The sequence below is a fragment of the Alligator mississippiensis genome, chromosome 1, assembly GCF_030867095.1.
Source record: "Alligator mississippiensis isolate rAllMis1 chromosome 1, rAllMis1, whole genome shotgun sequence".
Classification (NCBI taxonomy): Eukaryota; Metazoa; Chordata; order Crocodylia; family Alligatoridae; genus Alligator; species Alligator mississippiensis.
Window position 1 is genome coordinate 300019530 of NC_081824.1, and position 110327 is coordinate 300129856.

General features: G+C 44.7%; 2 protein-coding genes and 1 long non-coding RNA gene across 6 annotated transcripts; 1 reads left to right on the plus strand and 2 right to left on the minus strand.

Moving 5' to 3' along the window:
• Positions 1–2981: 2981 nt before the first annotated feature.
• U2AF1 (U2 small nuclear RNA auxiliary factor 1) lies at positions 2982–25671 on the minus strand. Of its 4 annotated transcripts, none has more exons than XM_006260470.4 (9): positions 25564–25671; positions 19836–19923; positions 15968–16034; positions 12836–12885; positions 12058–12156; positions 9231–9364; positions 8706–8798; positions 8101–8163; positions 2982–6185 (listed from the first exon to the last, which is right to left on the minus strand). In XM_006260470.4, the coding sequence occupies exons 1-9, from the start codon at positions 25605–25607 to the stop codon at positions 6032–6034; spliced, it is 792 nt and encodes a 263-aa protein (XP_006260532.1). In that variant the 5' UTR covers positions 25608–25671; the 3' UTR covers positions 2982–6031. The 4 variants fall into 4 exon arrangements, with proteins under 4 accessions (XP_006260532.1, XP_006260531.1, XP_006260534.1 ...); XM_006260469.4 differs by lacking the exon at positions 15968–16034 and adding an exon at positions 16913–16979; XM_006260472.4 differs by lacking the exon at positions 8101–8163.
• A 3199-nt stretch (positions 25672–28870) lies between these two features.
• LOC109283102 (uncharacterized) lies at positions 28871–65432 on the minus strand. The gene is made up of 5 exons (XR_009459096.1): positions 63734–65432; positions 62997–63177; positions 34792–35096; positions 33810–33866; positions 28871–30806 (listed from the first exon to the last, which is right to left on the minus strand). It is a non-coding gene; the product is annotated as an uncharacterized LOC109283102 (long non-coding RNA).
• A 12866-nt stretch (positions 65433–78298) lies between these two features.
• On the plus strand, positions 78299–82576 carry CRYAA (crystallin alpha A). Its single transcript, XM_006259961.3, has 3 exons — positions 78299–79298; positions 80304–80426; positions 81553–82576. The coding sequence occupies exons 1-3, from the start codon at positions 79110–79112 to the stop codon at positions 81760–81762; spliced, it is 522 nt and encodes a 173-aa protein (XP_006260023.1). The 5' UTR covers positions 78299–79109; the 3' UTR covers positions 81763–82576.
• The last annotated feature ends 27751 nt before the right edge of the window (positions 82577–110327 follow it).

Consider the following 110327-nt stretch of genomic DNA (forward strand, 5'->3'; position numbering starts at 1 on the left):
AGTCAGCCTTAGGGGTGGGTAGCTTGGGTGACTGTGCAAGGCGCTGTGGTTAGGGGAATTCCACACACACACACACACACACACACCCTGCTCTGCTAGTGCCAGGTGAGAGATGTCAAGGGCCTTTGATGACAGCTAATCCTGGGGGCTGAGCAGCAGGGCCTTCCCTCCTGGCCATGCCCAGAGCTGATTGGAGCCAGCTGGCCAGGGCAGCAGGATAAAGCCCCAGGCAGCAGCAGCAGTGGTGGCAGGTACAGCCAAACAGCATGGTGGGGTAGGAGGAGGGTGCTGGGCCAAGGGCAAGATGATGCCCAGCAAGTAGGCAGTGTGGGTAGATGGCCCTAGCTTGTATGCTAAGGGCTTCCTCATCACTGACCTGCTAGAGTTGGAGGCCAAGCTGCAGCACCATCCCCAGCCAGCCAACACCACCAAAAATGAGGGCAAAGGTGTGGGCAGCAGCACTCTGCTGCTGGGCTTGACTTCCTGCATGGGCAGCCCTGCCTGCTGCCCCACCTGCCTGCCCTTCCTGTGCATGCAGCCCTGCCTGCTTCCTTGTGTTGAGCTCCTGAAGGCCTGCACCAGGCCAGCATCTCTGGTGAGCAGACACACGCTGCTCCCTGATAGTCCATGGGATCCCCTGCCACCCGCAGCCACTGCATGCACACCCCCTCTCTAGCCCCCCACACAGCACAGACAACTTGGGCCAAAATACAATTCACCCAGGGCACCATTTTCTTTAAGGCAAGCTTTGGTCTCAAGGGCTGCTGCCTGGCTGCAAAGAAGTGATTACAGGCCTACCCAGGAAGACTGGGCCACGTGAGGATAATTGGCTTCGTCAGGGCCAGAGGAATTTAAAAGCTCACAGGGAAGGAAACCAAGAGAAAGAGGGAAGGCTTCAAGGTGGCAGCACTGAGCTAGGACACACTCTCAAGATCAGGGAAAGGACTGCAGGGTACTAGTTAACCCTTTATTATGTATTCATTCGTTTATTTGCCTCGGGACAAGAAACTGTGCTAGAAATAGCAACAACCCTTTTGCAGATCCAGGACTACAACTTTTACTTTTGGACACCAGGAAAACAGCAACCACCAGGGATGCATAGGTGCTGATCAAAGATTTAAAACTAAGGATCCAGAGGGGAATATTGAGCAAAGAACCTTAGATGCACCATTTTTGCTTCAGCTTCTGGGTCAGATCACTTGCTTTTGTGGGCACATTCAGGATGATTTAAAAACCAGCAGCATTAGGCAAGTGGGTTCAAAGCCCTCAGGGCAAAGAGTCTGGATTGCATGTCTCCATTTGAGTGCTCAAATGACCAGACTATCGCAGAAGAGGTAAGCACCAGAATTCCAGTTTGAGAGGGAAAGCTGATGCAAGTGCTGCACTTTCCACTGAGCTTAATGCTGCTGCTTGCATCAAACAGGCATTAGGTGTGCTCTGTAGGCTCCTAACAAACCAAAATGAAGGCAACTCCCAGCTCTGATCTGCACTGCAGTAGGGCATCAGGCAGAAGGTAAGATACCTGTGTGAATTGGCTCAATTCTGAGCATGCCCACAAGCTTGAGTCTAGGCATCAAGGAATCTTTTCAGGTGTAGGGGTATCTAATGAATCTAGCTGCCTCCACAATTCTGCACCTACTGAAAGAGGTGCTACATGAATTGCTTTTCGCAACTTAAGCAAGTAAAATTCCACTTAAGTCCAGCTTAGATTCCTACAAGAACTATTAGATCTAGCCCTATATTCTGTTCTCTTACTATTCTCTCTTTACATTGCAGTCCGGGAAGTTATTACAGAAGTCCTCACACAGGTCCTCAACCATTAAAGACCTGGTTAAAAGCCAGAAGAGACTTATTAAGCACACTTTGTTAAGGATAAAGTGAAGGATCCCCTAGCTGACCCTTCGTGTAGTCAACCAAATCAAAAAGCTTATAAAAAAGCCCAGATGAAATGGTCCCAAAATTCAGAGGTGCTAATTAATGCACATTATGATCAGAGAGTATGCATCAGATACTACAATAGTTAAGTGGCCATGGACAAGAGGGAAGTATGTCAGCTGACTCATCATATGTAAACAACATCACTATTTCAAAATAGTACATATTTTCAAGGATGGGGATGCACTTCAGCCCATATGAATTCAGTTGATTTTCATATACAATGTCAATAACTCACCACATTTGGACACAAAAGAATTGTACCTGTTTCCTCTTCAAGTGAATAAGTTTTGGTGACAAGGGTCCAAGTCAACCATTTTAAAATGTGGTAACTTAACAATTCAAACAAAACAGAAGTAAGTCTTCCTGTACACTTCCAGTTTACTTAGATGCCATGTTCATTTTCAGAAGAGACAGAGGCCTAAAAAAGTTTTGTAAGCCTAGAAAAAGCACTAAACACTGAAGGTCTTCAAAGAGGTCTCATCTCTGTCTGGTGAGACTATACTTCTGTAGACTGAAGACAGGAAATTCAGATTTAACCTACCTGTGAAACAGTTTGAAATAAACAGGTGCAATGTGAGCAGAGGAATCAGGTACATTCAGTGACCCTTGGCTGAAAAATCAATTTAACAAGTTGTTTTGTACAATGAACAAGTGTGCACTGGGCTTCCAACACACTAGTTACTCATTTCCTCATGCTGCCCCTGTATTGTATTCTGAAGTAAAAACAAGATCATCCAAGTTATGTTCTCTACAATCAAATATGAAATTTTGAAGAAGTCCTCCAGCACTTAACTCAAGTACAACTCTTTTTGCTTAGAAAATACAGAAGACTTTCCAACAGATTGCTAGAAAAGATTGCTTTTGGATTTAGGAAACAAAAGGACATTTTCCACCAGGGTTTTTTTGTTTTTGTTAAGATACAGAAGACAATGTCACTTGGGAAAGGGAATTTAAAGTTTCTGATCTCACAATAACCTGGATGACACCGTTTTAAGGAGTACCTGACTAAAAGAAAGGGGTTATATATTTCTATCACGTTCATGTTCAGTATAAAAAAATGCTTTATTTTGAACAAATTATCTCCATTTGGTGTTACAGGCTTAAAATACATCATATTCATGGGCAAGCAGCATTTCACAGAATAATCAGATAAGCCTAATACAAATAAAGAGGAAGCCACTTGGGATTATCAGTCTTAATTGGTCTAGTCAGACTTCAGGAGGTCCTGTATGCTGTCACTTATTTGAGGTCAAAGAAATCCATAAATTAACATTTCTGTTCAACAGAAGAGATCCTGACATTTGCAAGCATGAGAAATGGGTATCTTTGGAAAAAATAATCTTATTCTAGGCTTTGAAGATGTGGGAAAGGTAGGCTGGGATAAAGTAATCTCTCTTTTAATTATTAAACCTCATTGGCAGCTTTAGACGGCTTGTGTAAAATAATCAGCAAATGTACCTTTTGAAAACTTGCATTCAAAGCTTCACCACTAACAGGCAGTATTAGATTAATTGGAAGGCTTGACTGAAGACTGAGTGTATTGCATAAGTATCTTGTACTTATATACACAATACATAGTTCTATAATATTTGTATTTCAGAAGTTCAGCAATGCCCATACTATGCTAGACACTGCATATATGTAGAGGAAGATTTTGCTGGATGTTGAACTGTACCTAGAGAAGCACAAATGCAATACTTAATCTCACTGAACGTGGGAATACATTAATGCTTTGTCCAACTTAAAGGCCAAATGAAGGGACTGTGTCAATAACTTGGTTTCAGTCTGTACTAATATTACCATTGAGGTCTTTCAGGCAGTGTTGAAGCCCTTCAAATGAAAGGAAACTAGGATCTGATTTTCAATGTGCTTAAAAGCATAATTTAAATAATGAAGATATCTTTATATCATATTAAAGATTCTGTTGCTTTTAAGACATTAGTCTTAACCCCCCCCCCCCCCCCCCAAAAAAAAAACCCAATAAAAAAAACCCTTCAAAATCTAGTTAGTGGAAGCATTCAGCACAGGGCTAGGTTTAACTTGCATTCTGAGCTGGCCCAAAAGTTTATTTAGAAGTCAAGATTTTTACTTCCCTCCATCACTATTATTGAACCACTTTCTAGTCCACAATGCCAAGTTCCAGCAAATTAAATCAACTCTTTAGGCTCATGTTTTGGAGCTAACAAAATAAGAACTAAATGTGAACAGTCACTATAACCATGCTTCCATATTTATTACACTTTGAAAGAGCTGTTCCTCAAATTTTTAAACACGTTTTTGGCAATTTCAAGACAACCTACAAAACACCAGTAACAGTGTTTCCTCCCTCCTGAGAGCTATATAGTTAAATTGGGTATTTCTTCAGGTACAGTAGGTTGTAGACAGCCTCCCTACAGATCAAACTTTTATACTGTTTTTTTGAACTGCTACATAAGCAGACAAGAATTCAGTTCTGGCTAGGCAGCTTGCAAAGTCAGCTAACTGCAAAAGTTATTTAGCTTTCAATGTGTGCCAGCATTCTTAGTTATAGTTCTACGGCCTTTAAGAGACACTGAATGACAAAATATGTATTCTACATGCTGTATCAATTTATAAGAATGTTTTACAATTGCAATGAAAAAACAGATTAAGACTTGCAATTAAAACTGCTCTTTCTGGGTGCATTTACACATGCACCTTATTGCAGAGTTGACTAATTAGTGCTACAGTAAAGCATCACCATCTACACATACACTGATATTAGGGTGTGGTAGATTAACTCTGCTATAAGACAGTACTGTTGGGGACAGCACTATCTTACAGCAGAGTACTTAATTCTGCCAAAATGCACGTGTAGATGGTGACAGAGGCTGGCTAGGGCACGAGGGTGCAGGGTCTGCCTGCTCTAGCTCCACACTTTAGTACTCTCATGCCACTGGTCAGCCCTGACTGCCACTGCCACAGCCATAACCACACAGAGCCCAGGGCTGACTCCTTGTGCCCTGTCACCTCGGAGCTGTTCCCAGGCACACATGGAGATACTGCACCTAGGAGCAGCTGATTCCTGCATAAACTGAGCCAGAGTTTATCACATCCTCTTAATAGCATGTGTAGATACACCCTTTGTCCATTAACTTGCTGTGCTATAAACACATTAGGTAGGACAAATACTTTGAACCCATTTCAGGTGTCCTGGAGGTGACAAGGGAGTTAGAGAAGATACACAACACTTTAAACTGGTGTCCAACTTACTGATTATCAAACAGTTAATGGACCATGGAGCAAAAGACAGCTTCGATTCTTGAATTTTTCTTCTTAGATATCCTTATCCAGAAATTACCCTGCTGCATGGTACATGCATTCTGGCATCATAACGTGCTGACTTACTGGAGGACACTTCATAATTTTAAAGTTACACGCTACACTAGATACATTTTCTTTCTAAGCTATTATCCAAGAGGTGTGTGCACACGTATGTGTAGAATCCCAAGTAAAATTTAACTATAAATTCTGGCAAAGCCAAGAGTAGTAACTCAGCTACTCTGCAGTGCTTAGAGAATAGGCTTTAGATTTTACACCAAAGAACTGGATTTATTGTAAATGCCACAGTCACAGTGATAGACAGTGCACAGACTTCTAGTAACAAACAAACATACATATTTTGTAACTAAGCATTTCTATTGGGTAAATAAAAGCGCTTCGCACAGCCTTCCTTTAAATGTGCCTAAACTAACCTAAATAAGCAGACAGCATAGCAGAAAAGGAAAATTTAGGTGGGTAACTTTCTTAAGCAGTATATTTGTCCCCCCATGTATATAATTTACATTATATACATGCATTTTCATTAACAGTTTAATTCATACCTGAATGTAAAGACTGGCACACCTCCAATACAATTGCCACCTTTTAACTCAAGCATAGTTAATTCCAGGTATTTGTCAAGATAGAGGAATGACAGTTAAAAAGACTTCCCCCACAAGAAACAAGTTACACAAAGAATACTGTATCACTACAAATTTTTATTCAGAAGCCCTTCTTTAAAAAAATCTCATTACGAACTTGTTTGGTCAAACTACACCACTTTCTAGCAGACATACAATAAAAATGGCATGGCTCAGAATCGACCAGATCTTTCACGGTCTCTTGACCGCCTCCTATCACGTTCCCGTCCTCCACCTCCTCCTCCTCCGCCGCCACCACCACCGCCACCACGACCACGATCTCTGGATCTAGAACGACGTTCACGGGACCTTGACCTGGATCTATGCCTTCAAAAAAGTTGTAATACGTAAATGTTTCACCACGTTCAATATGACAGTAACATCCTACAGAGAACTCAAAGATCAACTAAAGTAGTAATAAGATAGCACTCAGGCAGGTGTGGTCTGCAAGACCACAGAAAGAAGTTCAATTGCAAGAGTCCACATGTGTAATGAAGACTGCTGTCAACTATTAGATATGGGGTAACCAACTTATGGCATGCATGCCAAAAGTGGCACAGGCAGCTGCTTGGTGTTTAGCGCGTGAGGCCCAAGCACCTCCATTCCACCAGCCCAGGGTGCAAACTATCAGGTACATCTTTGAGGGGGCAAGGATGAGGATGGCACTCAGGAAGGGTCGGGGCACACCTATCAAAGGCTGGCAAACACTGTGTTAGATTTCTTGTCCAAATGGCAAGCAAAGACTCAGTGACAGCAAGACTCCTCCCTCTAACTGTACTAGTACATAATAAGTTGTAGTAGTAAGAAAAGGGAAAATCTTTACAGCCATCAGCAGGTTTTCCTGAACACAGCAAATCTACAGCCCTTTTGAAATAATTTTCATTAAACATATTAGACATCTGAGAAAGCATTAACCAGTCAATTCCTCTATTTCATACACATAAATTTCTTTGTTTACATGTATGCTGGAAATTCCTGTTTACAAGAGGCAGCCCAGATTTAAGAGGCCCCACTTTTTAAAATTAAAAAACAAGGATTTTCTGTATCAATTTCCCCACTAGCAATGTACCCGAGTAACTGGCACATAGCCACCTCCTCTCTAGTCTCTGCTTTCTCCACCACAGAGGAAGTCAAACAATCAGTTCTATCACCACAGAGAATGCAGCTCTGCCACAGTTACTGCAGGATTACAGACTATGGACCCATGTTTCTTAGGGGCAGGAAGTGCACAGGTCACAAATATACTAGAAAAAAAAGTTTTACACCAATCAGAATATAAAACCATGCATTCAAAGCTTCCGAGGGTATGCTATTTTATTTAGAAGTATGGTACAGGGCTAACATAAGAACTGATATTCTGCGTTCACCTCAACTGCTGAACATGCCAGGTTTATTACTGTAGAGGAGTTCAGTGATCAATGTGACAAAAAGACTGGTTCTGCTGTGATACAGGAGAAACTGGTGCCTTAAAAAGGCGGCATGCTTGTAGGAGGCAGAAAATGAAAAAAGTGCTTTGTGTTGACCATTTACTTTATTGTCCCTTTGATTCTGAAATGTTTGGCACAAGCTTCAGTCCCATTATGGCTAAACTATTTGCATGACCTGTTTAAAGTCCAATTCACAAACTCAAAAGGGAACAGTTCCAAACCGTGCTTCCTTATAGCAAAGCTCACTGCTAGTATGGGTCAACTTGGGTTTCACAGATGATTTATTTGCAGCCAGGATAAGTAAAGTGGGGAAGGGGGAGGGAAGAGCATCAAATTGCTGTTTGTGCTGACAGAGGTGGAAACTGGGATACTGGGGAACTGCTACATTCCAAGGCCAGATACAGACAAGCGAGAGTTCTCACTGCAGGAAGAGTGTTTGGCAAAGGGAAAAGAGATCAAGATTCAGAGAAGTGACCATATGGCTCCTAAATTGATAACATTTTGACAATGTTTTATTTTAAAGGTTCTTAGCATAAATATTGAAGCCGATACAGACATTAGCCTGCAATCTCAGATGGACTCGTATTTAACTGGGGAATTCTCATTAAAGCAGTTACTCAACTGTTTTTTGTTTTTTTTTGCACAAACGATACAATGTTTACTTTTTGCAATGCACTTTCTAATCCACTAATTTTGTACATCTGAGGGGAACAAATAAAGTGTCAAATTGGTTGCAGTGGAAATTGAAGTCTTATGAAGAAGATGCATATTGCATTGATAGAAGCAGTATTAAATTGTCCACAAGGTAAACTTACTTCACATTCACCAGTTTATCAGAAGCTTCTTGCCATTCTGTGACGTTCACTTTCCTTTGCCACCTTTACATCAATCATAATAACTTCAGGTGTTTATCAAGACAGTTAAAGAGACTTGCTTCACAAAGATGCAAGTTATACTAAATATTGCATAACTACAATTTTTTTAGTTCAGAAACTATCAATACTAGAACCCTTACCAAAGAGAGGAACAGGAGTACTAACTATTATAAGTTTTGTGATGCTAGCATCAACTTGTGGTATGGCTAAATTTCAGGACATCCTTTCCAGTTTCTGCCCACATCCTAGATATAAAAAACTCACAATCAGTTGTGAAGTGGGACACTTCCTTTCTAGATCCTCTGATAACACTAGCTTTGGTTCTTTAAATTTTGTCAGTCATGAAGTAGCAAAAATAGCCAGAATAAAATTTTGAACATCTATGAATAATAGATGACTTTATGGCATAAATGCAACAGGAGAGCAAGCAAAAGCTTAAATTCTTCTTAAGTTAAATCTTATTGTTTTGCTTTAAAATGTTTAGGAAATAAAACAGCTAAATTACTCCCGTCGGTTGGAGCTTAACTTCAATTACAGATACTCACTTCTTACGACGACGCCCATATAACTCACGTCGCAATTCTCGAGAAATGGGTTTCAAATGCATAAAGTTACAGAAGCCTCCTCGTGTGCACTCTCTGAAACAAAATTAAGAAAAAAAGTTACCACAAAGAAATTCTTTTCTCCTTACACTGTCAATTTTTTGTATTACATTAATTACTACAACATTCTGTACCAAATCTGAGTGGTTACTTAGCCATGCCCGCTAATTTTAACTCTCTTTTTTAATATTACACTAAAAATGCATCTGTTTGGTAAAACATTTTAACTGGCCAGAAGTGGCAATTCAGCTTGTGATTCACAGGAACTAGCTATGTGCCCCACGTCTGAATAAGAACTGAAATTTTTGGATACAAAGAGATTGAGTGCACATAGGTACTACAGCACATGAATTGCACCTGCTCTGCATGTCAGTATTACTCCAAGGTTCTCTCCTGCATTTCTGTTGATTGCTTTATTTTTCACGCAAGCTATTATGAAAAGAAAATGGGGGGGGGGGGGGGGTTTACCCCATTTCATATTGACGGCAGCAAGCTTCTCTGAAGTCAGTCACAGGAGAGAGCTCAGCATGAATTGGCTGCCCATTAAACCAACGGTTGTTCAGGTCAATCACAGCTTTTTCTGCATCTTCTTCACGACGAAACTAAATAAAATAAAGAACCACAACAATTTCTCAAGAGGCTGCACAGAAATAGGTCAGATATTCCCACTAAATCAATGACTGAGTACCCAAGCAGGTCATTCAGGACCAACTAACCATTTTTGTGGTTGAGAATTTTTTTTTAACACCACTAACCCACTGAAGCAAGTGCAAGTATGATATGGCTTTTCACTAACTGTTGTTCAAAACAAGCCTAAAAAGCCTAAAAATTTCTCTATTCCACATTTTATTTGGCTTTACTTTTAAAGCACCGCAACTCATAAAGACAGGAGTGCATTTGATTTAAAGAGCAAACAATTTTAAGTAAACAGGCAAAAGGTCTGACAATCTTCTCTTCCCAGATTAGTATTCCACAAAATCATGTAAATTAATACTTATGTTCAAGACACTAACTAGTCTTGCAAATATGCCACATACTACCTCATTCAGATGCTTGAAAGTTACTATCTACAAACATGAAATCAGCTTAAGGATATTTGATAATTAGGGCTCAAATCAGCTACCCCAAGCTATAAGGCTTATTAAAAACATTTAAGCACACAAATTCCGGATCATCCAAGTCAAGGGTGGGAAATTATTCGGGTCCATGGACCACATAGGCAGTTCTGGGGAGCTGCTGTGGGCTGGTCAGCACCCCTCCTGCTCTGGAGCCCACATACCCTGTGGCTCCTCCCTACCACTGCCCCAACCCTGACCCTGGTCTGCTCTTGCCTTTCTAGGCAGTCCAGGCTGCAGTGGTGGCTCCTTCTGGCTGCCACTGTCACTGGTCCCAGCCCTGGAGTACTGGTGGGGACCCACACACAAAGCCCTGACCCCAGCCCGCCCAGCTCCTACTCCAGACTTGGCCCAGCAGAGCGGACCAGCTAGAATCCACATACACAGCCCTGACCTGGCCTGCCATGCGCCTACTCTGGACCACCCAGCCATGCTGAGCAGCAGCAGCAGCCAAGCAGAAGCACAGGCAAAACCTCCCACCCCACCACTGCCAGGCCCTTCTTGCTGAAGCTGCAAGAGCCTATGCCCAGGCTGCCTTGCTATTCCTTTCTGCCACCTCTAGCTTGCCCAGCAGGGCACCAGTGGCAGTGCAAAAGAGCTGCAGAGCAGTCCAAGAGCAGGCTCAGGGTGGCTGCAGCAAGAAGGGCCTGATAACAGCTAAGGGGAGAGACTGCTTTCCCACCCCACACCCAGCAGCAACTTCTGCTGCCACTGCTCAGCATGGGCAGGTGAGTTTGGAGCAGGTGCAGGGTAGGCCAGAGCTGTGTGCACATGTTCTGGATGGTCTGAAGCTGGGCTGCTCTGCTGGGCCAAGCCCGGAATGGATACGGGGCAGGCCAGGGTAAGGGCTATGCACATGGGTCCCTGCCAGTACCACAGGGCTGGGGCCAGCAGCAGCAGCAGCAAGGAGCTGTTGCCACCTGGGCTGCCTAGAAAGGCAATCCAAATGCAGAGCACCCTACCTCACCCTCCTGCACAACCACAGGGCAGCAGGAAGTGCCGTGGGCCAGACAGCAGGTGGGCAGGGCAGGACCAAGGGACCCACTGCAGGCTGGCCACATTTCAGTATTTATAACACTGCCAAGGATGAAAAAGCAGGAAGCAGGCATACAATTTTTTTTTAAATTAATCAAACTACCCAGGAGAGCATAGAAAACACCAACAGACTCTCCCTACACATGAAGAAGTGTGTTTGTGCTCGAAAGCTTGCAAAGAACAATTTTTCAACTATTTCGTTGGTCTAATAAAAGATATCACATTTACCCGAAGAACTTTGTCTGCCTATGTCCTTACACCAACATGGCAACAACTAACAACCCTAAAGGTTAAGGGTAGCACCTAAAATTTGGGACATTTTAACACAGCCACCCTCATATTCAAGTAGCGATTACTGACTATCCAGCGTTCGTTTTTTTAAAAGTGTTAGGCTTATACAAATACCGTTCATTAGTATGCTAAACAAAGAGATGACAGTTTGAATAGAGGTAACCACCATTATATATGTAAATTAGCTTTATGTCCAGGCTGAGCAAGGTGAAAAGACTAAGGTTATTTGCATTCCAATACTCAACTGTTAGCAAGACCACAAATAATTTTTTTCAAGTAGCTGACCAATTAAGCCTCTTTCTAATTTTCAGGTTTATATGGAAATTAGAGAAGTAGAGCTGGAAGGGACTTCCAGAGATCACCTAGTTCAACCCCGCTCCCGAGGCAGATCATTCCTATCCAAACCATCCAATACAATCCATAATTTAAACTCTACAGAAGACTACTGTCAACTCTGATGCAACATAGATATAACACCCTAATCTGCTGCATTTAGAATAGGTGAACCATAGCAGCCAATTGGATTGGTCCAGCAATTACCATTTAACTGCAAATTTCTTAAGTTACTTTTATAGTACACACTTCTGGCAACTATAATTGTTACAACAGGAAAGGAGAAAATGGCCTTGTTTTCATAAGCAAAATTATTTTAAGAGTGCATCCTTTTTAAACTTTCTTCTATACCCCATAACATTTGCTTTTCCATTTTCCCTGGTTTGGATTTTAACTGCAACACATCACTAGACTGTAAAGTTATACGCTTCCATTAGAATGCTATCATGCTTTTGCAAATGTTAACTGTACGCATTAAAGAAAATCAGAATTCATGATATACTGTGGAGTTCGTGTCCTACCTTGACATACACGTTTCCAACTAGATGATCTCCAAGGTTATCACAAACATTCATCTCCTCAACTTCACCATACTTCTCTTCCATTTCTGTGAAGACCTCCTAAATATAGAAAAAGCGATTGAAAAAAAATCTTGTGCAAGTTAAATAACTTCTCCACATAAAAAGACAGCTGATTAATGCCAAGTAGGAAAACAGTTCTCTCTCTACATGCCTGTTGCATGGTTTTCTAGACACGCCTAGGCAACATCTAGCACACAGTGGCTACTACTTGGATAAAGTAATGAACCATAAAAATTGTTCTTTTTTTGTATTTGGGAAACGTATCAGTGTTTTGGACTGCTCTCACAGACATAACTTTAAGAAAGTAAAGCCAATCCAATGTTTCAGTCTACTCCATTTCCAAATTTATTCACCAAGACTCAAGTATATTTTGACGTCACGTAGGTATAGGTGAAATAGGTGAACAAAGGGAATTATATTCTAGTCATCCATTAAGAATAGGTTCTTGGAACAAAATACTCTAGACCCCAGAGTCTTTGCAGGATTAGGTTCTCAATCCCCCTATTGAAGGTGAGGGGCTCATGAACAAATCAGGAGTATATAAAGCTGCAGCTGTTTGGGTTTTTGTTGTTGTTTTTGGTCCCAAACCAAAAGTTTACATTTTTGCCCCCCCTCCCCCCCCACTCCTCTGCAAAAGGCATTGCCACAAACTACTCACTTCTGCAAAATCAAGATTGTCTAAAGATTATGATTTATTTTAATCAGTAAGTTAACATACCTCAAAGAATTCATCATAATGTTCCTGCATCTCAACATCGCTCACAGCACCTGCAAATACCAAGTGTCATACTGATTAGAATGCATATTTTAAGTGATGAAAGGATTCTGAACATACTATACAATAACTTAAGAGAAACCAGAAGAAGCCATCTACTGGAGCATAAGAGATGCCATGTAGCATGTAGCTAACCATTAGGAATATTAAGCATAATTGTGAGCAGCCTTGAGTCCCAAAAGAAATAGCTCGGAACGTAATACTAATATGGTCCAAAAGTTTTAATCAGCATCCAATTGATAAACTCAGAATTTAAGGGGAAAGGACTTTGAAATATTACTCTGATTAACAGTAGATTCCCACCCTCAATGATTTTACCTAAACTTAAGGCAAGTGATTTGTCATATTAACTGTTTTAAGGTGTTACAATTAAGAATTATGTTCCTACAGGAAGAGCTTCATTTTAAGTTGTTCATTCCTTCAGTACAAATGCACTGAAGTTTAGGGAGAAACTGATGCGATTAAAACTGCAGCTCATCATTATCCAAAGAATGTGTTTAGAGCAGTTCCCAAAGTGATGCACTTTTCTCATGCCCTCAGTGAAGTGTGAAGCTATATGCTTTGCAATAGAAAGTATTTTTTCATTTAATTTTAATGCCAATTTGTTTTTCATAATATTGCAAAAGTCTTTTAGCGTAACAGAAGCTAGCCACATAGGCATTTTAGATATTTTTTATGCTCCTTTGCAGGTGAATTTCTTTTTACCTGCTGCTACAGAAACTGATGTAAGTTTTGCTGATTTTTTTCAAAGCATTATGACTAGCAAAAGAAGTTACAGTCAATATTTCCAGTCCTATGGCATTTTATTATACATTTAAAAGCCATATACATTAAAGCTAAACTGATTGTTTCCATCAGTTAAGCAGCTTAATTAAGATCAAGGGAATTTTAAAAGAGGTCCTGCATTTAAAACTTAAAGATGGATGCTTCTTATAAATTTAAAAAGTACCCCAATCAAGCAGTTCAGGCTCAAGACATTTAATCAGTTTCCAAATTCAAAAACTATTTGTTTTTTTTAAGTCTCCTTTGGTTATGCAGGAATGCAAGACAACCCCATTTAGTCAACATTCACTACAGTTTAATAGCTAACCATATTCCAAGGGCTGTGCCAACAATGATGATAGCATACTACCACCAGTTCATTTTGTTTTAAAAGACATCAGGTTCCATAGGGAAAAATAAGAGGGCATAATCAAGGGCATAATAAAATGTTTACAAAATGGGAAATTGCTAAAATCCACTACGGAGATTTCATTGTCAATTTAAGAGGCTATAAAACAGAAATACATGTCAAAAGTACTTGAGTGTTTTTCTAAGGTGGGAAGGGTACACATCATACATAAGACTTTACAAACATTCAAGAGCCAGGGCTACCAGCCTCTCACCCTTGAGAAGCCCATCTATCAATTAAATCAGTCAAAAAACTATTACTGGTAAAAACTAAGGTTAATCCTTTACGACGACAATGAAAAGGAATACAGTCAAGCAACAATATAAGCATTAAAAATATCTACCCAGGTTATCCGTTATAAATACATGCATTGTTTAAAACAGGGATAACATTCACAAGCCTGGGGAAAAGGGGGTTTCAACAAACCCACTGATAACAGGGCTATGGCTGTACCACATCAGGTACAGTTAGGCTCTGTTAAGTAATTACCCATTTATCAAGATTTTAAAAAGCTAAAGTTTGATACCAACATTTAAATACTAGTTTGGATAATATTTATTTCAATTAAAGACTCTTGCGAGTCTGGGCAAATATAATCTAAACAGCTCCACAGCAGGCCAAACTTTGACTTTGAGCAAATTAGTTACCAGCTCATTGAGAATTTAGCTGACATGTAGGAAATACCCAATATCCACCTGTATGTTCTTAACACTGCTAGAATGAAAGGCCCACAGGCCAATAAGACTAAGGCTATACAAACAAGTAACTTATTCCATTTTTACATAAATGCCCTGTTTGATAACTGTAATGCTATAAGTATTTAAGTGCCCTTTAACAGGGGTAGTAATTTTGTTTCAAGGAGAAAGAGGTGGTACTTATTCTACAAGACATTCATTTTGCAAATCACAGTGCCCATTCTGAAATGGGTCTGATTTCAGAAAATGCCTGAGTATACGCTGGTAACTAATCTGAACTAGTCTAGGATTCAACGGTTAAAGGAACAGCTAAACAAAACTATTACCACACAGACAATGTCCAATTCATAACAAGGTAAGAGTTAGAAAAATACCACCCATTCTTTTTAATTCTAAAGCTCGTGTCTTATTTTAGTGTAACTGATCAATTACAACAGATTAGGAAGCACAGATTGACAATTATTAATGTCATTTCAGTTTACTTTTTGCCCATTTCCTACTTCTAGTAGGATCAGGAAATAATTTCCTAACTCTATCCAAACAGCTTCCTTTCCTCAGTGTACTCTTTATATTTTTCCTACTATATAGATATGCAACTCAGTAACTTGCTTTGCAAATTCAAATTCCAGGAGTCTTAAACATCCACCTAACTAAAAGGACAACTACCCAAGAGTAGCTTTCAGCAGTCTAAATGCACCTTCCAAAGTAATCACTACATGGAAGCTGCACCATTAGCCTAAGATAAATTTTTGCATGCAATCTGGAAAGTTCCAAATTCAACTGCTTTTAATATGAATATAGGATGGCTAACACGTTCAGGATGAAGTTAGTGTATTCTGTCCTACTTTCTGGACAGTAGAATCTAATGCATTAGCATAAAACATACAGCAAAAACATTTCTAGGATGCAAGTGGCAGGGGGGAAGGAGGGAAGAAGAGCAGTAGATAAAAACTGCTCTATAGGGGATACCATTTTGACCACTTTTTGTTTTAAAGAATGAGTATCCGAATTCTCCTCAGAAACAAGTTCTTGTGGAGGTGAGGACAAAAAAAAACCACAAAAAACAAACAAAAAACAAAAAATGTTTGATACATTATGAAATGTGGTCAGTTTGATCCGTTAAAACTAAAATGGTAGACCAGCTTAAGTCGACACTGAGCTCTGACAATCAAGCCCAGGGAACCAGTGAAGGAACTAGTATGAACTTACAGCGCAAACCGTCAGCAGACTGGGAAGAGTTTTGAGGGTTACGGTAAATGTTCAAGAGGGCAATGGTCTGAAATACAAAACGCAACAACTTTATATTATGGAAAATAAATTTAACACGTAACTGGTTTCCTTTAGGTGATCACTTTAGTCGAGTTCCAGGGCTGAAAGAGAGGTAGTTATAATCTCCTAAGAGGGAGAATTTTCCCTTAGCTGGTGGCCTTTCTGTATAAACCTAACACTGTAAAGCAATAGAGATCTCATACTCCATTATTGTATTTTTAATATTAAAAAAGACTTTGCTCACCAATGTCATCATAAAGGAATTAAGATAGGGTTGCACAAAAATATTTATATAATCAATGTTATCAAAATGTCACAGTAACAGCTATTATATGCAAGGTTTTAGGCATAATCATTTGTTTGAACCTGGCTTTAGTCAATATTTTAATTTTTTTTTTTAGAAACATCACAACCCACAAAATATATTGAAATAGAATAGGCTCTGTTCTATAATACAATAATTAGAGCACAATATGAAATCTCCATTCAAATTAAAAAGTGAAATAAAACCTGTAATCCTGGGCAACTTACCGTACATCATAAATATACCTATGTTTTCATAGCATATCAAGAACTTGAGAAATGCCTGCAGTTTAATTACTTAAACAAAATTAGAATGCAACACTCAATGACAAGGTATTAACAGCACATTAACAAATTTTGAACTGAGAAGTCCAACTGGTTTACTCTCTTTAAAACAGACTTGTTGCACTCTAATTGCATACATTTAACAAGCTCTTGATATGTGTGCAAGAAGAGTTCCATCACTTGTCCTGTTTGCAACAGCTTTATGTCAGCAGCTCAGAAGTCAACATTGTTTTCTCAATTAGGAGTGGGCTCTTTAACACCATTCTTTAAAAAAATTTCTCCAACTGTGGGACTTACAGTGTGAGCCGTCAGCCGTCTGTGCACTGTTTTGGGGGTTACGATAGATGTTTTGAATCAAGATGGTCTGCGGGGAAAAAAAATAAAAAGGGGAATTCTACTGGCTGCTGTGCATATAATAGACAATTGCAAAGAGACAACTTGTTTGCAAACAGCTAAAAATAAAATTTTATTCACAAGATTCCCTTTTTTATTTGTGGAATATCTTCTGAGATAGCATCTCAACCATCATATTATGAAAACAGTTAAATTAACCACCAAGAAAGAGCTGTGTATGTTTTTTCTAGTGAAGTTTCCCAAAGACAAGATTTGGTAGTGATTATTTGACAATGAGCTCATGACAGCCACAAAACATCTTGAATACAAGATGTTGTTATATATTTTCTTGAACTTTGATTTTGCCAGATTTGTTACCGTGGGCCTAGAAAAAAGTTGCAGTCTGTAACACATGCACAATATTGCATACAATACCTTAAATGCTTAAAATATTTTCTCAGACACCATCAAGCTATCTCATTTTGCTTCAACAAGCATTTTCTTGGTGGATTCTCTGTTTATATAATATAATAGTTTAAAAAATGTCCACGTTTTCCGATCCTTCAATTAAGGACAATATCCTTCTAGCCCTTCTGCTTTTACTTGAAGAATTAGACCAGGCAGACTTGAAACCTTACATTTGTACCGTTCTTCTTAAAATCAAGTTGTCTGAAAAAACAAACCATGTTTAAGTTAGTAAACTAACATTACATAAAATTCCAATGTCCACATCACTGTATGTAGCTCAGAAAGATTTAGAGTCAATTACTTTAAAGTACAAGTTTACAATTAAAATTAACATGACTTTTCATCCCCAAATTACTTTTACTAAGGCAGTAAAAAATTATTATTTAAAACGGAGCCAGCAACCTATGTATGGTGGTCCTACAATATGGTAAAGGACATGCTAGGTGATAGCTTTAAACCTTCTGAGTCATAGAGACTATGTTGCTGCTCACTTGCCAACATTTCTTGATGCCACCCAGTGGTAAGAATATATACTGTTATAATTAAATCATACACTGATTTTATCAACACGGCACTCCCAAAACAATGTCAGCACAATGAGCACTCCATTAGTAAAATCTGTTCATCTATTTTCTATCACAGCTGATTTCTATTACCTGCATAAATAACTAATTCCAAAAATCAGATCAACTGCAGCTGTCAAGATTCATTACCAGCATCACAATCTAGCATGTCTGCAAAGTGCAACACTACAGACACCGATCAGTGATGCCACTAAACAATGGTGACAAGCCCAGCAGTCCACTTAACTGCCATTCCTTTTTATCACTTCCAGCAAAAGCAAATCTCTCAGCAGCACAGAAAAAAATGATTTTGCTGGTTAAGAAAAAATTATTTGGAGAGATTAAAAAAAAAAAAAGGCTCTGCAAACATATTTAGACACCCAACATGGAAGGCAACTATCTATTTCTAAAGTTACGTGATAGGAAGTCAGTGGCAGAGTTGGAAATTAAGTCCAGGTCTATTAATAGGCTAGTATAATAGCCTCACAAATACAGTAAATGTTAAAGCAAATAATTTAAGTCTCTCAGATGATACTGCAGTAAAAGCTGCGTTAACCAGCACCTTACAAGCCAGCACCCTCTCCAGCATGCCAGCTTGTAAGGTAAAAGCAAAACTGGAAGTGCCCACAGTGGCACTTCCAGTTTCGCCGAACCCCCAAGGCCCAGGGCAAAGCAGCCTGCGCTGCCAAGCCCCCAGGGCCCAGGGCATAGCAGCCTGCGCTGGGTCCACCTCCCTGTCCCTTGGGGCCCATGGGAGGGGCGGCAACACCCCAGACATGGCGGGAGAGGCGGTGGTCTGAAAGGCAAAGATGCCTGTTTGGGCCTCTCAGTTAACTGGCATATTTTGTTATCTGGCACCCATGGGGAATGGGGGGTGCCGGATAACAAAGCTTTTGCTGTACTTAGTTTAACAAATTTGCAGGAACAATTTTAAAGCTGCTACTTGAAATGGGAAAACTACTTTAACTGAAGGATGGGAAGCAATTCCCCTGTCATAGCTGAGGCATATTAGCAGGGGACTCCACTGTTGCATATGCTATATTTATAGGGATAAAGTCAATAAAAATGTTCATATGCACCAAAACAGTTTTGATGCATATGAAAATTGTTTTACTGACTTTAACAAATACAGGAGAATCTTCTGTGTGCCTTGACAATCAGCAGTGATAGAAAACAAAATAGAAAAGCTTAAATAAGAGATTCACTATATTAATTTCTGCCAGTGTGGAAGAGGTTCTTTGAGAATTGTAGTATTAATAAACGTGCTGTAAAAATAAATAAATACAGATATTTAAGCCCTATTTTGCTGCTAACACTAGTTCAGCCAAGGGCAGGATAGTCTGTACAGTCAAATGGTTTAGGTCCATACACAGGTAGACAGGCAATGCTGAGAAACCATTCTTCCACACCCAAAATGCTGAGCAAGTCCAAGCCCAACATTTACAGCCCAGGTCGGAGATCAAGAGACACTAAGGGAACCGTCTCTTTCATTCATGTCAGAGGAGAGTCCAAATTGGTAAACAAAAAAGAACTTGTGTTCTTCTATTTGGGATTGGTGCCACTGTTTGTGATATAACCAGTTTGGGATGGTTTAAGTGCCTACACATCATTGAGAAGGCACACTCACCTGAAAGTTAGCACTGGTTGGTCTCTACTACAGGCAAGCTTACAACAGCATCGCTTCCTGCAGCCATTAAGGGTGACAGGAGACAATTAGAAATGCTGGGAGAAGAAAATCGGAACACCCCCAGAAAAATCCCGTAAAAACTGGGGCAAAAACCAAACTATTTAATTTTGAATTTTATAACTATTATTTTAAAGAAACATATATACAAGTTCAAATAGAAAACACAAACCTGGCTAAATGTTGGCTTATTGTGTAATCGAGAACATCTGTCTCCATGACGACAAGCTCCAATTTTGAAATAAAATGAACAGTTGACTCTGCAACAAACACACAAAAGATAATTAGTTGCCTATAAAAATTCAAAGCGATACTACATTAAAATGCAATTAGCAAAACAAGCATAGTAGCTCGCAACTTAACCCTGAAGTCCACAATTACTTGTTGAGCAAGTCCAGCAACTGGACTAGCTGGCTTGCAACCATTTTCCTTTCTCCCCCCAGTCCATGAATAGACTGATCTAATGAACATCAGAACAGCCTAGAACATCTACAACCTAAGGTTTATTCAGCCCCTTATAGCTGCATTCAGCTCGTCAGTGGGAAAAGCCCCTGATCAGCAGGATGATCATTTCTTTCTTCATTTCACCATCTACACCAGGCTCCCATGTCTCTTTCTCCTTTCCAATCCTTATATCCCTACTAATTATGCAGTTTCACATTTCCTCTTCCCTTGTCAGCTTCATCCCATTCCATTTTTTGATCCTAGGGGCTAAAAGGGCATCATTTAAATACCTGAAATTTCAGAATGTCAGTACGAGGCTTTAGAATGAATACTTCAAACAAAACTGAAAAAGGGCAGAGCAAGAAACACATCTTAAAGCCATGCTTTCAGAAAGTCTGCAGACTTCACCAGTTAATCAATTTACATCTGAAAGTTTATAGTCAATCTGGAATATAAAAGCCTGGGCTATGTCTACATGAGGAAGCCATAGTAATTATAATACAGACATAGTTCAGTGATACTACATCTTACTGTGGACTACAAGAATCAATAGCAAGGTGTTTTATTTCATAGATTTCATAGACATTAGAGCTGGAAGGGACCTCGGAAGATCATCGAGTCCAGCCCCCCTTCCAAAGGGCAGGACGTCAGCTGGGGTCATAGGATCCCAGCAAGATAAGCATCCAGTTTCATCTTGAAGGTGTTCAATGAAGGCGCTTGAACCACCTCCGGTGGCAGGCTGTTCCAGACCTTGGGGGCTCGGACAGTAAAGAAATTCTTCCTTACGTCCAGCCTGAAACGATCTTGTAGTAGTTTGTGACCATTTGACCTCATCATCCCTTGGGGAGCTCTGGTGAACAAACGTTCCCCCAGATACTGGTGGTCATCCCTGATAAACTTGTAGGTGGCCATCAGATCACCCCTGAGCCTGCGCTTTTCCAGGCTAAAGAGCCCCAGGGCTCTCAGCCTGTCATCGTAGGGTCTGCTTCCCTGACCTCTGATCAAGCGCGCGGCTCTTCTCTTCTCTTTATGCCAGTATATTTCCATCTAGTTTAATTACAAGGCTTAATCACACCCCTGCCACATACCCAGACCCACCCACCCATGGTTACACTGCCATACCTTTCAAATGAACAGAGGCCTAATTTAAAATGAAAGCTGAGATTGTACAGAATCTGTTAAACCTACATGTGTTGCATGCAGTTAACCCAAGGGTTGGCAACATATAGCCCATGGGTTGCATCCAACCTATGGAGCTAGAGGGTTTTGCTTTGTGCCTGTGTTCACACCCAGGCCAGGGCTGCACAGCTTGCACCTGTGTCTACAGCACTACCATTTCTCCTTGCCCCCTGCCACAACTGGGAAGAGGACATAGCTTTCAGCTGGTGGGGAACTATGCCAGGGTCAGCCAGCTTGTAGCTGCACCCCTACTTCAGCAGAAAGCAGTGGGAGGGGTGGTGGGAAGGAAGCAGGGAAAAGCAGCAGCACCCATGCTGCAGCCAGGGAACAGGAACTTGAGAAAAGTAAGCAGTAGCAGCAGACAGCTCCCAGCTGCTTTGCCCTGGCATGGGTGCAGGGACCTCTCCCACCTCCAAATGTGCCACAGAAGCTAACCAGCCCACATCAGATCTAAGCCAGGTTATTCTAGCCCACAACTGGTCAAAGGCTGGTGGCTGTCCAGACTCTGAGAAATACAGTTGATGCCACTGCTTTAATTATCTTAAATCCATAACATGCAATTTTACTTAAAAGGCAAAATGATCCAAGGCCATTCTTCTGCCATTTGAAAAGAAAAAAAACAACCTGCAGGGGTATGGAGCCTTGGATATCCTATTATGACAAATTGATGTAAACCTTATCTTGACTTACATGCATATATACAAGGCAAATCTGTATGTTAGTTTAAACAAGTTCCCTGAACAAAATAAGCAATGAAAATAGGACCTTTTTTCCAGAACTACCATACTTCACAGAGTACAAGTCGAGGTTTGAAGTCTAAATATTAACTATTAAAATTCAACCTTGCCTTACACACCATATCTCCACCCCTGCAAGCGGCACCAGGTTCAGTGCCCAGCTGGTGTGGCCCCACCCCCTGCAAGCAAGACTGGTGCAGTCCAGGCAATGCCGCTCATAGGGGATCTGACTGTGCCAGCAGAGCCCAACGCTGTTCGCAAGGGATGGGGACAGGACTGGACTCTGTTCAGCTGGCATGGCCCCGTCCCCTGTGAGCATCACTGCCTTGGCCACACCAGCGCTGCTTACAGGGGATGGGGCTATACAAGCCGAGCACTGAACCCCCCCATACCCTGCAAGTGATGCCGGGCCTGGCAGTGCCGCTTGCAACAGATGGCCAGGCTCAGCACTTGGCTGGTGTGGCTCCCCTGCAAGCCTGGCACTGCTCACAGGGGACGGGGCTGAGCTCGGCACTTGGTTGGCATGTGCCCATCCCCTGCAATCCTGGCGCCACTCACAGGGGATGGGGCCGGGCTCAGTGCCTGGCTGGGGACGTGCTGCTCGCGGGGGACAGGGTTGGGCACAGTGTTCGGCTGGCATGGCCCCATCCCCTGCGAAAGGTGCTGCTGGTGCCACTTGCAGAGGATGGGGCTGCGCCAGCAAAGCACCAAACCTGGCCCTGACTTATACACCATGCATACGAAAATCCTTACCTTTCAAAATTGGGAAGCTGGGGGTTGACCTATACACCATGAAATATGGTATATCTACATTAGACTTTGCTGGCATAGGGACTGCCTCTTCCCTTACCTCTCAAATCCTCAAGATCAGCTGAGAGCAACCCTCTGAAAGGTCCATCTGTGCACCAAATTAATTTAGCAAGACTACGTGGGAAGCTGTTCGTGGCAGTAACCCCTCTGCTTTGGAGACACCCCCCACTCCTCCACCACTGAAACCCATTAAGAGTCCAAAACTAGACATCTTCTGGATGTGGTACAAGATCTTTATTTTGGCAGGCTTTTTGCAAGTGGGGTTAAGTACTGGGGTACTGTTTGGGGAGCTGTTTCATTACTGTTTTATTTTCATATTTTATCTGTTGCTATAGTTTATTGCAAGCTGCCCTGAAGCTATTTTTGGGGAGGAGTGCCATATAAATCAAATAAATAAGTGAAAAGATGCATCATTTAAAGGATGTGATTTTTCTCCCATATATTCTTTATCCTTCCTGATATGATTACACCACCAAAATTTTCTGGTCTTGAATCTACCACTAACAGCTTGGGTTTCAAGCAAATAAATCACTAGTAAGAATGTCAAGGCTCCCCCACCACAAACAAAAAAGACTTCCTGGTAAATAATGTCTCTCCAAAGAAGACTGCATGGAAGCACCATGAGTGGGAAACCCCAGGAGGCTAAATGTTAATTTCTGGCATGAGACTACAGAGCTTTTTAAAAACATTTTTCAGCATCCTGCTGCCTCCCCAAGAAACAGGGGTAGTGAAGGCAGAACACTTGTACTTCCAGAGATATGAGACCTACCCTGGACAGCTCTTTAGCACTGGAAATGTGATTAGCACCACACTACAACTGTAACCTCCTAGCCCAATTTGGCAGGCTGCAGTAGTATGCCAAACTACTGTAACTTAATCAGGAAAGGACTTTATTTCTTAAAACTACTTTGCTTAGGAAAGGTTTATCCCATGGGGGAGGCAATTAGATAGGACCGATAGAAAATTCCTCTGTATGGCCAACATGGCCTATGTGCATATATGTAAAAAAAAAAGTTATTTTTCTTTACCACTACATTAGTAATTTATGTGGAAGAGAAAGAAAGGTAAAGCTGCCCATGTGCCAGACCCCTCATATTCCCCACCTTAACTCTGGTACTCTCCACAGCTGTTTCTAAGGTTCCTGGTACACATTACATACATTACACAACTAACTGTGTAATCCCACAATACATGCAGACTGCCTACACGTGCAAAATATTTATTGCACCATTAACTGGTTAATCTGGGCAATCAACGTCGGTCGCAAGTGCAAAGTAAGGATCAGATGATAAAAATGACCACCTAGTTACCTAGAGCCAACCAACTACAAAGTTATGCTTGAAAAGGTGCACCAACTCCATTGCTGGTTTCTACCAGGTTTGAAGTGTGGCAGGGCCCCCTAAGGAGCACAACCAGCTGTTAAGTAACTAGAAAATTTCAATGTTGCATTTCCAGCTGCAAACCACACAGGGAGAAAGCAAACTGGAAGGCAAACTGGGGCACGGGGTGTGCACTGCTACACAGCCAAAGCCAGTACAAAACATTCTTAATAAATTCCCTTTTGCACAGGCCTGGGAGATGTTGGCAGGACCCCGAAATATGGAGCGAGTCTAGGGTTGCTAACTCTGTTTGAATCTATTCCGGGAGGTTTTATCACATGACATAAGGACATTGACTGACCTACTGTACTGTACTCAGGAAGGCAAATGCACATATTACATTTTAAAAACCCACTGGACTACTGTACAAATCAGATTCAACATTTATTTTAATAAACGCCCTATCACTGATCTCCTGGGTAACTCCCAGCAGTCTCCTGGAGATTCATGTTGAATTTCTGGAGACTCCAGGGCAATCCTAGTGAGGCTGCACGGTTGGAGCAGTAACTCCTCACGGCCAGCCTAACACACGGTACATATAAAAAAGTGCAAAAATCTCGAACTCTGGGTTTAGAAATGAAACTTTTTTTATGAGACCAACTGAGAATAATAAGAGGCATCATCTCTGAGCCAAGAGTTCTAGATTTTTGCAATTCTTCTGGTCTCAGACCAACATGCTGGCACATCTCAAAGATCATTTCATTTCAAACACACCCCTAGGGGTGGGGAAAGAAAGGAACAAACCCAATGTAGTCAGAGCCCTGACGCTACTAATAAAGACGAAGCAAGTCGGGACTTACTCCAACGAACACGGAGCTGGGCGCCAGGGTGGCTTTGCCTCCCAAATACAATAAGAGCCAGGCCAGGACTAGGACACAGGGACGGATAGGGCTGTGCAGCCCCGGACTCTTCCTGCGGGCGAGGAGACCCCCGCGAGGCTGAGCCATTCCCGCCCCCCCAGCGCACGCGTTACCCACGTGGGGCCAGTAGCCAATCCCCAGCGGGCGGCAGAGCAGCGCGCGCGGGAAAGGTTCCGCCGTACCCGCATGGCGGGGGGAGGGGGGAGAAGAGGAGCGCGGCTGCTCCACGCATGCGCAAGGACTCCACCCGCCCGGGTAGTAGTGGGGGCGGGGACGCTAGGCCGCAGCGCTCGGCGCACGAGGGGGGGCGGGGGGAGGGGTGAGGAAAGCGCACGCCACAGCCACATCCCAGTGATTCCCCCCCCCCCCACGGGGCCAGGGAGCAACGCGAGATGCGTTCCCCACACTGCACCGGCGCTGGGGAAGAGGCGCTCTGCCCGCCCTCCGTCACGAGCCCCGAGCCCAACTGCCGCCGGGGCCCCGCCACTGACTTGTCCTTCTCAGTGCCGAAGATGGAGGCCAGATACTCCGCCATCTCCTGCCGCTCGCCCGACCGCCGGCCAGCCCGGCGCCGACCGAGTGCGTCACACGCAACGCGCCGGAAAGAGCTCGCTCCGAACTGGAGGGGGGCGGGGGGAACACGCCGTACTCCGCGCATGCGCCTTTGTCCGTTCGTTTTGCCCCCGCCAGGCCCGAGCCGGGTGGGCGGGGCCTCTGGGAGGAGATGCGGAGCTGTCAATCACCGCTCGGCCCGCCCCGCCCCCTACGTAAAATGATAATGAGGGCATAGAGGTCAGTAGTTCCCCATCCCCGAGGACGTTCGTGTAGTTTTCGGTCGCCCTGTAGCTGAAAGGGTATTGCAGAAAAAGGGGTGAGGAGGATGAACAGGGATGTGGAAAAGCTCTCCAATGAACAGAGATAAAAAAGATAGGAGTGCTCATTTTAGAAAGGGAATTAATTTGAGGGATACTGATCAAAGTCTATCAAATAGTCAATGGTAGAGAAAAGGTGGATCTGGACCCTGTTTCTCACTTGTCCGGTAATGTAAGAACAGGAGGATATTCCATTCCAATCCAAAAGGGACACACGCAAAAACAAAAAAAAGGAAATATTTTCCTGCACAAAGGAGAATTATACTCATTGCCACCCGATGCTATTCCATCAAGGAGTTTATTAGTATTCAGTGCAAAGCTAGCCAGAATTACAGTGATTAACACTACAAATGAAAGGTTAGAAGGAATATTAAATGTTGCGATTTGGGGCTTAAGCCAATCTTCAATGGTTAAGAATTGGGACGAGAACTAGCGTAGGAGGTACATTATCTCACAACAACTACCTGTTGCAGAGCTTCTTTTATGGTCCTCGTGGAACATCAGCTATTGGCCAGTCGGCCCAGATACTGAACTCCTAAGTTCTTAAGAGGGAGCGATCCTCAATGCACAAACTAAGTCTATTCCATCTCGGAGGAAAGGCAGCAAGAGGGCACAGCAGCCCCCCTGGCTCTCCAGGGACCTAGCAGACCTCCTGAGGCTAAAAAGAAAGGCCTACAAAGGATGGAGGATGGGAGTCACCTCCAAGGAGGATTATTCTGCACTGGTCCGGTCCTGTAGGGAGCAGACCAGGAAAGCCAAGGCTGCAACTGAACTCCAGCTAGCTTTGAGCATCAAGGACAATAAAAAGTCCTTTTTCAGATATGTGGGGAGCCGGAGGAAAAGCAGGGGCAACGTTGGACCCCTGCTGAACCAGATGGGGCAACTGACAACTGACGCCCAGGAAAAAGCCAACCTATTAAATAGGTACTTTGCGTCGGTCTTTCATCAGCCCCATGGGACGCCTGTGCCTGCTACAGGGCCGGGAAGTCCGGGTGAGGGTGATCCCCTGCCCTCCATTAATGCTGACTTTGTGAAGGAACATCTTGAGAAGCTGGATACCTTCAAGTCAGCCGGCCCTGACAATCTTCACCCCAGGGTACTCAAGGAGCTGGCGAGCATCATAGCCCAGCCTCTAGCGCGGATCTTTGAAAACTCTTGGCACTCTGGTGTAGTGCCCGAAGACTGGAAGAAGGCCAATGTGGTGCCTATCTTCAAGAAAGGGAGGAAAGTGGATCCGGCTAACTATAGGCCCATCAGCCTGACTTCTATCCCGGGGAAGATCTTAGAAAAGTTTATTAAGGAGGCCATCCTTAATGGACTGGCCGACGCCAACATCTTAAGGGATAGCCAGCACGGGTTTGTTGCGGGTAGGTCTTGCTTGACCAATCTCATTTCCTTCTACGACCAGGTGACCTATCACCTGGACAAGGGAGATGAGATTGATGTCATATATCTTGACTTCAAAAAAGCCTTCGATCTGGTGTCCCATGATCGTCTCTTGGAGAAACTGGCCAATTGTCGCCTTGGGTCCCCCACGATCCACTGGCTGGAAAATTGGCTCCGGGGTCGGACCCAGAGGGTAGTAATTGATGGAAGTCACTCATCGTGGTGTCCTGTGACCAGTGGGGTCCCCCAGGGCTCTGTCCTTGGACCCATACTGTTCAACATCTTCATTAACGATGTAGACACTGGAGTCAGAAGCGGACTGGCCAAGTTCGCCGATGACACCAAACTTTGGGGCAAAGCATCCACGCCAGAAGACAGGCGGGTGATCCAGGCTGACCTGGACAGGCTCAGCAAGTGGGCGGATGAGAATCTGATGGTGTTTAACGCCGATAAATGCAAGGTTCTCCACCTTGGGAAGAAAAACCCGCAGCATCCTTATAGGCTCGGCAGTGCTATGTTGGTTAGCACTATGGAAGAAAGAGACTTGGGGGTCATCATTGACCACAAGATGAACATGAGCCTGCAATGCGATGCTGCGGCTAGTAAAGCGACCAAAACGCTGGCTTGCATCCATAGATGCTTCTCAAGCAAATCCCGGGATGTCATTCTCCCCCTGTACTCGGCCTTAGTGAGGCCGCAGCTGGAGTACTGCGTCCAGTTTTGGGCTCCACAATTCAAAAAGGATGTGGAGAAGCTTGAGAGAGTCCAGAGAAGAGCCACGCGCATGATCAGGGGTCAGGAAAGCAGACCCTATGATGACAGGCTGAGAGCCATGGGGCTCTTTAGCCTGGAAAAGCGCAGGCTCCGGGGTGATCTGATGGCCACCTACGGGTTTGTCAGGGGTGATCACCAGTATCTGGGGGAACGTTTGTTCACCAGAGTGCCCCAAGGGATGACGAGGACGAATGGTCACAAACTACTACAAGATCATTTCAGGCTGGACATAAGGAAGAATTTCTTTACTGTCCGAGCCCCCAAGGTCTGGAACAGCCTGCCGCCGGAGGTTGTTCAAGCGCCTACATTGAACACCTTCAAGATGAAACTGGATGCTTATCTTGCTGGGATCCTATGACCCCAGCTGACGTCCTGCCCTTTGGGCAGGGGGCTGGACTCGATGATCTTCCGAGGTCCCTTCCAGCCCTAATGTCTATGAAATCTATGAAATCTATGAAATTATGGACACACATGTGCTGTCCACCTGTAGACACACATGCACACTTACCATATACCTGTGCATGTTCCTAAATACCTTTATGTATCATGTGCCTTTGCATGGACCCACACATGCCATACACTTCCCATGTATGTGACACCTAAGATCATTAAAGTATTTAAGGTGACCTGACAAGTGTCCTAAGTGAGAATTCTTTCCAATCAAAGTATTGGAGCAACGTTTGATTAGTACACGTTGCCAAAACGGCTAGTTTCTTCCCCTGGAGGCTTGTTCAATTACCCTCAAGGAAAGAGTCACACATACAGGCTGGGTCCATCTAGGTTTATTGTTTGCAAACAGTTCGACCGAGGAGCAGAGAGCTCAAATCAGGGCCGACGATGAGTCCGGCTGGAATCACATTTTTATAGCTTACATTCAACAGAGTCTTGACGTACTAGAAGTTTATTGGCTGCAGTACCAGTTCCTAATTGTGACGTCTTATCTTGTAGGCTGTACTTAACTAGTTATTGGTTAATGTGACTTATCAGGGTTAGTACGTGCGCACTCAAAGGTAGAATTGCAGCATGCTCAGAAGAAAAGAGCAATTTCAACAAAGTTAGTTAAACTTTAGTAACTTCTTATCTTAACGTAACCTTAAGGCACTGGACAGAGATGATTTCAAAATGCAAGGCAAGCAGTAAGAACCACAGCTTGGACATTAGACCTCCTGATCTTTACACAAAAGGGTCATAAGATGGTCATAAGACACTTCTATCATATGGTTGTTGCTCAAGCATTACTGCAAAATTATGGGGGCTAACGTCTTTTTACTACACACACAAGCAGAAAATGGATGCTTGTGCAATTAATGAAATAAAAGGATACATTTTTAAGAGTAGTCATCCATTCTGGATTCCAAAAAGAAAGTTTTCATGGGTTATGACTTCTTTTCTGTGGGTGTATTTTTGTAGTCCTCTACTAACTTATTTACAGTTATTTATTTTTTTAAATGTATGATACAAAAGCAGCAGAGGTGATAACAAAATATTCCCAAACTAAAGTCTGCAGTCTGCTCATGTGACTAAAGGTGGATGGCCATGGAGGACAGCTGGAAGTTGCTCAGGCGGGGTGCGTGGGCGGGTGGGGCCTGGATTTTGGGACAGTGACAGCCTGAGGTCGGGGTCAGAGGCGCGATCTGTTCCTTGCATGTCCCTGACTACAGAACCAGTGCTTGTCATAGGGGTGTGTGGGTAGCAGATTGCAGCTCTTCCCTGGGCCCTGGCTCCACGCTGCATGGGGCCAGGAATACGGCCCCAGGCAGTGGTGGAGAGCCTCAGCTCCCCCAGCTGTCTGCAGGTAAATCTATGGGAGAGGGCAGATTGAGGCCCCCATGGTAAGGGAGGGAGTGGGACAGGGGCTGAGCCTGGGGGAGCTGCCCACCCAGGACGGTACATGGGGATTGGGGCTGGGGTGGGGAATAGGACAGAGCCACAGATGGCTTATCCAAGGGGCAGAGGGTGGGGGGAGGCTACCTGCTGCTGTGCACACTCCAGGGAAGAGGACATGCGTGGGGGGGGGGCACAGATTTGTGCATAGGGCAGAGGCAGATGCGGGTTGCTTCCCTCCCCCGGGAGCCCCACATCAGCCTCACTGCCATGGCAAGGCTCCCCTTGCCCACCCAGAAGCCATGGGGCAGTGGTGCAGAGTTGTGCCCCCCACTGCAGTTGGGCAGGCAGGGGACACCTCACAATGGTGGTATGGCCAGCATGGGGCTCCCAGGGGAAGAGCAGCAGGGTGGGAAGCCCCAAGCCTGCAGTGGGCACCAGCCTGTATGCAACCCCCACAGGCTCCATTTGGCTCTGCTTCGGCCATGCCACAAGGGGGCAAAGGGGCATCATTTTAGGCCTCCCCCTGGCAAAAATAAAAGTCAGCACCTATGAGGCGGTGTGCCCAGTGTGCCCAGGTCCAGAAGAGGCAGTCATAGGAGTTGCCGCTACTAGGGCTGCCAGAAAATAGAGTCTGGCCACCGCATTGTGGGCTGGGCAAAAATCCCTTTGCAGGCCAGACGCAGCCTGCAAGCTGAATTTTGCCCACCTCTGCTTTAGACACTCTGGTAATCATCCTGCTTCACCACCAATACTTCCCCTTCCAGCATTTCCTGTTGCTGTCTTCCTGCTGGTCAGTTCCTTCATTGTTCCATGTGGTTACGTTGTAGATGCTTTAATAAATTCCAGACAGGTGAAAGATACTGTTTTTCCTTTGTCTACAAAATGATTTATATTGTCAGTGAAAAATATCACGTTAGTCTTTCATGTGTTATCTTGGCTAAACCCACATTGTATTTTACCCCATTTTATATTTATTTCCATACCTGTATATATTATTTCCTTCAACATTTCTTCTAAAGCTTTGCATCATCTTGAGTTGAACTGACAGGCCAGTACTTGGACATAACATTTCCCCTCCTCTTTTTACCTACAAGCACCACATTTGCTGTTCTCTAGTCTTCTGGTAGTACTCTTGACTACATTTATTAAAAATATGCGTAACTGGACCTATAATTTCATATGCCTGTTTCTACTGGATTTTGGGATGGAAATTGCCCATTATTTATATTGCTAAGGAATGTTTTGGTTCTTTTTTTTTAGTATTCTTTACTACTTCTAACTTCACTCGCCTTTTGGAAATTCTCATTTTATCCTTACACTTCTTGACCTTTAAGCCATAGCATTCTTAGTTGATGAGTTCTTTGTTTCTTCAGAGACTCTTTGTTTATTACTAATGGAGCTGGTTCTTCATCCAGTTAGAGCTGGATGAAGTTTTCTCTCTGCTTGGTATACAGACCCTGATAGTTTTAGCACCTTTGGCTTAAAATAGTTCCAGGCCTCCCCTGCTTTCAAGTCCCCGGGATCCTCAGCCAAGATTACAAGACTAATTAGTTGCCATAGTCTATCACTTTTGTCCTTTTGAAATTGAGAACCTAGGTTACAGTCCTACTTTTGTCTTCCTTCTATTTTATTTAAATGGAGTTGTCATGGTCACTTGATCGAATGCTATTTCCTGTAATCAGCTCCTGTTTAATATCCTTATTGTATACAAAACCCAAGGCTAAAATAGCAATATTTCTTGTTGCCTCAAAGACTGGGAAAGAATTTTGTTGCCTGCTACATCCAGGAGTATTTGAGCCCTATTAGCTGCATTTGTTCTTCAGTCTGTAACTGGGCAGTTGCTGCCTACACACGTGCTCATTTGTGTTCTAATTAGAACACGTTGCAGCAGATTCAATTAATTGAGTCTGCTCTGCCTTCTAATTAGAATGCTCCAGCATTGCCTCACTGTCACATTTTTTTAAGCCCCCATGCATTTTACAATGGCCACAGGAGTGCTTTAGCTAAACCTCATTAAACGAGGTTTAACTAAAGTACCCCCACAGCCATTTTGAAATGTGCAAGGCATAGAAGACTGGTAGGGGGTCCATGGGGGTGCACGTGCCCCCCCTGACAGGGCCGGTGCCCCCCTGATGGCTGACACTGATGCTGTCAGCAGGGCTGGTGCCCCCCTTGACAGGGCCACCACTGGCAGTGGCTTCTGTGGGTGCCCCCCCAGATTCAGGAGGCACCAGTCACTCATTGTCCAGGGGCTTAATACACGTGATGGTGAGGCATTTTAATTACTGTGGCTGCATAGGAACCGCTCTAATTAAAACAACCCCACTCCCCCTCACCTTCAAGCACGTGTATAGGCAGCCTCAAAGTCTCCCACAATGATACAATTCATGGCAGAATGTAATAACTTTACAGACTTCTCTGTTCCAGTCAAAATGCAACTCTGAGGGCTAAAACTCTACCCAAGCAGATTCTATTTTACCGTCCTTTCCCAATGGGATTTGATTCAAACAAAGCCTCTCTTATCCATGTTACCCTTTCTTATTTCTTTCCACTGTATCACATCACATAAGTTATTCCCATAAACTACACAAATAAATGATTCCAGCATAGGGCACCTTTTTCACCTTATCCAGCTGACTCTGTGGCTTTAACAATACCTGTTTAAAATCAGTACAATTAAAACACTGCAAAGACTGTGCATAAGCCAGTGCTGAGCATAACTTTCAGAGAATGAATGAAATGGGAGGGGACATAGGCTTGTAACGTTCCCAGAAAACTGGTGGCTAGCTTCTTGAGGAAGTTGCAACCCGGAAATTGAGAACTGCTGCAGGAAACCCTTTTATTTCCCCTTGCTTTCCTCCAAGTGCCTTTTGAGGTTAAGCTGTGGATGCCATTGTAATATTAACAAAGCTGTGGATCCCCACTTGTAATACTTTTCTTTTCACCGAGGACAAATGTTTGTACTTTAAAAGCTGGTTTCTGATAAAAGTGATTTTGCCAGTGAATAAATGCCATATTTTCCCACTGTGACAGGCTCAAGAAATGCAGCTATGCTGAAGGAACAGGAACATGGAAATGAAAATCAAGCCTGCCTGTCAGTTGGCCACTGTTTGCCATTGGGCTAGTGTGGTTAGGGCACACCAGTTTCTGTAGCCAACAGCACACCAGGGAGTGATGTAACTAACATTCATGTCCAGTATTCTTTGCTCCCCAGCTGAATCAAACAGGTACCCATTGGGTTAACTGGGAACAGCATTAGGCATAAGTCTAGAGAAAAGCTGATGCCTTACCAAGTCTGCCACCCCATCCCTGACTACTAAGCTATAGTGAACCAAACTCGCTGCTAGTGCAAATAAATGATCACTACAGTTTAGTTGCATTCCCCTGAGCCAATGTAACAACTTGTCTTAAAGTTATAAACACTATGGAACTCGAGGCCCTGATCCTGCAAGCATGTATATATGTGCTTATAACTTTATGCATACAAACCGTCCCACTGGAATCAGAATGCATAAAGGTAAGGGTGTAAGTGTTTGTGGCATTGGGGCCTAACACAATAAGAATTGAAATTTAACAGCCCCTGCAATTCTAGGGATGGTGAAGATGTACTGAGTGTTTATGTATATTTCTTTGGTTACAAAAGAGACTTTAAAATACTTTCACTTTTAAAAATACTCAGCCTGATGAAGATTATTTGTACCCGCAAGCTTGCAAAGAAGAATTTTCCCAACTATTCAGTTGGTCTAATGAAAGATACCAGATTCACCCAAAGAACCCTGTCTGCTTATGTCCTTAGACTAACACGGCTACAACCTATATCCCTTAAAAATACTTTTACATTTTAAAACACAATGGAAGTTTTAAGAATGTTTCAATACCTTGATAAAAAGATCACCCAGTGAAAGGCAGTCTGTTGATCTCTGGGCGTTTAACAGCTACACAAGAACAGAAAATGTCACTATGGGCATCTTTTGAGCTGTTGCTTGTCAAGGATGCATTAGGGAAAGCAACTAACAAACCTGGCAAAAGCTGAGTGGTAAACACTGACATTTTAAAATTAGTTTACTGAAATACATCAGCCACAAACTTTTGCTTAATTATAGCTTTCTTAAAATGGCAGTTGTGGAGTTTTGATGAGTGGATTAGGGTAAAGCCTATAACTATTTGTTTCCAGTTTTCTAAATCCTAAGTAACTCTTTACTTTCTCATCTTTTCAAGTGAATACAAAAACAGTGGCTCAGCAAGAACATTTTATCATTCATGGTGAAAGAATTCAAAACTCTCTATACACTGTAAGTGAATACAGAATCACTGAACTGGAGCCTTTTGTGCTCCTGCATTCAATTCTGGACACCTCAATATAAGAGGCATCATGACCCAGTGCAGGGAGTGTTAGTCCCTCCTGGAAAACTGTTTTCAGTTCTTTTTATCAGAAAGTTCTTAATCAATAGGATAGGATTCAGGGAAGAGCAACACAAAATGTAGGCCTTTGGCGGATCTGACACATAAAGAAAGAACACATAAGAGATTCCCATTCCATAAGAGATTAAAAAAAATACATATAAAATTTAGTTTTAAATTCTTCTGACACAAAATTGAACCTTTTTTTTAAAATCTCTTATGGAACAACATCTTCAGCTCACTTCCATATATATATATATATGGAATTTCCAGCAGAACAGGAATTAAAGTTTATGGCCCACTCTGCTTAGTGGAGAAAGGTAGGAGAGGTGAGGCTGGGTATCAGGATAACTGTCCCCACAAGGAAGAAAGGTACGTGATGTATTGGGTCTTCCCTGTGTTGCTGCCTCAAAGTATACCACGTGGGAGTAGCATTGCTATACTAAGATTAATACATACCAATTTAACATCCTATTCTCTGTCCTGTGGTGTGAGTAGTGCTGACTTCCAGCATGCCAGTGCTTTGGATGACAGCAGCTGGGGTATGGGCGCTCTGATTTTGTTCTGCTGCTGACTCTGCAGCAGCCTGCCCTTCTTTCCTCTAAAAGCTTTTTAAAATCTGGAATGCAGGCTCATTTGTTGCTTGGGTACTGGAGTGCTGGCTCTTCTGACTCTCTCAGGGTTGCCTGGTACTAAAGGTAGTGACCATCTGAGATGCCTCGACCAGCTGGCAGGACTGGAATCACCCTGAAGCATTCATAGAGCTGGAAAGAGAGAGGAAAGGAAAGATCTTTAATGTCTGTCCTTGCAAATTCCTGCTAAAGGAGTCTACAGAACCTTTTCATATGTAAGCAGTAGCTATATATATGCAACGGGTTAAGATCCTTTATAGAGATGAAGGGCCACAGCTTTAATAGGGAAGGCCTATTTAGTTACCTAATTTTTCACTTACATTCTAGATTTATACCTGTTTAAACGAGAACAGAATTTGCCCTACTGTTTCAATTGTGACTGTTGTGCTCTTTGTCTTTTGCCATGCTCCAGTGGAGATGCTTTGCGTCACCATGGATAGTGACTGCGATCAACAGTGCTGTGCGACATTTATGATAGGTAAGCAAATACCACTAATCCAGCTGGTAGACACGTGAGGTTTTCATAGCCTCCAGAAGTACAATACAAGAAACTTGCTACCACAAGAATACTTTCAGGTTTCTTGGATTAAAGGCTTCAAACTACACGGGGTATGTCTACATATTCATTAATGCACTTTTGCTAATGCACATTAAATTTAGTACCTCCATTGTGAGGTACTAGAAAAGGTGCTTTCTGCTATGCCATAGTCATCTTTGGTTTCTTCACACCCATCCTGAGTCTGTGCAAAATTCACATGACCTGTATCACTCTGCAGCTTGGACAATTGCCTTTTGCCATTGCTTCATGTGGCTGCTTGACTGAGATCTCCTCACCTGCTTGTAGTGGCCACAGCTCAATGGCTCCCTTGTGGTGGATTGTCTACCTACCTGGTTATCCTTTTATTGCTTCTTTATATTACGTTGTCCACTGCTCTTATTTTAGGCTGCCTCCCTGTCCATGTTTTTTAGCTATCAAACCCTGGTGGTCTTTAATGTACACTTTATGTACCTTTTATTGTGTAGATAAACGTTGGAAGACATCTTGCATTCAAATTCTTTTTTACTGCCCTGTTTAAATTCTACTATAATAAACTGTAGCCTATTACCTGATTATGGTGGAACATATATCATCCCTTGCAAAATGTGCTTTCAGTTTCCTAATCATAATTCTGGTCTGAGTGTCTTTCAGAAGTTCAGCTCTCTCAAACTGGAGTGGATTACTGTATCTGCACAGTATTCACTGTTAAAAGTGGATAAGTTTGTTCTAATCTTTTCTGAGATTTCAATCAGCATATTCTTTATATACCTTGAATGGTGCCATGTATACCATTTGGTGCCCCTGCCTAGCTGGTAGATATATTCCCCAGCTAATCTCAGGCATGCCTTTATCTCTAGGTATCTGGTTGGTGGCTTGCACAGTCATTAGCTGGGATCTGAGGGGTAGCCAGGGTCAAAGCCAGAGGGTCAGAGTCCAAGCCAGGTCCAAAACGCTAGACAGAGCAAGGTCGGAGAGCAACCCAGATCATATATCTGTGAGAACTGACTTCCAACAATCCAAAACAAGAGGCAGAAAGCAGAGGTTGAAATCTGAGCAGGGTCAGCATTGAGTGGTCAGATCTATAGTTAGGAGGCAAATGCAGGGAAACAGCAGAGGAGTCCAAGGATAGCAGGAGCCTTGTTGTCTGGATGGCTTCCTGTTTCATGGGGAAATTTTATATAGGTTTCCTGGGGAAACTTATATAGGATCCATCAGAGGCTGGGAGCCCCAGGCCAAACAAGGGCCAGTGACAGAAAGCCTTTCCCCAGTGGTGCCCCTTTCCTTGTCACTCTGCCTTCCATTGTGAGCTGTGGCCTGGTATAGGGCTAAGCTGGTGCTTGGTACCTGAGCCCCAGAGTTGGGTTTTGGGACCAGGTCCTGATATAAGCTTATGATGTCAACTCTAAACTTTCTGGGACTTTTGCTTAGCCCCCTTTGAACAAAATCCCATCTTTCTCACACAGCTCATTCCTCTTCTGGAATTTGTAGGAGGAAATCTTTGGTGGCTCCAATCAGAGGTGGTGGAACTCTACATTTTCAGTAGCCTTCAGAGCTGTATGTGGGGCCTTTCTGTAACTGCAGCCTGCCCTCCAGGTGAGTCATCTCCTGGAAATGAAACCTTGCATACTCTATTGAAATGCTGCATGGACCCCACAGCTGCTGTTTCTTCTCCCCTCTTTTGTTGAAGATATTCTGCTGCTATATTTTGGTTAAAGCCATGGCTTATATTGGCCTGCTGCCTAGCAATGTAATACACATCTGTGTCAACTCAAAATCATAAAGTCTCTTGGGTTTCTTATCAAGAGACTGCATATTCCCCAGAAAAGTTCTATTACATATCAGCAGTATTTGGTGGCATTTCTCCAGTCCAATATTGCTGTTTTCCAGTTTTGCTAGGCTAATATGGTTATACATTCCCATTAGAATCAAATTGGTCACAGGCCTAATGGCATAGCTGCAAACATGGCGCCAGAGCTTCAAACTGGCTAGTAGTTGCAATGCTTGTGCGTTGAGGGTGTTTGGATCTGCTAAGATCATGCTGCAGAAATTCTCCACTTAATTAGAAATCTTTGTATTCTCAGTCACTGCATGTACCGCTGCCTTTTTCTTCCTGATCTACCTGCAGCAGTAGGATGTAAAATGGTTCTTTTCCCATCCTGCATGGAAAACAGATTTTTTTCAGCCTCTTTTGCTGCAAACACACATCATGTTTATCCCCAGGATAAACCACTTTATGTCAGGACAAAGTGCAATTTATATAGACATCCATGTCCATTATTCTGGGTTAAATCCTAAAAATGTTTCACAGGTAAGAAATAGTAGTTTACCTTGGGATATTACAAATTACATCTGTACAGTTTCCCAAGGATTGCATCATTGAATCAATAGCAGAAAGACAGCAGTGTATTCAGACTCTCCTTAAACCCTGATAAGAAGGGAAATTATAGGCACAGACAGAAGTGCAGGTCCTCGTTGTAACTCATGAAACCTCCTGTGAAGTGTCATGAGTTACAGCAATCTCCCAAAAGATGTTCACTATTGGGTCCTGGGGGTTAGGGGACTGAGCTGTAGTTTAGAGTGGTTGTGAAACTGCAGCCACCCTCCCCTCGCCTCACCCCTCCCACCTCCCATTCTGGTGTTGTCTTCAGAAAGGGAGAGAGGAAAGGGTGTAGCATGAGGGAGTTCATTCTGTGGGTTGCCCAGCCAGTGCTAGAGGGTAGGGCAGGTGGATTGGAGCTCCAATCTACCCGCCCTACCCTCCAGTGCCAGCTGGTCAATCCCTAGAATGAGCTCCCTCCACTCCCTTCCCCCCTCCCATTCTGAAAACAGCATTGGAAGCAGGGCTAGGTTGTGTCAACCCAGCTCTTCTCCCAGTGCATGCAGATACAACTTAATGAAGGGGCTCCCCTGTGGAGACCCTTCATCTGAATCCTCATGTAATGAGGGTTCAGATTGTCACAGGAGCAGGCCCTTTTAAAGCACTTTGCAGCCATGTACTTGTGTTAGATCGTGCCTGTAGAGCTCTTTCAGGGGCCAGATTGGGTGAAAAGTGTCACTTCTGTCTGGGCCTTATGTGTACATTCCAATCCTAGGATTTTTTTGTTCTGGATCAAACACAGGCACAACTTATCCTGGGATAAATGCAATATCTGTTCTTAGCCTTAGTGATGTTTTCTACTATATATGCACTAGACAATGATGCCTGCATCTCAGTCTGTCTTTCTCTGTGTCCTCTTTCCTGGGCTTCTTCATTAGAATCCTATACACTAGTGACCTTTGTTTTGATCCCTTCCCTGGATAGTTCAGCTGTCTTTGCTATTTGGAGGCATTTATCTGGATTTAGGTTTATTTCTCTCAACAATCTCTTCTGTAAATTGGAAGCTTGTGTCCCACAAAGAATCCTGTTCTTAATTAGGGAATCTTTACTGTCTTCAGAACTACATGTGGTAGCAGAGTTTGCAACTCAACGACTAAGTGTTTGCTTCCTCTTTTACTGGTTATTTTGTTTGTTTTTTTTGATAAATAATTCAGATGCCTCTAAAGCCTCAGTCTTCCTGAAGTCACAGGATTCTTCATAGACCTTTATCAGTTGTTCCCATATTTCAAGCACTGTTTTCTCATTCAATTCTGGTCCTTTATTCCCAATGGAGGAGCAAAGAACGGTATGATCTTCATGCCATCATCCTGCCCTCCAAATATGATCACCTCTGAACACAGACTCAGTTTTTGCTTTCATGCTTGTTCAAGGCTTTTTTTCCTGGTGGCCAGAGTCCATGCATGCTGTTTGCTCCCTCTGCAGGTGTTGCTCTGTTTGTTTGTTAATCTGCTCTATTTTTTGCTGTGGCTCTTGCCAGACTGATCACTGCCACCATATTTCATATCCCCAGTTCACTCATAGCCAAGGGGCAAACAGCATTCTCATGGTACCTTTCTACCAAACACTGCAGCACTGGTTTAAGAGACTGGAGTTTGGTTCTAGAGGCTGGAGTGACTTTTTATGCAGGGGAATCAAAGATTTCATGATCAGCACTCAAGGTTTAGGAAGCAGACCTGGCTGGTTATACTATTTCAGCAGAATTAGAGACAAGATCCAGCTATAGAGTTTGTATCTAAAGCAGCTGAAGGGTGATGGTGGGGGGTGAGGGTGGTAACCATATCTGAGTGATTAATTAGACAGGGATAATAGTTCCTCATGGGAGATAAGTGGCAAGTTCTGACTGAAAAATACAGGAGGGGAATCTTGATGAACTAGACTCAGGCACTGACTTTGATTCTGCAATGTCAGACTTAATGGGCACCGGGGGTGTTAGCCCCTTATATTCTGACCTGGCTTAAGCAGTCATGGGAAGGAGGGGAAGGACTCATGCTAATCACTGAGGCTATGTCTACACTGAAGCACCACTGAGAACTAAACCCCATCCACTCATTGCCATTTTGTGTACCAAGGCCTGGAATTATATTTGATTAGAGTGTTTGTGTCTAATACACACACACACACACACACACACACACACACACACACACACACACACACATCAAATATAATCCCAGGCCTAAATATACGTATAGGCCTATATATTCACACACACTAAACAAACATAATTCCAGGCCTTGGTACACACAGAATGGCAATGAATGGATGGGGCTTACTTCTCAGTGGTGCTTCAGTCAAGCCTCAAGACATAGCCTCAGTGATCAGTGTGGGTCCTTCCCCTCCCTTCCAAGACTGCATGCATGCATATGCATATGCATATGTGTACACACACATGCACACACATATGGATATGTATAAACACACACACACACACATTTATATATACACACATATACACATATACATACATACATATATATGCATATACACATATATATACACATACATACAAACATATACACATACACATATATATACATACATACACACATATATATGCAGCATAGAGGCCAAGAGTGGCCTTCAGTGAAAGCTAAGCAGCACTCCCAAGACTGAGACCATGTGCTTGGGGCTGCTCTGAGAAACCTACAGTACCTTATCATGGGATCATACTTACACTTAATTATTCATATCTCTCTATCTAAAATGAAGTGTATGTCTGTATGTCTGAATGTATCTCTGCTTATAACTCAAGAATGGGTGGTCCTATCTACTCTAAACCTTGCAAAAATCACTGAATACCACCCAAGGAAAATTATAGGTGGGTTATTTTTCACTTGACCCTTTTGGGGGCTTCCATTGACTGGGATTACTTCACTTCTCAGATAACAAACTGGTACTACTCCATTCTGGATGCAGTGAATTCAGTTCATTTGTCATTATTATATTGATGCTTGCCTGCTTTTTCACTCCACATTAAATATTAAATGTTAAATATGTTGTACTATGTTTGTTAACAATAAACAAACTTTTCGGCCTAAATATGTTGTACTAAGTTCTTTGAAAATAAACAAACACTGCAATTACAAAAATTACAACCTGGGTGAAGAATGGGTACTTTAGCTAGTACATGTATGTGTGTGTGTGATACACACGCACACATATTATATATATGAATAATTAAGTGTAAGTATGATCCCATCAGGTAATGTAGGTTTCTCAGAGTAGCCACGAGCACATGGTCTCAGTCTCTCAGTCTTAGGAGTGCTGCTTAGCTTCCACTCAAGGCCACTCTTGGCTATTATAAACTGTCATTTCCAGGCTTTGGAATTCACACAGAACTGGAGTGAGGGGCCAAGACTTACTTCCTGGCAGTGTTTCCAACTCTCCAGGCTCAACAGGAAGGCACCAGAGACACAGGTGTAGTCTGGAGGCATACTTTTCCTCAGTTCTTGGTAAATCCAAATCCATGTCTAAAAGTGACATGTAATTGGATTTGTTGCTGACAGAATGAGTCTCCATTGCAATGAGCAGAACGAATTTTCTGCTTTTGATTTTTGCTTTCATAATTTATTTTCCCAAGGCCTCAGGTGACAAGAAATAGGAGTTTAAAATTATTTTCGTGCTTACTCTGAAACGTAAGTGCAGCATTAATGCTGGTTCTACTTACCCAGTTGAAATGTCCTGTATCCTACCCTGTGTATTCAAGGGAAAAAAAAAACCATTTACATTTCAGTACTGAGCCTTATATCATGCTGTGTTGCTAGGGTGCTGCTGCAGGGCACGGCTGTATTTTGGACACTCTGAAAACCGATTCTTATCTTGAAGCCCACTGGTATGGAGACAAGCATTCCACAGGCAATCAATGTGAGCTGGAGACACTCCTTAAAGCAAAACCAAACCAAACCAGTTGCTCCTCCAAGTTAGGAGTCTTCCCTCATGTGCTATAAGAAATTTTAGGAAGCTGCTAGAAAAAACAGATGCCTATAGAATATTATAGGAGTGTAAGCAAGAGGGAAAACTGCATAAGGACACCGTTTTATAGGTTTCAATATCTGTACCAGTCCATCATACTGTTAGGTGGGTGACCACAGCTTAAGCCATAGCATTGTCCTTCCTTTGTTTTATGTGACCATAACTGCAGGGCTAAAGCTACACTTTCCAGGGAATGGGACTGTTGCAGAACAAACTTATGTCTTCTCTTCTTCCATTTTCCCATCGATACAGTACCTGTGGCTAGCCTGTTCCCATATTACTTCCCTGTATAGGCCATAGCCCAAATCTAGCTCTACTTTTTAGATGGGCAAGTAGCACTTACGCAGATAACATAGCTACGTCAGTGACACTTGGGCTCCTTATACAGGTTTTAGACACTACTCCTCCTTGGAAGGTCAGAACTTTATATAAGTTTTCTTTTTTCAAAAATAGAGGAGGCCCTACCTTTTAGCCCAAAGCCGAGTAGTAATGACATAACCCGAAGAGTCAGAGATCTAGTTTTCAGGTCTTTCAGCCTGAGGGGGCCTGTACTAATACCTACCACTTCCCAAAAAGTTCCCTAACTCTCCTCCCCACCCCAGCTATTGGCTAGGCATTGCCAGGAGCACCTTTCAGCATCCCTTGTTCAAACTGGCCCACTGGGTAACCAAGATGAGAAAATATGTGAGCTCAGCCAGGAGGTGAGCAAGGCAAAGGAAATGTAACTCAGTGAGCATGTCTACATGTGCATTTTCGCTGGCTTAAATTTACATGGGAATAGGCTGGCATCTACATGTTAAAAAACATTAACGCTGTGTGTGGACTGTCCCTGTCAGTTCACACACACAGTGTTACTGTACAGTAAGGCACCTACACGTGCATTACTATGCAGTAACTAATTGGGCATAAATTTGATACCCGCATAATGTATCAAATTTATGCTCAAGATGGCATAAGTCATCATATTTACTGCACAGTACAGGTGTTCACGTGTAGACATGCCTGTACTGTGCAGTACAGCAACAATTTCAGTTGCTGCACAGTAAATGCACATATGTAGACGCACCCTGTAAGACAGACACTGCCTTGGAAGGGAAGGGTCCTAGTTTCTGATCTTGCTGTAGTCCTTAAAAACGCAAAAGCTATCCCACTTCTGTCTATTTATTTTATAAAAGCAAAAAAAAAGGAAATGCCACATCCTTCATGCTGGGTGTGGCATGGAGGTGGGGTAGACATGCTTTGAGGGATGGAGAAAGAGAAAACACCAGTTGTGAAAGAAAAATGGGAGGACAGCTTCAGTTCAGAAAGATGTAAGAAGATTAGAACAGACATCAGAACAGCTTTTCAAAGCACATTCCACAGACAGAGGCACAAAACCAGGCTAACAACAGGAGGGACAGTGAGAAAAAGAAGTGAGTGTATTTAGCTCATTCCCTGGGGTGAAACACTGTATTATTTAAGTCATGGTCCCTTTCTTATGATGAAAGCAATATGTAGAGTTCCAAGATGATGCAAAGGGCTGGATTTTAGTAGATTAAAGGTATTTCATAAGCAAAACAGATACAGTGGTATATAGAAATCCTCAGCCAACAAGACTTCAGCACCCTTCACCCCATCAAACACCCCTTAACCTGTCAAATTAGAACCAAGGCAAAGTCTAGGAAAAATACATCAAACGAAAGATAATAGTGCCAAAGAAGCTACTCAACAAAGAAATCTTATGTAAACCCAAGTGAAGCACTAACTAGTCATTGGATCTAATCTCTTTACATATTTACACTTTCCCAGTCAGCACAGCACCATAAGTGGACATCATCAAAAGAAACTAAGCAGAGGCTTAATTAAAGTGGCACAAGTAAATACAATACATCCCAGAACAGAGAGGGGAAAACGTCTTTACAGTCTGCAGCTTATTGTGCAGCTTTACAGTGTGCTGCTGAACCCAAAGGAGAGGGATAGTGATTGGTAAAAACTGATTATGAGGATGTTTTAACTGAAAGCAGTGACAAGCAGGAAAGAGCTAAGAGCCCTCTGAACCACATGAGTCCACCACTGATAACATGAGTGATGGATGCTCTGGAGGGGGTGAAACTTAACTAGAGATGATAGTAGGTGAAGGACACAGAGAGTATCTGGGTAAAGCTTGGGTGGAACATGGGGCGATGAGGGAGGTGCTGAGGAGATGAGAAGTGTTTGGGGTTGCATTTTTAAAGACACTGCCAAGGGAAGATGAGGAAACAGGCATCACATGAGAGCTTGTACTTAGGTAGTTTAATAACTGCCTTGGAGTACAAACAATGCTAAATCACTTCAATCGTCACATTTAAAAAGTGCCCTACAAGTAAAAAATGAAGCAATGAAGCTTCTGGTACAATAGTGCCTAGAAGCTCCAGCTAAGATGAAGGTCACATTATGCTAGTTACTAGCCTAAAGAGTATATACAATTCAAATAGACAAGGTAGACAAAGTATGGGAGAAAAAAAGTACTGACACCCCACTTCTGTCAATGAGGCCTAGATTTCATAGATTTCATAGACATTAGGCTGGAAGGGACCTCATAAGATCATTGGGTCCAGCCCCTGCCCAAGGGGCAGGAAGTCAGCTAGGGTCAAAGGATTCCAGCAAGATAAGTGCCAAAATAAGATGTCTTGCCCAAGGTCATGCAAGGCATTTATGCTGGTGCGAAGAATTGAACCTGCAGTTTCAAAGTTATGTGCCTTACCTATAAGGCCAACCTTCTTGCCATCAGAAGGTAGGAAACAGAATTTTGCAACTAAAACCCAAATGAGAGGCATGCAAATATCCACAGTTTCTATCCTGTACATAAGATTACTTTTTCCCCTACCAGTAAAGAAAAGAACAGACACCAGAGTGAAGGGGTATAATTTAGGAAGAAATCCTCTAGCAAATAATTCATTTCCATTCAGCAGGTTGATGCCTCTGAGGCCCCAACACCACCAAAAAAGAAAGAAACCTGCCAAATTTATCTTAAAAATGTCTGTACAGAGGAGACTTTGGTTTAGGGGGGAAAAAAGTCCATCCATAAAAATAAATAAATAAATAAAATCAACAGTACTGAAAGACACAATACACTCAGTGGGAACCCTATTTAATTCCCCTTAGTCAGACCATCCTCCCACGAAAATCAGTGGGAGATTTCCCAAGACAGGAGTGTGTAAGGACATACAGACATAGTGACTGTATCTCTATCAAAGGATACTAATGCAAGTTGTTATGATGGAGCTGCTGTATCTATAAGATTCTGGAGCTTTATAACTTGGGCAAAACTGCTCCAGCTGTAACCCTGCTTTATTAAGGGGGGTTAATCTAGCTTGGCTCACTACAGGCTCATTCCATGACTGCACACCAGCTGCTGTACACTCTAGAGCAGCAGTTCCCCTTCCCCTTTTATAGCAGCTAAAATGTACATTTGTTCATACCTTAAGAAGTGCTGGGGAATAGGGCCTTTCCATGGTCAATGGCACAGCTGCACTGACAGAGCAATGCAGTGTCATTTGCATCACTATGGCTCCCTCCAGTGGTGAAAAATTAAACCTCTTGTGCAGGAACAGCACACACCAACTGCTGAAACTTCCTTAGTCTGACGAAGGGTTTTTGAACCCGAAAGCTTGCTTAATAACTATTCTCCAACCATTTCGGTTGGTCTAATAAAAGATATCAAATTCACCCAAGGAACCTTGTCTACCTCTTGTGCAATATTTTTGGTGGTTTAGGTTGTAGCCATGTTGGTCTAAGGATATGGGCAGACAAGGTTCTTTGGGTAAATCCGATATCTTTTATTTGAGTTGGCTTAATAAAAGATATTGGATTTACCCAAAGAACATTGTATGCTTTTGGTAGAGCATTAAGGGCCATTTGCAGACTAACAGGAATAACCCTTTGGGCATGTCTGCATGGGGACAATTGGACAAGCGACAATAAATCAGCTAGAGCAGTGATGAATGTTCCTGTTATGAAATAAGGGCTGTTACTGGGAATCCCTGAGATAGAGGGGATTGGAGAAAATGTAGATAGTGAAGGAACTTATGTGGAAAATAGAAGAATGCAAGTTGCCCCTGACATGTGCAGTAAACTTGGTTCTATGTGATCCCTTAATGCAGCTTAATTTTTTCGTATATCTGCAATCATGGGCTTTCCACAAGAATTTCTAGGGACAAACATGGCTTCCTGACTCAGTGGGACGGCAAGGTAAGCTGTCTGTAAGGTTATACTTTCCAAGTGGAGTCAAATGCCCTCAGACTGTGGCCACAGACAAATGTGAATTGGGTTAATTTCAGAAGTGGAGGGGGATCTGCTGCTCTGAGTTGACAACAGCTGTTACACTCTATATGTGTATGACCCTGTAGTTACAAAGGGGGCTAAACGGCCTCCACTCCACTCCTGGATGAAACAGAATTAAATCAGAGCAAGTCTGCAGCAACAAGTGTTGCAAGGCCTCACTGAATTCCTGGTTTTATACATAAGGACCTATCTAATTCACAGAGGCTGCCTCTGCATTTCCTGGTCCTGATGCAGCATTAGGTGCCATTTTTGTGGCAGAGCGTGGTGCCCCCATGCCTCTGATTGGCTGAGGGGTCCCACAAGTCCTGTCCCTTGCTGGAGATTTATGGATGGCCAATCTTTTTTTTGGCCATTTGTCAATCTCAGGGGGGAGTGGGGTATTTCTTAATAACAAAGGGTCTCCATTTGGACTGTAGCAATTGAATCTTTAAGTGCATATCTGCAGCCATGCTGTGCACTTGTGTTCAGAACAATTGTTCTCTGCCTAATGGAGCTTCACAGAAGCTTGCAGGTGCACCCTCCAAATCATCCTTTCGGCATCCCTACAGGTTATTGGTTATCATCAGAAAACTGAAGATGACAAGTCAGACAAGCCTTCTAGTTACTGCTTCAAATACATGTTGATGTGAGCTGTCCCAGTGACTCATGGCTGATTCATTAGGGCTAAGTACAGTCAGTCAGAAAGTCTGAGGCTGAATTGATTCAATCTTCCCAGGTTAGTTTAAACTGCATAGATTTAATTTAAGTGAACAGACATTCATTTTGATTCTGGAAATGCAACCATATGCTTGCAGTGGCCTAGGCCAGAAGCCAGAGGGTGCTAGAGCACACCTCCCTGCTTTGATGGAGCAGACAGCTTGGGCCAAGTCTAGCTTGACCAGCTTGCGAGGAGCAGGCTTTGTGGCAGAGGTGCAAAGTATTCTGGGATGCTGGGGGACTGTGAATTAACTTGGAGGGGATCTGGGATAGAAGTTTAATAAACCATTTTAACCTAAATAAGTTAAGTCTGATACTACATCCATCCAGTTTTATCTTAAACTGGTTTTGGCCATTTTGCAAGTGGTTTATGTGTACTGAATTTCTGTTGTGGTACAGATCTGAACCAGTTTCTGATCACTTATACCAGTTTGTGTGTAACTTCCATCCCTAGACTAGAAGTCTGCTACCTTTGATCCAGTCACTGAGATAACATCTCAAAATGTTTCACATACGATCTGATTTGTGACTTGGTGTGGAAACCATCTCCTCCCCACCCTGGGAGGCTGAAGTGGAGGGTGAAGCCAGCAGTGGGATTGCTAAAGTGCCTTGGCAGAAAAATCCCAAACACGAGTCCAATGTCAAAGCACCAGCAATATCTGTTCTTCATGCTGCAGTAGTTTTCTGTACATGTACTGAGTCTCTCTCCCTCTCCCTTTCTCACACACAAATCAACTGCAAATACAAGTGCCTTCAGGCAAGATACAAATGCACTTTATTTGATATGCCAATGATTACAAAGAACTTACTTGTTTTCTTTCCCAGGCACACTGATTTCCCAAGCAGCAGTCTTCACTGGAATGTCATAGGAATTTTCCCTTGCTTTTTTACTAGACAAGAAACGATTTTTAAGGTCACAACTGCAGAAATGCCTATTAGCAGAGTTCAGTGATAGGATTAGTGACAGGTGTAGTGATGCAGGCTAGTTAAGAGCTGATATTGCCTTGCAGTTACTGTAGACTAGCTGTCACGCTCATGCAGCTCATGCAGCTGTCACAAGACACAGTAGGTTTTGTGGGCCTAGCCATCAGCACTTGTGTTGTCTGGCTGAAGGACAAAAGAAAATCTTTCTGGTCCCTCTGTATTTCCCCTTGATTTACCAGCCACAGTTGGTCAGTCTATCCCAGATTATTTTGCTGTCAGGGCAGGGGTCGGACTCGATGACCTACTGAGTTCCCTTCTGACCCTAACATCTAATAATATCTATGTTGGAATGCACCCCTTATCTCTCAGCAGAGCTGAGAGGAGCCTGCCAAGGAGTTCGTTAGGGGTCCCTGCTTCTGAAGTCAGTTCTATTCCAGCCCCAGCCTAGATTAGAATGGCCCAGGGCCTCCTCTCAAGCCTATCACCTGTCTGCAGTCCCCATTCAACAGTGGTAAACTGGTAGAGTCCAGTATTGCTCTAATCATGCCCCACCCTACCTCAACCTGTCCACTATAACTATACCTGGACTTCATTGGAACTAGCAGTATCAGCTGTGGGCCACAGGGGACCTTTTGCACATGAGCCCAAGTATCTGAGAAAATCTTGACTGTTTTCTCATCTTTAGACTATAATGCTCATAAAGCTGAGACAGACTCAAGCCACAAACTTCAGATCTGGGTTTTGAACAACTGGGAGTCCAGAAGGTTTGCTCATTCAGTATAAATATGAGGAACATAGGAAGGCAGGGCTAGAAGGGACTTCACAAAGTCATCTAGTCCAGCCCTGCCCCCTAGTCAAGGCAGGATTATCCCTGGCATCCTAACCTAGTATTTGTCTTTCATAGAGTTTGATCATAGATTCAAGCTTGGACTTGGTCAATACTTAAAAACATTCAGATTTAAAGATTTGCTTGAGACTTCTCCCTCTCATAAATATAAGTGGATTATCTCCCCCACAAATGAAGTTATATCTACATGGCACACTTACCATGGCCGGCTTCTCTAAATAGCTCTATTTGCTTGAGGCTGGAGGCAGGCTAACTAGCCCTCTTGCTGAGCAGTGCTAACTAGCCCTCTTGCTGAGCAGTGCTAATTAGCCTAGTGCAAAAGCCTCTGCACTGCTTCCAGTGTTTGAGTACACTGCTGCTGAGTGTTGTATTAGTCTTAGTCACTGTGAATTTTTAATATTTTTTTCTCTTTCTTTCCAAAAACAGAAACCATGGTCTTATAAAGAAATTCAGACACTCCAAGGGAAACTCCTATGTAGAAGAAAGACGTAAATGTAGAAGGAATAAAAGAAAGATTTTAAATTGAGCACTCAGGGAATGGCCAGACAGGAAGACTCATGGGAGGTGATGTCTATTTGAAAGCTTTTAGGCAGCAAGGAAGAGGTAATTCAGCTCTCACATTTCTCCTCCTCTTCCTCTTTGACATTTACATTGACTGCCTTCCCTCTCCCACTTGCATCATGGCTCAGATTTTGAAAAGTGCTCTGAACATTGAGTCCTGAGGCATTGGGATCAGAGTGGGGGCTGTTCAGTGCTAAGCACTTGGACAATCAGGTTCCAAAATGAGAGCTGAGTTTCTTTGAAAATTAGACCTCATGCCCCTCTTTATGGGTGATCACATTGTACAGGTGTAGTTTGCTCACCATGCAGTCTGCAAGGGGAATGTGGGATTCCCACAGACTTACTCAAAACTCCTTGGACATAACTGGTAGTGTTCTGAAATAGCATAAATTATTTTAGTGTGACCTAAATGTGGCAGTGAAGAGCCCTCCTGAACAAGAGATGAGTCTGATCTCCTCCAGGATTAGCTAAACCTTAATAGTGCTGACAGGACATTTGGCTCCAACTGGTTTATGGAGGGAAAGCCAGGCCTGTGTTGCAGTAATCCCTGGGAAGATGTCCTGGATGGATGTGGAGCACGTTGTGATTTTAGCCGTAGATTACCCAGCACTTCTGATACGCTGTGTACACACTGGAAAAATTGCCTGCACTACAGTTTGTGGAGATAATGAAAAAAAAAAATCTTACCATGTGAGCTCTACAATCCTGTGTTTGGAGCAGCCTTGTTAGAGGTCTCATAATAACAGTCACAGAAGACAGCAGTTTTTTCAGGGCAATTTCTCTTCTCTTTCACATAAAGAAATTGACTACATCCCATTTCAAAGACAGTAATTGTGTTTACACACACTGGTCTCTTTCTGAAGTCCCTAGGCTCTGAGAATCATGCTGAGAAAATGACACCCCAGATCACTGCATTGTGCTTATTTCCTTGGAGGAGTACCCGGGGGGCAGCGGGGGGAGGATGCTAACCTTTCATGCTTCAGACAACTACACTGTGTGTTCTCTTTGCTGCTTGTGTATTCATTCAAACAAGCTATATCTTTGCTGCCCTGAATGAACCATAGCACTCTGTGTCCGAACCTGAGCCACACTGTAGATATAGGATTTTTCACCAGCTAAAGGTGTGATCAGCAGCAGATCCAGAGAGGGTGCAGTGGCATGGTCATACCCTCCTTTTGGACCATACCACAGGAGCAGCAGCCAGGTATTTAGTCCCCAAAGCAAGTAAGAAATCCACCTCCCACTTTCCCTCTGTGCTCCCCTCTGTCACCTCCCCTTCTATTATCCCCATTCCACCTGCTGCCGCTTTTGGCTCTGTCTGACCTAGGGGTGGGAGGAACTCCAGAGCTGCTCCTGCCTTATTAAATCTTATCCCATGAGCCACCAGGGACCTCAGCTGATAGCTGCTACATGGAGCCATCTCCATGGGTGTGTACATGGCATGCTTCATGGATACCTACCCCTTCTGCCAACAGAGGGAGACCTTGGTGCATGCTTACCTTCAGTGCAACAAGCTACAGCTTCTTCACTGCCTGCTCAGGAACCTCCTGCTGAGGTTGTAGCTGCACTCCTCCCCTCCCTCTTTTTTTTTATGTGCTCTCTGTCTGTGGCCCCACCGAGTCCTGGGACCTCCTTGTCAACCTTCCGGTGCTAGCCAAGCTGGCCATCTATCTGACCAGGAAGGAGGATCTGACTGGGGGAAACCCTGGTGACTGTGGGGCTGTTTTCTGGTTTCTCATCCACTCATGTCTCCCAGCAGAGTTTCACTGGGTGGGGTCCTTGGATTTGTTCGAGGGCCAGTGGGCACTGGCTGACATGTTTTGCTCAGCGTACTCCCTTGGAGCACTCGTTACTAACCTGTGACTACTCCTCCCATCCTTGGTTTTTCTCTTTAGTTGTCCCAAGAATTCTGTCATTACACATTTAGTGCCACTGTTCCAGAAAGAGAGAGGAGCTTATGGTTTCTTTGTGGGCCTTGGCCACAGGCTGTGGCTGAGTGGGGTGCCAGCTTCAGAAGGGGGCAGCAGTGACAGAAGATGGTTTTCCTCTTCCTGCACCTGTTCCCTGCTGCCACCCTCTGCACGTGTCCCCTGCTGGCTTGGAGCAGGCATGGGAAGAATAAACTCACCTGCTGACATTACTGCCCCAATCTGACACATAGGGAGAGCCTTGCAGCTGCTCCTGTGCTGCTTCAGCTGGGGCTGCTGGGAGTGGTTGAGTCGGGGCCAGGCTCAGCTGGGGAAGGGGCAGCAGAGGCAGGAATGAGCAGGTTCTTCCTCCCTGCCTGACCCCCCACAAGTGCTCCCCACCAGCCCAGAAGCAGGCTCAGGGAAGGGGAACCTGCCCACTGCCACTCCCTGAACCTGCTCATGGGCTGGCGGGGAACACCCAGGGGCTAGGGACAGACATTACACATAAAACTATTTAAGTAATCAGAAACTGGTTTAAACCTGTAACATAACAGATGCTCAGTGCACATAAACCAGTTTGAAAATGGCTAATACTGGTTTGAGATAAACCAAGTTGAATGTAGTATCAGACTTAACTGATTTGGGTCAAACCTGTTAATGCAATGTCTGTCCCACACCCATTCTTGGTTTAAGTTAAACCAGAGCCCCCCAGCAAACCAGATGCTTTGCAAGACTGTCTGCTGGAGCAGAGCAGGGTTGGCCCCACCCCTCTCCTTCCCAGCCAGAGCACTATCACTGTTCTGGCTGGATGAGGGACTGCAGCAGCTGCCAGGCTTCCCCCTCTCCCCGACTCCCCTCCCCACTGGCTGCTCAAGCAGGGATCCCCCCTCCCACTTCTCCCATGGCAGGGACCCCAATGCAGGGACCCAGCATCTGGCCATGCCCCCCCTTCCCTAGTTGCCAGTTAATGCTGAAAGGTGTCTGTGTTGGTCTCCAATTTAACTGGAACAAAGGCAGATAGCTAGTGGCTTGTGAATGCAAATGCACCCTGTAGATAAGAAGAGCTTGAAACTAATGAGACAGATGTTTTATTTTGTAGGGCTTGATGGGCTATTAAATTTTGTTCTGACAAACAACCTGCTGGGTTGTTCTCTCCACGGGCCCCGCTTACCCCGGCTGCGCTGGGGGTCAGCGGGGGGCTCCGCGGCTGCTGGAGGGTTTCTGGGGGGCTTCGGGGGAGCGGGGGCGCAGCGAGCTTTCACCCGCGCGTCTCTCGCCGCTCCCGCGTCTAACTGGGCTTATTCCCGGTCGGCGGGCCCTTTTAAACTGAGTGGAGCCGGGCCGGGTCAAGCCCCGCCCAGGCCCCTACTTCGCCCAGTCCCCCAGGGAGCCACGCGACCGGAGCCGCGCGAACAGGCTGCACAAACAGGCGCGCTTCTCTGCCGGCGCGTGAGTTAGCGCGGAGTTCGCGCGGGAGGGCGTGCGGGAGGGCGCCAGACCCTGCCTGCACACCCCCCAGGGTAGACAGTCCCAGCTGTAGCCAGCCTACCGGAGGCATGACACGGATGGGCACGCGCCGCACCCCGAGGGTCCCCTCGGGCTCCACGGCCCCCCCCTCTGGCACCTCAGAGACAGCCACCCAGACAGAGCCCCTGGTTCCGGGCTCCACGCAGACGGAGCCCCTGGCTCTCGGCTGCGGGGGCTGCCTGTCCCTTTTTCAGGCTCTGGGGCCTGGGAGCATGGCGACCTCCCGTTGCTGGGTCTGCTCCCTTTTGGGGTCTCTGGCACGCCATCTGGAGGAGCTCCAGGCCACAGTCCACAGACTGCGTGCCATCAGGGACTGCGAGCAGGAGATAGACTCCTACTGCCAGGCCCTTCTCCCCCGGGAGGCAGAGGGTAGATCGCAGTCTCCCTCCAGGCCAGAGGAGGACTCTGGGACCTCCTGCTGTGTCCAGCCAGGGGCATGGACCAAGGTGGTCAAGGGCCCTAAGGCCCGCCGCACCAAGGCCCCACCCCCGCCACAACTGAGCAACAGGTACGCACCTCTTGCTGCCCCAGCAGAGCCTGCTGAGTTGCCGGCCCCCACAGGCAACATGGGCCCAACTGCAACTCCCGCCCCTGCTCTCCCCAAGACAAAACGTAAGGTGTTTGTTGTGGGAGACTCCCTCCTGAGGGGGACGGAGGGGCCAATCTGCCACCCTGACCCCTTAGCCCGGCAAGTCTGCTGCTTCCCAGGGGCCAGCATCCGGGACATTGCAGAGAGGATCCCCAAGCTCCTCAAACCCACAGACCGCTATCCCATGCTCCTTATTCATGTGGGCACCAATGACATGGCTCGGAGCACTCCCAGCCAGGTCATGAGGCGCTACAGGGATTTGGGAGCGGGGCTTAAGGGTCTGGGGGCACAGGTGGTGTTCTCGTCAATCCTCCCAGTCTCAGGCTACGGGCTGAGAAGGGACAGGAGGATCTATGTGGTCAACCAAAGACTGCGGCGCTGGTGTCGTCAGGAAGGCTTTGGCTTTCATGACCACAGCCCGCTCTTTGGCGAGAGAGGCAGCGAGCTGCTGGGAAGAGATGGTCTCCACCTCTCTCCCCTAGGGAGGAGGCTCTTCTCAGCCAGACTGGCTGACCTGCTCCACCGGGCTTTAAACTAAGCCCACTGGGGGACGGGGGGACGACCACCACTGCTGGCCCGCTGAGCAATCCTTGCAAAGCCAGCGGATCATGGCACTCAAGGGAGCCCACCCCAGCCCCAGCCCTGGTAAAATCTGTGGGCAAGGAAGGAGCCCCCCAGGGGGCGCTTGCCTGCCTGTACACAAATGCCAGGAGCTTGGGGAATAAGCAGGAGGAGCTCATCCTCCTGCTCAGTGCAAACAATTACGATGTCATAGGGATCACGGAGACCTGGTGGGACTCCACCCATGACTGGACCACGGGGATAGATGGCTATACCCTGTACAGGAGGGATCGTGTAGAGAAAAGGGGCGGGGGTGTAGCTCTCTATGTTAAGGAAAGCTACGCGTCCCTGCAAGCCGATATTGGCGACCAGGGTGGACAGCTGGAGACCCTCTGGGTTAAAATCCGTGGGGAACGTGGCACAGGGGACACAATGGTGGGAGTCTATTACAGACCTCCCACCCAAAGTCCTGAGCTAGACCAGGAGTTTGCCCAGGAACTGGCTGAGGCAGCTTGCTCCAGGACCATGGTTGTCATGGGTGACTCCAATTACCCAGACATCTCGTGGGAGGATCGCTCAGCAAAATCTGAGCGGTCGCAGAGCTTCCTCTCGTGCGTGGATGACCTCTACCTGACTCAAGAAGTCTATGGGCCAACGAGAGGCAAAGCGCTGCTCGACCTGGTGCTGGCTACTGGGGAGGACCTAGTCGGCGACCTAGTGATCGATGGGAAGCTGGGTGACAGCGACCACGAGCTGATCACCTTCACCATCCGCCGAAAAGCTGGCAAGTCGGTCAGCAACACGCAAGTCCTTGACTTCAGGAAAGCCGACTTTGACAAGCTCAGGAGGCTTGTCAGTGAGGCCCTAAGGGACTGTGACCGCAGGGAGAGGGGAGTTCAAGAAGAGTGGTTGCTCCTCAAGGGAGCGATCCTCAATGCACAAACTAAGTCTATTCCATCTCGGAGGAAAGGCAGCAAGAGGGCACAGCAGCCCCCCTGGCTCTCCAGGGACCTAGCAGACCTCCTGAGGCTAAAAAGAAAGGCCTACAAAGGATGGAGGATGGGAGTCACCTCCAAGGAGGATTATTCTGCACTGGTCTGGTCCTGTAGGGAGCAGACCAGGAAAGCCAAGGCTGCAACTGAACTCCAGCTAGCTTTGAGCATCAAGGACAATAAAAAGTCCTTTTTCAGATATGTGGGGAGCCAGAGGAAAAGCAGGGGCAACGTTGGACCCCTGCTGAACCAGATGGGGCAACTGACAACTGACGCCCAGGAAAAAGCCAACCTATTAAATAGGTACTTTGCGTCGGTCTTTCATCAGCCCCATGGGACGCCTGTGCCTGCTACAGGGCCGGGAAGTCCGGGTGAGGGTGATCCCCTGCCCTCCATTAATGCTGACTTTGTGAAGGAACATCTTGAGAAGCTGGATACCTTCAAGTCAGCCGGCCCTGACAATCTTCACCCCAGGGTACTCAAGGAGCTGGCGAGCATCATAGCCCAGCCTCTAGCGCGGATCTTTGAAAACTCTTGGCGCTCTGGTGTAGTGCCCGAAGACTGGAAGAAGGCCAACGTGGTGCCTATCTTCAAGAAAGGGAGGAAAGTGGATCCGGCTAACTATAGGCCCATCAGCCTGACTTCTATCCCGGGGAAGATCTTAGAAAAGTTTATTAAGGAGGCCATCCTTAATGGACTGGCCGACGCCAACATCTTAAGGGATAGCCAGCACGGGTTTGTTGCGGGTAGGTCTTGCTTGACCAATCTCATTTCCTTCTACGACCAGGTGACCTATCACCTGGACAAGGGAGATGAGATTGATGTCATATATCTTGACTTCAAAAAAGCCTTCGATCTGGTGTCCCATGATCGTCTCTTGGAGAAACTGGCCAATTGTCGCCTTGGGTCCCCCACGATCCACTGGCTGGAAAACTGGCTCTGGGGTCGGACCCAGAGGGTAGTAATTGATGGAAGTCACTCATCGTGGTGTCCTGTGACCAGTGGGGTCCCCCAGGGCTCTGTCCTTGGACCCATACTGTTCAACATCTTCATTAACGATGTGGACACTGGAGTCAGAAGCGGACTGGCCAAGTTCGCCGATGACACCAAACTTTGGGGCAAAGCATCCACGCCAGAAGACAGGCGGGTGATCCAGGCTGACCTGGACAGGCTCAGCAAGTGGGCGGATGAGAATCTGATGGTGTTCAACGCCGATAAATGCAAGGTTCTCCACCTTGGGAAGAAAAACCCGCAGCATCCTTATAGGCTCGGCAGTGCTATGTTGGTTAGCACTATGGAAGAAAGAGACTTGGGGGTCATCATTGACCACAAGATGAACATGACCCTGCAATGCGATGCTGCGGCTAGTAAAGCGACCAAAACGCTGGCTTGCATCCATAGATGCTTCTCAAGAAAATCCCGGGACGTCATTCTCCCCCTGTACTCGGCCTTAGTGAGGCCGCAGCTGGAGTACTGCGTCCAGTTTTGGGCTCCACAATTCAAAAAGGATGTGGAGAAGCTTGAGAGAGTCCAGAGAAGAGCCACGTGCATGATCAGGGGTCAGGGAAGCAGACCCTACGATGACAGGCTGAGAGCCCTGGGGCACTTTAGCCTGGAAAAGCGCAGGCTCAGGGGTGATCTGATGGCCACCTACAAGTTTATCAGGGGTGATCACCAGTATCTAGGGGAACGTTTGGTCACCAGAGCGCCCCAAGGGATGACGAGGACGAATGGTCACAAACTACTACAAGATCGTTTCAGGCTGGACATAAGGAAAAATTTCTTTACTGTCCGAGCCCCCAAGGTCTGGAACAGCCTGCCGCCGGAGGTTGTTCAAGCGCCTTCATTGAACACCTTCAAGATGAAACTGGATGCTTATCTTGCTGGGATCCTATGACCCCAGCTGACGTCCTGCCCTTTGGGCAGGGGGCTGGACTCGATGATCTTCCGAGGTCCCTTCCAGCCCTAATGTCTATGAAATCTATGAAATCTATGGGTGCATTCTGTCAGTCTTCAAGAGGGGACAGAGAAAGGTGTTAGAAATGACCTTGTTTGCAGACAATCTGAAGAAGCAGGGAGACAGAGGTTGAAAAGTTTAGTATCGACAGATGCAGGGCCTGGCACTCCTGCCCCTTGAGCAGCCAGTGGGGAAAAGCCTGGGACTGCAGGACAGGGTGGGGGTTAAAACTCTGCCCTAATCAGAGCATTCTGCCAGGGCCTGGCCACACCCCCCTCAGCTCAGCACTATGGAAGGAAAGGGAGGGCTCACTCTAGCACCCCATGGCTTCTAGCCTGAGCCACTGCAGGCATGTGCCTGCATTTATGGAATGAAAAGGGAATGTCTATCCACCCCCAAATTGGTTCAAGATTTGTAGGTTAGACTGACCTGCAAAGATTGAATCAATTCAGGCTCAGGCTTTTTGAATGTCTGTCCCTAGCCAGGGGGACAAGACAGGGAGGAAGAACCCATTCAGTCCTGTCACTGTCTGGCCCCTGTGCAGCCCTGCTGGAGCAGCTCTAGAGCTCCTCTTCCCTCTGGGTCCACTAGGACAGTGGCAGTGTGACATGGTAGAAGGGAGAATGGGAAGGGAGGGGATGTGTCACTGAACACAGATGGGAAAGAAGAAGGTGCTGAGAGGGGGAGGGCTGGGAGGATTCTTACCTGATTTGGGGATTTTAAAAAGTCCCTAGCTGCTGCTACTGCAGCAGTGATCCTTCCCCAATGAAGAGGAAGATGGGGGGAGGGGCGGGAGGTAAGGCAGAAGCAAGGGTACAACCACCCCTGCTGTGTGACTGCTGCTCCCATACTGCCCTTTTCAAAATCCCAATTCCGCCCATGAGTCTGGCACATTTTGAATTGCATTACATTGGGAATCTTTCTGATCTTCCCCAAAAGCAGAGGTTAGTAGGACATTCTAACCTTTTGTGGTGTTCCTGAGTTCTGTGCAACGGAAAAAATGCTCTAGCATTTTTCTGTAGTAAAAAAAGTAAAGAAAAATATGAGCTGCTATTTTCCTAGGGAGGCCTTGAATCTACTGAGGGATGTCTCAAATTTAAGAAGGTTGAGAGCCACTGTCATAGCTTCTCCTCACTCTGCCTTTCAGCCACTACCTTTCTTGAGATGAGATGTCCCAAGCATTGTCAGGACACTGTGGGCTCTGTGAAGGTTTGTATGCAAACGATAATACACCATGCTAAAGGAAAACTGGGAGATCACTGGGCATCTTTACATGTGCTCTTGGGGTAGGTGCTTTAATTATTGCAGGTCTCAGAGCTGCTCTAATTAAAGTGCCCACAGCGTCTCATGTATTCAGAGACCTGCATTTCAAAATGGCTGTGGGGGCGCTTTAATGAAAACTTGTTATATGAGCTTTAGGTAAAGTGCCCCTAATGCCATTTTGAAGTGCGGAGACACTGATACATGAGACATGGGAAGCTGCTGGACCATGGTGATAGCCGCAGTCCAGCAGATTTGATTAATCGAGTCTGCTCTGACACCATGGCATTACAGTGTGTCAGAGCAGCCTCCCTGCTTGTGTGTAGGCACCCTATAACTCAGCCAAAACCAGGAGGATTTCACTGGACACCTGAAAAGCTTGTCCGATTACTGTAACCCATTCCTGCCTAATGAAATCTCTGTATCTGCATGAAGCCACGTTGATTTCAGACTTCAAGACTGAGTTGAGGCTTTAAATGTGTCCCAAAATACGGGGCAAATATTTTATACCACTAATAATTCCCATTCTCTTCTCATTCAAAAATGGCAAGAAGGTTTTCTTTCCTCCCTGTCAGACTTCCCAAAAAATGTTTAAACATTTTTAAAAATCACTCCAGTTCAGAATAGACATAGCAAACTACAGACTCTGACAGAGTTGTAAAGCCTCTGAAGAAAAAGAGAGGAGAAAGCATTTTACAATGGAAATGCTGGGGCAATATGATCCTTAAGCTTTGCTATGTACTAGATACTCAGTCAAACGAGGTACACCATTTTAAACCAGCTAAGAATCAGTATGCCTATAATTAATATGAAGCTCTTCCATGGATTATCATGTGTGGAATGTGATGATCTTTCTACTGATTTATTCCTATGTGTTGTGCCCCAGACCCAGCCCAGTACTTGAGTCGCTGCCTTGTGTACTGTTTATTACTCAGTGAACACTGGAGAGACACAGAGCCAGACTTGCAGCTTTGCTCTAGCTGTTTTCCCTCCTTTGGTGATGCAAAGCAGTCGTAAACCCAGAATGTAAAACAACCAGTGTGAACTGCTGAGTCTGGGTCTTTGTGTTTGCAATGGGTTCCTACGTTGGCATATACAGAGCCAGTCTCAGCATTTTGCAAACCAGCCTAGGGAACTAAAGATTTTGTGTGTGTGCCTACTTCAGCTTCATTTTACTTTTAAGTGAGGATTACATTCAGTGAGCTGATGTCTCACTTGGCATAATTCTGTTGTCTTGCGAGACAGACAGATACCTACTACTACTATCTCTACTGGTGTGTGTGTGTGTAAGTAAGCATTGCTGCTAACCCTCCCTTGACTGATGATGCCCATCATACCACTGTACAGAAAGCCAGATCAAGGGATTCCTTTTACATAAGAATGTATGGGACCAGAGACCTTCAGTCTATCCAGGAGTACTGCTGTGTAGCGGTAGGCCAGGTGATCTGATCAGAGTGATCTCTCCTGGCCTTATCAGTGAACAATATTCTCTTTGTCAAACATACAGCCTGTAGGTCAGAACTGACCTGCGCAGCTGGGTCATCTGGCCAACGGGGCTTCTCGCTGGCTGGACCATCTACCTCAATGGACCAGATTCAGTCCATGGGGTTTGTTGCTGCGGCTGCTGGAGACCCTGTGGCAGCGGTGTTAATCCCTGTAGCTGCTGTTTCAGCAGAGCTCCAGAACTCAGGGAGCTAACACCACACACCTTCCCCCCTGCCCTGCCTTTATCTGCCACCAAAAGTTGGGGGTTTTAGTGTTCCCTGATGACTAAAATCAGTGGCAGGTAAAAAAGTGGGGTGAATATCAGCAGGAGAATTAACTTCCTGGGTTCCAAATCCATGCTGAAACAGTCTCCCTAGCAGCTGTAGGGGTTAATACCACTTATCATAGGTCATCTAGCTCATAGGAAGCCCTGTTTGTGGTCTGGGTTCAGCTGGCAGAGCCGAATGCATTTGACACTACTGCACAAATCAAAGATGCAGCAACCTGAAAGCTGAGATATTTTTCTCTATTATGTTTCTAGTTCCTCTAAATCAGTGGCCACAAACTTTTACAAGTCATGGGCTGGAAAAACTCAGCGCTAGTCCAACGCCAGGGCTGGGCAGCTGGAAGCTGCATGCACACCACTGCTACTTCTCTCCCAGCATGGATGCAGCTGGAAAGTGTCTATCTCTAGCTCACTTGTGACTGACTGGAAGTTGTGCCCATACCACAGCCAGGGATGGGGAGAAGCAGCAGTAGCACAGGCACAGCTTCTAGAAGCCTCATTCTTGTCCTTGGGTGTGGATGTAAGCAAAACCCTCCAGCTCCACAGACCAGATGCAGTGGCTCTGTGGGCCAGTTCTGGCCTGCAGGCCTTACGTTGCTGACCCCTGCTCTAAACAATTGGACACCTGAGGTTGCACGTTTTGCAGGGTCCTGTAATTGGGGGGACAGGTATTCAAAAAAATGGAGCCTGAATTGATTCAATCTTTGCAGGCTAATCTAACCTGCCTAGGTTTAACCAATTTGTAATTGCACAGACATTCCTTCTGGACTGAGGAAATGCAGGCACATTCCTGCATTTGCTCAGGCCAGGCGCTGGGGGGCGCTAGAGAGCACCCTCAGCTTCAGGGAAGCTGTGCTGGGGAGATGTAGCCAGCCCAGGGAGTAGCCTTGCCTGAACTGGTTAAAGAGGGGTTTAAAATTCCTCCCTCCCTGTCCCTGTGTTACTACCTCGCTGCTGTAGCAGTGGGGCTGGGTGTGACCAGACGTGGGCCGGCATGGCCCCCAAGGCAGAGGGGGCAGGGAGAGGGGTTATTGTCCCCTCTACTCCCACTGCCCCTGGGGGACTGCAGCGGGGTCTGCCCACCCTGACCACCGCTGCTTGCTCCCTGCTTGGGGCAAGTGACAGAATAACCCTCCTCCCTGTCCCCCCCCCTAAGGGGATCTGCCGGCTGGCCTCTGGTCATGCCCCTGTCCTGCCCTGCCACTGTAGTGGTGAGGGGGCAGGGCTTTTAATGGGGGCAGCAGGCCCTCTCATGGTACCGGGGAGCACAGTGTGGAGCCCTGCTATGGGGTGGGCAGAGCTGCAGTGGACTGCATTCAGCAGCACCAGAATTCAGAGGGGGCCAGAGCCCTCCCACCCCCCAGCACTGCTGTCACCACCGCAATCTGCAGCAACTTTCCACACTCTGCAGTGCAGCCCCCTGCTGGGAAGGGACTCCCCCACCCACACTGCACCCATCATGGTCGCTCCCCCCCCACTACTTCAGCAGCTGGGCAGAGGTGGGGCCAGAGGCCAGCCAGCATAGCCCGTTAGATGGCAGGCAGGGAGCAGTGTTATTCCTCCTTCTGCCCCTGGGGGATCACAGCAAAGTCTGCATGCCCTGACTACCACCACCACCACTGCTCACTCTATGCCTGGGGCAAGCAGCGGAATAACCCTGCTCGCTGCCCCCTGCCTAAGGGGCTGTGGTAGCTGGCCTCTGGCCCTGCCCACACTTGGCTGCTGGAGTGGCGTGGGGGGAGTGATCATGATGGGGGCGGCAGCAGGGAGTGAGTGGCAGTGGTGGCAGTTGGGGCAAGCAGACCCAGCTGTGGTCCCCTGGAGGCAGTGGGGGTAGAGGGGGAAATACCCTCCCTTCCTGCCCCCTCTGCTTCAGGGGCCAAGCCAGCAGGTGTCTGGCCATGCCTGGCCCCACTGCTGCATCAGCAAAGGGGGAGCACCCAGCATACCTGGCTTGGGTCCCTATTGGTGGGACAGGGAGGGGAGAATTAAACCCCTCTCTGGCCAGTTCAGCCAAGGCTACAGCTGGGGCTGGCTATGCCCCTGCCACTGGAGCTCCCTGCTCCTTTCTGGGGATAGCGTCTGGCCAGGCCCCCACCCCTGCTTGTCCCTGCCCCAGCAGAGGGGTGGAGCTAGGCCTGCTCGGCTACAGCAGAGGGCCCAGACCAGAGAGCATGCTGGGATGCTGGGGGACTCTGGTTTAACTCAAACCAGGAAGGGGTCTGGGACAGACATTGCATAAACTGGTTTGAGCTCAATCAGTAAAGTCTGATACTACATTCAACCGGGTTTATCTCAAACTGGTTTCGGCCATTTGGAAACTGTTTTATGTGCACTAAATGTCTGTTCTGTTACAGCTTTTAGCCAGTTTCTGATCACTTAAACAGGTTTATATGTAATGTCTTTCCCTAGCCACAAAGAACAAGCTAATTTCAATACAGATCTAAGTGTGTATGCAGTTTGTATTGTAGATGCATTAAATGATCTATTTAATTATATTTAATATTACATTGCATATAAATAATACCGATACACAGAGTGCAACATATAAATATTTGCGTGCGTGTCTATTGTATGTACTCTGTAGTAGAAATAGAGTGCTGAGCATAACCCTACTAACACCCTTCCACCACTGCCTCTCCTAATGCCTCTTCTCACCACCCCTGTTCTTTGCAAACACATCTCAAAGGTTGCTTTATTTCCAAAGCATTTCTGACTTGCAGATCCACTGTTTGATCAGCTAATTCCAACTCATCCTAAACCTGTCATTCATTGCCAGTTCACTTTGGATTAAAGACTTTTTTTTGCATAAATTTTGTTAGTCTAATAAAACATATCTCTACTACGAGTCCTGATCACTTGGGATTAAGTAGTTTATCGGCCTTTCTTGGGTGGCTCAGCTAATCTCACTGCTGCATGCATACCTAGCCTATGCTTAGCATTTTGCATTCCCTTCCCCCCTCAAGCTCTGCATAGACAACCTGAGGCAAACTCAGCAGTGCCTAAACAATTCATTAGAGAATTGCCACACCGCTCCAGTGCTCAGCTGCTGCACAAACTGATTTCTATGATGCGGTCTCTTACGTCTTGCGGCCTCCTTGTTCTAGCTACCCTCCTCCAAAGCTTCCCTTCAAGCCCTTAAGTGGTCTCCCAATCATTGCAGACTCATTGCCTCTCCCATTACATCTACTACTTTTCATTACTTCTCCTCTCCACATATCCCAAAAGAAGCTCTTTCCCCGTCTTACCTCTTGAGCAGTGCACACTTCTCCCACCTACCGCAGGTAACCCCTTCTGCCTGGCAACACTTCTCTATTGCCTCTGCCTTTGCCATGTCCATTGCAGCCTCCTCATTATACCTTCTTCACTCCTCCAGCTCTGTCAGAATAGGCCTTGATCTTATCTCTGTCTTCATAGCTTGCATTCTCCCTAGGAACATAGGCACAGATTTTGTTTCTTGCGGGAGCAAACAGTGACTGTTCAGGAATCATGTGTGATCTGTCAGTACCAGAGGAAATCACAGCAGGTTTGGGTTTTTTAAATAAAGGAACCAGTTCTTGAAAAGGATTCTCTGTGCCTGAAGGTATAGGCCCTAACGCCAAACTGAGTTTAGGTAAGGATTCACGTTATTCATGATGGAAATGGAAATTTTATCTAAACTGATAGGCCTGTTAAGTTCCTCCAACATTTGCTATAAAAGAAAAAATTAAAATGTTCCCTGGCTTGAAAGTTAAAGTTTTCTTGGCAAGCAGGGAGAGGTGGGGGGCTGTAAAGCAAAGTCAGGGATTAAAATGTGTTCTTGTAAATGAAAGCCTGAGTGCAAGCCTCTGGAGCTGTGGGTAATAGCTCCGACAGCATGGAAGGCAGGTTCATCAGAAAGATTACTGGACAGGAGACTGAGGAGACTTCTCACAGTGCCTCTGTCTTGGCAAGTTACCTCCCGTCTCTTTATCCCCACCACTAAAATGGGGATAATAATACTCACCTCCTCTGTGGAGTGCTTTTTGATCTACAGAAGAAGAAAGCTAGGTACCATTACTCAGCAGCTGTAAAATTCCAGCCCTGTTGTTGTTTCTACTTCCTCACTCTCGATATCTCTCTCTGTCTTGTAATGCGGTAGGCTGAGGTGTAGAGAGCACCTCATTCATTACGTAAATCCACCGATGAAAACACTGAATGCATTATGCTGCTGAAATTTGCTGAGTTTGTTTGAACAAAGGACAGAGATTAGCACCACATAAATTCACCATTGATTCTAAAACAATGATATTATATACCCCAAACACTGATGGGATTTATCCAGTGCGCAGACATGGGCTCTGAGGTGGAAAAAAGGGATTGCTAGTCATTTTTTAAGCCTCTCTGGCTGCACTGAGACAGACTGTTGACATTATATAAATTCTTTAGATAAAATACATTTCTGTTTTCGTATGAGGAGAGCTCATATTTAGCTCTGCCAACATACAGCTGAATTGTAAAACTATTTGAAAATAGACATAAGCTGTACAATATAAATAACCCCAGAGCTTTAAAATAAGGAGGAAGGTGATAAAGCAGTGGAAATCCATCCTATTATAAAGGCCAGCCATCAAGATGAAGAATGACTGACTAAAGCAATTTTGCGGCATTTTCTCTAAAAACGAGTGGTGTGGTGAAGTAGTCAGAGGTAGAAAGCAACAAAATTTCACCACCGTCATTGTACCCATTCTGTGATCTCATCCCTCATTTAAACATGCAGTAGCTTGCTAACCAGTCTTCAGTCCTACAGGGAAGGAATAAAATCAGCTGTAAATAAAGGTTTACTACAAGTGACCCCTTTTGTATGGTACACAGGTTGGCAGTGCACCAACCAAAATGATGGGGGTGGAGGGGGGGCGGGAAAGAGAGAAAAGACAATGTATAGCCATTTCTTTCTTTAAAATTAGCATCCTATCAGATTTATATGCCACTGTAAGTCTTAGAAGAAAAAGAAAACAAACTTTGATGTCCCAGAGTCTTTAGTAATCTCTGTCACTATGTAGAAAGCCTAGGAACTTTCCTGCTCTTATTTGCAGTTCTTCCAGGCTACCAGGGTTTGGCAGTGTTAGAAAGAAAGCTCAGTCTGAGGGGCAGGAGTCTCTGCTCACTCAGCACTGCCCCACGGAGTTAGTCAGGTAATGGGAGTGGTAAGCTGCCAGGATGCTGGTAGATGTCCCCCTGATTGCCCACCGGAAAGTTTGGCGATCACAGGGAGAAATGAGGTTCATGAATCTGCAGAGTTCTGGAAATATCTTTTAAAAAAGAAAAGCAAGAAGGTCACAATTTAAAAACAAAATAAAAAAACCCTCCCCAAACAATATGATCTTTAAGCGAAAAACAAAATAAAAAAATCCTGTGCTTCCAGTAGGGCTTCAAAATCTGCATGTAGGCATGTAAGTGGACTGGTTTTCCAAGGTGCTGAGCACCCAGTAGCTTTCACTGACTTCTCCTCTACGATGAGCCACCCACAAAAAGGGGCTTTCAGGTGTTGCTTGCAGTGCCAGTTGTTAGTCGAGTGAAAGTGAGCACAGCACTCTCTCTGTCCTGTGACTGTATTCATCTATAGCACACCCACCCTCCTTGTTCTCCTACATGCATTGTGCACATTATAATAATCTGCCCATATCATTTGTCATCCACGGGGTAAGTGCTTTGCAAGATGGTAATGGAATTCAAAATTAAGAAGGAATGGTTACCTTTATTGCCTTTGTTGGGATTTCAGAAGGAGGGGATGTGTACTGCTGTAGATATTAACACTGTCAGTTCTTTAGCTCTCATTTCAGTGGCTGCTCCAGCATGCCTGATTGGAGTGCGGGCAGGCAGGGTCGATGCGCCGTAGTGGAAAGCCTCATTGACTTTCAGTCTAGGAAAGAGAAGAACCATCCCTGGATGCGAACAATGATTCTGCACAAATGGGATTGAAGATCGCAGAGTGACGTTCACCTCTCCGAGCCAGGACAGTGTTGGGGAAATGAAGCAGAACATTTCTATCCCTTTAGGGAAAGAATATGTGCAGCACAAACCCTTCCAGATGGCTTTTAAGTACTTGAGGTCTCGTTTGACAGGAATAGTGGCATGATTAGCTTCTGCAGCTATATCTGTTCCTTGTATGCATCACAAAATGAAGCCTTCACACAGGGCAGTATTTAATGCTAAGCGGGTGCATAGGCCCCATTGACTTCAGTGGGGCCTAAGTAAAGGCTAAGTAAAGCTAATTCTACTTATTGGGTTGTGAGGCCTCTCCCAGCATCCTGCTCTATTGGAAGATAGTTGGAAGGAAAACTGGAATCAATAAATTCCAGTATACTGTATCTGCAGTCCTTCATAATCTGCTATTAACTTATTTTGCAATCACAGCTGGCCTGAAACCTTCTTTTACCTCATAAAATACATTTCTTTAAAACACTGTCATTTGCACATCTGAAACACTGTTCTTTGATATCAAGAAGTATGCCCGTTCACTACTCCATATAACCTGAAAGAACAAGTTAGGTGCAAATGCACAAAATGACCTAGACTGGCACTGTTCGAAGTTGCTAGTAGACAAACCTTTATTCAAGTAAACACTACTTACAATCTGCTTGAATTTACTATAAAAGAGTAAAACTAGTATCAATGCTAAGGCTGTTATTGCGTGTGTGCATGCATTTCAAGAGGTTGACAGTGACGACTTGACTTTGAGGTATATGAACCTGTGAGGAGGTGAGAGGAGGGATATTTTTCTTCCTTTAGGTTATAAGATTTCAATCCCTAATAACTTTATTTTTTCAATGGCATTTCATGTTTTCCCAGTGGGTTGTGTCTGGTTGAGAACACAGAATTACCTTAAACTGCCTCAAAAAAATCCCTGGAAGTAGTGACAACCATTAATGACAGCCTGAATGATGAGGCTTTTCATACTTACAAAGTGTCAGTATTAGCGTGTGGATTGGGCCACATGCTGCCTCTGAGCTGGGCAGCAGAAGGCTGAAGGCAGGGGCCTGATCCCTTTTTTCTGAGGAGCCTGCCCAGCTCTCCCATGACTGGGGGGTGAGCTGACAGCTGCAACACACTGTTGCAAACTAAACTACATCCAGATATAGTTTAGTTTGCAATGATGCAAACTCATCTAAACTCCCACAAAACTGGCACACGTGTAAGGTATGATGCCATTAAGTGATACAAATGACATTTTTGGCATGTGTACATTGTGATGACCATCACACGTACAAGTGCTCCAGGAGTTGAGATGTACAGGGTGCTTTAGACTGGTTTAAAATTCCTGGAACATTTCAAAAGCAAACCAGAACTATCAAATACTATTTTGAGCTGGTCCTCCTTGAACAGGTTCAATCTTATGTGCAGACACACAGCATTCTGGGCCTAGTGTCTGTTCAGTCCTCCAGCACCCTAAACTGCACTGCTCCTCACTCCCACCCCACAACCATGCAGGGCAATGGGGCTGCTCTGAGGCGGAACCAGGACTCTTCTGCCCAAAGATCTATTTCCTACAGAGATCACAGTCACCAGGGATGAGGAAGCAGAAAGCCTCTGTGTTGATTTCATTTCCCTACTAGAAACCCAGGACAGAGATCCTAGGCTTATTTGGAGTGGGAGGGGGTCCACTTGTCTGAATGTGCCCTTAGGTTTCAACACAAACTCTGGCATGAGACTGGAACCAATGAACTTCTGGCTTAGAAATGAGAAGGCTACCAGGTCAGTCATGTAGAAGGTATGGCAAGGCTGGTGCCTTAGGATAAAAACAGACCAATTTCCCATTGTCCCACCCCGAGTACTATGAAGTACAGCAATAACGCTTTCTCCCCAGAACAATTCAAGCTGTATGAGTAAATGACTCTCCCAAGCTTGATTTGATGCCAGTCAAAGCCCAGGATAATCAGCCCCAGCCTAGATAAACCAGTCATCTGTTTTTACCCTTAGAGACTAACTGGTTCAGAGTGGCATAAGGTTTTTTAGGCAACAATCTACTTCATCAGATGCTATGAATGTACCAACAAAGTAGGGTGTTGCTTACACCAGCTTGTGTCTCTCTGAACAAGTTTGCCTCTAAAGGTGCCATCCTACCTTACCTTCTGCATGACTTCAGACTAACATGGCTAACCACCCTGTGCCCAGGTCAGTCCTGTGGGCAAACTAATGATAATTTTGAAATACTCTGGTCCCATTGCTACTTGGTTTTTTTGAGGCTCTGATTTGTTTTTTTGGGCAGCACTGTGTGGTAGCATACTCTTTTGGCCAAATAAGAGGTTTTGCATGTGTGTGTGTGTGTTTGTGATATTCCATGTTAATAAAGGATTTTTTTTTAAATGCCAATGTATATTAGGCATGCAAATCCCACCGACAGACCATCTGAATGGGATGTGTACTTCTAGCTCATTTGGGTGCTTTAGAAAGTCCCACCTTTAGTGCAGGGTCCTTTAATGCTTAACTAGAGACATTCCTGCAAATACACAGATGCTGCAATATAATACTCTTAGTGGTTTAAACTATGTGAAAGCATTGAAAACAAAGTAAACAAATGAAACATTCATCTGAATAATTCCTTGTGAACCTACAAAGGTTGATATGCCCTAGGAAAGATCCTCCCTTATCTTTTTCCTACTCTTCCTTCTTTCCCCAAAAGGTAGAGCTCTTCTCTCACAGCTACCTGCTGACATGCTCTGTCCACACCCATGACCAAGGATTTGGGTTTTCCATTTCCCACAGAAAATGGGGAAAAAATGAGGATTTTCCCTTTGAACTGAGAAAAACACAGATTTCTCATTTTAACGGAGAAACATACAGATTTTCCACTTTTGCAAAGAGCTGTCTGCAGGCTGGCAGAGTTCCAGACTGCAAGGAGCTGGGGGCAGTGGAAAAAGGGCGGTCAGGCAGGGGGCACCAAGTACACATGTACACATATACATAGCCACCAAGCATCCTGGAGAGCACCTCCCACAGGTAAGTCTGGTGGGAAGGAGGGGGGTCTAAGGCCCCTATAGGGAGGGATGGAGGGAGGGAGTTGGGCAGGGCTGGGGCTGCCCAGCCAGGTGGTGCTTGGGTCTTATGGCCCAGGACCAGAATGTACGGCCCAAGGGCCCCAGTGGGGCTCTGCAGGAAGGGGCTATGAGCGACTCGTCCAGGGGTGGGGTGGCTGCTGTACACACTCCCTTGCAGGGGCAGGAGGGCACATGTCCCCCAGATTTGTGTGCAGGCTGCCCATTGCAGGCTCAAGTTCCCCACCCTCCTGCCCTCCCATGGGCCTCCACAGCCCAGCAGCAGCAGGGTAGAGTGGGGCCAGGTGGGGAAGCTTGTTGCTGCTGCTGCAAGCCCCACCCTGCCCTGGTGAAGTGCCCCCTGCCCACCCAGCAGTAGTGAGGGGTACAGCTCTGTACCACTGCCCCAACTGCTGCTGGACAGGCAGGGTGCACTTCACTAGGGTGGCACAGGGCTTGCAGAGACAATGAGCTTTCCCACCCAGCCCTGCTCTGCCCTGCTGTGCCAGGTCCCACCCACTGGGCCACGGAGGCCCTGGGGGAAGGCAGCAGGGTGAGAAGCCCAAGCCCACAGTGGGTACCCTGCTTCTGCCCCCCGCTTCCCCTCCCTGGCTCCGCTCTGGTCATGCTGCCCATGGGGGAGGGGGAGCCGGGCCCTGTGCTCAGCTCTGCTGCAGCAGCTGCCACCTCCCATGCATGGCAGCTGGGGCTCAGGTGCTCCTGCGGAGGCAGGGGGATGTGGACCTGAATCCCGGGGCTCCCTCTGACAGGGCTGGGTGGGTGGCTGTGGGGGCTGTGGGTGGGGAGTGAGGGCCACTAGCAGGGCTGGGGGGCTGGGGCTTGGGATTGAGGATCTGGATCCGGGTGAGTGAAGAGGGCGGGGGGAACATTGATTTTCCATGATAAAAAACCCAAAATCAAATACCAAAATGTATAGGTACTTAGAATTTATTTTATTATAGTGATTGAGGCACTGGTAGGCTTCCAAATTGCTTTACATTTGTAAATTTATCAATCAAATGTTGCATGCAAGCACACACACACACACACACCCACACACCCCCCACCATAGATATTTGGGCTGGAAGGGACCCCAGAGGATCATCGAGTGCAGCACCCATATATAGGTGACATTTCATTACAATAACAGATTTGGGGGGTTTAAAATCAGAGAATTATTGATTTTTATAGAGAATTTGCAATTTTTAAACAGAGAAAACCAGGACCCCTGAATATGACACCCTAAGCAATAAGGACAGCCCATCTGAAGACTCTTCCTCTCTCCCCTGTTCAGCTGCCCTGACCTCCCCTTCCCTTCTTCTCTTGATCCCCATGAAAGAAGTCCAAAATGTCCTTTGGTCCTGTTCACAGTGATGTTGTATGCAGCCATTTACCCTTGATTCAGAGCATCTTTCAGGTACACTTCGGGAAGAACAGAGAACTGAACGATCAAGGCAATGACATTGGAACAGCTGTCACCCTGTCAGCTGGCCTGGCATGAAGAGAAGGGATCAGGAAAGAATGGAGGGAGGGAGGGAAGGATTGTTAGGAGTGCAGTTGTAGTGTTTAGAATAAGCCTTCTGGAATGGTAAAGAGAACAGGATGAAACCATACAGCTTGTGGTGTACTAATTATTAGAACAGACATTGGGCTCATGAAAGCTATGGTTTTGGTTGGTCCCATAGTTTGCAAGAACAAGTCATAACTTGTTTCTGGTTGTTTTTTATGGAGGGGTTAGGTTTCTGGCATCAGATCAGCGTGTGCTGTAAAACCTTAGTGTAGACAAAACATTCTTGCTTTTACCTCAGTGCTGTTACAAGGTCAGCCTCAGTTAGGGGCAATGCAATATTGGCCTTGACTAGGTCTATCAAGGTAAACACTTATTGTGCCATATTTCAGGACAGATTATGCAATCTATTGTGAAGAGACCTCTCTTTGCAAGAAGGATAACGGTACTTTTTGTTCCTCCTGCTTATGAGCACCAGCAGTTGAACATATTCAATAGTTAAGACAATGCCTAAAGTTTCTTATTTACTCTGGTGGTGAAGTATGGGCTCCTGGACTCAGAGAACTAAAAAGGCTTCTCTCATCCCCAGGCTGCATGTTCTTTATGTAACCCTGGGACAATAACCTCCAAATATTACATTTCTTGTTTTGTAGCACACATATTCAGCTGTCTCCTGACAAGGGACAAGGCACAATTTATAGGCTACTTGGAGAGACATATGGACAGATCTTAAACTATTCCACTTCATTCTAAATCACAAAAGTTTCAGTATCCATAAAAACCTGAAATTTGAAATTACATTTACTGCCAAGGTGGAAAAGATTCTGTCTGTCAAAGACTGAAATGTTCTGTCTTGCAATTTAATAAATACCACAGGTATCCTTAACAGGGTGTGTACATACCCTAATAAAATTAAAGAATAAAACTGAGAGCTAGTTGAATGTTTTGTAAATATTTGAAATTTCATCGAGATACTGCCAGCAATTTGTAAAACCAATTCATTTTTTTTTCCATTCAGTTCTGATCATACACAATACCCTCCCAACAGCCTACTCCAATAATCCAGATAGCAAGAAAAATATTACATTCAACATACATCCTGATCCCGTTAGGAGCTTTATGCAGTTGGACCCTCTGTTGGGGTGTACCTTGTTCATTTTGTTGGAGTGTTGAGAGATTATGTGTTTGTATGTTGGGAGAGTATAATGGCAAAACAGTTATGGTGTCTCATTGTGTCTCTAAAGATGCAAGTTTCAGACCTATTCCAAATTTGAGTCAAAGCTCTTCTGTCAAACTGCTGTTCATTGACCCAGTTAAATAGATGTTGGCCATTTGGGCTCAATAGTCAAAACTGGCTGCATGTGTTGTTAGCTACAATGCTCCCACAGATGTTGTGTGGCTACAGGAACTGGTGTACCTTCACACTACTAATCTTATGGCTTGATGTCTATTTGGAAGGAGGTATCGAGTGGGGCTCTTCAGGAGTCTGTCCTGGCTTCACTACTGGTTAATACCTTCATGAATGAGTTGGAGGATGGGATTGACTGTATGGTGAACAAGTTGACAGATGAAACCAAACTGGGTAGAGCTGTAGTGACTCTGGAGAATAGGATTCAGTTTCAGAACAACCTTGATAGACTGAAAAAATAGTCCAAAATTCATAGATTCATAGATGCTAGGGTTGGAAGGGACCTGAATAGATCATTGAGTCCGACCCCCTGCATAGGCAGGAAAGAGTGCTGGGTTCAGATGACTCCAGCTAGATGCCTATCTGGCCTTCTCTTAAAGACCCCCAAGGTAGGGGAGAGCACCACCTCCCTTGGAAGCCCATTCCATATTTTGGCCACCCTTACTGTGAAGAAGTTTGATCTGATATCTAGCCTAAATCTGCTCTGTCAGTTTGTGACCATTGTTCCTTGTTACCCCAAGAGGCACCCTAGTGAACAGAGTATCTCCGATCCCTTGCTGTGTCCCCCTGATAAATTTGTAGGAGGCCACAAAATCGCCTCTCAGCCTTCTCTTGCAGAGGCTGAAGAGGTCCAGGTTCCTCAGTCTCTCCTCATAGGGCTTGTCCTGTAAGCCCCTAACCATACGAGTGGCCCTTCTCTGGACCCTCTCGAATCTATCAACATCCTTCTTGAAGTACAGCGCCCAAAACTGGACACAGTACTTCAACTGCGGTCTGACCAATGCTGCATAAAGGGGAAGTATCACCTCCTTGGATCTATCTGTCATGCATCTGCTGATGCATGATAAAAGGCAGTTAGCTTTGCTGATGATTTCGTCACATTGATGACTCATGTTCATCTTGGAGTCCACTATGACTCTGAGATCCCTTTCTTCTTCTGTGCTGCTGAGAGGGGGACAGGGATCTTGGGATTTAATCAAATCTTTCTTTGAATTAACCAAATGAAATTCACTAAGGACAAATGCCAGGTCCTGTACTTAGGATGGAACAGTCTCATGCACAAATACAGATTGGGAAATGAATCGCTAGGCTGCAGTACTGCCAGTTATAGTATCCTGTAAGATGAACACAAGTCAACAGTGTGCTCTTGTTGCAAAAAAAGGCCAATACCACAGTGAGTTGTATTAACAAGTCTTCCACTTACAAGTCAAGGGAAGTGATTTTTCCACTCAATTCAGCATTTGGTGAAGCTTCACCAGGAGTATTATGTTTAGTTTTAAACACCACACTTCAAGAAAGATGTACAGAAATTTGAGTTCCACAGAGAGCAACAAAAACAATCGGAGTTCTGGGGAATGTGATTTATGAGGAAAGTGTGGAAGAAATGGGATTATTTAGTCTAAAGAAGAGAAGACTGGGAGGGAGGTGGTTGACAACAGACCTCAAATTCCTGAAGGCTGGTTATAAAGAGGATTGTGATAGATTACTCTCTGTGACTGCAGGGGACAGGACAAGAAGCAATGATCTTAAGTTGCAACAAGGGACATTTAGAATGGAAGAACTTTCTATGAGGATGGATAAACATTGGAATAGATTAGTCACAGAGGTTGTGGGATCTTCATCCTTAGAAGTTTCTAAGAGCAGGACAGATAAACACTGTAAAGGTTTAGACAGGAATGAGCCTGCCTTGAGCAGGGGTTTGGAGTAAGTACCTTCCTGAAGTCCCTTTCAGTCCTACATTTCTACCATTCTGCAGGCTCAGGAGGATCTTGGCCATGTGGGAAGAGTAGCTTTCACATATGGGAAATTATTGCAGGGAAGTGAAAAAGTGAAGAATGAATAGCTTTCCTGAGTACCTCTGTGGTTGCTGGCAGTCTCTTTAAAACTAAGGGTCAACTCATAATGCACACTGCTACTTGTGGGAATCCTGAAAGATGCATCTATTTTGTTTGATCCCAACCAGGGATTTGGAAGATGAAGGGAACTTTTCCAGTGCACTACAGAGATCACATTACAATATGCATGGCTTTAGTCCAGAATGCACATATAGTGGCCTTGGGACATTATCTCTTACTTCTCTTCTTTACTTGCTACTGTACCATCAGACCAAATCATTCACACAGCACAGTCCAAGTGATTCCTAAATCTTCCCATTTGCTCTACACTGGAGTTCAAGCTTCCATCACTCTTTGTAACTCTTCACCTCATTAAATTTAGGTTAGCATGTATCTGACTCAGGATGGGAGAAATGGAATTCCACGTGTCATTGCATTGCAACTCTGCTGCTTAACCCTGAACCTGAAAGAGCTCTTGAAAAGAAAAAAAATATTTTGAAAGCGCCTGGTTTTGGAGTCACAAATGCATCTTTCCTTTCATCCATTTTCCCCAAAGAAAACGATAGATTTGGGACAACAAGGTTGAAATGCAGGGCACTATCAAGAGAGGCCTAAATACTGGGGATGGAAGTCTGTCTTGTTCTCTCTCTGTTACTTGTGAGAAAGGACTATCAAGTTTAGAAGCTTAACTCCACGGGAAGATTTATAGCTCCAAATCCTGAGCAGAGCTAGGCACCTCTCTACAGCCTGAAGTTAGCTGACTTGGACTCTAAACCCCACTGCTCTCTTAGGCATTTCCTACTGGCCCTCTTAGGCAGCTCCACTTTCAGCTTGCTAGCTTTCTGTGAACCCTACACTGAGGCATCTCGCTCACCCTATCCACTGAATAGGGAGCTTGGGTGCCCACCTCTGAGGTGAGGATTTCATTAGGCAGCTGGATACCTACAAATTATGTATTACAAAGTTTTCTGACTGTAGGAGTGGGTAAGCACTGGAGCAGATGAGCTAGAGAGGTTGTGGAATCTCTGTCATTGGAGGCTTTTAGATGCAGAATAGTTTAGACAGGGCTTATCCTGCCTTGACCTCCTAGGGTTGCTTTCAGCCCTGTTTTTCTGAAAGTGAAGCAGTGTCTCAGTCCATCTGTGGCTTTAGTCCTTAGAAAACGAAGTCTTATTGAAAGTTAATAGGACTTAGGCTCTGTCACGGTGGGGTCCTCGCGGAGGGCCGTGATCTCCTTGAGGCCCTCTCACTGCGCTACTTCGGCCCGAGGGCACCCTCCATTCTCGCCCGCCACGTCATGATGGAATATGTAATAGGGAGGCTACCTTGTGTTTCCTCGGGCACGTAAGCTCCTGGACCCCTCGTGGGTCTCCCCGTACAATGGGCGCTACCCAAGCACCCCAGCCTTATGGGCTATGCGTGGCTCCTACCTCCCCTGATACCACGCCCCAAGCCTCGCAGATGTAATAGACGTTGTTCGGTCTGTCCCTCTCGTGCCCAGTCTCCTGCTGGGCCTCCCCTGATGGTACGGTCCCGCTCAGGGACTCCCTAGCGGGCCCCGGCCCTTCCCTGGCCAACCGCACACGGGCACCCTCTCTGACCCCAGCTCATCGCGCTGCTACTCCCTGTCTTCTCAGGGCAACTGCAGTGCCCTGCCTCGGTCTGAGGGGTGTTGCCGCACTAGCCTGCGGCCGGGCTCAATATGCCCGTCTCGGGCTTCTCAGTAATTGCCCCTCTCTCTAGGGCTCCTCAGTATGGCACTCCCCCTCTTTGGGGCTCGCCACGCCCCCACGGGGCTTCTTAATCATATACAATGGCGCTCCCCCTCTTTGGGGCTCGCCGTGCCCTCACAGGGCTTCTCAATCAGATCGCCCCTCTCCCTGGGGCTGGGGTCTATGTACCCCGCATGCAATCCGGGGTCTCGGTCCCCCGTCTGCAACCTACCGGTTGTGCCCGCGACCCACTGGCTGCACTCCTCGCCGCCAGTTGCTCACGCACTGGCGTACGAGCTGCGCCTTCCCTGGCGCTATGAAAATAATGCGCCCTCTTGGCGCTAGGGCACCCCACACTCTCTGGGGTCCCTATAATTGAGGCCTCCTCCAACCCCTACAGCCTCACCCAAGCCTCCGGATGTAATAACACAAACCCAACGCAAAACCACAAGCCCCTAGGCTGTAACATAACCACAAGCCGCATGGCCATAACTCAGTATCATAGCTCGAGCCTCCAGAGCTATCATGAGCTGTACTTGCAACTCAGGCTCCTTCCCATATCTCGGCTGAGGGAGCTGCTGCCTCTCTGGCTGCTGGCACAGAACTGCCAGCCTGGCCTCAGCCCTGAGCTTTATAAGGGCCAGGCCCTGCCTCCTACAGGCAGCTGGTTCCCCTCAGTTGCTCCAGCAACCCGCAGCTGTGCTCAATCGGCTCTGCCAGGGTTCTCTCCCTGGCAGTTTCTCCTCTCTAGGAGCAGGCACTAAGGTGCCCTGTGACAGGCTCATAATCAGGTATCCTGGTTTTCTCTGATACAAAAAATCCCCAATTTTCAGATTAAAAAAGTAACCCCAAATCCACATTTTTGCATGCTCTAAATGAAACACTACTATATATAGGTCTATATATTAGTGGTGTTTCATTTTAATCATGGAAAAATGTAGATTTGGGGTTACTTTTTTAAATCTGAAAGTTGGGGGTTTTTTTTATCAGACAAAACCAGGATCTCTGTTCATAATTAAGCAATGTGGGGGAGGGGAAGACAAAAATTAAGACTTAGGGTCATAAGATGCTTTTGAGAATGTTATTTGTGGTCTTTAAGGCAGCCTAACCTATTTTTACTGAGTCAGTCTCAAAATCACATCTTGAAACCATTTCAGGTAGAGGCCACCTTGAAACAGGTCTACATTACAGGGGTTGTTTATTTTGTAAAAAATGTTTTTAAATTGGCTCAATTGAACTGGTTTGACAACTGCTATAAGAGTTCACTGCTGTAGAGATGTCTGTTTTGTCATAATGGCATGACTTAGAGTTTTTCCTGATTTTCTTGAGAGAAGGTTGAGGCCCAGCATGATGGTGCTGTATCACAAAATGCTGGTGTGATGAAGCACATGGATGATATAATGATATAACCACTTTGCCCTGTAGGACAAACTAATAAACATAGGATCTTTGCTTTGACTGATACTAACATCTCAAAATAAATACAAAACGAACCCAACCAACTGTGTCAAAAGTTAGGAGGTGTATACAAGGTTTAGAAAGCATCTAGTAAGAAAATATTTGAAAAAGTACATGTGTATGGGAGACTTACACTATCAACTGGATGAGGAAATGGATTAAGTTTCTCTCAATAAGTCTTTTATGATGATTGTCATGCTGGATAAACAAAATTTTGATTTACTTCTGGCAAAACCATCCAAGATTGACCTTTTTTGATTCCGGGAACCACACTGACTGCGTGTTACATCCTCCATAACTGTCTTCTACCTCTTGCTGAGGAAATCCTACTGGAATCTCAGTATGGTTTCAGGCCATCCTGTGGGATAGTTAACATGATTTTTTTGCTTGGCAGGTTCCAGAAGAGTGTCAAAAACAATACCAGGACCTGTATATGACCTTCACTGACCTCACAGAGGCCTTTGATTTCATCAGTTGTGAAGCCTTATGGAAAGTACTGGCCAGATTTGGATGTTCTGAAAAGTATATCAAGGTCCCGAAGCATCTTTACAACTAGATGACTGTGACAGTTTTATGTAGCAGATTGGAGACAGATCCATTTGTCATCTGAGCTGGGGTCAAGCAAGGATGTGTCATCACCCCATCTCTGTTCTCCATTTTTTTGACAGTCATCCTGATTCTCATTAAGGATCGCCTTCCCCCTGGAATTGAGAGTGAATATTGAATGGATGGAGGGTTTTTCAACCTGCGATGTCTTTGCTCAAAGACTAAAGTACTTAAAATAACCATCCTTGACCTTCAATATGCTGATGACTGTGCCATCCTTGAACACACTGAGGAAAACCTCTAGACTGTGCTAGATCTTTTTGGACCTTTGGGCCTCCCTCTCAACGTTGTGGAGATTAAAGTGCTCTATCAGCCTGCCCTGGGCCATGAATGTGGTCCGCCTCCACAAATTACCATCAAGGGAAAGACCCTGGAGGTAGTTAGACACTTTCCTTACCTTAGTAGCCACCTCTCAGAGAGTGAACATTGACGAAGAGATTCAGCACAAGACCCAGTGTGAAAATGCTTCCTTTAGAAAATTGCTTTGGCATGTCTTTTTTCATCACAGTCTCTGGAAAGATATCAAGATCCAGGTCTACTATTCAGTCATTATCCTCACTCTCCTCTACGGATGTGAAACATGGGTGACTACTGTCATCATCTCAACAGCCTGGAGAGACATCATCAATGATGTTTCTGGAAAATCCTCCACATCAAATGGTAAGATTGCTGCACCAACACTAGGATCCTTGCTGAAGCCAATGTTACCAGCATTGAGTTGATGATCTTTGAGCACCAGCTTTGCTGGACCATTGTGTGCGGATGCCTAACACAACTCTCAAAACAAATACTCTATTCCCAATTTAGTAATGGCCTGAGATCTTGCGGTGGCCTAAGGAAGTGCTATAAGGACACATTGAAGGCATAGCTCAACAAAACAATTAGTGACATCAAGAGCTGGGAGGATCTGGTTGCTAACTGACCCCAATGGCACCACGACCTCAACCAAGCAGCAGCTGGTTTTGAGGTAAAGTGTCTTGCCCTCAAAGCAGAGAAGAGAGAGAGGAGGAAGGAAAAGGAGAGGAAGCCCAGCCTGTAACCCACTTTCTCTTGCAGAAAGACTTGCATCTTCTCTGGACTGGTCTGTGGCTCAAAAATTGGACTCCTAAGTCACCTCAAGACCCATCAGTGAGCTGTGGTAGAGATCATCCTCTAGTCGAGGGATTGCCAGTGGTGACATTGTTCATCAGTGTTTCTTTCACCAGAATTTGGAACGTATTTCTTAACACTGCCACTTGAAGCCTAGGGCACACCTTCCTTTCTGAAGATTTTAGGACATGTGAAAACCTGTCATGAAGTATGATTCCTTTCAGCCTTAGTCAAACAACTTTAGCCTGAGGGGGAAACATATCACTTCAAAGGCATTTTTTCCCAGTTTCAGGGACAGAAGGAAAAGCAACGAAGTGACAAGGAAGGGGCAGAGAATGGTAGTATAGATCCACAAAACAGACCCCATCAAGAAATTTCTATATGAAACCCACAGGAAGAGTCTCATTTTAATGACTTGTTTATGGTAAAGCTTGGTGCCTCTTTTCCATCTGGCTAGAGGTTGCTCCATGTAATAGAGCAAACAGTACAGCAGCTATTAGCCAAGCAGTAATCTGGCACTGAGTCTAACCAGACTGTCATTTCCAGGTCAGCCTCTACATTTCTGCTGACCAAATTGCCTTCATCATGAGATCATGTCTTTCCAGAGAAATCCCACTAATGCCCTCATTCTGTGGAGGTGGTATATATAGAGGGAGGTTCTCTGTGTTAGCAACGTGCAGTCCAGCAAAGACACCACTGTCCTCTAAGTGATTGCACTGTCTTCTCTCTTACCATTAAACTTCAATAGAAGACATGGACATTACCATCCAGCACCCCTGGTTCAAACGTGCTCTTGGACCCCTGATTCCAAGCCGCTTGTTTGACCAGTTTTTTGGGGAGGGTCTTTTTGATTATGAACTCCTGCCTTTGTTGTCCTCCACCATCAGCCCTTACTACAGGCACTCTCTCTTCCGCAGTGTTTTGGAATCAGGCATTTCTGAGGTAAGACTTCTTTACTGCTATCAGTTCATGGAGAGTAATATGTCTCCTGCTACTTTCCATGATTATGTCAAACTATATTTATAAGCTGAAATTTTAAGACTCTGATGCAAGTGGGTTTTGGAAAACCTTTTGACTCAGTGAAAATCAAGAGGTCATTTGTAGCGCAGGAGAAATCTTTCTTGCTACCATCCAGAAAAAGAAAGGCTTGGCCCATAGCATTTTTACAATAAATTCAAAGAATTGCTTCCCTGTCCTGTGTTCACTAAGGGTGGGAAGAAAAGAAAAAAAACTTAGCTGCTTCTGTAACAGGTTTTTTTGTAATTGAACTCAGTGTAAATACAAGCTTGAGTAGGAATATTCTGGCTCTCCCTCCTCCTTTCATGGATTCTGTATTCTTTGCAGTCCTACACTGGAAATCCCAAGAACAGTTCACAAAAGGCTGAATACAAATTGGAAAAAAAAGCTGTGCTTTCTTTTTATACTTTGAGCTTTATTCAAAACCATCAGATCAGAAATGTCAGTGAGTGTAGATATGTGCGCTTTTCCTATTCTGCCAGTCTTTTCAAAGTTTCCTCCAAACGCTACCAGAAGCCCAGTAGAAAAAGTGATGGATTCACAAAATGCCTTATAGTATGAAACAATAAACTGATATAATTCTACCTCTAGCTTCTGAGCGTGAACCTGGGAGACAATAAACCTATCCTGAGAAAAATAAAGGTAAACCAATAAAAAATAGAGCAAGGAAGTGATGCAGACACAAGAAGCAATAAAAGTGACTTTGAATTTTACTCTATTCTCCCAATCACAGAGCTTCATCCAAAGCTTATTAAAATTAACGAAGAATCCTGATTACTTCAGTGGACTTCGGGTTAGCTCTATGACCCTTCTATAGCCTTCTCAAATCAGTTACAGAGCGAGAGTCTGAGAACTATTTTGTCAAAGTATTTATATCAACACGATTTTTAACATGGATTTTAAAAATTTACTCTACAATGTTAATTTCAGGTGAGATCTGACCGGGACAAGTTTACAATCATGCTGGATGTAAAACATTTCTCTCCTGAAGATTTAAGCGTGAAGATTATTGATGACTTTGTTGAAGTCCATGGCAAGCACAATGAAAGACAGGTAAGCAGAAAAAATTCAGCGGAGAGTGGTGGGGCAATATTTCTGCTCTGTTTCTTTTCTGTTTTAAAATATTCCTCAGTTGAAAAGAGTGTTTTCAAGAAAAAATGGAAGATGATAGTTTTTCTTAGTTTCTTCCCACACCATTATTTTTCAGATATTAGAGTAATCAAACTAAATGTACATGCCTGAGTCTGGTAGAGATGAAATTTGTTTTCTGATAAGAAAATAATCCAGTTGACTTTATTCATTTTAAATTGTCATCTTCCTGTGCAGTCAGATGATCAAATGACAAAGAACAATGCACATTATTGATGTCTGACTAGAAAAAGAATGTTATTTGAAGTTGCCAAAGAATGGCTGGGTTTGCATAAGCCAGGATCACTAATGAATGCCGAATTTTCATATGCTGGGTTAGATGAGAAGACAAAAAGAAAACAAAAACCCAGTAAGGGCCCGAGGCTTGGAAACTTACCATATGCATGACATGGGAATTTCCAAAAGGTTTGAAGTATAAATATTCCTAGCAGAGGGTCTCACTTTTCATTCATAAAGATCCTTCCTGGGAAAACAAAATTTGTTATTAGAATTGATTTTTTTCTGTGTATTTTTCTGAGGCTGCTACCAAGACAAAGGGGAAGAATCACCTTTATTATCTGTCTTTTTTTTTTTTTTTTAAGATTTCTTTTTTCAGCCAACAGCATCAGCAGGACATTTGCTCTCCAGAGGTGCCAAGCACCTATGGCTCCCTCTGAAATTGAGGGCAGCCACAGGTGTCCAGCACTCTGAGAGAGATCTATTTTGTAGTTAAGGCCAAAAGTCACCTTGGACACTTGGGGACACCTTGGGAACTTCAGTAAAGCTGCACAGGATATCACGCAGGACAGATTTTGTTTCCTAGTAGAGTGGAATGCAGATAATAATGTACGTCCTTTCATAGTCTGGTCTGAAGTAATGATCTCATTATAAGTCAAATCTGGATTTGAAAGAAGTGGTTGAAAAGAAGTGGTTGGAATATGGAGTCACACCCTGGCAGTGCAGAGGGCTAAGAGAGGTGAAGGATGACTAAAAAGTGGTGTAACACAATGTTTCTGACTGAACCACCTCTTTTTCTCCTGTCTCTTACCAGGATGACCACGGCTACATCTCCCGCGAATTCCACCGCAGGTATCGCCTGCCTTCCAGCGTGGACCAGTCTGCCGTCACCTGTGTCCTGTCTGCTGATGGCATGCTGACCTTCTCTGGTTCCAAGGTCCAGTCTAATGTCGATACCATTCACAGCGACAGACCCATTCCTGTAGCCCGTGAGGAGAAGCCCACCTCGGCTCCTTCTTCCTAAGCTAAACCTGCTACTGAAGCATCCAGGCTGTCACAATTCGCAGGCCTCATTCACAGAGCCATTGCATAGCTATCAGTGCATTCTAGAAGGGTTTACTTTTTCTTTTCACTTTTTTCCCCTTGGATGGAATGAGAGGCTGGGTGAGCAGCTAGTGGTCTTTGAAGCTTAAACCTAAAAAAACTGTGATGTCAGGATGACATGAAACAAGGATGCTGCCAAGCTGATGTTTTTGCTGAAACAGCCATGTATTGTGGTGTACAAGGTAACATCTACCAGATATTGAGAAGTGCACAAGTAACACCAACACCTGATATACCAATTTTTAATGTAAGGCTCAAGCAGGAGAAAGCCCTGCAGCCTTGCTCTGTTCTAAGTGAGAATTAAGCTAATTGCCTTAAAAAGAGCCTGAGACACTGTGCACCTGAAATGAATGTACCATGAATTCCTTGAAGCAACAGGAGAACCACTGACATGTCACATGCAGCAGCTGCAACAATTTTTCAGTAAAGTTTTTAAGTGTATCTGTTTATGCCACTCCAGTGTCATCTTCCCCCAGTGACAACTGATGCAAGGATAAGCACGCTGTTCCACTGTCTTTGTAGATCCTTCATGGGGGTCCATCGCTGTGCTGAGGCTTCAAATTCCCACCAAGCTCTCCCCAGCCTCCATGTCTCACACCATTTTTCATAAATCTTGCTGTAACTCTAATGTAGTCCCACCTGTTCTGCTGATACCTGGCATTCAATACAAGCACTCAGTCAATGGCAGTCAATAAAGAATATAAATAAGAAGCAAAATACCAGCTGCTTTCTTTATTTCCTTCCATGCTCTTTGAAGCTAAAAGTGGAGTGCATATTTCTCTGCACAGAACATGCAGAAAGAAATACCAATAAGATACCAGGTCTTTCAGTAGCCGAACAAGGGGTGGGCAAGCAGGGTTCTAGCCCCAGGTGCCAATTTAGAGGTGGCACCAGAATGGCAGACCCCAGGGAGCCCAAGTGGCAGCAGCAACTGGGCTAGAGCCTGCACTGTGGCTGCAGCAGCCAATATGCAGGGAACCCGTATTGTGGCAGCAGCAGCCAGCCTTTCCCTCCTCCCACCTTCCCCATTCTCTGGCACTTGGCACTCTCCCTCTCCTGCCACCTCTTGATAGCATTTCTGTCCAGAGGGCTAAAATGCTAGCCATGCCTTCGAGTTCTTTTGAGCTCCCATTTTTCCTCATTAAAATGCCATTTCCTAAGTCAGTTGCTTTTACAAAGGGGCAAGGCAGACCTTGAACATATAATACCAAAGAAAAGAGGATACTATTCCTTGTTTATGACCAAAGATCTCTCAGGGTAAATATAGGTACTGCCCCTTTACACTCTTCAGCACTTAGGTTATCAGAAATTCTCATACCAGTATACACATATCTCTACAGACTGCGTTGAAGAAAGAATGCAGGGAGGTGTTTTTTTAACTGCAGTATCAGAATAAGGCTCCATTATAACTGCAATGATTCACATCACATATGCACCTTTTTTAGACATGGCACTAAAGTTTTAGAGAGACCAGCAGTAACAGCTGGGGCAGAATGAAAAAAAAAGCCAGAACCATTTTTTTTTTTTATAGATAGGGATAGTTTTTCTTAACTAGGAAGCGTAGATACTAAGAGGGTGTGTCTACGTGAGAGGTTTACTGCAGAGCTATTTAATTAGCTCCACAGTAAACGTCTCCACATCCATACACACTGTCCTATTATGGCACATGAAACTAATCAATTCTGAAGCAGGATAGTACCTGTAGGGTGCATCTACAAGTGCAATTACAGTGCCTGAATAAATTGCAGAGCTTATTGCTTAGGAGTTAATTGCTCCTGGGAATGCTGTTTGAACATGCACCCGGGAGCAATTAACTCCAGAGGAATAAGCTCTGCAGTTTATTCAGGCACAGCACATGGAGCTGGGGTGGAGCAACCCCAGCTGGCAGGGGGCCCCAGGGTCCACCTGCCAACCTGGGGCTGCTCCCCCCAGCTCGATGTGCTGTGGAGGGGCTGGCTGGGGCATGAGGGAGCTTCAGCACGGGACTAGCCAGCAGGTAATTCCTGCACTGAAGCATCCTCATGCCCCAGCCAGCTCCTCTGCAGCACATTGAGCCCTGTTGGAACAGCCATGGGCTGCTGCCAGCCAGGGCTGCTCCAAACAGGTTCAATGTGCTGCACACGAATAAACTCCAGAGTAATAAACTCTGGAGTTTTATTCATGCACATCAACTGCATGTGTAGCTGCACCCAGAGTCTATAGGGTTAAATTCAAGTTGTAACACCCATATATTTTTGCTGAAAGATTTCAAGATTATATAATGTGAAGTAGACTGAAGAACAAACCAAGTGCATGGCTCTTGGGAGTGATCACTCCTCTGTACCCAAAATGGGGGGACCATTTCAAGAAGAGCGTTAGCTGAAAATCAGGTTTTGCTAACAAGAAATGCCCATCAGGAACCTCCTCTGTACTGGGGTTCACCTGGCAACAAAACAACTATAGTGCCTGATGCCAACTGGGATTAACCCTTTAATGCAGCATAACCGCATAACCATAGTCCTTATTAAAGAGGTGCATTTCTTCAGTCATGTCTAGTCCCAAAAGCAGGGGTGGAGTGTGGGATGAAAGAGGACATCAGCTGTTACTCAAGTGCCATCATATGACCTTGGGCACACTGAGCCACTGATATCACTTGGGGCCAGCTGTTGCTACTGTGATAGTAATGAAGATAAGTAAATGAAGTACCATCAGAGACAAGTTTGCTTTAGGCCTCATATCTATAAGGTTCTGAGCACCTTCTACTCCCACTGAACTTGGAGGGCATTACATTTGTTCAGCATCTCACTGGATCAATCACATAATAAATCATCTTTTTTTTTGTTTACATCTTGTTTGAAGACAATATGGGCTTAAAGTTCTTCTCAGAGAACCCCAGATTAGGAAGAGATTTTTATTTCAGGAATCTGTAACCTATGGCCTGTGAGGCAAATTCAGTCTGCAAAACCATTTAATCTAGCCTATGAACATGGGGCTTCAGCAGCATTTGGTGCTGGGGGCTCTACCATCAGTCACTTTCCCTGTGCTGCCACTGGGAAAAGTGCTGGTAGCTACTGGGTCCTAGCACTCATGCACCCCCTGCCTGCCCACCTCTGACTGCAGCCAATTCCCTTTCATAGGTGCAGGATGCAGAGTTTCTAAACCCAGGTAATGCCCAACCAGCCTCTTCCTGGAAACCTCCAATAAAAAATACCTTTCATCTTCCCTGGACAGTGTGTTCATTTGTCCTGATGTTCTTGCATTTAAGAAGCTTATCCCAAAATTTAATTTAAATCTGCTTTGCTGCAGCTTAAACCCATTGGGCAAATATCCTGCTTTCTATGCAGGGGAGAACATTTTTTCACTATCTTCTTTATGGTAGCCTGTGACAAGTTCAGAGGCCTCATTCCCCAATATCCTTTGTGCAATCTGTTCAGGGTAGCAATGTTCAACAGTCTCTGCCCTGAGCAGCATCACTGATGAGTCCCTTTTCCTGGGGGCACATATCACCAAGCTAAACACTCACTATTCTACCATGGTCATCCCACTCCTTAGGTCTCTCCAGCCCTCTGCTCTACTCTGAAGGTCTCCCTGACAAGCACCCTGCAACCTCCCAAGCCTACTGCCCTGCCACTGGGAGCTGTCCCGCACCAAATTTCTGGAACTCTTTCTCTTCACAGACCTGGGTCTAATGTATTTGCCTTGCCTGGCTCACCTTTTATATATACAGCTCTGGGTGGGTGAAGCCAGAGTAGGTGGCTCTCAGTCTTTTAAAGAGTCAACTCCCAGAGGTCTACAGATACTTACCCAACACCTCTGCAGTGGAGAGCCACTTAACCCAATTACTCAGTCTTCCAAATATGTGGAAACTACTGTCATATTTCCCACATAATCTCCCTTTCTCCAAACTTATACTACGTAGCTCCTCCATACACTTGCATTCCAACCTTTTTATCACCTTCTTCACTCACATCTAGATCCTCTCCAGTTTCAATACAACCTCCTTAAAATGAAGTGCTCAAATGAGGACATAGTGCTCTAGCTGAGGCCTAATTAGTGCTGAGTAGAGTGGCACCATCACTTCCCATATTTTTCTTATAATGCTTCTCTTAATGCAGGTTAAAATTGCATTGGCTTTCTTTGCAATGGCATCAGGTTTCTGGCTTGTGTTGATTTTATGACCCATTATAATCCTCAGAACTTTCTCAGCAGGGCTACTGTCAAAGGCTCCTCCTCCCTCCACCCAATGTGTACCTGTCCATTTGGCTTTTCTTTCCTGTTCCTCCCAGCTCACATCTGTGGCTGACAGATGTTAAAAATGACAGATGTCAAGAACTCAGCTGACAAGGGAAGGAGGAGAGGAGGAATAGGAGGAAGAGGAGAAGAAAGCAACTTGTCTTTTTGTGTGGGGCATTCTTTAAGTGCTCAGAGTGATACTTACCTCATTTGTCTATACTGAATTTTATTTTGCTGCCTAGAACCAGTTCTCCAACTTCCAAAGATCACTTTATATATTAATTTTGTTCTACACAGTGTTTGCAACTCCATCTGGTTTTGTTTTGTCTCAACATTTGAGCAGTATTCTCTCTCTTCCCACATCCAAGTCATTGATAACAATGTTAAACTGCACTAGATCCAGAGCAGACCCTGTACAACAGACCCATCTGAGATCTCCTGCCAATCCAATGGTGACCCATTAATCATTACTCTCTGTTTGCAGCTATTCAAACAATAATGTCTCCACTTAACGCAAAATCTATATAGATCACATTTGTCCAGCTTATTTGTGGCATTGTTTCAAAAGTCTTATTCAAATCCTGATATATTAGGCCCAGTACATTTCCCTTAGCCATGAAACTAGTTGTTTCCTCAAAGAAGAAAATTTAATTGCTGTGGTATCATCTGCTTTTAACAAATCCATGGGTGCCTGTACACATGCAGGGATGCTGCTCTGATGCACTGTAATTACAGCATGTCAGAGCAGACTTAATTTATTGAGTCTGCTGGAGTGTGCTAATTAGCATACTCCAGCAGTCTTCACGTCTCATGTATTCAGCATTCCCATGCTTCAAAATGGCAGCAGGGGCGCTTTAACTAAAGCTTGTCAAACGAGCCTTAGTTAAAGCGCTCTCTTTGTCATTTTGAAGTGCGCGATGCTGCTCCTTCCTTGCCAATGGTTCTGTTCCAGAGGTTAGAGTCCCTTCTGACTCTGGCATTGAAATCATCAAGAAGAATAAGTCTGTCTCCCTCCAGAACATCAGAAAGGACTTGGTTAAAATTGGCATAGAATTCCTCCTTGTTTTCATCAGTGGCATTAAGAGTCAGGGTATATGCAATGATGACAATAGCATATTGGCTTCCCACCAGTTTTAAGCCAGAGAGTTATGAGGTGCTCATTAATTCCAATAGGGAACTCACTGAGTTTGTTTATGAGTTCATTCTTAATGGGAAAACCAACTCTGTGAAGTTGGTGGTCTCTTTCCTGTTTACCCTTCCGGTAGAAGGTATAGTTGCCTACAGGTTCTTTGAGCTGCCCATCTCCTGCTCACCAGGTTTTGCTCAGTGCAGCTACATCAATGTTGTGTCACTTGAGTTCTTGGGCCACAATTGTAGTGTGGTGCTCTGGGCATTCACTATTAAGGTTGTCCATTAGGGTCCTGATGTTCCAGGTCACAAAAACGACGGTGTGTTTTCACTGGATTTTTTACTGCAATAGAGGTGATCCCACTTTACAAGGTTAATCTAGTCCAGAAGAAGGTAGACAGGCTATGTTTAGGTCATCTTTTATAGTCCCCTCCCTGTGTGAGGTAAGCAGAAAAAATCCTGAAGAGGGCTGCCCAGTCACAGTTACAGCTGCCAAATCACACTCCTGTCTCATCCAAGTGCCAGATGACCTTCTTGTAACTGCCGCCTTCATACCAGTTCAGACCTCACAATCCTGTGCCTGTTGTCATTAGCTGGTCACCAAAGGGCTTGAGGAATGTGCTGGAAAAACTGTTTTCATGGAAGACACCTGTCCATGACTTCTTTTAATGTGGAGAAGCTGCTGCACATTAGCTTCCACATGGCTCTTGGTAGAATGGGACCTTGATCCAATGGCAAGGAGACCAAGAAAACTGGGGATCTTGTTCCACTGCAGCCTTCATCAGCCTTCAAGGGCATTGAGATTCTAACATCTTGTTCTGCCTGGTACGCCGTTAATGTCTTGTAGATCCATGGGCAGGCCTATTATGGTGGCGACCTGTACTCACCCTGTCATAGCACCATCAAAGCATATTTGTGGCTTTTCAGGAGGAAAAGCATTGTCATCTGCTGTCCTCACCACATCCTAGTTGTGCTTTCACTGCTTGGTCTGCAACTGGGGCAGAGCTGTGCTGCTACCCAGCGTGTCCACAGGTGGCAGATGTGGAATGACCTTCAGGGAAGGTTAGCTGTGAAATAAGAAGAGCTAACTCTGATGAATAATGAGTCACAGATCAAGCAGCAGCAGCACCACCAAAATGTGGTGAGCTGATGGCAATGTTTCCCTCCTGAAAAGCCACATATATCCTTTGAGGTGGTGTGACATGGTGAGTACAGGTCTCATAGTAGGGCATTTTACAATATACTGCACATTAGATCTGACCATGGCTCTATGGGCTATGCTGACACATTTACAGGTGGCTGTCTTTTGTTATCAGAGAGCAAAGACTCAATTGATAAGGGAAGAAGAAGGTGAGGAGTATGCAACATGACTTAGTGTCCATGAAACACCCCTGAGTTGGGTAGAATGCCAGGCTGTAGTTTCAAACCTAAGGCCTTGGCATAGCCTACAGAGTCACTCATCCTAGCCTGCTGCCCTGTAGCTGATCACCTGAACTAATCAAGGCTGACCTGAAGCCTCCGCCACAGCCTAATCCTCCACCCACTCCCAGTCACCAGAGTCACTGGTCAGGGTAGATCCTGGTGATGTAAGGGCACAGAGGGGAACTGCCAGAGAAGCAAAGGGCAAAAGAATGGCTAGGAGACAGGTAAATGTTTTGTAATTAATGTGATGAACTGCAATGGGTTGGAAACATTTTTAGTTTTATTGCTCTATTTAAAAATGTAATTAATTATTGAGAGGTTCTAAGACTTTTTAAAAAACTAGCCCTGTGCTGAATTCCCATCCTGAAGGTGAAATATGTGAATAAACATTGCAAGGAAAAAGTCTTGTAAAACAACAATGGTCCAGTGCAGATGGTGGAGGTGGTAGGGAATGGCCCTGACAGTAAATAGTTCTCTGGCCTTTCATTTAGATGTAAAGAATTGTGTTACAGACTTGTTTCTGTCCCTGAAATGTTGTCTTGTATTCTTCCCTCAAGAGGAAAACTTATCAAACTCTGAGTTAAAACAGCATTAAAACCACTTCCACGTTTCCCACAAAATATTCAGAAATAAAACAAGCCTAAAATAAAAAGAAAACCTGACTGTAATTTAGAAATTAACAGTAAGCATCAAAGACCATTAAATACCTATTTTTTGCTTAAGGCATGCCATGCAAAAAAACACAGGTATTCCATGTTTAGGTAATTATAATGGCTCTGATGACCCATTGGCAGGTTTATAAGGATGCAGGATGAACTGCTGAAGTAAACCCCAAATGATTTTCATAAGACACAACCGTTTTATTGTATTGGCAGTGGGGGGCAATCCCTTGATACAAGTGTGGTGGGGTTCTGAGTGATTAATTAATTTTCTCCCTGGGGACTTTCCTGCCATGCCTTGATTTGATGGAAAAATGAGAAAGTAAATTCCCCAGCGAGATGTAGATTAGTTAATCACCCCACACAGAAAGTAAAAGTGAATTGGTTTATTGTGGTGCTCTCTGTAAATTTGCAGCGGCAGCTAGCTAACTGACCGGCCAATGTCCATGCTCCCTCCCCATTCCCCTATGCTCCCTGCCTTTGGGTCAGCTCCCTGCCTTTGGGTCTGTTGTCCACTGGTTGTCCTGACATCCCTCCTTCAGGAATCATCCCAACTGGTGACCTCTATGAAGGTAAGTACCTCTTCTCTCCTCACCTCTTTATGAGTGGGTCTCACTGTGGTTATATCCTTACCCGCTGAGCCCAACTCTGGCATTTCTCCATTTGGCGGTTTCTCTGCCATCTCTTTTCTCTGCACTGGCTTCCCTTGCTGTTCCTCTCCATCTCTTGTGGTGCCCCGGGGGGCAAGGAACTGCTCCCCCTTCTGGTCCTTTTATTTGTTACCAGTTGATCATGAAGTTCTAATCATTTCCTGGTGTGCTACTACCTCAGCTGAACCCTGTGGGTAATTGCCCTTGCCCCGTTTTTGACCTGTGCTCTCTTTACTGCTTATCTGCCAAGCCCCTTCAACCTCCCCTTAGGAACAGGGTTCATCCTCACCCTGTTACAATGAGGATGACATTCTTCCAGGAAACAAGGAAATCATCAACATGTCCATAGACAACTGAGGAGTCTGATCTGAGATCTGCATGTTCAACCGGATCTTTGAAAACTCTTGGTGCTCTGGTGTAGTGCCCGAAGACTGGAAGAAGGCCAATGTGGTGCCTTTCTTCAAGAAAGGGAGGAAAGTGGATCTGGCTAACTATAGGCCCATTAGCCTGACTTCTATCCTGGGGAAGATCTTAGAAAAGTTTATTAAAGAGGCCATCCTTAATGGACTCGCCAACGCCAACATCTTAAGGGATAGCCAGCACGGGTTTGTTGCGGGTAGGTCTTGCTTGACCAATCTCATTTCCTTCTATGACCAGGTGACCTATCACCTGGACAAAGGAGAAGAGATTGATGTCATATATCTTGACTTCAAAAAAGCCTTCAATCTGGTTTCCCATGATCACCTCTTGGAGAAACTGGCCAATTGTCGCCTTGGGTCCTCCACGATCCACTGACTGGAAAATTGGCTCCGTGGTCGGACCCAGAGGGTAGTAATTGATGGAAGTCACTCATCGTGGTGTCCTGTGACCAGTGGGGTCCCCCAAGGCTCTGTCCTTGGACCCATACTGTTCAACATCTTCATTAATGATGTGGACACTGGAGTCAGAAGCGGACTGGCCAAGTTCGCCGATGACACCAAACTTTGGGGCAAAGCATCCACGCCAGAAGACAGGCGGGTGATCCAGGCTGACCTGGACAGGCTCAGCAAGTGGGCGGATGAAAATCTGATGGTGTTCAATGCCGATAAATGCAAGGTTCTCCACCTTGGGAAGAAAAACCCGCAGCATCCTTATAGGCTCGGCAGTGCTATGTTGGTTACCACTATGGAAGAAAGAGACTTGGGGGTCATCATTGACCACAAGATGAACATGAGCCTGCAATGCGATGCTGCGGCTAGTAAAGCGACCAAAACGCTGGCTTGCATCCATAGATGCTTCTCAAGCAAATCCCGGGATGTCATTCTCCCATTGTACTTGGCCTTGGTGAGGCTGCAGCTGGAGTACTGCGTCCAGTTTTGGGCTCCACAATTCAAAAAGGATGTGAAGAAGCTTGAGAGAGTCCAGAGAAGAGCCACGTGCATGATCAGAGGTCAGGGAAGCAGACCCTATGATGACAGGCTGAGGCTATGGGGCTCTTTAGCCTGGAAAAGCACAGGCTCAGGGGTGATCTGATGGCCACCTATAAGTTTATCAGGGGTGACCACCAGTATCTGGGGGAACGTTTGTTCACCAGAGCGCTCCAAGGGATGACGACTAGGTCGAATGGTCATAAACTACTGCAAGACCGTTTCAGGCTGGACATAAGGAAGAATTTCTTTACTGTCCAAGCCCCCAAGGTCTGGAACAGCCTGCCACTGGAGGTGGTTCAAGCACCTACATTGAACACCTTCAAGAGCAAACTGGATGCTTATCTTGCTGGGATCCTATGACCCCAGCTGACTTCCTGCCCTTTGGGCAGGGGGCTGGACTCAATGATCTTCCAAGGTCCCTTCCAGCCCTAATGTCTATGAAATCTATGAAACATGGCAAATAGTTCCAGGAAGAAGAGTAGATCCTGGTGATGTCAGGTTACCACTCTTTCCATTTGTCTCTCTCATCTATCTGCCTCCATAGTGAGGCAATTTTTTTTTAAATGATTGATGCCTTGTAAATCAAGGCATAACTGGGGATGATTCAGTGCTTGAGTCTCCCAAGTGTTGATGTTAACATAATTTCTTCAGATTGGCCTCCAAGGTGCCCTTGAAACTCTTATTTTTCCCACCTCTAGAGCAGTGACTATTGGTGAGTTGGGAGTATAGGATCTGTTTTGGGAGTGAACCTTATGACACATCCCATCCAATGGAGCTAGAGTCCTATAAACTTGGTTTCCATGCTGGTGGCATTTGCTTGAGCCAGAATGCTGGCTTTTGTTCTTTTGTCCTCCCAATTGATATGGAGGATTTTCTGATTATATTGATGATGGTAATGTCCCAAAGCTTTCAGTTGTTTCTGATCCACTGTGCAATTTCATACCATACAACAGGGTAGGAATGGCAACATCCTGGTAGATTAGAACTTTGGTTTGGGTCTTGATGACATGATCAGATTTTATCCAGTGTTAAATAATGTAGTCTATGTTTACTTTTTGGGACAGGGAGCTATCCAGGTAGGGGAAATGTTCAACATTGTCTAAGGATTGTCCTCTAATTGTAATATATGGAGGAGCAGCTGGTTGTTTTGGTGTGGGTTGGTGTAGTTCTAGCAGGTGGGTGAATTAATAGATTACAAGCCCAATTTTAAAATGCTCAATTTGTTCCTTAAGAAGGAAACGAAGATAAGAGTAGAAATACACTGCTTTGTGTAAAAGAGCTATTCAAATTATGTTCCATTACATATAAACACTCTTATTATCAGTGTTATATAGGGGTTTCAGATGTCCTGAACATGCCAAGCATACTTAGTCTCATTAATACCAAGTTTGCAACATTTTAAAAGTTGTTCATATTTATATTTTGCATTATTTCATTGACCAGTTCCATTCTGCATGTACTAGAACATATATAGAAACCAGAATTAGAGATACAAGATCCTAACTCTTAGAACCAATGTAAACCTACTGGATAAAAGCTATCTACCTGCAAGCGCATTGGTTATTAAACAGATGTCCTTAGCTGATGATTCATATTGGGGCCAGCTCCTGGGGCATTGCTCTCTCTCTTTTCATCACCCTGGTCACTCAAAAGGCAAGTAATGTGCCCTGAAAGGGCTGCATGAGAGTGTTTTAATATAGTGTTGCAGAGGTTGTGATGTTTACATGGCTGGCTATGCTTCAGCTGCTTCTAGCATTTGTCAGGACCAGCATGCATGCCACACAACTTGCATCTGAGGAATCAAAACGCTGCCCTCAGTTTTAGGGTGGGATGTGTGAGGAAAGGTAGTGGTAATCGGCTCTGGTTCCCCTCTTCAAATGCACCAAGTGCAGTGAAGCACTCATGATGCATTGGTGAGAGAATGTGTTACTTGGGGCAGACTGAAAAAATGTGGGACACAGCAAGGGCCTCATTGTTGGTGTATCCAGGTGTGCAAATCCTCATGGGCAGGTAAATAGTTTCTACTTCAGTCAATTTGTATTGCTCAGGGGCAGAAAGGGGTGTGATTGCCCCAGTTGAGTATTCCCACAGTACAGGGATTCTCTCCTGGTGTTAAATGGCGTGGGTCCTGCCCTGTCCTCTCTGATTGAGTGAGGAAGGGCTGTGTATATGGTGGTATTCTGCTAACTCTCTGCTGATGTCAAATGGTATAAACTCAGGTAGCCTCAAAGCAGTTTAGATTGATGACCAGGGATCTGGGTTTTCTGTTCCCCAAGGAAAAATGCGGTAAAACCCAGATTTTCTTTTTTTGCAGGCTCACAGAGTTCCAGCCTGTGAGGGTACAGATATGACCATCTTTCTGGCATTATCCCTAGTTAGCAAAGGGAGCTGAGGCACAAAGAGATTAAAGCTATATCTATCTAGCCACTTTGTTGAATCTGGGAATGCCATGTGAAAACACAATCTACCCCCTGTCACAACCCAATGATTTTAGTGCCTCAGCACGATGGAATTTTCCCGCCACATGAGAGTCTCTGTGCACAGCAAAGGTTTTCTGCTGCAACAGAAAACCCCGGTGCAAGAGAGTTCCCGCCATTTGCATGCAAATTTGTGTCCCACTATTGGCCAGTTCTAAATTATTCCTACGTGGCGGCTAGTGATCGGCTTGCTAGCCGTATAAAATTCTGTGCGACTTCTGCCCAAGTCAGAGAACTTTGAGCACACTGCAGAGTGCCTCTAAAGATTCCAGACTTGCGGCTGAGCTGATCGATAGCCTGATCACCTATCAATTCTTCTCCCCGTCGCCGAGCGCAATCCTTCGACGTACCCTTTTCCCTGCCGGCCTGACTCGTGTACGGATTCACTGGCCTGAGCCTTGCCAGCTGGAGCAACTCGTGCAGTTGTTTAAGCGACCGGACCACCTGTGTCGTGACTACTAGTGGTGTAAGTAAAGCTTTTTGCAACCAATACGCTTTGTCTGCCTCTCCATTCACCAGCCCGCCCAAACGACCGAGCAATTTATATATCACCTCAAGTTGGCTCCAGCTGTCTGAGACATGGCGACGAGGATGGGATCTAAGGGCACGGTGATGGAGACGAACCTAATTGGGTGCTGCCCTTGGTGCCCCGGGATTTGCCGCGTAGAGAATGCAAACGATCTATGGGCGCATATCGCCTACCACCAGGCGGTGGAAGGGGATGAAAGAAATATTGATGGCTACTTCTCCGTAAAGAAAGAAGAAGCGGTCATAAAAGAGTGGAGGACTAAGCTATCCCTTGGGGAGTTCGGGTGTATAATGGGGAGCAATCGGGTCTATTATCGACCCCCGGAAGAAACATCGACCATATCCCTAGCCGGGGTGAAGGCGCGGAAGGCAGAAAAGCTGACCCCCGCTCAGGAGTTTGCTCAATGCACCCGATACCTAAGGGAAGGAGGGGAACCCACCCCAACGGACTGGTTCAACTGTCCGGATTTGGTGCCTGGGTCGCGGGGTCATGAGCTTCTCGTTCAGCTCCGGGAGGACCTGGAAACCAAGGGCCGTTACGTGCCCAAATGGGGTTTAACTAAATGGAAGAAGGGAAAAATTATGAATGTGTTGTTCAGTACAGTAGCGGGTCTACTAAGGGAATATGCAAATTTGGAGGTTGAGCTGCATACGGCGGGTAAGGAGTCGCTGGAGCGGACGGCAACGGGCTCCAGAGCGACGCTTATCAATAGCGACGGCTGCATGATGCCGCTGATAGAAAATGGCACCGAAAGAAATGCGAGCTATCTGGAGAACCCGGAAAAGAGGGGCAGAGCTTCAGAAGACCCGGCGGAGATCCGCCTAGCAACTCTGCCCCCTGAGGTGACATCGTTCCCAACGGCCCCACCTCCTTGCCATGGGGAGGGGGCAATGGGAGGAGGGATGTATCCAACGCTCCCGCCTGAAGAATTTAACTCTCTCTCTGCCGCAGCTCACCCCATAGCTGTGATGAAGCGTGTTGCGGATGAAGAAGGTACCACGCGTACCACTGTTACCTCTCACACACGCACCCGACCAGAAATTCAAGAACTTTGCAAGGAATCTAAAATAAAACCAGAAGAAACTTTGGCCATGTGGTTGGGTCGATTAATAGTAGAGTTTGGATCTGACATTTTAGACAGGGAAGAGGCGAGTGCCCTGACCCGACAAGCAGCGTGGAGCGGAGGGCGCGCTACTGATTTGAGTGTGGTCATGGACAGTGCCCACTGGCCCCTCCCAATCCCGGCACTTGTAGTGGGACAGGTAACCCACAAATTCCACACCTGGCATGAGGGTCGCCCGCAGAAGGCCACTGCGGAGCAACTCCTCCTAGCCATAATCGGAATATCATATCTTTCATGGAGCCCAAGAGCGAGTCCAATGGGGCTAACAGCAGCCCAACACAAGGAAAGATGGGCTCATCGCCACCTATCGGACCCCGGGGCAATTCCAACGCCCCTGGAAGCTATAGACGCCTGTGTAGAGGTATATGGAGGAGCAAATTCTGTTACACTCCAACTCTTTTTGAACCCGATGGCGGGTCAGCCAGTGGGAAATCTCTTAGGCCATCTTCCACGACTGCAGGCGCTAATGAAACAGAGTGAAGAAACTTCTGATAATATAAGAGACCAACCTTCGGCATACCCAGTCGAAACACCGAGACCAAGACGCCAAGAATGTACCCCCCGGCGAGAGCCATGGTGGTCACCTCCAAGAACCTTGAAGGAAAGAAATATGTTTGGTTTTCTCCTCGCCCACTCCGGACTTACAAAGTATCAGTTACGTATTTTGGGAGAAAGGAGCCAACGTCGTCTAGCCGAAGTATTAGGATTCAAAATCGAGGACCCACCAAAAAACGAGTAATGGCCGTTGGCTCCACCGGCGGCCTTCTCCAGCTCGAACCTGACCCAACTGACCCTCGTCCTTATGCCGAACTCACTGTTTACAACCCTACTGATCCAGATGACCAACAACAAGTATTCTTCCTTCTCGATACTGGAGCTCAAGTCAATGTGATTACCTCAACGATACCTCACCAGAAAACCACCAAAATGATCAAGGTACAAGGGCTTAACACTATCGCTGTCACAACGAAGGTCAAATTCTTAGTCCAAGGCCATCGATACCCCCTAGAGGCTGTCCTAGGGGGCATCAACATTCTAGGAATCCCGGGGATAAAAGCGCTTGACCTGAAGGAACAAGTACTACAAGCATTACCCATTATTATCCCAGAACAGGATTGGCATCGACCAACGCTTCGTAACACCTCCACCTGGCGATATCGACCAATCCCAACCAAGGGTTCCCTAAAAAAGTCCCTTACTGACCTCCTACGACGACTTGAGCAACAAGGTTGTATTAAAACCATAACTGCTAGCACCTACCTGTCATCAGGATGGGGGGTTGCGAAACCTGGAAAGCCCAACGAAGCCCGGCTAGTTGTCGATTACAGAGAGGTCAACAAAAGATGTCAAGTACTTCAACAACCTAACCCTTCTACTCTACCACAATGCATGTTCGAGATGGCTCAATTCCAGCAAAGTAAGTGGGTCGGGGTCACACTGGATTTGAAAAACATGTTCTTTTCCATTCCAATAGCTGACCCTGAAGGAATACTAAATATGTGCATTGATGGCACTATGTACAGGTGGACGGTTTGCCCACAGGGATATCGCAATGCTCCGTCGCTAGCTACTGGTGCCATGAACAACACCCTGAAGAATTTTCAAGCCTCGCACTCTCTTCCCCCAGAGGAGGAATTAAGAATCTGGAGTTATGTCGACGACATTGCTATCATGGGTCGTGATAGTTCCGTAGTTGCTAGTATAGTCAACCAACTAGTCGCTCACCTTCAGAGTAAGGGATGGACGATCAATGAGGAAAAGTCATGCCTACATCCTGTAGATGACATCACGTTCCTTGGCACCCGATACATCGGTTCCATCTGCCATGGAATCTCACATGATGGTCCTAACATCGATCCATTAAAAACATTCCTTCCTGTTACTAAGAGGCATTTTCAACAGCTTTTGGGTCATTTAAATTGGTACCGGCATTATGTTGAACCCAGTCATTTGGCGCTCCTCACTAAGTTGCAGCGACAGATCCGTGACAAATCCCGAAAATCCACGCCTTGGACGAAAGGAGATCAGCGGAACCTGCTTCGCTTTCTAGCCACGGTTAAAAACACACAGCTCCACGCCATCGATCTAGGTGAGCCATTGACTGTAACTCTTGGGTTCACCACAAACCATGTGTGGGCTATGGCGCACAATCCTCGCGATGAGCTAGTATACACTGCCCATAAGACGCTTCAAGTGGCGCAACATCAATATGGAGCTATAGGGAAAATCCTCCTAGCTGGACAACTAGTAGAGCCATTAGCAATGGGCATGGGACACTACGTGCTCCTGGTGCCACATTGTTACCCTTGCTGGATGCGGAAAAAGTTGACCCACATTTTCAGGGGGAGCCTAAAACGTGGAATACGTTGGTGCTTACTCACCATTACAACTGGCACTGTTGGAAGTTTGAAGATACGACGCCTAATCCTAGCCCAGAAGATGAGGAGAAGGTCCCTACATTGTATGGAACCTCTGCCCCAGCATGGATGGCGTCAGATGGAACCTCCCGACATGGCGGAGGCTATGGGTATTACTGCAAGGCTTGTCACTATAAGAAAATATTTCAAGCCTACCCAGATGACAATTTGGCCCCAAAATGTGAGTTGTTAGGATTCCTCAAGGTACTGGAGCACTGTCTGACACATCATGACGATATGCTCCCCGTTCCAATCATCGCAATCAACTTGCAGTATATTTACAAAATTCTTACTAGTACAGCCCTTCCTACCGAAAATTTGAATGATTGGCAAGACATCTGGAAAACGTTAACTAAATTTACACGGCTCCCGTTGGTTAAACACACTAAGTCACATCGTACGGATACTGATCCAGTACATGAGGTCATTGATAAGCTCTTAGAAGACTCACTCTGGACCGACGTAGTTTTGCCTATTACATCTACCTCTGTTCCTGAAGTAAATCCATTCCTCGCGTGGCTTCATGAAAATTGGGGCCACCCGGGACCACGATCTTGCCATCAATGTTGGTGCCGAACCATTACGGAGCCGGCCTCATACGGAGTTCAGCGCGATTGGGAAAAGGTAGCTCAGGCCTGTGAGATATGTGCTAAGGAGAAGTGTCATAGAACTAAGCATCAACTTGGAGTTTTCGACTCTTCACAGTTCCAGGCAGGAAAAGTCTGGCAGGTAGATCTGCTAGGACCCCTCCCAGGGTCTAAGCCACCAAATAAAGGATTAGTTGTTGTCGACTTGGGAACGAGACAGTTACAAGTTATTCCCTTACGAAAAAGCAATGCCACTGCTGTTATTTCCGCTTTAACCGTATTTGCCACCTGGCAACCTCCTCATGAGATTCAGTCTGATGGGGGACCCCCTTTTAACTCTAACGCTCTAGACAGATTTGCTCGTCTTCACAATGTAGTATGGCATCTCCACCTGCTGTACCACCCGCAGTCCAATGGCATTGTAAAAAGACATATAGGCCTGTACAAAGAACAAATTCGTCTCAGAGGAAGAGGGACGTTTAAAAACTGGACTAAATTCAATCATGATGTTCTCATCTCACTGAACACTGCAAAACCATTATGGGACGAAGCTAATGTCCAGAAACCTCTACCTTGGGAACCTAAGTTCCAACCAGATGAGTTAGTGTGGATCTCAATACCGCACCCCCACCAGTCTCATCCGCAAGTTCACAAGGGAACAGTTCAACGGTCGGGACAATATCCTAATACCTATTCTGTCCAATTAGAGGAAAAACCCGATCGTCCCCCTATTATCGTTCATCACAACTGGATGACTTGTTGTTCTGACGTTCACCTAGTATCCTTATAGTAAATTTAATTACGATTCTCTTTTGTTTTGTTCTGTTGTTTTCTTTCTTTACAGGCCCGACTTCAACAAAGCAGCAATCTACAGCCGCTTGATTGTGAGATCCGTCGAGCACCAAACTGCAGTTCATTCGAGTCAACGGAGTGACGGTTATGAAGGAGACACCGAGGCAGCAAATGTCCGTCGGGTCAAAATTCGCTCTGATGCTGCTCCTCTCTCATTTCTGCTGCAGTGTGTTAGTTAGACCTGTTGTTGATCCACACGTAACAGCGGTTTGGGGAAAGAATGTCACATTAAAGTGTATAATTGACATGAATGAAACCATAATACAAGTTTCATGGGAAAAATTGCATGGTAAAAGTGCGCAAACTATTGTTGTGCATCATCCTGAATATGGGTTTTCTGTTCAAAGAGAGTACCTTGGAAGAGTGTCATTTAAAATCTCTTCGTTCAGTGATATAATAATCAACCTAAATAATGTGAGTTTCTATGATGAAGGAATATATAAATGCAAAGCAGTTACATTCCCATTAGGAAATGCAGAGTCATTAACAACTATAACTGTAATTGTCGAACCCACTGTGAGTTTTACAAAGGGACCAACTCCCTTAATAGATGGTAAAAATTGGACAGTAGCAGCTATCTGTACAGCAGCCACTGGAAAACCTGCTGCAAATATAAGTTGGGAAAGAGACTTTGGTAAAATAGAGAATAGTTTGATTTCCTTTCCAAATAGAATGGTAACAGTTATAAGCCAATATAAGATCATTCCCACTAAATTTGAGAGGGGAAAGCGAATAACTTGTATTGTAAAACACCCAGCTTTGGACAGGGAAATAAGGTATTCTCACGTACTAGACATCCAATATGCTCCTGAAGTGTCAATAACTGGCTATAATAGGAATTGGCTTTTTGGACAAAGAAATGTTCAACTTAAGTGCAATGCTAATTCTAACCCGCCGCCTATAAAGTTTACCTGGGCCAGATTAGATGGACAATGGCCTAAAGGCTTACTGTCTGTAAACAATACTCTGCATTTCAATAGCCCATTAACCCACAATCGTGGCGGGATTTACATTTGTGGGGTGACAAATTCCCTTGGTCAAAGAAGTGATCAGAGGACCATTTACATATTAGATTTCCCTACCACAATATCGCCTACGGTTCCATGGTATCCTTCAACTAATAGCATTACGGGTTTGGCGTCAGCATTCACCCTAACAATGATGCAGGGACGCAATTGGGGTACCATCATCGGTAGTGTAGTGGGTGGAACTCTCCTTCTAATACTTGGAAGTATTTTAATTGGCATTGTCTGTTGTGGGAGAGGGCGGACGTCTCGTGGTGGCTGTTTCATTGTGAATCCTGTTTCACTGACTGGTGGACAGGGGGAATCCCAAATAGATGTTCTCCAATCAGATGATAACCAATAGCTGTTGTTATATGTTTAAGTCATTGTGTTTTATAGTTTGTTAAAAAAAGACCAGTCTGTAAAATTGTTTATTTGTGTATATATATATATATATATATATATATATATATATATATATATATATATATATATATATATATTATTGTTGGTTGCTTAAGCTCCATAAGGCCAGTGAATCCTAGAACGAAAATTCCTTATAACGTACTCATGTGTCTAAAATTCCAGTTGTGCTGTCGGCAAGGGGGCATGTCACAACCCAATGATTTTAGTGCCTCGGCACGATGGAATTTTCCCGCCACATGAGAGTCTCTTGCACAGCAAAAGTTTTCTGCTGCAACAGAAAACCCCGGTGCAAGAGAGTTCCCGCCATTCGCATGCAAATTTGTGTCCCACTATTGGCCAGTTCTAAATTATTCCTACGTGGCGGCTAGTGATTGGCTTGCTAGCCGTATAAAATTCTGTGCGACTTCTGCCCAAGTCGGAGAACTTTGAGCATGCTGCAGAGTGCCTTTAAAGATTCCAGACTTGCGGCTGAGCTGATCGATAGCCTGATCACCTATCAATTCTTCTCCCCGTCGCCGAGCGCAATCCTTCGATGTACCCTTTTCCCTGCTGGCCTGACTTGTGTACGGATTCGCTGGCCTGAGCCTTGCCAGCTGGAGCAACTTGTGTAGTTGTTTAAGCGACCGGACCACCTGCGTCGTGACTACTAGCGGCGTAAGTAAAGCTTTTTGCAACCAATACGCTTTGTCTGCCTCTCCATTCACCAGCCCGCCCAAACGACTGTGCAATTTATATATCACCTCAAGTTGGCTCCGGCCGTCTGAGACACTCCCCCAAACTCTGACACCAAAGCCCAGCAATTAAGCAGAGGTGTAACTGGGCACAGTGGTACACAGGGCAGCAGCAGTGGCTGAGCTGCTGGCAGTGGCAGTGGTGGCTGGGTTGGCAGTGCAGCTTCTGTTATCTTTGTGCTCAGCCCCTGCACAGGGAGTCAGTGGCAGAGCAGAGATTAATACCCAACTCTCAGTTCAGTACCTTAAACAGAAGAGCATCATTCCTTCTGTCTTTTCCCCATGAGATATCCCTCATTCCTGTACTGGGCATGAAGGAACAGGAATACATGTTCTCTTCCTCAATAATTCTCTTCTCTTTTCCTTAGTCATCAACCCCAGAGGATTCTGTCCTGATCTCTAACACATACCACTCTCAGCATGAGTGGACAGTCTGTGCATCCACAACACATGCTGCAGGGCTGGGCATGAGGACATGCATTCTGGCAGCCATATCTTTGGTCCAGGCCAGGACTACTGGCATTTTCATGGCCAAGGTCAGGCTTTTTACTTGAAGCCATTTTTCAGACTTTTGTGAAAGCGAAAGGCTTGGCATGTTTCAGGTCTTCAGTGAGCATGCATTAGCTCTGGAAGTAGGCTCCATCCCTCTCTCAGAAGACACTATTTTTAGGACATAAGACTAGAAGGAATTGCTTGGGTCACCAAGTCTATTCCCCTGCTATCACAGAAGACCTTGTCATATAGTCGTGCTCATGAATGTATCAAGGTCCACCCTGAATGGCTCCATCTGACTTGAAAAGCAGTGCAGCTGTTTAGGAAGGTACAGAAGTCACTGCATCACTGAACAAACTTTCAGTGCTGGAGGAAGGCATGCCATGCACCAGGAGAGGGACTATAACTTCTGTTCACTCATTTCTGGGAGCAGAGCTGATTGGTAGTGCAAAAAGTTCTTGTGAACGGTCACATGAATTCAAAATGGCTCTTAAGTCTTGATATGACTCTGAGCACCTACAGAATCCTTTTTATTGTTGCCATATCCCTCTTGAGGTGAGGCAACTGCAAATGACAGTACTCCAAGTGGGTGGTTATCACTGATTCTGATAATAGCATCATATTCTCTTTTAATATAATAATTTAACATTTCCACCTCATTTTTTATATATCCCATTATGTTTGGTTGCTTTTTTGACTCCTGTTGTTCGTAGAGCAGATATTCACTTGTTGCTTGACACGAGTATTTACTGGATATTACACTTTTATTTGGAACTTCTGTCATACCATACTCTACAGCAATCATGTTACATAAAAAACCCGGTGACTTATTCATCTTAGAACATGGTATCTTCCACAAGGTGGCAGCTTTTCCCATATTTCCAGCAGATGAGGTGCACTGTTCCAAGGAACCCTTCAAAAAGGGCAGATGAATTTATTGATTTTTGCAATATTCTCACAGAGTTTGTGGACTGTATCCTATTGTGCACACACAAGAAGACTGAATTAAAGTACATGGGAAACCTTAATTCTGGGATTTCTTGATTTTTTTTTTTTTTACTGACTTTCAGCTTTTTTTTCTTTTTGTAGAAAAAACCAGAATGTATGGTGATGCTTGCTATCCAGTTCCCCTTCTTCAGCAGCAAGGTTTGAGCAAAGCACACTGCATTGCAAACTTCTTACATTTGAGTTAAAAGATTAACTCCCTTAGTTGAAAGCAGCAAATGGCTGTTACCTTCTGCAGACTAGCCAGTAAAAGAAACCCAGACTGCTGTAACAATAGACTGCATATTCATGCATGCTTCCCATCTTATTGCTAACACAACAAACGTAGATTTGAAAGACTGTCTGCAAGGCATTGGGGGCCTATACTAGGGGTATACAAAGTGGGCAGTATTCAATTCAGATTTGGCCCAATTTGAGGGACAGTGATTTGATTTGCTGATTCAGATCACTGTCCTGATTCAAGCTGGCCAAATCGGAATCTGAAGATTTGATTCTGGCTCGAAGAATCAGTGATTCGGCCATAGACACAGCTTTATATGCTTTTTCTATGTACCTTGAGGTACCAGGCGTGGCTCGTGAACACTGAGATGGTGGGGCAGATGGAACATCCCACGGGAGTGTGGAGAGGTCCCCCACATGCTAAGCGGGAGACCTGGACGTGGACCGGAAGTACTTCTGGTCCACTTCCAGGTCTGCCACCGAGCGTGTGGGGGGGACCCCCACCCTGCACTCCCATGGGACCCTCCATCTGCCCCAGCATCGCAGCATTCACAAGCCACACCTGGTACCTCAAGGTATGCAGAAAAAACTTTTAAAGCTGTGTCTGTCTCCGAATCACTGATTCTCTGAATCAGCATCAAATCTTCAGATTCAAATTCGGCCACATCAGATCAGGGACAGTGATCCAAATCAACTAATCAAATCACTGTCCCTGATTTGGGCCAAATCTGAATCAAACAGGGCCCACTTTGCACACCCCTAGTAATTACCATGCTCGAGCAGACTCCAATGTCACATGTACCAGTTTCCCTGTGCTGAAAACTGGTGGAAAGGGCGCTTTAATGAAAGCCCACTCCCGGAGCACGTGTATAAATGTTCATTGTGACCGAGTATATAGAACTGAGGTCTAACACATTAGAAATCCAGGTTCCCCTGTCCTGTGCAGCCTCACAGTCAGATTGGGCTATAAAGTACACAGGACTATTAGCAGTGGTTAGTTCTCAACCAGGGTGTCATAATGTTAACACTGTTAGGTGTGCAAACATGATTCATGAGATAAATTCAGTGATTTCACAGAGGAATCTATATAGTGTCAAAAGCATGGTGACCTCTTGAGGTCTTTCTGAGTTCTTTGCAACAGAAGAATTGCTCTATTTTTCTGTAGTCAAAAAACAAGTGAAAAATAAGAGCTGGCACTTTCCTCAAGTCTATCAAGAAGTCTAAAAAAGTTGAAAACCACTGAGTTATAAGAAGAGTGGTTAAAATTATTTTTCCCCCACTTCTGAGTCCAATGCACTTACCTTCAGTCAGACAGCTGTACATTCCTGCATACAATACAGCTAGATTGGAATGGTGGCCACATTGTAGCTCAGGTTAAGTGACTGCCAATTAGCTTCTATTAACCAGCATTTTTAACCAAGCTCATTGGGATGCTACATCTGTGGTTTATTGTAGGGAAGCAGCAGTAGGATAGAGAAGAGGCTCTTTTGCTGGAGGTTCAACTCTCTGTGGAAAACCAAAGCAAGTTGACCAGTTGTAAGCTGAACAAATCAGAGTAGATTTAACAGCATGGGGGAAAGGTACCTCCTTGATCTTAAGGTCACCATCCTGCTACATTTCATAGACTTACTACAAACCATAGAGGTCCTACAGCTTTTCAAAATCATGGTGTACAGAATTTTTATACTGGGAAGTGTTAGAGAATATTCATCTAAGATAGTGGGGGCAATCTTTTTGGCTGGCATGCCACAAATTAAGCCAAGCCTCTTCCTCTGCTTTCTGCTCCCTGCCCTGTGCTCCCTCTTGATCTGCAGTGTGCAACACACAGGCTGCCCATGCCACTTGTGGAGCACATGTTACAGGCTGGCCACCCCTGATCTAGGAAATAATGTTACTCCATCTATAATAATTTATATTATTCCAGGAAGTCCATATCTTCTGCAAAGCACTCACCCCGCTATAATTGCATATTATTTTATGATGGTTTGTAGCAGCCTTTTTGGTTTTGCCTTCTGAAACCTGCCTCCTGCCACCCCTCTCTGAGTACACATGAAACAGAAGGCATTAGTACCATCATGTGATCATCTGTGCCAAAGGAAACCACAAGGAATATGTGGGTGGGTAAGCACTTCCCACATCCCATAGAAATGGGGTCCATCAGTGATGAAGCAAGGTGTATAAAGTAAGACTTGCTCTAGTGACTTTGTAGGCACTAAAACTTACAGGCTACCATAGAGTATATGGCTGAAAAGTGCTTTGTATAGGGCTCTCCCTGTGGAAGAGCCCTATACAAAATGTATTTACTTGTGTCTGTATATAGGTAGTCACAGCAGATTATTTAGGTCTCAAACTATAATTTCTTCGGGAGGTTGCTATGTCTTCACTAAGCAAAGTTGTGAGTACATAGTGCCATATGAAACATGATAGCAATGTCTGGAAAAGGTGATATCTAAGCTATAGTGACCCCCCCCCCCCCCCGCAAAATCCCAAGTCAATGGCCCTATGGCTCATTAATCAATACACCTACAAGGTCTTCCTGGAAGGAAAATAAACGTCCTCAGGGCCCAGATGTGAAAAAAAACGCTCCAAAATGAGGCTTGCATTATTCATTAGCTCTCAGCAGAGTAGTTTTCTACCTAAACTGTTATTACCTTAAAGGAATGCTGCCATATTTTAATTACATTATTTCCAAAATGACTACTAGGCCAGCATTCTTTTGGGAATCACACTATAGAGCTGGAAAAAAAACAGCTGGCTGATTGCGATGCAATTTCTGGAGGTAATGTCATGTGAAGCTGATGCATCTAGGATGTGCGCCACAGTCTGGATGCAGATTGGTGTACAGTGGGAGGATTAATTACCCAGCTGATTTTTGGGTACACATGACAGCAGACACTTTCATTCCTGGGTCTCCGGTGCTTTGTCCACGAGAATTTAAAATGCAGTCAATTACTTGTTTCATTAGCCTTTTATCAAGAAAGATCTGTTTGTAACCATTGTTGCCAGCACAGCAATTTTGTCACTAGATCTAGCAATTCTGGGGGACTTCTAGTGACAGCCTGTACATATTAAAGATCTTATATCAATTCAGTATGTGCAGTGCTTGGTAAGGCATTTAGCAACATTTCTGACACCTTTAGAATGTATACCTCATGAAATTTTTGCTCTTAAGAGTTAGTAACACTAGGCGTAATGTACAAGTAATCGGATATGCCATGTCTGCTTATAGCACTTATTTAAGACACCAGTGAAATAAAAATAAATATACATAAAATAAGATATTCAGTTATATATATCATCACTCACACGCATAGCACATTACATAAGTTTCATGATAATTATACAATTTATATATCATTTCACTTATACTTTAAACACATACTATGAGCAAAGATGATGTATCCAATCACTTGGATGCTGGATACATATCTTCATAAAAAGCTAATGAAATGAACACCTAATTGTGTTTTTAAATGGATAAAATTAGACACACTCTCTCAACCTGTCTGATTGAGTTGTCTGGAATCTATTCCCAGCTTGATCTTGAGGCAAAAGAGAATATAGAAAAGAAAACCCTTTTGCATTTTCTTTACTTTTTAAAATGCTGGTAATCTTGTATTTCAGTCCTTCCAGCCTGAGCTGATGAAGCCCTATGTATGCATACACACACATTCATGTGTGCACTCACAGACACACATGGTAAGAGAACTGTTTCTTCACTGAAAGCCTGAAAATTCCAGCTCTTTGTTCTTCCCCTACTTTTGCTGCTGGTATTACTATTGAAAATGACAGTTTTAAGCTCTGACAATGGGTGGCAGCAGCCACATGTCACTGAGATTTAACAGACCCTGCAGTGTAGAAAGGAACATGGAACCTGAAAGGTCACTTTGCATTTTTTAGATCTGTGACTATATACATGTTCTTTTCAGCAATGTTTTTCCTTAGCAATAATTACTTCAGTTTTCCTTTCCTTTTTCTTTGACAATTTATTGAAAAGGAAGCTGAGCAGTGCTATCGTCCACTCTGTCTAGTTTTTCCACCCACTCAGAATGATGTCAGCCTGTCACTGCAGGAGTTAATGCATTGCAGTCTGCCCTCCAAAATCACTAGTTACATCTCCAGTTTTTCACTGAAAAAGTCTCTTAAAGTCAAAGCATCACTTAAAACTTCATTAAGCCTTTTCTGCCTGATGATTCCACATCCACTCCCCGAAAACATTGGAACAGGTTTCCCAGAGAGGCCGTGGACTCTCCATTGTTGGAGGTTTTTAAGATCTGGCTAGACAAAGCCTTGGCTGGGATGATCCAGTTGAGGATGGACCTGCTTTGAGCCGGAGATTAGACTCGATGACCTCCTGAGGTCCCTTCCAACCCTCATTTTCTATGATTTTATGATTCCATGAGAGTAAAACATGGGTGTCACGATGCACAGCTTTCAGGTGATGACATGCTTAGAGTTGTTAAACTAAGCTAAACGTGACAGATCAACATTACACAAGCTGACTTGAGTTTCTGTGGGGTAGCTATGATGCTAAACTCTCATGGTACAGACATGAAACGGATGAGGAAGATGAAGAGACAACTGCAATTGAACACATCTGCCTTTCTGAGGCTGTGGAACAAAGATGACTGTTTTATGGGGTTTGAATTCCCTTCAGTGAAGAATGGTTATAGTGCTGGGCCCAACTTCACTGATCAAAAGGAAAGCCAGTGGAAATACGCCCCTGAGGTCAAAGGGGCAAACTGTTTACTTATTTTTCCATGTACTCACCTCCTGTTCAACCTCCTTGTCACAAGTTCCAGCTACTCTCACCTTTCACAAAGTGGAACCTACTCACCCCTGCTACCAGCTCAACCTCCATTAAGATCACAGAGTTGAAGTCAATGGGAGATCAAGAGGACAGTTTTTTACTCCATTAACATTTGTGTTACGGTAATAGATCATGTACGCATTGCCTGTATTTATAGGTGAGCTAAAATAGACATCTACAAAATTGGGCTGGCATACTTCAAGTACTTCTTTAGGTTGAATAAGGAGTTTTCCTTGCTTATTTTTTATGTTGGAACGAACAAGCAAAGAATTTCTATTCTGGTCCACACTGGTTTTGCTGGACTACCTCCTGGGGAGTTCAGAAGTGTGTGCATTAAACCCTCAGTGTCTGTGAATGGTGGGAGGTGGTGAATTTTTATCAAAGATGTCTTTCCCCCCAAAAAAATTCATAAAAAACATATCCAAGTTCATTGGTAATTTATAAATCCCTTTAGACAGTCCATGCTAAAGTAATACAGAGAGCTTGAATTATTTATGCACTTCAGCAGGATATAACAATTAACACCAGTAAGAAAAGACTGTATGTTTCTTTACTTTGATACTTGGTTATTCTATTATTCCACTGCAAGAATCAAACCCGTCACATATACTAAATTGCATTTGACTGGGATCAAGAGCGCACAGTGTGTTTATTCATCTTACAATATTTTGACTCACACTAAAGATTTTCATTTCTTATTTTTCAACCTGCCAGCTGAATGTTAAAATGTCCTGAATTTAAAATAAAACAAACAATTCTGTTACACCTGTGGTAACCATTAGGCAGAAAACTGAATACAATAAACTTAATAATGTAATTAAATGGATTTTGTGAAAAAAATCTTCAAAGATATGCAGTTGTCTAGGAAAGATATTTTGCTAGGAAGCAACTTCTCCAGGATTTCTGACTCAAAAGTACTGTAAGTAGTTCAGGCTGGTTTTCCCTTCCAAGAGCTAGGATGATTCTGCTGTCTTCATTTATTAGGGGAAATATTTTGTTATAAATATTATTAGGGATCCTCTACAGAAAGGTGATATGAACAAGAGGTGGTACAAAGTGCAAGCTAGTGAGTTTTCATCAAGCATAGATTTCTATCTTCCGAGCAGAAGCTAACAGATACCCACTAACTCCATCCTCAAGCAGCCAGATCATTCTGACACAGTACATCCAGTTAAAATAACGAGAAGAGATCAAAGCTGTTTACAGTTCAAGACAAACAACAAATTTACAGTGTCTCTTTTGATGAGACTACATACATAAGACAGACTCTTACATGAAATACCTGCTTTCCAACAGAACGGAACAGAAATCAATCGGTGATTATTTCATTGCTAGGCTATATTAATTACCCTTACTCTTGGAGTTCGTAGACTAAGTGTTCAGGTAATGCATCATTTCAACCAAAAGATTAAGAAACAAACCATGAAGGAAGATGAACAGCTTTTACTCAGTAACTACTGAGAAAAGGCATTTCAACAGCAACTGTGATTTTTATTTACAAAGCCTTTAAGTACCAATTCATGTTAGAACAATTTGCACAGGAATACTTTAGAACCAGGGAGTCAGTTTGATTAATTACACCATTGAAAAGGGATCATCAACCTCACTGATTTGTGACACCTGTCCTAGTTCCCAATGTACAATTGCTTTTCAGAATAAAGCCCCTCAAGAAAGCGGATGTAAACTCATGAACTCAGTAGCTACTTTACCTGCAGAAATAAATCCAATATCCATAGATTCCCAGATTATATTTTCACTCAACTAATAGAATATAACCACAAATCAGTTGATAAGAAAGTTCTCTCTCATTCTTCCTTCAGAAATACATATCTATATCTATCTATCTAGCTAGCTAGCTAGCTAGCTAGCTAGATATGGTTTTAATCCCTAGGTCACACCTCTAATAAACCATAGGAGAGGGGAAGACGAGATCCACAAAAGAATTAAATGTCTTTTTTATAGGTTTGATTAAGAGATTAAATTCTAATGATCTCTCACAAAAGAGCCCCTTAGATGGTTTGAAGTTCTTACAGGCAATGTGGAGATAAACTCACATGTGCATGATTTGAGTTGATAAGAACTGGACTAGATAAATAAACAAAGCCTCTCTATTCAGAGGTCTCCATACACCACAAATGAAAATCAGCTAATATTTTGACCTATTCCTTCAACATCAGAAGCAACACCAAGTATGGGCCAACCTTAACCTTCTGCCATCAAATGAAATATTATAATAAACACTGGACATGAAGAAAAAGTAAAGCCTCAGATTATGACTTCTGATTGAATCTTCCTCCCCTAAAATTCTGAGTTTGAGGAGAAAGTGAGTGGGC

Coding starts and splice junctions, on each gene's coding strand:
- U2AF1 (XM_006260470.4), bottom strand. CDS start 25,607: ATGGCGGAGTATCTGGCCTCCATCTTCGGCACTGAGAAGGACAA. Junction 12,157..12,835: donor ATTATGATGAATTCTTTGAG/GTATGTTAACTT, acceptor TTCTATATTTAG/GAGGTCTTCACAGAAATGGA. Junction 6,186..8,100: donor GATAAACTGGTGAATGTGAA/GTAAGTTTACCT, acceptor ACTTTTTTGAAG/GCATAGATCCAGGTCAAGGT.
- CRYAA (XM_006259961.3), top strand. CDS start 79,110: ATGGACATTACCATCCAGCACCCCTGGTTCAAACGTGCTCTTGGACCC. Junction 79,299..80,303: donor TGGAATCAGGCATTTCTGAG/GTAAGACTTCTT, acceptor TGTTAATTTCAG/GTGAGATCTGACCGGGACAA. Junction 80,427..81,552: donor GCAAGCACAATGAAAGACAG/GTAAGCAGAAAA, acceptor GTCTCTTACCAG/GATGACCACGGCTACATCTC.